The sequence below is a fragment of the Podarcis liolepis genome (genome assembly GCF_965112155.1).
Source record: "Podarcis liolepis genome assembly, chromosome: 4".
Taxonomy (NCBI): Eukaryota; Metazoa; Chordata; class Lepidosauria; order Squamata; family Lacertidae; genus Podarcis; species Podarcis liolepis.
The window spans coordinates 100,345,537-100,451,268 of record NC_139558.1 but is presented as its reverse complement, the minus strand read 5'-3'; the positions used below and the strand labels follow the sequence as shown (position 1 = coordinate 100,451,268).

The following is a 105,732-nucleotide window of genomic DNA, read 5'->3' as shown; positions in this document are numbered from 1 at the left end:
ACTCTCTTTTAGAGCCTCTCTCAAATAACAAACATTTGCACACTCCATTCTCCATTTTGTTTTGTCTAAGATTGATAAGGCGCAACATGGCTTCCTTAGATTTAAAATTTTGAAGCAAGCTTGCAATTTAAAATTATGTGCATTTAAGAACAGTCTGTGGGTGCCAAGGCCAATGTACATACAAACCCTTGAAATATTCCTGAATCTTTGAGTACATCTCTTATTCTTTTATTTTATTTTTTGTAAGAGAAACTAAAATCTCTAATGCGTGGGCTCTCAGGCTGGGCTGTTATTATATCTACTGCCTTCTGAGCACCATTAAGTTTACAGTTTCATGTTCCAGCTGTAGACTACAGTTTAACAACACAAACTTAACCATTTTTTTTTTTTTTTGCCCCTTTATTTTATTTCTATTTTTCTCTAATTGGAGATGACAAGCTGGAGGGGCATATTAGAGTCCTCTCTGGGGCAAAAAGGCTTCATGGAAGCTTTGTTGCCAGGAGGAGTCCAGCTAGGGTGTTTAGTGAGCTCCCATTCTCTCATATGTTATTATTGGGCTTTTTTTGTTTTTTTTCGTTAACAAAGTACGCTAAAGACAGAAAGAGTGGAAACACACACACAAGGGAGGAAAGGCAATGGGAAAGAAAGGGTGAACAGAAAAAAATATCCTTTCAGTACTCAAAGTACCCTTGACTAACACAATTCCTACTTATCTATAAACCACGAATTAATTTCTGAAATTCTCAAACCTGAACCTGAAACAAAACCACGGGTCTCTCAGCCCAGAAACTCAAACCACGGGTCCCTCTGCCCGGAATTCCTTTACCTCAGCGCTGCTTCACAAGACTAATCCTAGTGTGGGGCCCCACTTCGTGAACCGCCCCTTCTACCCTCCACGACAGCCTCCTGCCTAGCCTTTGAGACTAAGTTTGGGCTCCCTACTGGACGCCTGCGCTGTGCAGTGCCAGATTGGGGTCCGAGAAAACAAAGTTTTGAAAGGGGAGCAAACGACCTTGCGTTCTCACATACCCAGGTCATCCCTAACAAAGGTCGCCAGGCAGGAGGGGCAGCTTCATTTGCAGAGTTAGGGTAGGTGGAGAGTAAGAGAATACTTGAAAGACTCCCCTGGACGACTCCGAGAGAGGGATGTCAGAGAAACAGTAAAAGAGCCACGCTTTCCCGGACTCAATTCCAAGACGGAAAACGGGGGAGAAAAGAGATAGAGAGATTAAGACGTTCCTGGACGACCCCGGGGGGGAACATCGGAAAACAGCAAAAGGTACCACAATTTCCCCGGCCAAGCACCGCGTAAGAAATTGAGGGGAGAGAAAGAGAAAGGTTTTGGCGTACCCAGACGACTCAGAGAGGTATGCGCCACACAGTAAAGTTCCGCGATCTCCCTGGCCACTTTCCGAAGGGGAGAATCGGGTTAGAAAAGGGTAAAGTTAGAGCGCACCCGGCCGACTCCGAGGGGCTACGCCAGAAATGAAAGAAGGAAAGTCTGGCTGTCGTGGGGTCGTTACTTTTCCACCCCCCTCCCAATGCATTTACTTCAAACCATACTCACGTTCGAAGATGTCCCCCGCAAATCCCAGGATCCTTTTCTTTTTAGCCGGCTTGACCTCGCCTTTGCTCCCCTGGTTGAGCTTTTGGTGACGATTGATTACCGCCCGCAAAGAGGAGGCAGGGAGAGGAAGAAGGATCCCTGGGCTAAGGTTGCCCAGTGGCGCCCGATCCCTTCTATCTCCCCTCTCACCTTTACAGGAGAACCAAGTGTCCCTGAGTCGCGGTCGCCAACTGTTAACGGAAAAATCCGAGGGCTCTCTTGGACAAAACAAAGACACCAACCAGGATAACTTGGAGCAAAACAGCAGCCTGTAGGCTTGGCCTTTATTGAACTGTTGCAACAGGGTATTTCCTTCACTTGCAAGAGAGAGGAAAAAGACCCAGAACAATGGGCTGCAAGACCTTATAAAAACTTTTGAAATTCCCCTCCTCTAGGTCAAGCCCACCCCCAGAAACATCATGCATACATTACAGAAAGGAGGGGTTGACATCATGCATACATTACAGAAAGGGTTGACATCATGCATACATTACAGAAAGGAGGGGTTGAGGGAGGAGTTGTGGTGGTAACCTGAGTGTCCAGTCACCCAGCTGGTTCCTCCTTTCCCCCTCCCCATGAGTACTTTCCAGGTGACAATGGGGAGTTTGCAGTTTCCTGCCCCCAGAGGGAAGATCTGATCATCGTCCTTTGTTTCAGCCTGTGGTGAATCCACTGTTCTTTATGATTTTGATTGTCTTCTGTCTGGGATTATCAGGGTTGACATAGCAACTGGGCAGGGCTCCTGTGGATGTGCTGGGATGGTGAAGGGATTATGGCTGCCCAGAATCACCGCCCCCCTTTGATAGTCATTGTCATATGGAGTAAAATAAAAATGGAACAGTGCAAATCCGATGTATGGTTGATTTTCTATGAATTTATAACAGAAATGTGGCATATGTAGTGCGTGAGTGTGAGTGTGTGTGAAGTTTGTGCAAACAGAATGATTGGGGTGGGGGGGTTCCTGCTACATATGCTAATATACAAAAGTATATTATATCCCTTTCCAGAAATGCTTAATTGCTAATTCAATGGACTGAAAATGGATTGTTGTTATTTTTATGTTTAGGGAAGCTTTTAATATTTGATGGACTATTGTATTATAATATTTTGTTGGAGGCCGCCCAGAGTGGCTGGGGAAACCCAGCCAGATGGGTGGGGTTTAAATATATTATTATTATTATTATTATTATTATTATTATTATTATTAAAATTGATCAGGTGAATTTTCTCCTTTCGAAAGAGGCAGGTGGAATCTCCACGGTTGCTAATAGCATAAAATTGAAAGGTTAGTGAACTATGGGGAGCCCTAGAGCATCTGCTTGGCATGCAGAATGTCCCAGTCAGTGTAGACCAGGGGTCCTCAAACTATGTCCTGCACGGCCATTTCAGAACCCGCCAAGTGTCCGAGGCTGAAAGCATCTCGCCGCCCGCTCAGTCAGTCCTTGCGTCCCACTGATGTAAATGCCACAGGCGTGGTGGCGGCTCTACCAATGAAAGGCCAGGGAGTTTCACCCGGGGACGGGAAAGTGTTGTCTTTTGGCTTGAAGAGCAAAGCTTGAGGTTGGTGGAGGAAGGCAGACTTGGATCAATTCGGTTTCTTTACGTTTACTTTGAAGGTGGGAGAAGGAAGTATAGTCCTATTTCGATGAGTAGCGCAGCGGTCTTTCTACTCCTGTGATTTACATGCTCTGAAAGTTGGGATCTATTTTGATATTTAAATTTTAAAAGGGTGGAATGGAACTGGATATTGACCATCTCCTTAGCATGGGGAGCCACGTTCTGGTTGAAGGAGGCCAGGATTTGCCCCCAAGGCCTGGGATGTCCCTCCTCCCCTGCAGTAGAACTTGGAATCCAGGAGAAAACGCATGGAATAGCCTTGCCAGGTGCTGAGGGACGGACTCATCTGTCCACATGTCCTTCTCTTTGCAGATGTGCCTCAAACTGTGTTAAAATGTCACATCAAGCTTTATTTACAGCGGAAAATAACAAAGAAACATGGCGTGAGCTGTCTTCCACAGCCGTCTCCTCCTCGGTCAGAGTAAAAGAAAACAAAGGATGAAAGCGATTTACAGACTGACTTCCATTCTTACACAGACAGTACAGAAGGTGTAAACATGGATATCATGTTACACTAGCAATGGGAGAATGAAATACTGACAGTTTGGCCCCCAGTTTGGTCCAAGACCAAAATCTGCAACCCTCATGGTCCAGGAGTGCCAGGGACTCCGTGGTGGGGGCAGTGGGGGCCGCTTTGGCCCAGACTGGCCCCTGACTCCGAGACGCTCTTTGTGCCTGTGTTCCTAATAGATAACTAAGTGTGAAGAGCATGTCATGTGCTTTAGCAACAGCCCTCCTGGAAATAAGGAAATGCAACCCCCATTGCTGGTTGACTCAAAAAAGCAACAAGGGAATCTGCTCTGCTGTCCCATGAGGTCTGTGGGGCCCTTAAGTAAGAGGAGCCACTTTTAATAACTGAATTAAAGAAATTTTAACATAATCAAACATTCAAATTACATTTTACAATTTCAATTAACACCCCCCCTCCGTGTCTTCCCCCAACTTCCCTTACTGGTTTATAACACCTCTGTTTCTTTTGCTTATAAATTTGTATTCCTTATATATTAAAATTAAGTGTTCTTTCGCTGGTATTTCATCGCCTTTCCATCTTTGAGCTAGTAAAATTCTGGCTGCTGTTGTCGCATACATGAATAGATTTTTCTTATGTTTTGGTAAATTCTGCCCTAAAAAACCTAATAAAAACGCTTCTGGTCTTTTAACAAAGGTTATCTTAAACCTTTTTTTTATTTCATTATAGATCATCTCCCAATAGGTGGAGCCAGGTGGGCCCAGGTCCAGGTGAGGGGCGGTTGCCATGGTGACAAGGACCACCGACTTGCAGGCGGCCATTTTGGGTTAGTAGTGAGGCGAGTGGAGGAGAGAGCAGTTGGTGGCAGTTGACGCAGGACAAGGCGACGCAATCAGTGGATTCCTATTGTCTCAGTTTCTTATTTCGCTTCTTATTGTTTTTCTCTTCTTGAAGATGTGCCACAGGCTTTCTTCATCCAGCAATGGTGAGTATTGGAGGAAACAAGAGTAGGGAGAGGATCCCTCAGACCTTCCTCCCGCTGCCAGGGCTCTTTGCCCCCCAATCTGCACTCTCAGCAGTGAGGAACTGACAGCCTGACTTTTGCTGGAGCCAGAGCAAGACCTCTTGCTCCAGGTGATGCAGAGCTGCCAGGCAGCTGCCCTGAGAGGCCTCCACGCCCTTCAGGTGTCCAAGCACCGGACAGTGGAGGCCGTTCTGGGGAGGGACCCCCATGGGGAGGTGGGGGAGGGAGGGGCTTTGGGGAAGGGGTTGTCCGTCTGCCGGAGAGGAGGACCCTACTGGCCTAGGTTCATGTATCCTGTTTGAAAGGGGAATCATTGTTGGGACTTCTTGTGAAATTCTGGGTCAGGAATGCGGTTCCTACAATGGAGGCATGTGCAACACTACTACACTGTGGAACTGTAGTAGGCTCCAATTTGGACTTTATGAACATATTTGGAACAGAAACTAGCAGACATTTGGTTTTTATGAATGAACTGATTTATTGGGACTTCCATCTATATTGCACTTTATGTGTTGTTTATGTGCAAAATAAACTTTGATATTGTGATAAGAATATATAGAAGAGTATTGTTAATGTGAATCCACAGCCGGTTACATCTTGTGTTTGTCGAATGTATTTCATGTAACACAAGGTTTGATGCTGTTTTGCAAATTCCTAGAATGGAGGCATGTGCAACAGGTCAATCGCCATCTACTGGTCGATCCACAACTCTGGTCACTGCTCACTGAGAAAAGCTCAACAACTCTGGGCAAAGACAATGGGTAGATGACTGGCAGGTTTTTTATTACTGGGAATAGATCTCAGCATCTTGGAAGTTAGATGTCCCTGCTGTAATGCATAGGTAAAGGTAAAGGGACTCCTGACCATTAGGTCCAGTCGTGGCCGACTCTGGGGTTGCGGCGCTCATGTTGCTCATCTTGCTTTGTTGGCTGAGGGAGCCGGTGTACAGCTTCCGGGTCATGTGGCCAGCATGACTAAGCCGCTTCTGGCGAACCAGAGCAGCACACGGAAACAGAAGGCGAAGGTGTAGATTTAAGAGACCAAATTCCCAAGGGCATAAAACCTCTTCAGTCAGTTTAAAATCCAATTTCCCAGTTTGATGTCCTAAGACATATATCTCATTCAGCCCACATTTTACCAGCTTCCTCACATAAATCTCACAGAGGACTTTGACAAAAGCCTCACTGAAATCAAGATGCACAATTTCCACAGAAAGTCCCCTGATCAAGAAAGTTTGTAACTCTATATCAAAAAAAAAAGGAGAGATTTCTCTGACTTGACTTGTTTTTGAGAAAGCCATGCTTTCATCCTGTATGTTGTAAAATCTTCAGATGAAGGGCGAATAAATTTTAAAAATAATAAATGAGGATATTGACATGTGCAAAGGAAGGAGATTTATGTATTTATTTAATTTGTAAACCAACCAACCCAGTGTTGCCGACTTGAATAAAATATTGGTAGGTGGCCAATGCCTAGAATGGCAATGCCTAGAATGGCAGTAACTTTTTAAAAAAGTAATATTTTGAGCCCGTAGTTCAATTTCCCATCAGCTCCCCTTGCCCTGGAGAACACTTCTAGCATTCCATCTCCTCTACCTGTGGCATTGTTCAGAAAGCACCTAGAAGCTCCCTAGAGGTTGAAGTGCCGATCAAATTTCTGTTTTGCGCTCTATTAATTCCAATTAGCAGTACTGGGGGTGGTTCACATTCAGGGGCAGTGCTTTTGGCCAGCAGAGGGTGTCACAGGGCCAGCCTACTTTCCCTTTAAAGCAAACTTGGGTCTCCAGCTGTTTTTGGACTACAACTCCCATCACCCCTAGCTAGCAGGACCAATGGGGAGGGATGATGGGAACTGTAGTCCGGGAGCTGCTGGGGACCCTAGTTTGGGAAACCTTGCTTTAAAGCAACTTTTGCACTTCACCCGCAAAGATGGGACCTGCCTACGTTTGTATTTTCTTGTATTTTGTTTTCTTCATGATCTTTGTGCATTTATTTTTTATTTTTTAAGAGGGCAGATTGAAAGAGAATTTTTATGGCAAGTTGCAGAAGAATAAAAGGTTGTGTTTGGGGAAAAAAACACAAAAAACCTGGGGGGTGGCCTCCTCAAATATTTTATTGGGGGGTGAAGAGTTGGCACCTATTCCCTACACCCACAGGTCTCAGGATGGTTACAACATAAAAACACAAAACAACACATGTTAAAAGAGCATTAGATGTCTTTTTTTTTAAAAAAAAAAATTAATGTTCTTACGTTACATCGGTAAACATGATTATGTTACATCACAAGGCTTATTTTACTATAATTTTCAACATGTATACAAAGTTTATATGCTAAAAGAAAAAGAAAACAAGGACAAAAAAATATTCCAAAATCATATATGTACCAACACTTGGGACTTCCTGTCTATCCCGTTGTATATTCCTTTTTCACAAATGAATGTACTCTTATTATTGTATATGTCTTTACATTTTATCTAATACATTCCTATATCAATATGTACCCTTAGTCTTATTTCTCAACTCAGTCTCTTTCCAACGTCAATTAAATGATAGCATAGATAGCGAACCTTTACTGTATTTTTGAACATATATCTATCCCATTTTTAAATAATTTTTTGTTTTGAATTGCCTCTCAGGCTATTTGTCAACTTCACCATTTCAGCAAATTCTTGTAGCTTGTTATGCCAGTCCGAGCTGTGGCCGTTGCATATAAAAATACTTCTCTAAAGGCATTTGGGATGTCTCTGCCAACAATACTTAACAGAAATCCCTCTGGTCTTTTTAGAAAGGTTATTCCAAACATTTGTTTTAACTCATCATAAATTAAGGCCCATAACACTTTTATCTTCATACACATCAATTAGCCAAAGCCTGGATTCTAAAGCTGTATAATGAGATTGGAGCTATCAGTGAGATTGGCTGAGACTGAAGCTCTTTCCACATTCCATACACTTATAGGGTTTCACCCATGTATGAATTCTTTGATGGGAAGTGAGAGAGGAGCTCTGACTGAAGCTCTTTCCACATTCCACACACTGATAGGGTTTCTCACCTGTATGAATCCTTTGATGGAAGGTGAGAGAGGAGCTATCAGTAAAGCTATTTCCACATTTCACACACTAATAGGGTTTCTCCACTGTATGAATCCTTTGATGCGAGGTGAGGGAAGAGCTATCAGTGAAGTTCTTTCCACATTTCACACAATGATAGAGTTTCTACCCTGTATGAATTCTACGATGGGAGGTGAGACTGCGGCTGTCACTGAAGCTCTTTCCACATTCCACACACTGATAGGGTTTTTCTCCTGTATGAATTCTTTGATGTGAAGTGAGATTATGACTGTGACTGAAGCTCTTTCCACATTCCTCACACTGATAGGGTTTCTCCCCTGTATGAATCCTTTGATGGGAGGTGAGAGAGGAGCTATTAGTGAAGCTCTTTCCACATTTCACACACTGAAAGGGTTTCTCGCCTGTGTGAATTCTTTGATGGGAAGTGAGATTCGGGCCGTGACTGAAGCTCTTTCCACATTCAAAACAATGATAGGGTTTCTCCCCTGAATGAATTCGTTGATGGGAAGTGAGAGAGGACCTCTGGCTGAAGCTCTTTCCACATTCCACACACTGATAGGGTTTATCCCCTGTATGAATTCTTTGATGCAAAGTGAGACAGTGGCTGTAACTGAAGCTCTTTCCACATTCCACACACTGATAAGGTTTCTCCCCTGTATGAATTTTTTGATGGGAACTGAGAGAGGAGTTCTGACTGAAGCTCTTTCCACATTCCACACACTGATAGGGTTTCTCCCCTGTATGAATCCTTTGATGGGAGGTGAGAGAGGAGCTATCAGTGAAGCTCTTTCCACATTTCACACACTGATAGGGTTTCTCCCCTGTATGAATTCTTTGATGGGAAGTGAGATTCTGTCTTTGACTGAAGCTCTTTCCACATTCAAAGCAATGATAGGGTTTCTCCCCTGAATGAATTCTTTGATGGGAACTGAGAGAGGAGTTCTGACTGAAGCTCTTTCCACATTCCACACACTGATAGGGTTTCGCCCCTGTATGAATCCTTTGATGAGGGGTGAGAGAGGAGCTATCAGTGAAGCTCTTTCCACATTCCACACACTGATAGGGTTTCTGCCCTCTATGAATTCTTTGATGGGAAGTGAGATTGGAGCTATGACGGAAGCTCTTTCCACATTCCACACACTGATAGGGTTTCTCCCCTGTATGAATTCTCAGATGGGAAGTGAGATTGGAGCTCTCACTGAAGCTCTTTCCACATTCCACACACTGATAGGGTTTCTGCCCTGTATGAATTCTTTGATGCAAAGTGAGACAGTGGCTGTAACTGAAGCTCTTTCCACATTCAAAGCACTGATAGGGTTTATCCCCTGTATGAATTCTTTGATGGGAAGTGAGAGATGAGCTATCAGTGAAGCTCTTTCCACATTCAACACACTGATATGGTTTCATCCCTGTATGAATTCTTTGATGGGAAATAAGGTTGACACTCCGAGTGAAGCTCTTTCCACATTCCACACACTGATAGGGTTTCTCCCCTGTATGAATTCTCTGATGGGAAGTGAGATTGGAGCTATGACTGAAGCTCTTTCCACATTCCACACACTGATAGGGTTTCTCCCCTGTATGAATTCTTTGATGCAAAGTGAGACAGTGGCTGTAACTGAAGCTCTTTCCACATTCAAAGCACTGATAGGGTTTCTGCCCTGTATGAATTCTTTGATGGGAAGTGAGACAGTGGCTGTAACTGAAGCTCTTTCCACATTCAAAGCACTGATAGGGTTTATCCCCTGTATGAATTCTTTGATGGGAAGTGAGAGATGAGCTATCAGTGAAGCTCTTTCCACATTCAACACACTGATATGGTTTCATCCCTGTATGAATTCTTTGATGGGAAATAAGGTTGACACTCCGAGTGAAGCTCTTTCCACATTCAACACTCAGATATGGTTTCATCCCTGTATGAATTCTTTGATGGGAAATAAGGTTGACACTCCGACTGAAGCTCTTTCCACATTCCACACACTGATAGGGTTTCTTTCCAATAAGATTTTGTTGAAGGGAAGTGGAATGGGAGTTCTGTTTGCAGCTTTCTCCACACTCGAAATTTTTATCTGGCTTCTCCTCTCTGGGGACTTTATCGTGGTCACCTTTGTTCTCGATTTCAGATTCATCACAATCTGCAATGAAGACAAAATTAGAGCCTCAGGAATAAATGGAGAAGAACTGAAGGTAGTTGTGTCACATGAGAGACACAAGAGAGCAGAAGCAGCAAAGCAGGCTGTGAAGTGCTAGGACTACACAATCATTTGTGCCTACTCAAGTTATTCAGGCCTAACTGCTAACTGTTGAGTCACTCTGACATGTGACTTAGCAGCCATTTTCTCTCTGTGTTCTATGTAAGATTTCAGTCAGAGTCAGTATGCCTCAGTTGTGAGGAACAGAGTCAGTATGTAATCTCAGTCAAACTGTTTGGAACCATGTTGTTTATGAAGAAGTCTATTTTAACTAAGTAAAGCTCTTATTCTTTCACTTAAAAACTCTGCATTATTAATTTACGCTGAGCGTCAGGCTATGGGCCTGGTGTTTTATGGATGGCGAATTGCTAAAGCTGGAGAATCAGGGTGCTGTCACTGAGGACCTCAAAGGGACTGAAGGTCCAGTGGTGAGACCACGTACCGAAGAAGCGGACCCGATGCAGCAAGAGCAGAAGCCATGCCAGCTCAGTAACCTACGCAGTTTATTAATCTTGGCAACACTGCCCAGATGGAACGTCTGAATGGTCTAAACTACCTGACTTGGGCTCTCAAGCTTGAACTGGTTCTAAAATGTGACAGACTTTGGCGCTGTGTGGAAACTGGTTTGAAGCCACAACCCTCTGAGCAGGAAGGTGAAGAAGATGATAGAGCCAGAGCGCACATTTTCTTGGCTCTTGAGGAACCACAGGTCCTGCACATTGCAGATTTGTACTCTGCCAAACAATACTGGGATTGTCTACGTCAGATACACCTGTCTGACAGTGCTTGTTCAATAATTGGACTAACTGCGGGAGGTAGTGGAAGACAGGAGTGCCTGGCGTCCTCTGGTCTATGGAGTCACGAAGAGTTGGACATGACTAAATGACTAAACAACAACAACAACAACAGGAGACTGTACAGAACTTTGCTACCTGAAGGTGGATGTTTAGTCACACACCTCCAGACTTTGCGCGTTATTCCTCTAGTTGCAAAGGAGAGGTAAAAGATTTCTAGACCTGGATCAAATCTATATCCTGCTATCCAGTCTCCCACCAAGCTTTAATATTGTGATAGCCTCTCTTGAAAGCATGAGGCAAGAAGATTTATCGATGGCGTATGTAACAACCCGTCTACAGGAGGAATCTGAAAAGCACGTGGAAAAGCTGAGTGAGAAGGCAGACTGGTGGAGTTTGAGTCGCCCTGCTAACCAGAGACCCAGATTCTCATGAGAAGATGGGACCGAAGAACGCTCCACAGATCGTGCCATGTTGGCAAAGAAATGCTATCGGTGTGGCAAGCTCGGGCACATGAAGAAAAATTGCTGTGTGAAAATCCCAGGAAAAGCGAGCGATCCATGTGAGACAGAAAAGTGGATACATTTCGTCTTGGCCGCCACAAGAAAAGAAAAGAATTTTTTTCCAGACAGCTACATTTTGGACTGGCTCTGCCAGAATCATAATGAACAACCCTGACTGCTTTACAACACTCAGCAAATTGCCAAAAGGCAAGGACAGCATTTATCTTGCTGATGGGCAGAATTGCCCAGTCTCAGGTATAGCTATGTGCTATCTGCCATGCCTAGACGCAGAATTGAGGGATATATTGTTGTTGAAGAACTAGAATTTTCTTTATTGTCAATTTCATGCCTTACAAATGTTGGTTTTGAATTTATTTTTGAGGGTGATGAGTGGTTTATTAAGAAGCAGGGCAAGGTAATTGCTTCTACAAAAATGGTGGATGGCTTGTATTCTTTACAGCATTCTCTGCCCAGTGACGGGGTCACAGAGAGACCAAAAGATGGAAAAAATGATGTGTTAATAACTGAACTATGTCAGCAAAACTCTAATTGCCCACATAAAAACTGCATCCATGCTTTGCATAGAAAAATGGGGCATGCAAGTTTCAAATATCTGGAGAACATGCAAAAAATATGTAAAGATTTAAATGTCAACCAGTGCAGCACATACCTTGAATGTGCTACTTGCAAGCAAGCAAAAACAAAGTTGCAACCAATACCAGGTAGAAGTGATAGAATTTCTATACATGCTTTGCAACTTGTTCATTCTGACTTAATTGTTCCTTTTCCAGAGAGTGAGGGAGGATCTAGATACTGCCTAATTATTGAGGATGATAAAACAAGGTATTCATGGCTATATCTATTGAGAAACAAATCAGAATGTGCTGATGCTTTTAAGTCCTGGAAGGGATGGGGAGAAGGACGTTTTCAAAGGCCAGTTATTCAACTCCAAACCGACCGAGGAGGTGAATATTTAAGTAATCATTTAAGTAATCATTCCAGACATGGCTTAAACACCATGGAATAACGCATCGTCTTACATGTCCAAATAGTCCCTGGGAAAATGGAGTTGCAGAGAGACGTGTGGGTGTCATACAAATTGTAAAGGACAGCTTGTTAACTGAAGCTGGATTGCATCAAAATGATGCAAAGCTCTGGAGAGAAGCTCTACTGATTGCAAATTTTCTAGTGAACCATACTTTCACTACTGCCACGGGTGATATTCCCTACAGAATGCTTTCTGGGAAGGAACCGGATCACACAGGTTGACACGTGTGGGGGAGTTGGGCTTTTGTTTATATCCCCAAGTCTCTGAGATGCAAAGGTGAGCCTAAAACCAGAAAGCTACTGTCAGGGGTTTAGGAGCAGAGGCACGGGCAAGGGAGGAAACAGAGAGCGAAGGGGAGGAGGCAGAAGAAAAGATGAGTGATGACGACGACCCGAGATCTCCTAGTCTTTCCAGTGAATCAGAGGATTCACAGAAAGGAGCACCAGTGGCCAGGGCAAGGGGGGAGTCTAGGGGGGCACCCCAGGAAGATAGAGCCAGAGGGGACTCAGGGGGGAGCAGCTGGAAATCGGGACCAGCGTCACCGCCAGGAAGCAGGGAAGAGGAAGGGAGCCAGGGGGGAAGCGCTGGCAGCTCACCACAGGAGGGAGGGCATGAGTCAGGAGTGGCCACACCTCCATCGGGGAGCGAAGAAACGGTTAAGAGGAAAGTGGAAGGTTGGGCGCGCGCGCCAAGTTCAAATGCAGAGGAAGGCGGCGCAGTAAGCAGCCCCGAAAGGGAACCAGGTCCTAAAGCCCGGCGCAAGGAGGCAGGAGGGTCCGGGTCAGCGTCAGAAGAATCCCGGAAGGAAGAAGCCCCGGGGGGTAGAGGGACCCAGAGGAGGACAGTCAGGCGGAAAAGGTGGAGCAAGGCTAGGATATTAAGTTGGTGCACACGGGGCGGAGACTCAGACGGAGCTGCGCCGATCTAGCTACTAGACGTAGAGTTGCGCGCAGCAGCGTGAGAATGGAAACTGTAATTCAATAAAGACTTTTACTTAATGATCGCTGGCTAGCGTGATCCTCTGTGAGCTAGGATCTTCAAGCAGCTCTGACAGTAAGCTCCGTCTCACGATTGTGGGCATCTACAGCCTCGAGGAGGGGAGAGAAACAGGTGCCTACTAGCGAGCTCACGAACGGCAGACGACATGACGGCTGAGCAGCAGATAGAGGAACTCAGAAAAGCAGTGGCACAACTGAATGCCGAGGCTCTCGCATCCAGGAAGAGAGAGGAGGAGGCAGCTGCCGCCTGCAGGGATCTCCAGGTCAGGTTAGACGTGCTGACAAAGCAGACACCCCGGCAGGAGGGAATTGGGTTGGCGAGACGGACAGGCGGGCTGGTCTCTCACTTCGATGGGAACCTGCAACAGTATCCCAACTTTAGAGCCGACGTACTGTGCGCACTGCAACTGCTGCATAAAGACTTTAGAGATGAGCAAGAGAGAGTGGGATTCATCATGTCCCATTTGCATGGGGATGCTAAAGCATGGCTACGCAATTTATGGAGAGATAAGGATCCGGCGCTCCAGAATGCAGATGCCTTTATTAAAGCGATGGATGGGTGTTTTTTATCAAGTATTGACGTGGATCTTGCACGGAAGGAGGTGCATGGGCTGAGACAAGGGAGGGCCAGCGTCAGGCAGTATCATGCCCGTTTTTTCGCCTTGGTCAGTGCCCTGGAATGGGACAGAGATTCGGCTCCTGTAAGAGACCTCTTTTGGGAGGGGCTGCACAACTCGATTAAAGATGAGATCGCGAGGGGGGAGAGACCCCGAACCACCCAGGAGGTCGTTCAGAGGGCACTGGCAGTGGGGGTGAGGCTGGAAGAACGTCCGTGGAGCAGGGACGAAGGGCGTGGAGGGCGCGAACCAGCCAGGGGCCCCTCCTTCCTTCCCAGAGAAGCAGCGCGGGCGCAATCCACGCCTCCGCCAGGAGGAGGAGCCGAACCTATGGAGGTTGGAGGTGCAAGGGCTCAGTCAGCAACCAGAGCCCTAGCACCGGCAGCAGTGAAAGCGAAGCCTCCTAGAGGGAACAGGAAGTGTTACGTCTGTGAGGAGCCAGGGCATATGGCAAAAGAGTGTCCCCAGAGGCTCCACAAGCTTACTGCAGCCTCGGCAATGGTGACTGCAGCAACGCAGCAAGGGGGACCACAGCAGGGAAACGACGCAGTCTGGCTGGAGGAAGAGGCCCTGGGGCCCAGCCAGACGTGTTAGTGACGCAGTCCCCAGAGGTTTTACAGCCCGTGAACCCCCTCCCGCCCAAACCAGTGGTGAGGCTCACCGCATCTCTCCAGCTGCCCAATGGAATCACCACTGACGTGCCCATCACAGTTGACTCAGGCAGCAACGCGGACTTTATAGGGCAGGACTTTGTCGACAAGCACGCTATACAGTTGCTGCCGGCCACACTGCCCCTGCAGGTTGTCACGGTGGATGGCAGGGAGTTGCTAGGGGGGCAAGTGGTGAAGCAGACGCCGCCCATGGCGATGCGACTTGGAAATCACAAAGAAATCATCAGCTTCAATGTCACTCAACTATCGGATACGCCCATTGTATTGGGAATGAGTTGGCTAGACAAGCACAGCCCAACGCTGGCTTGGTACCAGAGGCAGCTGATCTTCGGCTCTTCCTTTTGTGCTGAACACTGCATCGTGCCCCGGCAGGAAGGAGAGGAAGAGGAGTCACAGCTGGTGCTAGGCACGCTGCAAGCGATTCCCCACAAGTACGCAGAATTTTTGGAAGTTTTCTGCGAGAAGGAGGCAGACAGGCTACCCCCTCACAGACCATATGACTGCAAGATTGACCTGCTGCCGGGGGTGGCGCTGCCTAAGGGGAAACTGTATTCCATGTCAGAGGACGAGCTGCAGGAACTCAAACAGTTCATAGATCATAATTTGGAGCGCGGTTTCATCCGAGAGTCCAAGGCAGCGGGGGGCAGTCCAGTATTCTTTGTTAAAAAGCGAGACACGCCCCAAAAAAGACTGGTCGTGGACTATCGCATTTTAAACAATGGGACCAAGCCGTCGGACTTCCCCATGCCCCGAATCGACGACCTCCTGGCGAAGGTGCGGAAGGGGAAAGTGTTCACCAAGTTAGACCTGCGAGGGGCGTACAACCTCATTCGTATGCGGGAGGGAGATGAGTGGAAGACGGCCATGTTCACGCCACTGGGTACCTACGAATACAGAGTTATGCCCTTTGGATTGCAAAATGGCTCCCACGTTTTTCAAGCTTTCATGCATCACGTGTTGGCGGGACTTCTCTACAAGACGTGCGTCTGTTTCTTAGATGACATCCTGATCTTTTCGGAATCGCAGCAGGAGCATGACAGACACGTCAAGGAAGTGCTGACCAGACTAAAGCAACATAGGCTCTACGCCAAGCTGGAGAAGTGCCAATTTGACGTGACGGAGGTAGATTTTCTGGGCTACAAGTTGTCTGACAAGGGGCTCGCCATGGACAGCGCCAAGGTTCGCGCGGTATTGGATTGGAAGAGTCCACGCAACCGGAAGGAGGTCCAGAGGTTTGTCGGCTTTGCGAACTTCTATCGCAAGTTTATCAAGGGCTTCGCTATGCAGACAGCGGCCATCACAGACACGCTTAGCTCCAAGAAAAAGAAGTTCGTTTGGACAGAGGAGGCGGAGCAGTCCTTTCAGGCACTCAAGCGTCTCTTCGCGTCGGAAGAGCAGCTGCTTCACGTCAACCCCAGCAGGCCGATGAGGGTGGAGACAGACGCCTCGGACAGAGCCGTGGGGGCGGTCCTGCTGCAAAAGGACCAGCAGGGGGTGTGGCGACCGGCAGCGTTTTACTCCAGGAAGCTCAGCAAGTCCGAGCAGAACTACACCATCTGGGACAGGGAGTTGCTGGCCATTCATGCAGCGTTCAAAGCGTGGAGGCACTTCCTGATCGGCGCCAAGCACACGGTGCAGGTTTGCACGGACCACAAGAATCTGGAGCACTGGCGCACGGCACAGTTCCTAAACCAGAGGCAGATACGTTGGGCTGAGTTTTTTGCGAACTTCGACTTCCGCATAGAGTATGTCCCGGGGGACACTAACATCATGGCGGACGCCCTCTCCCGTAAGCCACAGTATCTGGAGGACGCAACGCCAGCGGCAGCCATGCACATCTTCGCACCAACAGTATGGGCGTGCGCCGCGGCCACCGTGGACCTGGAGGCGGTGCGACGAGCGTTGCAGGATGACTCCTTCGCGCAAGCAAAGATGGCAGAGGTGCAAAGGGGCACGGCTGCGGCCGACGGTTTCCAGCTACGAGATGGATTGCTCATCCGTAAAGGGGCCATCTACGTGCCGGGAGACGACCTTCGCGCCAAGGTGCTGCAGCAGCTGCACGACGCGCCCACGGCCGGGCACTTTGGCAAGGAGAAGACGGTGGCATTAGTAGCCAGGGATTTCTGGTGGCCGGGAATGAGAGGGGAGGTCGCAGACTACGTGGCGAGGTGTGACACCTGCCAGAGGGCCAAACCAGTACACAAACCGCCGGCCGGACTGTTGGAACCGCTGCAAACTCCGGTCGAACCTTGGGAAAGGGTGGCCCTGGACTTTGTCACGGATCTGCCCAGCTCGAGGGGCAAGACGGCAGTGCTGGTGGTGGTGGACCTGTTTTCCAAGATGGCGCATTTCATTCCGTGTGCTAAGGTGGCCACGGCGGAGCAAACCGCCAAACTGTTCATAGACCACGTGTTCAAGGTTCACGGTCTGCCACGGTCTATTCTGTCCGACCGGGGGCGGCAGTTCATCTCGAATTTCTGGCAGAAGCTGATGGGCTTCCTGAACGTCAAGATCAACCTGGCGTCGGCGAGACACCCGCAGACCAACGGGCAAGCGGAGCGGGTCAATGCCATCATGCAGCAGTACCTGAGATGTTACGCAAATCAACAGCCTGCGACGTGGGTGGATTACCTGCCGCTTGCCGAGTTCGCCTACAACAACACGAAGCACGTGTCCACGGGGGTCACGCCGTTCTTCGCCAACAACGGGAGGCACCCCAGAACCTTCCCGGGACTGGAAAGAATGGGGGAGGGGGAGCTGCAGACAGCAGATGCGTTCGCGTCGGAGCTGCAGGAAGTCCACGATCAGCTGAGGCGCCACCTGGAGCTGGCCAAGCACGCATACAAGGTGCAAGCGGACAAGCACAGAAGGGTTGGCGAAGAGCTCCACGTGGGAGACTGGGTTTGGTTAGCAGCCCACGCAGTGCCGGCCAGGTCGTTGGCCAAGAAGAAACTAGGGCATAAACAACTGGGGCCCTACCAAGTCGAAGAGCAGGTCAACCCGGTAGCTTTCAGACTGGCACTTCCGGAGGGTTCCAGAATGCATCCGGTATTCCACAGATCGGTGCTCACTCCCTACAAGGCACCGCACAGGTTCCAGGAACCCGGAACGGCGCCGAGTCCGGTCAGAGACAGAACAGGGCACGCGGGAGTGGCACAGAAGGAGCGCATCAACGAAGTCACGGAGATTTTGGACTCCAGATGGGGGGAAGAGGGGGTAGAATACTTTCTCGCCAAGGAGGGCACCCCGGCCAGTGCGAACAGCTGGGTGCCGGGCTACGCCTTGGACGAACCTCTCCTCAAAGACGAGTTTCATGCCCTCTTCCCCCATAGACCTATGCCAGTAGACTTTTTCGACGACTGGCTTTTCACGCCCACGCTTTCGGCCAGCACTTTCCGGGGGTTCGACTCGGACGAGGACCCGACACAAGACGTCCGTTCCCCGGAGGGGTCACCCTCGGGATCTGCATCAGAACCCTCGTATTGGTGGGACGATAGACCAGAGGAGCAGTTCCGCAGACGGTGGCTGGAAGGCCCAGGACGAGCAACACCGCCAGGAGGAAGTGAGGGAGAGACGGACATGGACGTTTTCGGGGACGACCCTGGTTTCGAGCACGGCGGCACAGAGATGGAAGCGGAGGTGACCGTTGTCGACGAGAGCAGGGAGGAAGACCCGCGAGACTTCAGATGGAGGCCCGCCACGGGAAGCGACCGATATCCGACGTTCGTCCCTTTGCAACAGCAGCCACCAGCTCCAGCACCGGAAGGAGGGGAGGGGGGAATGGGGGGCTTCGAGGGGGGGATGGATGTCAGGGGTTTAGGAGCAGAGGCACGGGCAAGGGAGGAAACAGAGAGCGAAGGGGAGGAGGCAGAAGAAAAGATGAGTGATGACGACGACCCGAGATCTCCTAGTCTTTCCAGTGAATCAGAGGATTCACAGAAAGGAGCACCAGTGGCCAGGGCAAGGGGGGAGTCTAGGGGGGCACCCCAGGAAGATAGAGCCAGAGGGGACTCAGGGGGGAGCAGCTGGAAATCGGGACCAGCGTCACCGCCAGGAAGCAGGGAAGAGGAAGGGAGCCAGGGGGGAAGCGCTGGCAGCTCACCACAGGAGGGAGGGCATGAGTCAGGAGTGGCCACACCTCCATCGGGGAGCGAAGAAACGGTTAAGAGGAAAGTGGAAGGTTGGGCGCGCGCGCCAAGTTCAAATGCAGAGGAAGGCGGCGCAGTAAGCAGCCCCGAAAGGGAACCAGGTCCTAAAGCCCGGCGCAAGGAGGCAGGAGGGTCCGGGTCAGCGTCAGAAGAATCCCGGAAGGAAGAAGCCCCGGGGGGTAGAGGGACCCAGAGGAGGACAGTCAGGCGGAAAAGGTGGAGCAAGGCTAGGATATTAAGTTGGTGCACACGGGGCGGAGACTCAGACGGAGCTGCGCCGATCTAGCTACTAGACGTAGAGTTGCGCGCAGCAGCGTGAGAATGGAAACTGTAATTCAATAAAGACTTTTACTTAATGATCGCTGGCTAGCGTGATCCTCTGTGAGCTAGGATCTTCAAGCAGCTCTGACAGCTACGTTTCATTGGCTATCAGGGCTATTCTAGCAGGCATTATCATTTTGCTTTGGGATGTGGCCGAGTAGTCATTTCACAAAATGCTGAATTTGCTGAACAGGATAGGTGGGAACAGGTTCATGCCAATCCTAGTATTTTAATTCCTCTCTCAGTACAGCCACAGGAGCCTCTCAGGCAGCCAGCTGCTGAAGAAAGGCTAGAAAGTGGGGGAACTGACACTTTGGAAAGTGCCACAAGCAGTGAATCAGAGGAACAACAAAATGATGAACTGGAGGAGCAACAAGAGAAGGAAAGCCCAGTGGTTATTCCTAGGAGGTCCACACAGACTACCAAGGGTATCCCTCCAGATAAATTGACTTTTGGTGCAACAAAAGGGTGTCATGTTAATTGTACAGAGCTGCAGGACTTTGCTCAAGTTCTGAAACTACCTTCTAAGGAACAAACCCAATGGTTTGACTCCATGAAAGAAGAGTTGAGATCATTCAAATAAGGTTTACACACTAGCCAAATTGCCACCAGGTGAAAAGTGAATTTCTAGCAGGTGGGTCTTTAAAAGGAAGATTCAGGTGTCTGGTGACACATGTTTTAAAGCTAGACTGCTAGCAAAAGGTTTTGCACAAAAACCAGGAATTCACTATGGTGAGCTTTTTGCGCCCACTGCCAAGGCAGAATCGGTGAGGCTTGTTTTGTCTGTTGCAGCCGACAAGAAATTGGAAGTGAGTCATTATGATATTACTTCTGCATATCTAAATGCTCCTCTGGACTAGATGATATACATGGGACAACCCCCAGGGTTTGAGGAGGGGAATGATTTGGTGTGAAATTAGACAAAGCTGTCTATGGTCTTAAGCAAAGTGCTAAATGCTGGAACGATTGTATAAACACACAACTCAAATCTTGGATTTAAAAGGAGTATTGCTGACCCTTGCTTGTATACGAAAGGATCAGTCAACAATTACATATTGGTTTTGATCTTTGTAGATGACTTGATGGTGGCAGGTAGTCCCACAGGTAAAATTCAAAAGATAGCAAATCAGTTGGAAAAACATTTCAAACTAAAAGACCTAGGACCAATAAGTCACTATTTAGGGGTCCAAATATGCAGAGAAGAAGATGGAAGTTTCTTAATATGCCAACAGCAAAAGATTAAAGGTCTGCTTGAACAGCTAGAAATGCAGGATTGTAATGCTGTGCAAACCCCTATGACTGTAGATTTTCAAAAGACTGAAAGTGATGTTTTGTTTGATCAACCAGATTTATAGATAAAGGTACCCCTGCCCATACGGGCCAGTCTTGACAGACTCTAGGGTTGTGCGCTCATCTCACTCTAGAGGCCGGGAGCCGGCGCCGTCCGCAGACACTTCCGGGTCACGTGGCCAGTGTGACATCGCTGCTCTGGCGAGCCTGCACCAGAGCAACACACGGAACGCCGTTTACCTTCCCGCTATAAAGCGGTACCTATTTATCTATTTGCACTTAAAGGTGCTTTCGAACTGCTAGGTGGGCAGGAGCTGGGACCGAAAGACGGGAGCTCACCTCGCCGCGGGGATTTGAACCGCCAACCATACAATCGGCAAGTCCTAGGCACTGAGGTTTTACCCACAGCACCACCCACGTCCCTAACCAGATTTATACCAATCGGTAATAAGATCTCTTCTGTACCTGAGCCTGATATTTCATTTTGTGTAGGCATTCTAAGCAGAAAAGTAAGTAAGCCTAGTGTAAATTATTGGGCTGCTGTGAAGCAAATACTGAGATACCTGAAGGGTACACAGAGTAAGTGTATAAAATTATCTGCATCTAATTCAAGTGATTTGCAGGTGTTTGTGGACAGTGACTTCGCAAATTGTCCACCCACCAGAAAATCAACCAGCGGTCTAGTGTTCATGTTTAGAAATTCACTAATTGGTTGGAAATCCAAAAAGCAAGGTTTTGTTGCCACATCTACGTGTGAGCCAGAATTTCCTGCATTATGTGAAGAGTGTAACGAAGTCACATGGTACATCCAGGTATTAAATGATTTGGGATATGAAGTGCAACAGCCTGTGACAATCTATGAGGATAATCAAGCTGGTATCACAATCGCTAATTCAGAGAACACTTCAGCACGTGCAAAACACATGGCCACCAAATTTTGCAATGTTAAAGACTATATACAATGTAATGTGATTAAGTTGGTTTATTGTCAATCACAGGATAATTTGTCTGATTTATTTACAAAACGTTCCCTAGGATGCAACATGTTGAATTGATTGCAAAGCTGAATCTTGTGGACAAAGTATATGAATAAGTTAATTTTTCATGTTTATGCTTCTGCTCTCTAGGTCTTTGGGGGAGTGTCATGTGACAAAGACACGAGAGCAGAAGCAGCAAAGCAGGCTAGGAAGTGCTAGGACTGCACAATCATTTGGGCCTGCTAAAGTCATTCAGGCCTAACTGCTAACTGTTGAGTCACTCTGACATGTGACTTGGCAGCCATTTTCTCTCTGTGTTCTCTGTAAGATTTCAGTCAGAGTCAGTCTGCCTCAGTTGTGAGGAGCAGAGTCAGTATGTAATCTCAGTCAAACTGTTTGGAACCATGGTTTTATGAAGAAGTTTATTTTAGCTCAGTAAAGCTCTTATTCTTTCACTTAAAAACTCTGCATTGTTAATTTATGCTGCGCTTCAAGTTGGGTGTGTGTTCATTACCTGTGTTGCTTGTCATTAACCAACATATTTATTATTAGTTTCTGATGAGTTGTTGAATGTTGCTTTGTTTGATACACAGTAGTGGTCAAAATTGCGGAAGCCTTTTGGAAAAAAGTGTATTTCAGAGGTTTGATGGCTCATAACACCACTTCTTTTATAGGAATAACATAAAATTGTATATCAATGGAAAGATAATTTAATCAAGAATGCAATCCATCAAGAATGCAAGTTTGTTCAATTACCTGTATTTTATCAAATGTTATAGTTAAATAACCAGAAAATGGAAACACAACTTGCTTAGGTTGACTTTTGTCAATGTGTTATGTGATTGCTATCAAGTTGGTTGGGTTTTTTTGTGTTCTTTCATTTAGTGAGGTTGTAAAACATAATAAAAGTATAGAAATGGCACAAAAGGTTGACGGGTCACCCAGAAAGCAATGTAAAATAGTACTATTACGTGAACAAGGCCACAATTATGAAGAAATTTGGAGATTGGGAGAAACATAACCAAAGCTGGCATTTCTATATTTTTGAAGAGGTATAAGGAGACTCAGTCACTACAAAATCAGACTGGTAAAGGCAGGAAGAGGTGCACAAAGGCAAGTGACGATCGAAGAATGGAGAGACTGTCCCTACATGACAGAAGAATATCATCTGGGTGTATACAAGATGACATGGCGAGATGCAATGTGAAGTTGAGTACAAGGACTGGTCAAAATGTTAGAATTCCAAGGGAAAAGCCATTGTTATCTCTCAATCAAAGGTTGAAAAGATTAAACCCATGTTAACTGGACAGTGGAACAATGGGACTGTGTTATTTGGAGCGATGAGACCCAAATCTCTTTGCTTGGTAGTGATGGCATGAAATACATGAGGAGAAGAATCAGAGAAGATTTACATGCTACTTGCATTACACCGACTGTGAAACACCCAGATAGTGTGACGATCTGGGGTTGTATGGCAGCAAAAGGTGTGGGCAGAATTTGCGTCATTAATGGGAATGTAAATGCCCCCAAAATGGGAAGCGGGTGGCGCTGTGGTCTAAACTACAGATCCTGGGGCTTGCCAATCAGAATGTTAGCGGTTTGAATCTCCACTACGGAGTGAGCGCCCGTTGCTCGGTCCCTGCTCCTGCCAACCTAGGAGTTCGAAAGCACGTAAAAGTGCAAGTAGATAAATAGGTACCGCTCCAGCGGGAAGGTAAACGGTGTTTCGGTGCCCTGCTCTGGTTCGCCAGAGCGGCTTAGTCATGCTGGCCACATGACCCGGAAGCTGTACACTGGCTCCCTCGGCCAATAAAGTGAGATGAGTGCCACAACCCCAGAGTCGGCCACGACTGGACCTAATGGTCAGGGTTCCCTTTACCTTTAAGACCTTAAAATTATTATCACATAACCTAGTGTGAAGGGCTGGGGGCTTTAAGCCTCTGTCTCTATCCAGACCAAGGGCCCTGGCCCACCTTGCATGGCTGTTGTAGGACTACAGTGTTGGACCTCCACTGTATGAGGCAATATGCTTCCGAATGCTGGGAATCTCAAATGGGCATCCGATTGGGACCAGGATGCTGATCTATATGGACCTCATATGGATCCAGCAAGACTCTTGCATTCTTAGGTTCTTACATTGCATCAGCCTTTCAGGGTCATGCAAGGTGACCTTGGTGGCTCTCCAGGAGACCAGCTGCACACACAGATCAATCTCCTTTTTCCAGGATGTCTTTCGTCTGATAATTACTTATTTAACACCAATACTGCAGCGCCACAACCCAAGAGTCGTTCGCAACTGGACTTTAAACACCCCCCAAATACATAAACGAAAAGCTTGAGCCCAAACTGAAGCGTTCCGCAGGTGATCATTACCCAGATACTGAAGCATTTATATTTGGGGTTTTTTTGTTTGTTTGTTTTCTATTTCAACAAGATTCAGCTCCATGTCATGTTGCTGCTGTGTTGAAAAAGTGCTTTGAAGATAATCCTATTCCACTGCCGGAATGGCCTGGGAATAGCCAAAACTTTAACCTAATTGGAAATCTATGCAGTCGACTAAAGAAACATTTTAAACAGAGGCAACCCAGCAATAAAACCCAATTAACAGAGGCAATAATTCAGTCTTTGTTTCACATTATTACAACTGCAGAACTAAAAACTTGATTCACTTCATGGGAAGATGTTGTAAGGCCGTAATGAAAGCTAAAGGTTACCAATGGTTACCAAAGGTTTCACATTTTTTCTTTATGACTGCTGTTCTAATAAATACTCCATCATAAAAGTCATTGCATTACATTCTTCATTAAATTATCTTTCCATTGCTATATAATTTTATGGCATTATTCCACACAAAGGTGGAGTTATGAGCCATCAAACCTCAGAAATACACTTTTCACAAAAGCTTTCCACAATTTTGGCCACTAGTAGAAGTTGTTCATTTTAAAGTTAATGTTCTTTTTATATGGAATCAGATTATTATTATTATTATTATTATTATTATTATTATGGGCATTTGTAAACCGAGGTACCACTGTATCATCCTCATCCTCATCACTGCTACTACTACCTGAGAATCCATAAGCCTAGCTCTTCTCGGGGATTGATTTTTTTTGGCCCAGTCATGGCATCCCCTCCATCTCCAATGTCAGTCCTTGTTATGGCTTGGTCTCTCCCACAAACGTGAGACGACTCTGGCTGTTAATAATTGCAGATTTATTGCTAAAACAACAAACTTGGACGGAGCTCCTCTACTCATCGTCCTCCCCACAAGATGGAGTTGCCCACACTGAGCTCCTCCCCCTTCCCCAGCACGGAAGCCCCCACCTTCTCTTCCAGTATCTTTCGCCTGTTTTGAACACTTTTCAGATCCTATGAGATTTGGCAGAGAATGCTTCCTGCATTCCAGCGTATGACTCACTCCTGCAGCTCTCACACAGCTGTCTGTCACTGTCTCTGTTTTTCTTCTCCCCTTTGTTCAGAGCTCAGATTACAGTTGATCTCCCCCTCCTCTCTGCCTTCCGCTGCTAACTCTCCTCTCCCTAGGCCTGCTTCTTCTCTGGCTGGCAGCACCTGAGCTTCGCTGCCAGTCGGCTCTTTGGTCAACCCAAGACTGACAGGAGCGAAAACAAAAACAGAAAACCGGACGCTACTTCTCTTTCCTAACAATTCTGAAGCTGACATTTTAGATGGCCTGGGAAGTTCACAGCAGCTCAATCATGGTAGAAAAAGGAATAATCTGAGGAAGATTGTTCAAAGAAAAATCTCTAATTTACTCTTTATTGTAGGGATGTTAGGTTCCCAGGTGTTATATGGGGCACTGTTGAGCTCTGTGAAAATATATGAGGTTGGTCCCATAGAGGTATTTTTTGAATTTCCAGCAAATACGACGATCCCACAGGGAGCCTTACCAAGAGAGGTCACAATCCCAGGATTCTCCTCCATGACGTCCTTTTGCAGAGCTCTCTGGTCAGGATGCAGGAACGCCCACTCCTTGTCTGTGAAACCAACAGCGACATTTTCAAAGCACACTGGACCCTAAAAGAAAAAGGGAAATGTCCTCCTCTGAGACAGCAGAAATATGATCTGCTACACAATGCTCTGTTGTGTCCTTCCTGTTAATTGTGGTGTTGTTTCAATAGGATTGCTTTGCTGCACATATTAATTCTGGGTGCTTATTTTATTTTCCGTTTTAATTATGGGTGTTCATCTTTGTGCAAATAGGTGGTACTCAAGCATTCCAGTTTCCCCAATGGAAGGATTGACTTTTCCCTCTCCTCCTGAGCTGTTCTGGGGAGTTCCCTCCCAATGCCCTAGAGCCAAATTCAAGGGATTCATGGAGGCATGGAGAGGGGGAGGAATGGGGGGCAGGCCGCATTTTGCAGCCGATGGGGCTGGTTAGGTGCATCCAGGCCACTATTTGTTCTGATTTGTTCACTGCTTAGAAACCGATTTTAGCATTCAGTGATCAATCTAGAAATACAGTAGTGCCTCGCAAGACGAAATTAATTCGTTCTGTGAATTTTTTCGTCTAGCGAATTTTTCGTCTTGCGAAGCACGAAATCCCATAGGAATGCATTGAAAATCAATTAATGCGTTCCAATGGTCAAAAAAAGTCCAAACAAAGCCAAATTTGGTACAACAAGAGTTTATTAAGTGCTCTTTAAAGTCACACATACTGTAAAGAGCATTTCAAAATTCAAACCCAGATTTTTTTTAAAAAAAACAGCAGAGTTGCCCAATGGTCACAGAAAATCATAAAAATGCAGGGGGGGGGGAACAAGCTTCCAGATTCTTGCAAACCCCTCCCCAACTGTTCCCCCAGCCACCCAGCACACAGAAATTCAAACCCAGATTTTTTTTAAAAAAAACAGCAGAGTTGCCCAATGGTCACAGAAAATCATAAAAATGCAGAAAAACACACACACAAGCTTCCAGATTCTTGCAAACCCCTCCCCAACACCAAGTCCTTGAATTCCAAACACCCCAACCCAAAATCCAAACCCCCCCAAAAAAAGTTTTAAAAGCTTAACTTACCAAATGGCTGCAAAAGAAGTTTTGGAAAAGCTTCAAAAATCACCAAAGTCTTTAAAAACCTCAAAAAAGGCTACTATGTACACTGCGTTCTATGAGTTGCTCCTCGAAGTCAAGTCACAACTGTATTAACGGTGTTAAGAAAAAGGAAACAAACTTGCAAGACGTTTTCGTCTTGTGAAGAAAGCCCATAGGGAAATTCGTCTTGCGAAGCAGCTCAAAAAACGGAAAACCCTTTTGTCTAGCGAGTTTTCCGTCTTGCGAGGCATTCGTCTTGTGGGGCACCACTGTAAAATAAGCCTGTTTTGGATGGCCATCTGTCTTGGATGATTTAGCAGAGATTCCTGCATTGCAGGGGGTCTCCTGGCTCTGAGAGACAAGCAGGGAGGGTGGCTTCTGGCAAAAGGAGAGGGAGCCACCGGTGGCTCTTCCTTATCCTGACTCACCTCTGCCTCCCGACCTTCCTCTCCCACTCGCCTCCTTCCTCTTCTGCCTCTGATTCTGCGCTGCATTCTGCCACAGAGTCTCCCAGGTCACAAAGCCCTGTAACCCCTTCAGCTTCTGACACCTCCTCTTCCCAGGCTTCTCCCTCTTCCCCCTCTGACCATCCATCCTTCTTCTACCTCTACTTCTTGGGCTCTCAATAAATCTTCCTTCCTGGTTCCCCAGCTGCTTCCTCCCACCATTCCTCTGTCCCCAACCAGTGCATGACATTGCCCCATCCCTCGGCCTCTGTCCCCACAAGGCAGCTTCCCCTGACCTGATCTGGTTCCACAGCCGCTGCTTCCCTTCTGCCCCCATGAAAAGACGGATCAGGAGGTCTTGCCGGCATCATTCTGTCACCTGCAAGAGACAAAAGGTAAACAGGATGCCAGGAGTGCCTGCTTCTCTCACAGGTGAAACAGGGCATCTCTTACTACAGATGGGCCTTTGAGAAAGCCTTACCTACTGAGAGCATTTGGACGTTTGTGCCCATTTCAAATGTTTGTGGTGCAGAAATACATCTCCCCTCCTCTGGACCCTTCTTCCCAACTGTCTCCCCCCAAAACAAGATGAAAAGAACCCTCAGATGAGTTGGAAAACCAACGGAATGAGACCAGACAGAGAAAAACCACCTTCCTCCTTACCCAGTGGCCTCTCTCTGGTGTCCAACGGAGGCCTCTCTGCCTCACAGGAATCCAGGTCCATTTTTGCAAAGAGATCCTTTCCCTGAAAAAGAAACACGGATTAAAAACAGAGAATGGTGAGAAATATTAGACAGAGAATGGCAAAGACTTGAAGGGTGTGAGATCTCATTCCATGGATGCTTTCCCAGAAAACGGATCATTGTGGGGTGTTCTTTGTCCTGTTTGGAGCCCTTTGGAGTGAAGGGGTACAGTTAGGGTTACCCCAGAAAGCCCTAAAAACTGTTTGTGAATTCCCCCCCCCCCCCACCCTAGTCAGGCCTCGGAGTACGCATTTCAAAAACTGCATTTTCCTCTAAGACAAAAAGCATGAGCTAAGCAGTCCTCTCTGTAACAAAAACGCTGTAACAAACCCAGAGCTGAGAACAGTAAAGCTTTTCGCTTCCCAGATCCAAGCTAACCTTGTCCTGGTACATTGATTTGCAACATACATCCGGGAACAGAGTCAGAGAACGAAAAGCAACATTTCTATGTAAGAATCTGTGAAGGGGGAGAGGAAAAAAGGGGTTTGAAAAAAGGATAAAACCTGCTTGTAAAATGTTTTCGGTGCGGCCTGTCTTTTGTGAACTGAATCACACAGGTGCCTCTGCCCCCCCCCCCCATGGCAGAATAAAACGCTCTTTCTCTGGATTAACCCCTTGGTGTCGTTTGGCTCCTTTTGTCTCTGCTCGGGTGCAACAATTATTCCAACCCATGGATTAATAAGGCTACAGGAGTATCCAGAGGAAAGTCTCTCTCACCTGCTTTCTCTCCTCTGCCTGATTCAGGAGGAAACCTTCTGTTTGTCGTAATGAAAAGCTCTAGGAATTTCTACAAAGCAAATACATTGTTCTGTTACAGAATTTGTAGAACAGCGGGGAAAATGGTTCCCTGAGCAAGCATGGATGAGTCTTGCTGGGAACCAGGGCAGGATTGCACCGCATCCCAGACCATGAGCTATCTTTTTGAAAAGGAAGAGGAGGAAGAGGAGGAGAAATACGTCTCTAGCCTTCTAGCAATGCAAAATGTGGAGGCAACTGAAGGGATTTCTGGGAGATTAATCAACCTGGTTTCTGCTGCCTTCCAGTCAATGAATGAAGTCAGAACTGACTGACGAGGGAATTGTTTGTATCTTGTGAAAAATGGATGCTTGGCTCTAGTGGGGGTCCTCACCCGGGGGTCCTCAGGAGTTCCTCCCCCACCCCCACTCCCCTGCTTCTGTCTCCTTCTCTTGCACTTGGACTCTCTGCCGCTCTCCAGACAGATTCCTGGGGTGGGGTCCCCTTTTCTTTGCTCTGAGGGCTAGGAATGTATCTGGCCAACCCCCTGAGGGCCAAGTGGGTGGGACCAAAGACATATCCCTTGATATTTAGCGGGGTAATTTATTATTATTATTATTATTATTATTATTATTATTATTATTATTCTGTTAGATAGCTTAACACACACACAGCCATTGATGCCAAGGTCCCTGGAGGCTCGGTGAATAGCAGCGCCCATTTCCGGCTCCTTTGCCAGCAACAATCCCTTTGGGACAGAGAGGATGTGGTCCTGGGATGCCATGCTCTGGGTGCGAGGGGATTGCTGCAGTGGCCTCCGTGGGGAGCTGCCCTGGGAGACGACTGGGGAAACTGGTTTGCAATGCAGCAGCCAGACTATGGGCTGGGATCCCTCTCTTTATTCCTGGTCTTTCTCTCCCACCTTTCCTTCCTTCCTCCACGTGGGGTTTTCTTTGGGGGGGGGGCTAGTTCACCACCTCCTCCAAACCATTTGCACATGTTTCCTCTGTTCTGCAATGAGGCTGAGCGATGTCACACAGAGTTAAATTCCCAGGGACTCCTTTGTTTTAAAGGATTTTTTCTGAAGGGGGGGGCGGAGGGCCAAGTGAGTTTGGGATCCTCTGATCTCCAGGAAGGAGAGCGTGGCAGACCTGGCCCCTCCCGGATCAGGCCCCCAGGCATCCTCCCCTGCTGCAGCCCTGGGACCCCCCCCCCCGTCTCCCCACTGCACCCTCTGGGGGGGAGAGAGAGGAGACTCACCAGATCCCAGGAGGGGACAGCGAGGCAGCCCTTGCAGGAGAGACCCCAAAGCAAGGAAAGGACTGGGGAGGGAGGGGCCTTGGCTCTGGAGGACCTGCCCCCCCCCCGCTTCCTGGCCTCTCTAGGAAGGCAGCTCACTTCCCTTTAACCCTTGCCAAGCCGAGTCCCTCCAGCTCAGCCCTCTCTCGCTTGGCAGAACCTCAGATTCTTATTATTTTTTATGGATTAAGGGGGGCAGCTGCCCCCTTGGCTACGCCAATGCCCAGATATCCTTTTGGGGGTGAGGCTCTTGGCTGGACTCTGAGCATCTCCCTCCCTTGGGCGGAAGCCAGAGGAAGAGCTGGCAGGGAAAAGGGCTTTGCAGGAGGCAAGGAAGCTCCTCCTAGAATTCAGGAGTGGAGAGATAGGAGGGGATCCCAGGGTCATCTAGTCCAACCCCCAGCAATGCAGGAATCTCAGCTAAAGCATCCATGGCAGATGGCCGTCCGATCTCTGCTTAGAAACCTCCAAGGGAGGAGAGTCCACCACCTCCCAAGGGAGACCTTTCCCCTGCCCAACTGCTCTTAGGTGTCCCTCAAGGCAGCGGGTCCTGAGTTCTAGCCCTGCTGAAACAATCGCACTGGCCAAGGAGGAACCCAGCGAGGTTCAAAATAAATAAATCCTAGTCTCATCATAAATGAGTAATACTTTCTCATGCATGCTATTTAGGCTAATAAAAAAGTATGCCATTTCCCTTTCCAGAAATGCTTGATTGCTAATTACGGTAAATGGACTGAAAATGGATTGTTATTATTTTTATGTCTAGGGAAGCTTTTAATATTTGATGGACTATTGTATTTTAATATTTTGTTGGAAGCCGCCCAGAGTGGCTGGGGAAGCCAACCAGGTGGGTGGGTATAAATATTATTGTTGTTGTTGTTGTTGTTGTTATTATTATTATTAATTGATCAGGTGAGTTTTCTCCTTTCAAAAGAGGCAGGTGGAATCTCCACGGTTGCTAATAGCATAACCTTGAAAGGCTAGTGAAATATGGGGAGCCCTAGAGCATCTGCTTGGCATGCAGAATGTCCCAGTCAGTGTAAGCCAGGGGTCCTCAAACTATGTCCCGTGGGCCGAATCCAGCCTGTCAGGGTCATGAATCTGGCCTGCACGGCCATTTCAGAACCCGCCAAGTTTCCGAGGCTGAAAGCATCTCGCCGCCCGCTCAGTCAGTCCTTGCGTCTCGCTGAGGTAAACGCCACTGGCGTGATGGCGGCTCTGCTAATGAAAGCCCAGGGGTTTTGCCCGGGGACGGGGAAGTGTTGTCTTTTGGCTTGAAGAGAGGAGTTGAGGTTCCTTATGTACACTTTAAAGGTGGGAGAAGGAAGTATAGTCCTATTTCTGTGAGTGGCACAGCGGTCTTTCCACGCATGCGGTTTACATGCTCTGAAAGTTGGGATCTGTTTTGATATTTAAATTTTAAAAGGGTGGAGTGGAACCGGTCCACCGTCCACCGTCCCTCAGACCAAGGAGCGTCTCCACCCCCATCGTCCAGCCTGGACACTGAGGTCCAGCTCTGAGAGCCTTCTGGAGGTTCCCTCATTGCGAGAAGCGAGGTTACAGGGAACCAGACAGAGGGCCTTCTTGGTAGCGGCGCCCACCCTGTGGGACACCCTCCCATCAGTTGTCAAGGAAATAAGCAGCTATCTTTAAAAGACATCTGAAGGCAGCCCTGTTCAAGTTTTTAATATTTACTGCTGTCCTGTTTTTAACACTCGACTGGGAGCCGCCCAGAGTGGCTGGAGAAACTCAGCCAGATGGGCAAAGTATAAATAAATTATTATTATCATTATTATTATTATTATTATGTAGGGGGCCAGACTATATCAGGGGGGGGGAATGAATTCCTATGCCCCACAAATAACCCAGAGAGGCATTTTAAATAAAAGGACACATTCTACTCATGTAAAAACACACTGATTCCCGAATTGTCCGCAGGCCGGATTGAGAAGACGATTGGGCCGCATCCAGCCCCCAGGCCTTAGTTTGCCTACCCCTGGCCTGGGGAGCCACATTCTGGTTGAAGGATGCCAGGATTGGCCCCCAAGGCCTGGGGTGTCCCTCCTCCCCTGCAGTAGAAGAAGAAGAGTTTGGATTTGATATCCCGCCTTTCACTCCCTTTAAGGAGTCTCAAAGCGGCTAACATTCTCCTTTCCCTTCCTCCCCCACAACAAACACTCTGTGAGGTGAGTGGGGCTGAGAGACTTCAGAGAAGTGTGACTGGCCCAAGGTCACCCAGCAGCTGCAGGTGGAGGAGCAGGGAATCGAACCCGGTTCACCAGATTACGAGACTATCGCTCTGAACCACTACACCACACTGGCTCTCCTGGACTAGCCTTGCCAGGAATAGCCTTGCCAGGTGCTCAGGGACGGACTCACCTGTCCCCATGTCCTTCTCTTTGCAGATGTGCTGCGGTTGCACATCCCTCCCCCAGGGGTGAGTATTGGAGAGAACCAGAGCAGGGACCCACACTTGCCCTCCTTGCCCCCCACTCTGCCCTCTCGGAGGTGGAGAAGGGACTGACTTTGCCTTTCAGCTGCTGGAGGAAGATCAGCTGTACCTGCCGGAGGTGATTCACAACTGCCAGGCAGCTCAGCTCAGGGGGCTCCGAACCCTGAAGTGCTCCAAGCAGGAGACAGCCAAAGCCATCCTGGTGAGTGATGGATGGTGTGGGGGACCCCCATGGGGAAGTGGGGGAGGGAGCGGCTTTGGGGAAGGGGTTGTCCGTCTGACAGAGAGTAGGACCATACTGGCCTAGGTTCAAGTATCCCGTTTGAAAGGGGAATCATCTGAGGGACTTCCTGTAAACATCTGGGTCAGGAATGCTGTTCCCGGAATTGACAAACACACAAAACATAACAGTCTGTGGATTCACATAAACAATACTCTTCTACATATTCTTATCACAATATCAAAGGTTTATCTTGCACATAAACAACACATAAAGTGCAATAATGTAGATGGAAGTCCCAATAAATCAGTTCTTTCATAAGGACCAAATGTCTGCTAGTCTCTGTTTCACATACGTTCATAAAGTCCAAACTGGAGCCTATTACAGTTCCACAGTCTTTTTTTTTTTTTTTTTTTTTTTTGGTATTTTAAAATTTTATTGATTTCCCATTATTTATACATTATATCCATATTTCAATACATCTCATACATTTTGAACTTCCTTCAGCGTCATTGACATTCATTCGTGTTTATATCTTTAAGGCACATTCCATTCTTCCATATTGCCATTCGTTCCTCCCTTCATACATTATTTCTATTAAACAATACTTATTAGTTCTTTACAGTGCCTCTTTAAATCCCACTAGCGTTGTATTTACAAAACATTTATTCTCCAGATAACCCACAAATTTCCCTCAGTCCTCAATAAACTTTTGATCCTTAATATATCTGATTTTCCCTGTTAGTTTGTCCAACTCGGCATATTCTGTCAGTTTTGCTCTCGACTCTGCTACCGGCAGTTCCACAGTCTTGACAAGGATTTCCGGAATAATGCCTTGTTTCGCTCTCATGGACTCCATCCATTGTACATATTCTAAGTACGGTAATATAAATGAATACAATGTCGTAATTCAACATATTTTAACAAATTAACAAACCTGTGAATGGATAAAGTTTGTTTTACATTTGTTGTTTTAAAGGGGTCACTTAAAGAAGAAAACCTTACAGCTGCTCATTGCTGTCACCTGTAGCTAAAATCAATGATGCACCTGTCTATATACATTGCAAGACTTGTTGTTCTCTGAAGAAACCACTGTGTTAAAAGTTCTATTATCTTGATACTTCATATATGGTATGTACTTTTAAAGCACGATTGTTTATGTAATTTTAATTTGTTAAATGATCTAGCGGTCGATCCACAACTCTGGTCACTGCTCCCTGAGAAAAGCTCAAGAACTCTGGGCAAAGACAATGGGTAGATCACTGGCAGGATTTTTATTACTGGGAGTAGATCTCAGTCTCTTGGAAGTTCTGGCATTGTGGCCATTTCAAGGTACAAGCACAACTTTAATTGCCACTCATCTTTTGTTGATATTAACTCATTTTCCAGTATTTTGCTATTAACATCCTAGCCGCTGTTGTTGTGTAAAGAAACACTCTTTTATTTTCATTTGGTATGCTTATTGTTAGAATATCAAATAGGAAAGCTTTGGTTTTCTTTAAAATAAATAGCATTTATTTAATTTTATTTTACTTTATTTTATTTTCCCTTTGGGGACATGTCCACCACTTGTGGAATAAGGTTCCCTCATTTTGTCTGCATCTCCAACACTTATTGCTGATATTTATTTATTTTGACTGATTAGGATGGGGTCAGGTACCATCTAAAAATCAGATAGCATGTGGTGAATTTTAAGTCTTTTCCCATAATTTCCCTCATTTTTCATCTTGATTGGATAGCCACAATCGTGTGCCCATTTCACCATCACCGCCTTCACCTCCTAGTCCTTAAGGTTCCAGTCCAGTAACAATCTGTGTGGTTTTGATAATATCTTTGTATTATTTAATCATATTTTTTTTTTAAAAAATCCACTGTAGTTCTGTCAAGTCCATTTATTTTTTATCTGGAAAAAATTGTTTAGCTGGTTATCTTTTTTTACTTTTGTTTTCCTTTTATTTTTTAATTTTTTATATTTTTAGCATATAATAACAGTCGTAATTATATGGAAATGTGATAATAATATTGAAATGAATAAAATGCTTTACTCGCCAATATTTTTATTGTTTTCTGCTTCCCAAGAAAACTCAAGGAGATTCTCCCCTTTTTGGCTTTTACCTCTTACCTTTATAACTGTGTCTTTAAGTCCCAAAAGTCCTGCCCCACCCTCCAGGATATCCTTTCTACAGATGTCAACGCAGACCCAATGATGGAAAACCCTCAGCCCAATTCCTCGTGACCACAAGACTATTTATTACCTGCAGCAACAACAACAAAAGACACCAGAGTGGCCACAGCTATCTCTTTCCAAAGGATATAGACTGACAGGGAGGGGGCTGACAAAGGGGGGAAAGTTGAATTGCAAGCACATTCTCTCACCTTTTAAACCTCAAGACTCTGTGCCCCAGGATTGAAAAGATATGTAAAAGATCATGATTGCCTCAAGATATGCAACTGATTATTTAATTAGTATGTTGTGTGTTATTATGTAGGAATGCTGTGTCTGACAGTATGTTATTTCCACAAAGGGGGGACCCAATTTTTGTGTATAATAGGCTACATCCACATCAAAGTGATGCACCTGATGACCTCTCTGCAGCAATGGCTAAGAGCATGCACAGAGTTTTACTTCTGGAAGTAGGAGCATACACCTCAGTGTAAAGCAGCTGTTCCACTGTGTAAACCCTCTGGCTACCAGCCTAGCCTTGTACTGCGGTTCTCCAGTTGCTGTGGGTTTAAGACGGTAAACCCAGCGGCTGCTCACGGCCTGCTTGCCTGCTGGCAGCGTCGTGATGGAGAACACACCTAGAGACTCCATTGAGTTCATTTCCTTCTGCATTGCCTCTTGCCACTTCCTGGCTTCCTCTTCAGGCAACTTCTGAACTTCCTCAAAACTCTCTGGTTCACACTGAGCCACACCAATCCACACGCTAGTGACCTCAAACCTTTCAGGTGGTATTCCTTTAGTAGTGTGAGCTGAACACCTCAGCACAACCTCAGGTACCCCCTCTGACCCACTAGGGCCAACTAGTGTGTCCTTGCTCTCAGATAACTTCCCCTCTGACTTACTGCGCCTTCTGGATTTCTCAGCTGGACTTGTGGGTGAGGAGGAGCACTCTTTGGCTCTAGCTTAACAGCTTTAGGAGATGCCCTTTCCTGTTCCTGCTCTGGGTTGGGACTCTGAGCATCAGCAGCAGGATCAGTTTCTACCTTTCCTTCATCAGCAGAGTCAAGCAGACTCTCTGAAAGAATGTCTGGATTCCCAAGTATGCATTGCCACCCACTCTGCTCACAGAACTCAGCACAGAATCCTAGACTGATTGCCTTCTGGATAGGCAAATCTCCACCACTTGGTCCCTGGCTCATACCAACAAAGGATCATTCTCTGGGACCTAGGGCCACCCTTTCTGTGTTTGGCACAAGGACCCAAGCCTCACATCCAAACACAAAGAAGAAATGCACCTTGGGCTTCTTGCTGTGCAGCAGAAAATAGGGCGTGTCCCCTACTACAGAACTGTAAGAACGGTTCAGAGTGAACGATGTAGATTTCCACGCTTCCACCCAAAACCGCTGGAGCAACCCTGTGTCAAAGAGCATGGCTTCAGTTGCCTCCTAAAGCGTTCTCTACCTGAATTCTGCAACTCCATTCTCCTGAGGAGAATTTGCTACAGTCAACCTGTGGTGTATGCCTTTCTGGCAGAAGAAGTTCTGCAACGCAGACCTGGTGAACTCTCCACCGCAATCTGATTGTAAGCTCTTGACCCGCAGTAAGAACAGTAGTTCTCACTGCCGTTATCCAGTCTTTCACCAAAGCAGCGGCCTCTCCCTTGTGCTTCAGAGAGAAAATCCACCCATTTCTGGAATAATCATCCACCAGAGATAGCACAAATTTGGCTCCGCCCAGACCGGCACCTGGCATAGGGCCCCAAACGTCTGCATGGACTAGCTCAAAAGGTTTTGTGGTTACCCTGTCAGACCTAGGATAAGAGCACGTCTAAACCTTGGCTTTCTTGAAGGCCCTGCATTTGCTGATTTATTGCTTTCTCCATCAAGCCATGATTCCCTCTTGAGCACACTCTGAGAAGCATGACCCCGGGTAGAAAAACAAATAGCAGACACGCAGCGTCTTCCGTGTGTGAGAAAAGGGGAGGGAATATAGTCCAGACAGCTTCTCTAAGCTAAAAGCTTTATTTGCAAGCACAGCATTACAAGTCCATCGGAGCTAAAACCCATTGCGTCTTTCTCCTCTCGCTCTCGGAGGAAAAGTGAAACCAAACTCACAGAACAAAGAGATGACGTGACTTCTGTCTTGGCTTCCTGTAGAAGCCTCTCCCAGGTACAGGGCATACCAGAGGTTAACCCATTAAGCACCAAACTCCACACTGCATTCCAGGTATGTCACATGCTTTCATCTTACACCCCTCTTTGCACCCTGGGACCTTCTTCACATACCCGCACTTGACATGTGACATTCTCTGGTGCCAAACGCCATGATGGCACCCATCATGGATGGGAACGTTAGCACACTGTGCTTGTGCATCCTCAGTGGGACATTTGCCTGCAATACGTGTTTCTAGCACAAACAGCCTGTCTTTGCACTTAACACTGACCAGTTGTCGCCCACCTCTGGAAATGGAACACACATTATTTTCAAAACACACTTTGAACCCATCATGGGCAAGAGAGGAAACAGAAAGCAAACAGCACTGCATCTCTGGAACGACATAGGCCTCAATCTCCGCCTGCAAAAAAGAACAATAAACAGAGCCAGACATAGTTAGCTGGCGCTTGGAACAATCTGCAAGAGTTACACTTCTTCCAGTTTTCACAGCCTTGCAGTTCCACAAAAAAACCACTAGATAGCGATGGCATAAAGTGGTGACTGGCCCCACTGTCAATCACCCAGCTCAGCCCATGGCCTGGTCACAGTTTTTCACTGTTGCCATAGCAGCAGCCAAATGATGCTGTGACGACATGTCTCTGCCAGTTCTCTTGTTATCTTGTTGCCACAGAAAACGGCCTTGGAAAAATCCTGTGGCTCCACTGGACAATTCTGGACCAGGTGAAATTCAGAGCCGCACCGGAGACTTTGGGAAGGAAAAGCTTTCCCTGTTTCGGGGACTTCCGGAGGCGGCGCGAACGGCAATGGCGGTCTCCTTCGCGCTGTGAAGGGGAAGCTCCATGGAAACGGGTCGTCCGCTACGGCGAAGCGGAGACTGAAGTCGGAAACCCACAGGCAGCGAAAGCCTGTGGTCGTGGGACTCGGCGGGTACCAGAAGCGCCCCCCGAAATGAAGAAGGGACCTCGTAAGGGGCTCCGGAACATGGAAGGGCTGGCGCGGTGCTGTGAGTCGATCGCTCTTTCTGTGGAGTGAAGCCGCATAGCTGCTGTCGGTGAGCGCTGACCTTTTTTCCTGGGAACATTCAACTAAAAAGCAACAACCCGTGAGTAAGAGAGACTGAAAGAATTGGGGACCAAATTAATTTAAAATTCGGCTAAAGCGGGAGACGCAACCAGGAAGTCCGTCTTCCGGCTCTGCTTAAAGACTTAAAACAAAGACTTTGATCTATCTGGTGCCTTTGAAGTGGCGCCTAAAGGCAATAATCCGTGCATTACTTGAACTGGTTTTGCTGATATCAGTGGATTTAACCTTTCTGGTCGTGGACTGTTTTTACCTCTTCCTTTGGACTTATAAATTTTACTAAGAGACCTAGGCAGTCGGACTGCCAGATTGATAGAACTGTCAGATTGTGGACTTTGTTACTTTGCTACTCTGAACTGATACAATTGAGTGTTACCTGAATTGTTACTGAAACACTGTTTCTGGCACTTTTTAGAGACATTGTTTTACTTTAAAGATTAACTCTGCTAACTATAAGAGATCCGAAGGTCTTTTGGAAATTTGAGGCTGTTTGGACACTGTTTTAATAATTCTGAAGCTTAGGAACAATTTGAGAAAAAAACTTTTATGAATAATAAACTAGCTGTTTTCCCCAAGACACGTTTGAACTCCCCCTAGAGGATTTTGGATTTACAACTCTCTGGGACTTTCTTTCCTTCCCTCCTTTTCTGTTTATTCTCTGGGCTTGTGGATTCCCATGGGATCGTACACAGTTTGACCTTGGCACGTAGACAGAAGTGGAATGAGCGGCACTGGGAAAACAAGATCGGCTAAAGCAAAACAAACAACTTTAACTTCACAGCTGCGCAGATCATCTGTTCCTGCTATTCTGGGGACACAAGAGGAGGAAACTGAGCAAACTTTGCTGGAAGGTATGGCCACAGGAGGATCCGCTTCAGTATTGGACAAAATCCTTGAAAAATTGGAAAGTCTGGATAAAAAAGTGGATGAGCAATCGGCTAAGATTGACCAAAACACAGCCAGTGTTAATAAATTGACTGAACAAGTTGCTTTGAACGCACAATCAATTGGGAAACTATTTGAAGCTTCTACAGAAAATCATAAATTGGCTGAGGAAGCTAACCAAAAAGTTGAAGCATTAAAGGAGGAGGTAAAACCATTGCACAAGCAGATTGGCGAACAACAGGCCTATCTGTCTATGATAGAATTACGAAGTCGGGAAAATAATTTGAGACTGAGGTCAATCTTAGAACTTAAACAAGGGGATTTAATCAAATACCTGACAAAAGAATTTACAAAATTTTGGCCTTTGGAAGAAGATAAGGACTTTAAAATTGTGAGCGCTTTCAGACTTGGAAAAGTAGCAAGAAGAGACAGGCCCAGAGACTGTTTGATTGCTTTGAGAACAAAGGAGGAAAGAGACAAGATATTGAGTGCACATTTTAAAAAGTCACTTGAAATTCAAGATTTGAGAGTGGAAATTTACAAGGATATCCCTAAACAACTACTGGAACTCAGATCAACCTACACAGAGTTGGCGAAACTGCTGAAAAGCAATTCAATCGTCTTCAGGTGGGAATTCCCTCAAGGATTATCTTTTACATTTAGAGGGAAGAAGGTGAAAATCAAAACAGCCGAGGACAAAGAAAAGTTTTTGAGCGACTACGGAGAAGACCTTCAGAAAGGGATTGGAGGAACCCCAGGGTCTGGGCCACTGCCTGTACCTACACCTTTGGGGCCTGAAGAACAGAAGAAAGAGACACCACCACCTAAGGAATAACAGATTGGTCCAGGATGTCTCTGCAGCTCTTAAGCTGGAATATTAATGACTGTAACTCCCTGGAAAAAAGGAGAAGGATATTTCATCTACTAAAGAAAGAGCAATTGGACATTATCTGCCTGCAGGAAACACATGTGACTAGGCTCCACAGAAAAGTGCTAATTAACAAGAGACTAGGCCAAGAATTTATCTCATCGGACCGAGTGAAGAAGAGTGGAGTGGTGATATATGCAAAGGAGAGCCTGTCACCAAAATTTCTTTTTAAAGATGAGCAGGGAAGAATTTTGGCAATTGAAATACAAACACAAGGGGAAAAGTTTTTGATATTGGGAATTTATGCTCCGAATGAGGGGAAATCGGAATTTTACAAGAAGCTGCATGAGACAATGCTGGACTACCTGGACTATAGTAACATCATTATGATGGGAGATATGAATGGGGTGGTATCCACAAACATGGACAAAGCGCAAAGTCAAAGCGTGTCAAAGGAGGGCAGACTACCAAAAACTTTTTTTGAATTAACTGACAATATGGACTTGATTGACATTTGGAGGACAAAGAACCCCCTGGGAAGAGAAGGGACATTCTTTTCTGAAGCCCAACTGACATGGACAAGAATCGACCAAATATGGATAACTAGAGGACTGGCACCTAAGACTAGAAAGGTGGAAATCTGCCCAAAAACCTGCTCCGACCATAATGCAGTAAAGATGGAAATGAGATTAATCCCAACCGGCTCCTTTAGATGGAAAATGAATGACACCTTATTAAGAAATCAGGAGACTATTAAGAAGGCCCAAATGACTTTGAAGGACTATTTTGAAATAAATTTGAACACTACAGTGGAAAAAAGAGTAATCTGGGACGCAAGTAAAGCGGTCATGAGGGGGTTTCTGATACAACAGAATACAATAAAGAAAAGAGTGCAGAATGAGAAAAAAGATAAGATTCTGGAGAAAATAAAGGAATGTGAGAAAAAGTTAAGATCGAAACCAAAATCACAGGAGATTTTGAGAGAAATTAAACTTTATCAAGCACAATATTCTAAATTGATAAATCAGGAAGTTGAGTGGAAAATTAAGTTAATGAAACAAGGGACATTTGATTTGGCAAACAAATGTGGAAAACTGTTAGCATGGCAGTTGAAAAAGAGACAAAACCTGAACACGGTTACTCATCTTGAAATTGAAGGGAGAAACATCCAGAACCCTGTGGAGATTAGAAAGTGTTTCCAGAGATATTTTAAACAACTTTACACCCAAGGGCCGCAAAAAGAAACTGAGATAGACCAATTTTTAAGAAGTAATGGACTACCAAAACTATCCCAAGAAAATAGGACAATATTGAACTATAAAATAACACAACAAGAAATTGAAGGTGCCATTCAGAACATGCAATTGGGTAAATCTCCAGGGTCAGATGGGCTTACCTCCAAGTATTACAAGATATTGAAAGACTATTTGATTCAACCATTAATGGAGGTTTGCAATGAAATTATGGAGGGGAAGAAAGCACCGGAATCGTGGAAAGAAGCTTTCATCACATTGATACCCAAATCAGAAACTGAAAAGACACAACTCAAGAACTACCGTCCCATCTCTCTTTTAAATGTGGATTACAAAATTTTTGCAGACATTTTAGCAAACAGATTAAAAAGAGTGTTAAACGATGTGATTCATAAAGATCAGGCAGGTTTTCTCCCAGGTAGACATTTATCTGATAACACGAGGAACATTATTGATATTTTGGAACTTTTGCAAACGAACATTAATACAAAAGCAGTACTGATTTTTATAGATGCGGAGAAGGCCTTTGACAACATCTCATGGAAGTTTATGAAGAAAAACTTTGAAGGGATGGGAGTGGGACGGGGGTTGGAAAAGGGTATAGAAGCAATTTATTCAGAACAAAAAGCTAAATTGATAGTTAACAATGTGGTGACAGAAGAGTTTAAGATTGAGAAAGGAACACGACAAGGTTGCCCTATTTCCCCATTGTTATTTATTTCAGTCCTGGAGGTGCTCTTGAACATGATCAGAAGGGACCGGTTGGTGGAAGGAATACAGGTCAGAGCCAAACAATATAAACTTAAAGCTTTCGCAGATGACTTGGTTTTGACATTACAGGAGCCAGAATCTAGTACGAAAAGGGCGTTAGAACTGATTCAAGAGTTTGGTCGGGTGGCGGGATTTAAACTAAATAAGCAAAAAACCAAGGTTTTGGAAAAAAACTTGACAACTTTAGAGTCAGAAAGGTTTCAGAAAGAGACAGACCTAAACGTGGTTAAAAAGGTAAAATACCTAGGGGTAAATATGACAGCCAAAATTTTGAACCTATTTAAGGACAACTATGAAAAGTGCTGGTCAGAAATTTAAAAAGATTTAGAAAGTTGGTCAAGATTGAAACTTTCCTTGTTGGGCTGAATTGCTGCGATAAAAATGAATGTATGGCCAAAAATGTTTCTGTTTCAGACCCTACAGATTGTGGACAAGGTGGAGTGTTTCAGGAGGTGGCAGAGAGATATTTTCAAATTTGTCTGGCAGGGCAAAAAGCCCAGAATAAAATTTAAAATACTAACTGATGCTAAGGAAAGAGGGGGGTTTGCCCTGCCAGACTTAAGGTTGTATTATGAATCACCAGCTTTCTGCTTGTTGAAAGATTGGCTGCTTCTGGAGAACACTGATATTTTGGATTTGGAAGGGTTTAATAACGCTTTTGGATGGTGTAGTGGTTGGGAGTTACTCGTGCGTAATCCTGCTCCGTTTGAGCATCGGATTGCCTGGTTAAACCCTCTGGACTACGCAGCCCATATTAGCGTGGCTGCCCTTAGTCACTTGTAGAATCTGTCTGTGGGCGTTTCTTAAAGTGTTGCCAACATAAGAGTTGTTTGATGCCCAATCGTTTCCGCCTCTCACTGCGCGGGAGTCTCCTGCGCAGGGTGGGCGTGGGCACCGGGGTGCTTGGGCTCTCCTCGCTAACTTCCAACGAAGAGTCCTGGAGCCCCTGCACCTCCCTGTCCCGTTGCTCTCCTGGATCCCTGGTGTCACACTCATTCTCTTCCCCTTCCTCCCGGCTGAGTCTCCCTCTAGCGCTTGGACCTTCCCCTGCAGAATCAGAGACCCTCTCCTTCTCCCGTGCCTCTGATGGCAGTTCCCTGACAGATGGCATGCATATTTGTGGTATGAAAAGGTAAAAGTTCATAGAGCTTTCAAGAACCATATTGTCAGGAAAGCAGTGTTTAATGTCTGGACAAAATACAAAGACTTACTAGAAAATATGACCCCAAGGTGGCTGTCACCAATGGAAGCTAAGGCTCAGAAAAGACTCAATATGGAGGCCAAATGGCCAAAATATTGGTAAATATTAGAAAAAGATGGAGATATCTGGAGATTGCAGAGTTTTGAGAAACTAAAGGACAAAGTGCGAAATTGGTTACATTATGCTCAGATCAGGGAGACTTTTAATATGGACAAAAAAACAGGTTTCCAGGTGGAAAAATCGAAACTAGAAACAGAATTGTTAGAACCAAAAACTAAGGTACTTTCAAAAATGTATAACTTGCTGTTAAAATGGAACACTCAGGATGAAACGGTTAAATCAGCTATGATAAAATGGGCACAGGACATTGGCTACAACATTATGTTTGCTGACTGGGAAAGGTTATGGACCACCGGTGTGAGGTTCACGGCATGTAATGCCTTGAGAGAAAACATTATGAAAAGGATATACAGGTGGTACATGACCCCAGTCAAGTTTGCAAAAGTTTACCATTTGCCAAACAATAAATGTTGGAAATGTAAGGAAACTGAAGGAACATTCTTTCACCTCTGGTGGACATGCCCAAGGGTTAAGGCCTTCTGGGAAATGATCTATAATGAGTTAAAAAAGGTATTTAGGTATACTTTTCCTAAGAAACCAGAGGCCTTCCTTTTGGGTATTGTCGGCCAGAGGGTGTTAAAGAAGGACCGAACTTTCTTTATGTATGCAACAACAGCAGCAAGAATACTCATCGCAAAATATTGGAAGATCCAAGATTTGCCCACTCTGGAAGAATGGCAGACGCAACTGATGGACTACATGGAATTGGCAGAAATGACTGGCAGAATCTGGGACCTGGGAGAAGAGACGGTGGAAGAGGACTGGAAAAAGTTTAAGGACTATTTACAAAAACATTGTAAATTGTATGAATGCTAAGATGATGCAGGATAGAAAATTAACCTGGCACCAGTAAACTAGTTGGAAAAAGTAGGAAAATAAGTGATCTATAAGAAAAAGGATGAAACTTTATATAATATTATGTCAAACCTAAACACTAAAGTATGTGAAAGTAAAAATTAAAATTGGAGACATAATATTTGAAAATTATAAAGTAAGAGTTGAAAGAAGGTGAAGTATTGCTGCCTTAACTTAATAACTGGGAACACAGATAAGGGAGATGTGAGGAAGTCCCGAAAGAAGGTTATGAAAATATGGTTTTTTTGGAAATTAATTATGTTGTATTTTATCTATTGTGTGTTAATTTCTTGCTTTTTTTCTTTTTTGTTTGTTTTATGTTGGTGATGGTGTTTTATGTGTTTGGTGTTATACTGCTCAAAAACTCCTAATAAATATTTTATAAAAAAAAAAGAAAAGCTTTCCCTGTTTCTTCACTTCTCCCTTCTCCCTTCACCCCCACTCTTGGGCGCAGCACAGCCTGGGCCTGCTCGACCTCCAGCTTTCTACCTGTAATGCCTATAATGGCAGCAACTTTTTAAAAAAGTAATACTTTGAGCCCGTAGTTCAATTTCCCAGAAGCTCCCCTTGCCCCGGAGAACACTTCTAGCATTCCATCTCCTCTACCTGTGGCATTGTTCAGCAGTGGGGAAAGTGACTTCTTCACACCGGATGTCCATTTGGTATGGCCCTTTCCAGGTTTTTGCCCTCTCATTGTGTTTGTCTTTCATTTGTTCTCCTGTGTGTGTTGCCAGTAGAAGCCACAATTCTGTGGGTGGTATAGAAAGCACCTGGAAGCTCCCTATAGGTTGAGGTGCCGATCAAACTTCTGTTTTGCAATCTATTCATTCCATTTAGCACTACTGGGGGTGGTTCAGATTCTGGGGCAGTGCTTTTGTCCAGCAGAGGGTGTCACACGGCCAGCCTACTTTCCCTTTAAAGCAAACTTGGGGCTCCAGTTGTTTTTGTTTTTATAAAATTTTTATTGGTTTTTCAACATTTATATAAACACAAACAATACACAATACAAACAAACACATAAACACACAAGTATAATTTCAAATCCCTTTTTTCTTAAACCCTACTTCACCGACTTCCCCATACCTCCCCTTTCTGCATCCCTATTTCCAAATTTATTTCAGCAAATCCTCCCCTTAAGTTTATCTAATTTTCCCTTGTTCCTCTCTTTTACTTGATCTTTTGCAGCTGTAATCCCCTTTTTTCTATAACTTCAACATTTTAACACTCATTGATTTTACAATATTTCTTAAGATAAATTTTGAATTTCTTCCAATCTTCTTCCACCGTCTCTTTCCCTTGGTCTCGGATTCTGCCAGTCATTTCGGCCAGTCCCATATAGTCTATCACCTTCATCTGCCATTCTTCCAGAGTGGGTAGATCCTGTGTCTTCCAATACTTTGCGATGAGAATTCTTGCTGCTGTAGTAGCATACATAAAAAAAATCCTATCTTTCTTTAACACCAATTGGCCGACAATGCCCAAGAGAAAGGCTTCTGGTTTCTTGGGAAAAGTACATTTAAGTACCTTTTTCATTTCATTATATATCATTTCCCAGAAAGCCTTAATCTTCGGGCACGTCCACCAAAGGTGAAAAAAGGTACCTTCAGTTTCCTTACATTTCCAACATTTATTATCGGGCAAATGATAGATTTTTGCAAGCTTGACTGGGGTCATGTACCACCTATAAATCATTTTCATAATATTCTCTCTTAAGGCATTACATGCCGTGAATTTTATACCGGTGGTCCACAACTGTTCCCAGTCAGCAAACATAATATTATGACCAATGTCTTGTGCCCACTTAATCATGGCTGATTTAACAGTTTCATCTTGTGTATTCCATTTCAGCAACAAGTTATACATTCTTGACAAATTCTTAGTATTGGGTTCTAACAGTTCTGTTTCTAGTTTTGATTTCTCCGCCTGGAAGCCAATTTTCCTGTCCTGTTTATACACCTCCATTATTTGATAATAATGGAGTCAATCTCGTACTTTAGACTTCAATTTCTCATAACTCTGTAATTTCAGTTTCTCACCCTCTTGTTCCAGAATTTCCCAATATTTTGGCCATTCGGCCTCCATGTTAAGCTTTTTCGCAGCTTTAGCCTCCATTGGCGACAACCACCATGGGGTTTTATTTTCCAACAGATCTTTATATCTAATCCAAACATTATAAATTGCTTTCCTAACAATGTGATTTTTATTTTTTTTTTTATAAATATTTTATTAAGGATTTTCTTGTTTTACAAAAGTGTAGTGCCTCGTTTTTGGTTTGTTTTTTTTTCATGTAACATTTTTACAAGTCCATTTCATTTGCTGAGGCATTAGGGGGGGGGAGAAAAAAGAGAGAGAGAAGAAAAGGGGGGGTGGAGAGAGGGAAGATGGATGGGGGTGGGGTCGGGTGGCGGTGTTTCTATTATGTTTAATGTGTGTAGAGTTTGGTGTCAGCGTTGTTTGTGTTGTTCACTTGTGTTCCTTTGGTGGTGAGAGAGGTTGAGGTTGGCCTAGGGTGTGATTGTTTGCTTGTGATTGGCTGTGGTGATCTTTGTTTTCGTGTGTGAGTGAGGTGGGTGGGTGTTTTGGATCAGGTTAGCCATATTGATTTGTATGCTGTTGGTGGATTATTGTCAATGTCCTGTTGGGCTGTGTGTGTGATAAAGGGGAGCCATACCGGGGTGAAGGTGTCTTCTTCTGTTTGTCCCCGTGTCAGTTTCAGTTTATTAGTTAATTTTTCTAGTAGGGCTGTTTCCCATACTATTTGGTACCATTGGTCCATGCTTACTCCTGACAGGTCTCTCCAGTGTCTGGTTATGGTGTTTCTGGCTGCTGAGAGCAGGTGGGTTATGAGTTCTTTGTGGTGTAAATGGGCATTGTTGTCTTGGAAGATGTTTAGTAGGGCCAATTCTGGGGTGATGTCTATTACTTGCTTAGTTATTGTACATATTTCTTGTATGGCTGTCGTCCAGAATAGTTGGATTTTGGGACACTCCCACCACATGTGGAGGTATGTGCCTGTGGAGGTGCACCCTCTCCAGCATTTTGGTGAGGTTCCTGGGTGTATTAGCGCTAGTTTCCTTGGTGTTAGGTACCACCTGTAGGTGAGTTTCAGTGTGAGTTCTTTTCTTTTCGTTGATATGGATTTAAAGGGGGGTTTAGACCACATTCTGATCCATTGAGTGGGATTAATCTCATAGCCTATGTCATTCTCCCATTGTTTTTTGATTGCGTCTAGGGGATTTGCGGGATTTTTGAGTATTATTTTGTATATTGCGGATACCGTCCCTTTACCATTTCCCTTTGTTGTTAGGAGGAGGTTTTCGAAGGTTGTCAGGGGCCTAGTTGCTGCTGATTTTACTGTTGGGTTGTTTAGGAGAGCATGTAGTTGGTGTTGTGTTAACCAGGGCATTTGGGTGTCTTCTAGTTTGTCTTGTATTTCTTGTGTTGATAGGGGTTTGTTATTTTTATAAAAGTCTATTAGGCGATATAAGCCTTTGGCTCGCCAGGTTTTTATCTGGAGGTTTTGTGCTGCATGGTGGAATAATGGGTGGTACGCCAGGGGGACTAGTGGGGATGGGGTTGGGGATAGTTTGCCTATTTGCGTTTTCCATGCTTTGAGCATGGTCTGTGTGTACCTGTTAAGTGTTGAGGGAATTTTCTTTAGTTTGTTTGGGAGGAGTGGGTATGTTGTGGTGCAGGTATTTTCAATTGTGTCCCTCTCTAGGTGTACCCATTGTTTTGTCTCATCTTCTAGTATATATGGGATTATATGGCGTATTTGGTTGGCAATGTAATATGCTTCTATGTTGGGGATTCCCCATCCTCCTTCTGAGGTGGGGAGGTGCAGGTATTTGGGGCTTATTCTTGGTTTTTTATGTGAGAAGATGAAAGAGTGTAGTTTTCTCTGCCAACTGCGAAGTTGGGTTGAGGGGATCCAGATTGGGAGGGTTTGGAATAGGTAGGTTAGTTTTGGGAGTGTGATCATTTTGATCATGGCTATTTTGTCTGAGAGAGTGAAATTCATGTTATTCCATCTCTTTAGGTCTTTGTTAATTTGTTGCCACAGGGGCTTGTAGTTGTGGAGGTACAATTTATTGAGGTTTCTGGTTATTTGTACCCCTAGGTATCTGAACTTGGTGTGGCAAAGTTTTATTTTGGTGACCTTCATGAGTTCTTTTTGGGTGTGAGGAGGGGTGTTGAAGCACATAGCTTCTGACTTTGTAAAATTTACCTGTAGGCCCGACACCACTGCAAATGTGTTGAGTTCTCTGATTAGGGAGGTTGCTGTGCTTATAGGGTCTGGTGTTGTGACCATTAGGTCATCTGCAAAGAGCCCTAATTTATAGGTTCTGCCTTTTATTTCCACTCCCTTGATGTCTGTGGCTGCTCGGATGCGGATTGCTAGGGGTTCCAGGGCCAGGATAAATAAGAAGGGAGACAGTGGGCATCCTTGTTTCGTGCCTCTTTGGATAGCTATAGTATTAGAATCCATATTGTTAGTTCTGCATTTTGCTGAGGCTTGGGAGTATATTTGTTTGAGGATTTGTAGGAAGTTGGGGCCAAATTTCATGTTAGTTAGTACTGCTAATATGTATTTCCACTCTACGCAATCAAAGGCTTTGAGGATGTCTAGGGACATAATTGTCAATGGGAGTTTGGTTGCCTTGCTGTGTTCGATCAGGTTCAGTAGTTTCCTGATGGGGTCTGTTATATTGCGGCCAGGGACAAAGCCAGTCTGGTCTGGGGCTATTAACTTGTGTAGAAAGATTTTTAGGCGGTTGGCCAAGATTGATGTGAATATCTTGTAGTCTTGGTTTATTAATGAGATTGGGCGGTATGATTCTACTTTGAGGCTGTCTTTTAGTGGTTTTGGGATGGAGACTATTTTGGAGTGGGTCCAGGTTTTGGGGATGGGGCCCCCTTTTATGATGTCGTTGAATAGGCGGGTCATGTACGGCATCCAGGGTTCTTTAAATTTCCTATAGAATTCTGCTGTGAAGCCATCTGGGCCTGGGGCTTTAAACAATGTGATTTTTAAAAACTTTATGAGCTTTCAGCTTGTCATACCATATATATGCATGCCATCTGAAAACATTATTAAACCCTTCCAAGTCTAAAATGTCTGTATTCTCAAGAAGTAGCCAATCTTTCAACCAGCAAAAAGCTGCTGATTCATAGTACAGTTTTAAGTCCGGCAGGGCAAATCCCCCTCTTTCCTTTGCGTCAGTTAAAATCTTAAATTTTATTCTGGGTTTTTTGCCCTGCCAGACAAACTTTGAAATATCTTTCTGCCACTTCTTGAAACAGTCCATCTTGTCCACAATTTGCAATGTTTGGAATAAAAACAGCATTCTAGGCAAAACATTCATCTTAAATAACAGCAATTCGGCCTAACAGGGAAAGCTTCAAATTTGACCATATTTCTAGATCTTTTTTTACTTCTGTCCAGCATTTCTCATAATTATCTTTAAATAAGTTCACATTCTTAGATGTCATATTAATCCCCAGGTATTTCACCTTCTTTGTCACAATTAATCCTGTTTCATTCTGAAACCGCTCCCTCTCAGTAACTGTTAAGTTTTTCTCCAATACTTTAGTTTTTTGTTTGTTCAACTTAAATCCTGCAACTTGACCAAATGCTTGAATTAACTCTAAAACCCTTTTCGTACTAGTATCTGGCTCTTGTAAAGTAAGTACCAAGTCATCTGCGAAGGCCCTCAATTTATACTGTTTAGCTCCGACCTGTACCCCTTTAAGCAACTGGTCCCTTCTAATCATATTTAGCAAAACCTCCAGGACTGATATAAAAAGTAATGGGGAAATTGGGCACCCCTGTCGTGTCCCTTTTTCTATTTTAAATTCTTCCGTAACCACATTATTTACAATTAGCTTAGCCTTTTGTTCAGAGTATATTGCACCCATACCATTCTCAAATCTTTGGCCTACACCCATCCCATGTAGATTCTTCTTCATAAAACTCCAAGAAATATTATCAAAGGCTTTCTCCACATCCACAAATATCAGTACTGCTTTAGTGTTAATATTCACTTCTAGTTTTTCCAAAATATCTATTATATTCCTCACATTGTCTGACAAATGTCTTCCTGGAAGAAAGCCTGCTTGGTCCTTATGAATCTCTTCCACCAATACTTTTTTCAATCTTTTTGCCAAAATGTCTGCAAAAATTTTGTAATCCACATTGAGTAATGATATAGGGCGGTAGTTCTTGAGCTGAGTCTTTTCAGTCTCTGTTTTCGGTATGAGTGTAATGTAAGCTTATTTCCACGATTCTGGCGCCCTTTTCCCCTCTAAAATTTTGTTGCAGACTTCCTTCAGATGTTGTAGCAACCACTCCTTCAAAGCTTTATAGTATCTGGAAGTCAACCCATCTGGTCCTGGAGATTTTCCCAGTTGCATGTTTTGAATGGCACCCTCTATCTCTTGCTCAGTTATTTTCTGATTTAGATCTATTTTACTTTGCTGTGGAATTTTTTGTAATCCATATTTCTTAAGAAACTCATCTATATCCCCTTCATTCTCTGGCCCTTGTGAATATATTTTTTGAAATAACTCTGGAAGCAATTTCTAATCTCATTTGGCTTATAAATGTTCTTTCCTTCAACCTCTAGGCTTGTAACCGTATTGGGGCTCCAGCTGTTTTTGGACTACAACTCCCATCATCCCTAGCTAGCAGGACCAATGGGGAGGGATGATGGGAACTGTAGTCCGGGAGCTCCTGGGGACCCAAGTTTGGGAAACCTTGCTTCAAAGCAGCTTTTCTGTCTTGCCCACAAAGATGGGACCTGTCCAAGTTTGTATTTGCTTATATTTTGTTTTCCTCATGACCTTTCTGCATTTTTTATTTTATAAGGGGGCAAATTGAAAGAGAAATTGTATGGCAAGCAGCGGAAGAATAAAAGGGTACGTTTGGGGGGAAACAAAACTAAAACCTGGGGGTGGCCTCCTCAAATATTTTATTGGGGGCCAAGAGCCCCAGCCCTTTAAGAATTGGCAGCTATTCCCTATATCCACAGGTTTCAGGATGGTTACATTTAAAAAACAAAATAAAATCACAAAACACCACATTTTAAAAGGGCATTGTCAATCAGCCAAAGGCCTGGTTTAAAAAGTGTGGATTTGCCTGGCTCCTAAATCTGTATAATGGTTTTTCAAACCTTTGTATGAATTCTTTGATGTGAAGTGAAATGGGAGCTCTGACTGAAGCTCTTTCCACATTCAAAGCACTGATAGGGTTTCTCTCCTGTATGAATTCTTTGATGGGGGGCGAGAGAGGAGCTCTGACGGAAGCTCTTTCCACATTCCACACACTGATACGGTTTCTCTCCTGTATGGAGTCTTTGATGTGAAGTGAAATGGGGGCTCTGACTGAAGCTCTTTCCACATTCAAAGCACTGATAGGGTTTCTCTCCTGTATGAATTCTTTGATGGAAAGTGAGAGAGGAGCTCCGACGGAAGCTCTTTCCACATTCCACACACTGATATGGTTTCTCTCCTGTATGAATTCTTTGATGGAGACTGAGAGAGGAGCTCTGACTGAAGCTCTTTCCACATTCCATGCACTGAAAGAGTTTCTCCCCTGTATGAATTCTTTGATGGGAAGCGAGAGAGGAGCTATGAGTGAAGCTCTTTCCACATTCCACACACTGATAGCGTTTCTCCCCTGTATGAATTCTTTGATGGGAAGCGAGAGAGGAGCTATGAGTGAAGCTCTTTCCACATTCCACACACTGATAGGGTTTCTCTCCTGTATGAAATCTTTGATGGGAAGCAAGAGAGGAGCTATGAGTGAAGCTCTTTCCACATTCCACACACTGATAGCGTTTCTCCCCTGTATGAATTCTTTGATGGGAAGTGAGAGAGGAGCTGTCAGTGAAGCTCTTTCCACATTCCACACACTGGTAGGGTTTTTCCCCTTTATGAATTCTTTGATGGGAAGTGAGAGAGGAGCTATGAGTGAAGCTCTTTCCACATTCCACACACTGATAGGGTTTCTCTCCTGTATGAACTCTTTGATGGGAAGCGAGAGAGGAGCTCCAACTGAAGCTCTTTCCACATTCCACACACTGATAGGGTTTCTCCCCTGTATGAATTCTTTGATGGGAAGTGAGAGAGGAGCTGTCAGTGAAGCTCTTTCCACATTCCACACACTGATAGGGTTTTTCCCCTGTATGAATTCTTTGATGGGAAGTGAGATTGTGTCTGTGACTGAAGCTCTTTCCACATTCCACACACTGATAGTGTTTCTCCCCTGTATGAATTCTTTGATGGGAAGTGAGAGAGGAGCTGTCAGTGAAGCTCTTTCCACATTCCACACACTGATAGGGTTTCTCTCCTGTATGAAATCTTTGATGGGAAGCGAGAGAGGAGCTATGAGTGAAGCTCTTTCCACATTCCACACACTGATAGGGTTTCTCCCCTGTATGAATTCTTTGATGGGAAGTGAGAGAGGAGCTGTCAGTGAAGCTCTTTCCACATTCCACACACTGATAGGGTTTCTCTCCTGTATGAATTCTTTGATGGGAAGTGAGAGAGGAGCTCCGACTGAAGCTCTTTCCACATTCCATGCACTGAAAGAGTTTCTCTCCTGTATGAAATCTTTGATGGGAAGCGAGAGAGGAGCTATGAGTGAAGCTCTTTCCACATTCCACACACTGATAGCGTTTCTCCCCTGTATGAATTCTTTGATGGGAAGTGAGAGAGGAGCTGTCAGTGAAGCTCTTTCCACATTCCACACACTGATAGGGTTTCTCTCCTGTATGAATTCTTTGATGGGAAGTGAGAGAGGAGCTTCGACTGAAGCTCTTTCCACAATCCACACACTGATAGGGTTTTTCCCCTGTATGAATTCTTTGATGGGAAGTGAGATGGGAGTTCTGACTGAAGCTCTTTCCACATTCCATGCAGTGATAGGGTTTTTCCCCTGTATGAATTCTTTGATGGCAAGTGAGAGAGGAGCTGTGACTGAAGCTCTTTCCACATTCCACACACTGATAGAGTTTCTTTCCAATGAGATTTTGGTGATGGGAAGTGGAATGGGAGCTCTGACTGCAGCTTTCTCCACACTCCAAATTTTTACGTGGCTTCTCTCTGGGGATTTTATCATGGTCACCTTTGTTCTCGATTTCTGTTTCATCACAATCTGCAATGGAGACAAAAAGGGGTTAGAGCCTCAGGAACAAATGGAGAAGAACTGAAGGAAGTTGGGTGTGTGTTCATTACATGTGTTGTTTGTCATTAACCAACATATTGGTTAATGAGATTCTGGCATATGACCAACATATTGGTTAATGAGATTGGCATATGAGATTCTGATGTGTTGTTGAATGTTGGTTTGTTTGATATACAGTAGTGGTCAAAATTATGGAAGAATTATGGAAAAAGGGGTATTTCAGAGGTTTGATGGCTCAAAAACTACTTCTTTGGGAGTAATATCATAAAATTATATATCAATAGGAAGATAATTTAATCAAGAATGCAAATCAACAACGTTCATTTAATTATCTGTATTCTATCAAATGTTATAGCCAAATAACCAGAAAAAGGAAGCACAATTTGCTTAATTTGTAAAACATAATAAAATTATAGAAATGGCACAAAACGCTGATTGGTCACCCAGAAAGAGATGTAAAATTGTACTATTAAGTGAGTTATGAAGAAATTAGATGAAAGATTGGGAAAAACAACCAAAGTTGGCCTTTCTATACTTTTGAAGAGGTATAAGGAGACTCAATCACTACAAAATCAGACTGGTAAAGGCAGGAAAAGGTGCACAAAGGCAGATAATGATCGAAGAATGGAGGGACTGTCCCTACATGACAGAAGAATATCATCTGGCTGTATACTAGATGACATGGCGCAATGTACTGTGAAGTTGAGTGCAAAGACTGGTCTAAGGAAAAAGCCATTGTTATCTCTCAAGCAAAGATTGAAAATATTAAACCCTTGTTAACTGGACAGTGGAACAATGGGACAGTGTTATTTGGAGCATTGAGACCCAAATCTCCTTGCTTGGTAGTGACGGCATGAAATACGCAAGGAGAAAAATCAGAGAAGTTTTACATCCTACTTGCATTACACCGACCGTAAAACACCCAGATAGGTGTGATGATCTGGGGTTGGATGGCAGCAAAAGGTGTGGGCAGAATTTGCGTCATTTGGGGAATATAAATGCCCCAAAATACATAAATGAAATACTTTAGCCCAAACTGAAGCATTCCGCAGGTGATTCTTACCCAAATACTGAAGCATTTATGTTTGTTTGTTTGTTTGTTTGTTTGTTTGTTTGTTTTCTATTTCAACAGGATTGAGTTCCATGTCATTTTGCTGCTTTGTGCAAAAGGTGCTTTCAAGATAATCCCATTTCACTGCTGGAATGGCCTGGGAATAGCCCAAACATTAACCCAATTGGAAATCTATGGAGCTGACTAAAGAAACTTGTTAATCAAAGGCAACCCAGCAATAAAGCCAAATTAACAGAGGCAATAATTCAGTCTTGGTTTCACATTCTTACAGCTGCAGAACTAAAAACTTCATGGGAAGGCGTTGTAAGGCCGTAATGAACGCTAAAGGTTACCAATGGTTACCAAAGGTTTCACGTATTTTCTTTATGAATGCTATTCTAATAAATACTCCTTCATAAAAGTCATTGCATTACATTTTTCAACAACAAATTCGTTTATTGTGAGGACCATGCCTGTACACAAACATCAACACAACAATAGTTTAAAATATTAAAATTCATTAGATACTATGCCAACAAAACCTTCATCCCACAGAATAGAGAGGGAAAACAAGCAACAAGTTAGACAGACGATGAAGGGGTCTTTACATTGTCATCCATAAATCTTTCCCTGACTTTCATGGCCTTCATCACAAAAACCGCTACCACATGGGTAATACGTGGGTTTGCATCAACTAACAAGAATTTTACTCTATCTTCAGGATTAGTTATAGAGTTGGGTATAATTTGCAGCAATGCGTCTCTAAAGCCCGAGTAGATGGGGCAATAGAGGAGGTAATGTGTAAGACCCTCTTTAGTTTTCATAAGGCAAGGACATAAACGATGTTCTACTGGGGTTTTTGTGAATCTACCGGTCAGATATGCAGTTGGCAATGTTTGAAACCGTGCCATAGTGAAAGCTCTCCGAAGGGTGGGATCAGTGATCTCCGCCAAGTAGTTGGCACAGATTTTGACTGCTTTTACTCGGGGAAGCCAGTAGGAGAACCCAGAGTTTTTTATCTTTGTGGAGTCCAAAAAGGCGTCTTTTTCAAAGATCCATTCCCGAACTTTATCAGGGCTCCACAATTTGAGAGTATTAAACTCAGGTAGATTGTATCTGGATAGGATATCTAGTAAGTTTTTACGCCAAGTAGTATTATTTTGTAATGATACAAAGGCTTGTTTAGCCAATAAGGTGTTCGGGGCATCTGTGAGGTTGGTGAAAAAACGCAGACACAGAAGGTAATCCTACTTCCACTCTTAGGAGAGCTGCCGGAGTACTCTGAGGGAGGCCTAGAATTCTTCTGAGATAAAAATTTTGGAAGATTTCAAGCCGTTCTAACAGCTTCTGATTCCATCCCCAGAGTTCTACTCCATATAACATCTGGGGAATCACTTTTCCAACAAAAGCTTTTAGTGCCGGGATCACCAGTTGCCCTCCCCTCGAATAAAAAAAACCTGAGCAGAGCACCGATTGTCCTACGTGTTAGAAGGGCTACAGTCTTGAAGTGGGCAAGCCAGCTAGATGTAGCTTGGAAAGTGATACCAAGATATTTAAAAAAAAGACACTGTTCAATTTTGTGTTCATCTAAAGACCATCTAAATGTGTGGCGAGCTCTAGTAAATACCACAATTTTTGTTTTGTCATAAGTTACAGATAGGTAGCCGTGTTGGTCTGCCATAGTCAAAATAAAAAAATTCCTTACAGTAGCACCTTAAAGACCAACTAAGTTAGTTCTTGGTATAAGCTTTCGTGTGCATGCAGTGTATCTGAAGAAGTGTGCATGCACACGAAAGCTTATACCAAGAACTAACTTAGTTGGTCTTTAAGGTGCTACTGTAAGGAATTTTTTTATTTTGTTTTGTCATAATTTATCTTTAGAGAGTTTTGGGAACAATAAGCTGCGAGCCCCTCCAGCATGCTGTGTAGGCCCCTTCGAGTGAGTGCCATGACAGCCATGTCATCCGCATATAGCAATATATTCAGGTGTTTGCCTTCCAGGGCAGGAGCTGATGACTTATACTTTGCCATATGTTGAACAGTGTCGTTTATATAGAAATTAAAGAGGAACAGCGCTAACAAACAGCCCTGTTTAACCCCTTTCCCCAGTGGCAGTGGGTCAGTATAGTTGCCTGACATCCCAGTTCTGATTTTAACTGTGGTGTCTGAATGTAACTCTCTAAGTATTTTGAGAAGTCGTCTATCAATATCTGTTTCATATAGTTTTTGCCATAATTTGTCCCTACAGATTGAATCAAAAGCAGATGTGAGATCTACAAAAGCCACAAAAAGTTTGCTCTTATGTACCTTTGTATACTTATCTATCATTGTCTGTAGTACCAAACAATGGCCTGTTGTACTATGGCCCTTTCTAAACCCTGCCTGTTCCGGATTAAGCAAGTTAGAGTGGTCAGCCCAGTCAACCACTTTATTTAGCAGGTAACGAGTATAAAGTTTATACACAATGTCCAGGAGACTTATGGGGCGATAGTTTGAGGGGTCTTGGGGGTCTCCCTTCTTATAGATGGGGGCTACCAGGCTCAGTTTCCAGTTTTCTGAGATTTTGCATGTATCATTTATTACCGTAAAAAGTTGGGCCAAAATAGCAGCCCACCACTGGGCATTTAGTTTAAGCACCTCAGGAGGGATCATATCCTCACCGGGAGCTTTGCCATTCTTGAGTGTTTTAATTAGCTGTAAGCATTCTGATTCAGTAACAGGATCCCAGCCCATTAATAGATCATTTTTAAGAGGAGGAAACTGGCTCGGTTTAGCAATGTTTGGAGCTGTATATAGCCGGGGAAAATGTTGGTACCATAAGTTAGATGAAATACTGTTGGTTACAATTTTCCCTTTGGGTGAAGCTCCCTCAGCAATTATTTCCCATTTTTCATTAAATTATTTCCCATTTTTCATTAAATTATCTTTCCATTGCTCTTTAATTTTATGGTATTACTCCACACAAAAGTGGTGTTATGAGACATCAAACCTCAGAAATACATTTTTCACAAACGATTTCCACAATTTTGGCCACTAGTATAAGTTGTTAATTTTAAAGTTAATGTTCTTTTTATATGGGATCAGAGTATTATTATTTATGTTTCATGATTATGTATGTGTTGGAAGCCGCTCAGAGTGGCTGGGGCAACCCAGCCAGATGGGCAGGATAGGAAAAAAAAATACTATTATTACCACAGTGGTACCTCGATATAAGAACAGTCCTGTTCCGGAAAAGATTAAGTTTGTAAACCGAGGTACCACTGTATTACTATTACTATCATCATCATCATCATCATTGCTACTACTACCTGAGATTCCATAAGCCCAGTTCTTCTCTGGGATGAATTTTGTTTGGCCCAGTCATGGCATCCCCTCCATCTCCAATGTCAGTCGTCTCTTTGGTCAACCCAAGACTGACAGGAGCAAAAACAAAACCAGAAAACCTGAAGCTACTTATCTTTCCTAACAATTCTGAAGCTGACATTTAATATGGCCTGGGGAGTTCAGACCAGCACAATCCTGGTAGAAAAAGGAATAATTTGAGGAAGATTCTTCAAAGGAAAAACTGTAATTTACTCTTTATTGTGCGGGTGTTAGGTTCCCAGGTGTTATAGGGGGCGCTGTTGAGCTCTGTGAAAATAGATGACGTTGGTCCCATAGAGGTATTTTTTGAATTTCCAGGCAGATATGACGATCCCACAGGGAGCCTTACCAAGAGAGGCCACGATCCCACGATTCTCCTCCATGACGTCCTTATGCAGAGCTCTCTGGTCAGGATCCAGCAACGCCCACTCCTCGTCCGTGAAACGAACAGCAACATCTTCAAAGCACACTGGACCCTAAAAGAAAAAGGGAAAGGTCCTCCTCTGAGACAGCAGAAATTTGATCTACTACACAATGCTCTGTTGTTTCATTCCTGTTAATTGCAGTGTTGTTTCAATAGGGTTGCTTTGCTGCACATTTTAAATATGGATGCTTACTTTATTCTGGATTTTAATTCTGGGTATTTGTCTTTGTGCAAATACGTGGTTCTCCACATTGTGTTTTCCAAGTCATAAGATGGAAAGATCCACTTTCTCCTTTCCTCCTGAGCTGTTCTGGGGAGTTCCCTCCCAATGCCCTAGAGCCAAATTCAAGGGGTTCATGGGGGCATGGAGGGGGGAGCAATGGGGGGCAGGCCCCATTTTGTAGTGGATGGGGCTGGTTAGGTGAATCCAGGCCACTATTTGTTCACATTTGTCCACCCCTTAGAAACCAATTTTAGCATTCATTGATCAATCTTGTATAAGGTTACCAATTTTTTTTCAATGAATCCGGGGACACTAAGTATAAATAAATAAATAAATAAATAAATAAATAAATAAATAAATATTACTTCATGTGTGGGACGTTGATGATGTAGCGAGGGGCGGCCAACACCTTGACCTCAACCGCCACGTTTCCCCTTCCTCCAAGGCTTCTATCTCCTCTCTCCATGAGCCTGGGTAGGCCCTGAGTTGTTGGTTCTTCGGTGGTGGTGATGGGGAAGCGCTGCGCGGAGGGTCAGGCATGGAAGGCGAAGAAGGAGGGCAAAGAGCAGCGGCAAGGCTCAGGCAGCGCGATGCCTCCCTTCTCATCAGAGCAGCCCCAATTCCATTCCTACTTGCATGCTAGCAGGAGGGAGCGTAAATCCCTTAGCTGCAAAGCGAGGCTTCACACTGCCTTTCGGAGCAGCCTCATCCCAACTGCTGCTTGCGTGCGTGTAAGCAGGAGGGGGCAGGGATCTCTCAGGCAGCTCTGGGCTGCTGAGTCTGCCACTGCTGCATTTCCCGGGGACATTAGGTGAAATCTGGGGACATTCCAGGGATGGTATTTGTCCGCAGAATTATTGACAAATCTGAGGACTGTCCCTGGGAAAAGGGGGCGTCTGGTAACCGAAGTCAAGAAATAAAATAAGACTGTTTTGAATGGCCATCTGTCTCTAGCATGATCTAGCAGAGATTCCTGCAATGCACAGGGTCTCCTGGCTCTGAGAGACAAGCAGGGAGGGGGGCTTCTGGAAAACGGAGAGGGATCCACCGGTGGCTCCTCCTTATCCTGACTCACCTCTGCCTCCCGACCTTCCTCTCCCACTCGCCTCCTTCCTCTTCTGCCTCTGATTCTGCACTGCATTCTGCCACAGAGTCTCCCAGCTCACTAAGCCCTGTAACCCCTTCAGCTTCTGACACCTCCTCTTCCCAGGCTTCTCCCTCTTCTCCCTCTGACCGCTCATCCTTCTTCTACCTCCACTCCTTTGGCTCTGAGCCGTCTTCCCTTCCTGGTTCCCCGGCTGCTTCCTCCCACCATTCCTCTGTCCCCAACCAGTGCATGACATTGCTCCATCCCTCGGCCTCTGTCCCCACAAGGCAGCTTCCCCTGACCTGATCTGGTTCCACACCCGCTGCTTCCCTTCTGCCCCCATGAAAAGACGGATCAGGAAGTCTTGCCAGCATCATTCTGTCACCTGCAAGAGAAAAACGGTGATCAGGGATGGGGGTAGGCCAAGGATTTGAGAATGGTATGGGTGCCATATACTCTGAACAAAAGGCTAAGTTGATTGTAAATAATGTGATAACTGAAGAATTTAAAATAGAAAAAGGGACACGACAGGGGTGCCCAATCTCCCCATTACTCTTTATTTCAGTTCTGGAGGTGTTGCTAAATATGATTAGAGATGACCAGCAGGTTAAAGGGGTACAGGTCGGAGCTAAACATTATAAGTTAAGGGCCTTCGCAGATGACTTAGTACTTACTTTACAAGAGCCAGACACTAGTACAATAAGGGTTCTAGAGTTAATTCAGGAATTTGGTCAAGTGGCCGGATTTAAACTGAACAAACAAAAGACTAAGGTTTTGGGGAAAAAAATAACAGTCACGGAAAGGGAGAAGTTCCAGAATGAAACAGGTTTGACGGTGGTTAAGAAGGTGAGGTATCTAGGGGTTCATATGACATCTAAGAATTTGAATCTGTTTAAAGATAACTATGAGAAATGTTGGTCAGAAGTTAAAAAAGATCTAGAAATATGGTCAAATTTGAAACTTTCAATGTTAGGCCGAATTGCAGCTATTAAGATGAATGTATTGCCTAGAATGTTATTTTTGTTTCAAACATTGCAAATTCTTGACAAGATGGACTGTTTCAAGAGGTGGCAGAAAGATATTTCGAAATTTGTCTGGCAGGGCAAAAAACCCAGAATAAAATTTAAAATATTAACGGATGCAAAGGAAAGAGGGGGATTTGCCCTGCCGGACTTAAAACTGTACTATGAATCAGCAGCGTTTTGCTGGATGAAAGAGTGGATGCTCCTCGAGAATACAGATATCTTGGATTTAGAAGGTTTTAATAATGCATTTGGTTGGCATGCATATTTATGGTATGACAAAGTTAAGGTGCACAGGGCCTTTAAAAATCACATTGTCAGAAAAGCGTTATGCAATGTTTGGATTAGATATAAAGACTTGTTGGAAAATAAGACCCCTAGATGGTTATCGCCTTTGGAAGCTAAAGCTTTGAAGAAACTTAATATGGAAGCCGAATGGCCAAAGTATTGGGAAATTTTGGAACAAGAGGGAGATAAATTGAAGTTACAGTCATGAGAAATTGAAAACCAAAGTACGAGATTGGCTCCATTATTATCAAATAATGGAGGTTTATACAAGACAGGAAAGTTGGCTTCCAGGTGGAGAAATCAAAATTAGAAACAACTGTTAGAACCCAATACTAAGAATTTGTCAAGAATGTATAACTTGTTGCTGAAATGGAATACACAAGATGAAACAGTTAAATCAGCTATGATTAAGTGGGCACAGGACATTGGTCATAATATTATGTTTGTGGACTGGGAATGGTTATGGACCACCGGTATAAAATTTACGGCATGTAATGCCTTAAAGGAAAATATTGTGAAAATGATTTATAGGTGGTACATTACACCAGTCAAGCTAGCAAAAATCTATCATTTGCCTGATAATAAGTGTTGGAAGTGTAAAGAAACTGAAGGTACTTTCTATCACCTTTGGTGGACGTGCCCGAAGATTAAGGCTTTCTGGGAGATGATGTATAATGAAATGAAAAAGGTACTTAAATGTACCTTCCCTAAGAAACCAGAGGCCTTTCTCTTGGGCATTGTCGGCCAATTGGTGCCAAAGAAAGACAGAACTTTTTTTATGTATGCTACGACAGCAGCAAGAATACTCATCGCAAAGTATTGGAAGACACAAGATCTACCCACCCTGGAAGAATGGCAGATGAAGGTGATGGACTATATGACATTGGCCGAAATGACTGGCAGAATTCGGGATCAGGGGAAAGAGACGGCGGAAGATTGGAAGAAATTTAAAATATATCTTAAGGAATATTATAAAATTGATGAATGCTAAAATGTTGAGGTTTTTAGAAAGAAAAGGAGATTACAGCGACAAAAGATTAAGTTAATGAAAAGAATAAGAAGGAATATATTTGATAAAATTAAGTTTAGGATTTGCTGAAATAATTTTGGAAATTGGGATGTAGAAAGGGGAGGTTTGGGGGAGTCCGAGAAGTGAGGTTTATGAAAAAAAAGGTTATGAAATTATACATGTTTGTTTGTCTTTTTATTTGTTTGTATTGTTTATAAAAATTTTGTAAAATCAATAAAAAAATTTATATATAAAAAAGAGAAAAACGGTGATCAGGACGCCTGGAGTGCCTGCTTCTCTCACAGGTGAAACAGGGCATCTCTTACTACAGATGGGCCTTTGAGAAAGCCTTATCTGCTGAGAGCATTTGGACGTTTGTGCCCATTTCATATGTTAGTGGTGCAAAAATACATCTCCCCTCCTCTGGACCCTTCTTCCCAACTGTCTCCCCACAAAACAAGATGATAACAACTCACAGATGAGTTGGAAAACCAACAGAATGGGACCAGACAGAGAAAAACCATCTTCCTCCTTACCCAGTGGCCTCTCTCTGGTGTCCAACGGAGGCCTCTCTGCCTCACAGGAATCCAGGTCCATTTCTGCAAAGAGATCTTTTCCCTGAAAAAGAAACAAGGATTCAAAACAGAGAATGGTGAGAAATATTAGACAGAGAATGGCAAAGACTTGAAGGGTGTGAGATCTCATTCCATAGATGCTTTCCAAGAAAACAGATGGGACATCAGCAGACCATTATGGGATGTTCTCTGTCCTGTTTGGAGCCCCTTGGGAGTATCCAGAGGGAAGTCTCTCTCACCTGCTTTCTCTCCTCTGCCTGACTCAGGAGGAAACCTTCGGCCAGGGCCACCGCCTGGGAACTGGTCTCCGCTCCGCATTCCCTCACCCAGCTCTCCATCTCCGGGGGAAGGACAGCCAGGAACTGTTCCAAGATCACCAGGTCCAGCATCTCAGCTTTCGTGTGCCTTTCCGGCTTCAGCCACTGATGGCAAAAGTGAAAGAGTCGGCTGCAAACCTCTCGGGGTCCTTTGGCCTCCTGGCAGCAGAACTGCCTCAACTGCTGGCTCTGCACCTCTGAGCAGAGGGTGTCCTCCTCACCCAGGATCTTCTGCACTGGGTTTTCCCAGAATCCCCCACTGCTCCCAGTTTGGCTGGAATGGCCTTTTCCTGCTTCAGAGCTGGCTGAATCTTGCTCCTCCATTTGTGCTCTCAGGAAGCCTCTGAGAGATCGGAAGGAACCCTTTGGTCTTCTGACAAGTTCTGTCCGTTTTAATGAGAAGCTCTAGCAAATCCTACAAAGCAAATACATTGTTCTGTTACAGAATTTGTAGGACAGGGGGGGAAATGGTTCCCTGAGCAAGCATGGATGAGTCTTGCTGGGAACCAGGGCTGGACTGCACCACATCCCAGACCATGAGCTATATTTTTGAAAAGAAAGAGGAGGAGAAATACGTCTCTAGCCTTCTAGCCACGCAAAATGTGGAGGCAACTGAAGGGATTTCTGGGAGATTAATCAACCAGGTTTCTGCAGCCTTCCAGTCAATGCATGAAGTCAGAACCGACTGACAAGAGAATTGTTTGTATCTTGTGAAAAACGGATGCTTGGCTCTAGTGGGGGTCCTCACCCAGGGGTCCTCAGGAGTTGCTCCCCCCACTCCCCTGCTTCTGTCTCCTTTTCTTGTACTTGGACTCTCTGCCACTCTCCAGACAGATTCCTGGGGTGGGGTCCCTTTTTCTTTGCTCTGAGGGCCAGGTATGTATCTGATCAACCCCCTGAGAGCCAAGTGGGCAAAGCCAAAGACACCTCCTTTGAAATTTAGGGGGGTTATTTTTTATTTTAATATTATTATTCCTATTCCTATTATTATTCTGTTAGATACCGTAACACACACACAGCCATTCATGCCAAATCCCTGGAGGCTTGGTGAGTAGCGGCGCCCATTTCCAGCTGCTTTGCCAGCAACAATCCCTTTGGCACAGAGAGGATGTGGTCCTGGGATGCCCTGCTCTGTGTGCGAGGGGATTGCTGCAGTGGCCTCCGTGGGGAGCTGCCCTGGGAGACGACTGGGGAAACTGGTCTGCAATGCAGCAGCCAGACTATGGACTGGGATCCCTCTCTTTATTCCTGGCCTTTCTCTCCCACCTTTCCTTCCTTCCATCCTCTCCGTTGCTCTTGGGGGACATTTTTTCTGAAGGGGGGGGCGAGGGCCAAGTGAGTTTGGGATCCTGTGATCTCCAGGCAGGAGAGCGTGGCAGACCTGGCCCCTCCCGGATCAGGCCCCCCAGGCATCCTCCCCTGCTGCAGCCCTGGGACCCCCCCCCCGTCTCCCCACTGCACCCTCTGGGGGGGGGGGAGAGGAGACTCACCAGATCCCAGGAGGGGACAGCGAGGCAGCCCTTGCAGGAGAGACCCCAAAGCAAGGAAAGGACTGGGGAGGGAGGGGCCTTGGCTCTGGAGGACCTGGCCCCCTATTGCTTCCTGGCCTCTCTAGGAAGGCAGCTCACTTCCCTTTAACCCTTGCCAAGCCGAGTCCCTCCAGCTCAGCCCTCTCTCGCTTGGCAGAACCTCAGATTCTTATTATTTTTATGGATTTATTGGGCAGCTGCCTCCCTGGCTACGCCCATGCCCAGATATCCTTTTGGGGGTGAGGCTCTTGGCTGGACTCTGAGCATCTCCCTCCCTTGGCCAGAAACCAGAGGAAGAGCTTGCAGGGAAAAGGGCTTTGCAGGAGGCAAGGAAGCTCCTCCTAGAATTCAGGAGTGGAGAGATAGGAGGGGATCCCAGGGTCATCTAGTCCAACCCCCAGCAATGCAGGAATCTCAGCTAAAGCATCCATGGCAGATGTCCGTCCGATCTCTGCTTAGAAACCTCCAAAGAAGGAGAGTCCACCACCTCCCAAGGGAGACCTTTCCCTGCCCAACTGCTCTTAGATGTCCCTCAAGGCAGCGGGTCCTGAGTTCTAGCCCTGCTGAAACAATCGCACGGGCTGCCAAGGAGGAACCAAGCGAGGTTCAAAAGAAATAAATCCTATTCTCATCATAAATGAATAATACTTACCTATGCATGCTTTTTATACTAATATACAAAAGTATGCCATTCCCTTTTCCAGAAATGCTTAATTGCTAATTCAAAGGACTGAAAATGGATGGTTGTTGTTATTATGTTTAGAGAAGCTTTTAATATTTGATGGACTATTGTATTTTAATATTTTGTTGGAAGTCGCCCAGAGTGGCAGGCGAAACCCAGCCAGATGGGCTGGGTATAAATGTATTATTATTATTATTATTATTATTATTATTATTATTATTATTATTATTTAAATTGATCAGGTTAGTGTTCTCCTTTCAAAAGAGACAGGTGTAATCTCCAGGGTTGCTAATAGCGTAACGTTACTAATAGCATTTCGTTAGCGTGGGGTACCACATTCTGGTTGAAGGAGGCCAGGATTAGCCCCCAAGGCCTGGGGTGTCCCTCCCCTGTAATAGGACTTGGAATCCAGGAGAAAACTCTTGGAATAGCCTTGCCAGGTGCTCAGGGATGGACTCACCTGTTCCCCTGTCCTTCTCTTTGCAGATGTGCTGCAGACTGTGTTGGAATGTGACATCAAGCTTTATTTACAGCGGAAAATAACAAAGAAACATGGCGTGAGCTGTCTTCCACAGCCGTCTCCAGAACAAAGGACTGAAGTGATTTACAGACTGACTTCCATTCTTACACAGACAGTACAGAAGGTGTAAACCTGCATAGCATGTTACACTAGCAATGGGAGAATGAAATACTGACAGTTTGGCCCCCAATTTGGTCCAAGACCAAAATCTGCAACCCTCATGGTCCAGGAGTGCCAGGGACTCCGTGGTGGGGGCAGTGGGGGCCGCTTTGGCCCAGACTGGCCCCTGACCCTGAGACGCTCTTTCCTCCCGCAGGACCTCTGATGTTACGCCCTTTGGGAAAGTGGGGAGGAACAGAAACCAGCAGCCAACAGCATCCCTTCTCTGCTGGCCTTTGCCCGAAGGTTCCCCCATCTCAGAGCAAGTAGCTCTCCCTCATGGATTCAGTCCTTTCATCACTTCCATCTCCCCAAGAGGCTCCCAAGGCTACTGATCCTCTGCAGTTGAGAACAGACCTAACTGAAAAGAACGGCTTACTCTTCTGGTGACACCAGAGAATTCTAGAATACACTAACCCTTTCCATAGCATTATGGATGCACGATTCCCACAGACAAGTTTCTTGGCAAGACAAGGGCCTTTTCTGGCCATAGAGTGTCCTCCTCAGCATCCCCAACGAAGGAGCTGGGTTGCAAGAGCTGCAGCTAATGGGGGGGCTGTCCTCCCCCCTCCCATCTCACCTGGCTGCTAGGTAGGAAAGCAAGACCCAGAGAGAGTTGTGGGAAACCCCGAAACCAGCTTGCTCTGTGCCGGAGCCAAAGCTGCGACTAATAGAGAAGCAAGATCTGTTTGTGTGTTGATGCTGTGAGCCCCTCCGTCCTACACTCAGGTTGTGTATGTGAGTAAATAAGACTAGATATTGTAAAGACGCCACAGTATCTGCTGACTTTCGTTCCAAGGAAACCGAAGATGGGAAAGCGCCTGGGACCCCTGGAATCTCACCGCTCAGCGACTGGGGTAGTTTGCAAATACAAACACACACACAATAATTTGTGCCTGTGTTCCTAATAGATAACTAAGTGTGAAGAGCATGTCATGTGCTTTAGCAATAGCTCTCCTGTAAATAAGGAAATGCAACCCCCATTGCTGGTTGACTCAAAAAAGCAACAAGGGAATCTGCTCTGCTGTCCCATGAGGTCTGTGGGGCCCTTAAGTAAGAGGAGCCACTTTTAATAACTGAATTAAAGAAATTTTAACATAATCAAACATTCAAATTTCATTTTACAATTTCAATTAACACCCCGCCCCCATGCGACTTCCCCCAACTTCCCTTCTTAGTTTATAACACCTCTGTTTCTTTTGCTTATAAATTTATATTCCTTATATATTAAAATGAAGGTTATAACATTTGTCTCTTCCTTCTCATTTTTACCTCATAATTGCATTTTCTGTTTGTATTTGTCCGTTGTAAGTGTATCACTCAAATCCTGCCAGTGAGTTCATTTCTATGCATTGTTTCTGTATATACATCTTAAAAGGTTCACAATCTTTTTAAAAGTCATTATTGTCCTTATATTTAAGTCTCTGAGTTAGCTTCACCATTTCAGCCTATTCCATCAACATTTCTTGCCAGTGTTCTTTCGCTGGTTTTTCATTGCCTTTCCATCTTTGAGCTAGTAAAATTCTGGCTGCTGTTGTCACATACATGGATGGATTTCTCTTATCTTTTTAGTAAATCATGCCCTAAAATACCTACTAAAAACCCTTCTGGTCTTTTAACAAAGATTATCTTAAACATTTTTTTCATTTCATTATAGATCATCTCCCAATAGGTGGAGCCAGGTGGGCCCAGGTCCAGGTGAGGGGGGGTTGCCATGGTGACAAGGACCACCGACTTGCAGGCGGCCATTTTGGGTTAGTAGTGAGGCGAGTGGAGGAGAGAGCAGTTGGTGGCAGTTGACGGAGGACAAGGCGAGGCAAACAGTGGATTCTTATTTTCTCAGTTTCTTATTTCGCTTCTTATTTCATTTATTACTTATTTATTTATTTTTTCTTCTGGAAGATGTGAAACGGGCTTTCGTCATCCAGCAATGGTGAGTATTGGAGGAAACGAGTAGGGAGAGCATAGCTGTCAACATTTCCCGTTTTTTAAAGGGAAATTCCCTTATTCCGAATAGGATTCCTCGCAAGAAAAGGGAAAAGTTGACAGGTATGAGGGAGAGGATCCCTCAGACCTGATCCCCCCTGCCAGGACTCTCAGTTGAGAGGAACTGACAGCCTGACTTTTGCTGGAGCCAGAACAAGACCTCTTGCTCCAGGTGATGGAGAGCTGCCAGGCAGCTGCCCTGAGAGGCCTCCACGCCCTTCAGGTGTCCAAGCACCGGACAGCGGAGGCCGTTCTGGGGAGGGACCCCCATGGGGAGGTGGGGGAGGGAGGGGCTTTGGGGAAGGGGTTGTCCGTCTGCCGGAGAGGAGGACCCTACTGGCCTAGGTTCACGTATCCTGTCTGAAAGGGAAATCATCTTAGGGACTTCCTGTGAAATTCTGCGTCAGGGATGCTGTTCCTACAATGGAGGCATGTGCAACACTACTACACTGTGGAACTGTAGCAGGCTCCAATTTGGACTTTATGAACATATGTGGAACAGAAACTAGCAGACATTTGGTCTTTATGAATGAACTGATTTATTGCAAAATAAAAAATTCCTTCCAGTAGCACCTTAAAGACCAACTAAGTTAGTTCTTGGTATGAGCTTTCGTGTGCATGCACACTTCTTCAGATACCTCTCCCTCATACCTGTCAGATGCATGCACACGAAAGCTCATACCAAAAACTAACTTAGTTGGTCTTTAAGGTGCTACTGGAAGGAATTTTTTATTTTGACTATGGCAGACCAACACGGCTACCTATCTACTACTGATTTATTGCACTTTATGCGTTGTTTATGTGCAAGATAAACATTTGATATTGTGATAAGAATATATAGAAGAGTATTGTTTATGTGAATCCACAGCCGGTTACGTCTTGTGTTTGTCAAAAGTATTTCACGTAACGCAAGGTTTGATGTTGTTTTGCAAATTCCTAGAATGGAATCTTGGAAGTTGGACGTCCCTTCCATAATGCATAGGTAAAGGTAAAGGGACCCCTGACCATTAGGTCCAGTCATGGCCGACTCTGGGCTTGCGGCGCTCATGTTGCTCATCTTGCTTTATTGGCCGAGGGAGCCGGCGTACAGCTTCCGGGTCATGTTGCCAGCATGATTAAGACGCTTCTGGCGAACCAGAGCAGCGCACAGAAACGGAAGGCGAAGGGGTAGATTTAAGAGACCAAATTCCCAAGGGCATAAAACCTCTTCAGTCAGTTTAAAATCCACTTTCCCAGTTTGATGTCCTAAGACATATATCTCATTCAGCCCACATTTTACCAGCTTCCTCACATACCGTATTTTTCGCCCTATAGGACGCACCGGCCCATAGGACGCACCTAGTTTTTTTGGGGGGAAATCAAGGGAAATTTTTTTATTTCCCCCCCAGGTTTGCGCAGCCATCCCCAAGCTAGAAGAGGGAGACGGAGCGCTCCGTCTCCCTCTTCTGCCTTCAGGGACAGCCTCCCTAGCCTCTGTGGGGCAGCTCACTCCGCTACCCTGCAGAGGCTTTGCGCAGCCATCCCCAAGCTAGAAGAGGGAGAGGGAGCGCTCCGTCTCCCTCTTCTCCCTTCAGGGACAGCTTGCCCCACTGTCTCCCGAGTTTGTGGGGCTGGCGGGGGAGAAGCAAGCTTGCTTCTCCCCCCGCCAGCCTCCAGATCAGGTCGGGGAATAGCGGGGTGGTGGTGCTCCGCCTCCCCGCTATCCCGTGGTGCTGGCAGGGGGGAGAAGCAAGCTTGCTTCTCCCCCCGCCAGCCTCCAGATCAGGTCGGGGAATAGCGGGGTGGTGGCGCTCCGCCTCCCCGCTATCCCGTGGGGCTGGCAGGGGGGAGTAGCAAGCTTGCTTCTTCCCCCGCCAGCCTCCAGATCAGGTCGGGGAATAGCGGGGTGGCGGCGCTCCGTCTCCCCGCTATCCTGCGAGCTTGTGGGGCTGGCAGGGGGGAGAAGCAAGCTTGTTTCTCCCCCCCCCCCGCCAGCCTCCAGATCAGGTTGGGGAATAGCGGGGTGGCGGCGCTGCACCTCCCCACTGTCCCCCGAGCTTTTGGGCCGCAGGCTGCTGCCCGCAAGCCTTGCGAGCCCGTGGGACATCCCGTCGGGCTTGCTAGACTTGCGGATAGCTTCCTGAAGCCTGGAGAGTGAGAGCGCACCGACCCCTCTCGCTCTCCAGGCTTCAGCGAAAGCATGCATTCGCCCCATAGGACACACACAGATTTCCCCTTCATTTTTGGAGGGGAAAAAGTGCATCCTATAGGACAAAAAATACGGTAAATCTCACAGAGGACTTTGTCAAAAGCCTCACTGAAATCAAGATGCACAGTTTCCACAGCAGTCCCCTGATCAACAAAGTTTGTAACTCCATCCAAAAAAAGAAAAGGAGAGATTTCTCTGGCTTGACTTGTTTTTGAGAAAGCCATGCTTTCATCCTGTATGTTGCAAAATCTTCAGATGAAGGGTGAATAAATTTTAAAAATAATAAATGAGGATATTGACATGTGCAAAGGAAGGAGATTTATGTATTTATTTAGTTTGTAAACCACACAACCCAGTGGTGCTGACTTGAATAAATTACTGTTGGGGGGCCAGTTAAGGCCCGCCTTGCACAATCAATCACATGATGCATGCGTGCCATTTGAATGGCAATGCCTATAATGGCAGCGACTTTTTAAAAAAGTAATACTTTGAGCCCATAGTTCAGTTTCCCAGCAGCTCCCCTTGCCCCGGAGAACACTTCTAGCATTCCATCTCCTCTACCCGTGGCATTGTTCAGCAGTGGGGCAAGTGACATCTTCACACCGGATGTCCATTTGGTATGGCCCTTTCCAGATTTTTCCCTGCCCCTTGTGTTTGTCTTTCATTTGTTCTCCTATGTGTGTTGCCAGTAGAAGCCACAATTCTGTGGGTACTCTAGGTGGCGCAGATAGCACCTGGAAACTCCCAAGAGGTTGAAGTGCCAATCAAACTTCTGTTTTGCGCTCTATAAATTCCAATTAGCAGTACTGGGGGTGGTTCAGATTCTGGGGCAGTGCTTTTGTCCAGCAGAGGGTGTCACAGGGCCAGCCTACTTTCCCTTTAAAGCAAACTTGGGTCTCCAGCTGGTTTTGGATTACAACTCCCATCACCCCTAGCTAGCAGGTCCAATGGTATTTGTATTTTTTTGTATTTTGTTTTCTTCGTGAACTTTGTGTGTTGTTTTTTTTTAAAAAAGTTAAAAAATTTTTAAGAGGGCAAATTGAAAGAGAAATTGTATGGTAAGTTGTGGAAGAATAAAAGGTTGCGTTTGGGGAAGAAACAAAACAAAACATGGGGGTGGCCTTGTGGCGACCACACAGGGTCCCCGGACGTTTGACGGTCTATGGATCCCTGTGCCACCACTGTGATCGCTTCCCCGCTGCCACCAACCCATTTCTCTCGGGTACACACTGAGTCCAGACACTTGTTAACATTAAACCAAATAAACAACTTTATTTTATACACATTAACAAGTTTATGGTTTCAGATAATTTTTCTTGTCAGTTTCTTAACCTTAGTTTCTTTACCGGCCTATACCTTCCTAATACCTTCTCACTGATTATCCCAACTGTTTAACTGACTCCTCTTAACAGGTTCTTGCACTCTCTCATATCAGACGAGCCCAACCCACAGACTTATCCTCCCTCCTTCTCTAACTCCAGACTCACTTCTTAACAACTTTAACTCTAACTCCTCCCCTTGGGTTCCTATTGAAGCACGTGAAAGTTAGTGGTTTTGGCTAGGTGCACAAAATAAGGATCAAGCAGACTCAGCACTGGAGAATAAGAAGGTGAAGTTTATTGCCAGGCAATAAGGACCCAGTTGGAATATCTTCCAAAGAACTGGGACCCCGATTGACAGAAATACAGGGGTCTTTATACCTGAGCAAATCACAGCAAATCATAGATCATAAGACAATCATGAGGGACTCATAACTTGGTCAGCAAAAATCAGCCAATCAGCAAGCAGTTGTCACGCTTCTAGCTCCTGGTCTAGCACTGGTCAAGCGCAGGGTTCCAGTTCTGCTTTCCGATGCTCCCAGTGACGCTCAGTCTAACCTTTCCCCTAGTTATGACAGGACAGGGAGCTTGGACATTTTGTGGTTTTGCTCTTCCTGTTCTGTGGATTAATTTAGCCTGTATCTGAGGGGAATTTGTACCAGAATCTCTGATTCATGTCTTTCCCCTTTGTCCGGGGTACACAGATGTTTTTAGGGGAAAGGTCGGTTCCTAACTTTGCTGTTTCAAGCAGTTTGCAGTTAGCTAAGGCACAGCTTCCTTTTTGATTCAAAATGGATTATAAGTACTGTAATCCTTGATTCGTGTAAGCATATATGAATATATATTGAATATATTGATTATTGATAACTGGTTATATGGATAGTATAGGGGTAGCCCTTCCTTCCTTGCCTCACTATTGGTTAATCATTTTACACTTAGTTAACACCTTCCTTATGACCTAGTATGATGTCATACACCTAGGAGGGCAAATGCCACAGGGCTCCTTAAATATTTTATGGGGGGGGAGAGACACCTGGGTGTTTAAGCATTGGTGCCTATTCCTACACCTACAGGTCTCAGGATGGTTACAACATACAAACACAAAACACCACATGTTAAAAAGGCATTAGATGTCAATCAGCCAAACGCCAGGTAATAAAGGTGCGGATTTCCTGGCTCCTAAAGCTGTATAATGGTTTTCCCGACCTTTGTATGAATTCTTTGATGGGAAGTGAGACTGGAGCTCTTCGTGAAGCTCTTTCCACATTCCACACACTGATAGGGTTTCTCCCCTGTATGAATTCTTTGATGGGAAGTGAGGGAGGAGCTATGAGTGAAGCTCTTTCCACATTCCACACACTGATGGGGTTTCTCCCCTGTATGAATTCTTTGATGGGAAGTGAGGGAGGAGCTATGAGTGAAGCTCTTTCCACATTCCATGCACTGAAAGGGTTTCTCCCCTGTATGAATTATGTGATGGGAAATGAGACTATTGCTGTGACTAAACCTCTTTCCACATTCCATGCACTGAAAGGGTTTCTCCCCTGTATGAATTATGTGATGGGAAATGAGACTATGGCTGTGACTAAACCTCTTTCCACATTCCATGCACTGAAAGGGTTTCTCCCCTGTATGAATTCTTTGATGAGAAGTTAGAATGTACTTCTTCCTGAAGCTCTTTCCACATTCCACACACTGATAGGGTTTCTCCCCTGTATGAATTCTTTCATGGGAAGTGAGATGGGAGTTTTTCTTGAAGCTCTTTCCACATTCCACACACTGATAGGGTTTCTCCCCTGTATGAATTCGCTTATGGGAAGTGAGATCGGAGCTCTGACTGAAGCTTTTTCCACATTCTAGACACTGATAAGGTTTCTCACCTGTATGAATTCTTTGATGAGAAGTGAGATGGGAGCTCGTCATGAAGCGCTTTCCACATTCCACACACTGATAGGGTTTCTCCCCTGTATGAATTCTTTGATGGCAAGCGAGATCGCAGCTCTTCCTGAAGCTCTTTCCACATTCTAAACACTGATAGGGTTTCTCCCCTGTATGAATTTTTTGATGGGAAGTGAGATGGGAGCTCTGACTGAAGCTCCTTCCACACTCCACACACTGATAGGGTTTCTCCCCGGTATGAATTTTTTGATGGGAAGTGAGAGAGGAGCTATTGGTGAAGCTCTTTCCACATTCCACACACTGATAGGGTTTCTCCCCTGTATGAATTCTTTGATGGGAAGTGAGATCACGGGTGTGATTGAAGCTCTTTCCACATTCCACACACTGATAGGGTTTCTCCCCTGTATGAATTCTTTGATGGGAAGTGAGATCACGGGTGTGATTGAAGCTCTTTCCACATTCCACACACTGATAGGGTTTCTCCCCTGTATGAATTCTTTGATGGGAAGTGAGAGAGGAGCTCCGACTGAAGTTTTTTCCACATTCCACACACTGATAGAGTTTATTTCCAATGATATTTTGTTGATGGGACGTGGAATGGGAGCTCTGACTGCAGCTTTCTCCACACTCTAAATTTTTACGTGGCTTCTCCTCTCTGGGGATTTTATCGTGTTCACCTATGTTCTCGATTTCTGATTCATCACAATCTGCAATGGAGACAAAAGGGGTTAGAGCCTCAGGAACAAATGGATAAGAACTGAAGGGAATTGGGGGGGGGGGTCATTACCTGTGTTGTTTGTAATTAACCAACATATTTATTATGAGATTCTGATGTGTTGTTGAATGTTGCTTTGTTTGATATACGGTAGTGGTCAAAATTGTGGAAGCCTTTTGGAGAAAAGTGTATTTCAGAGGTTTGATGGCTCAAAAGTCAACTTCTTTTGGAGTAATATTATAAAATTATATATCAATGGAAATATAATTTAATCAAGAATGCAGTTCAACAAAGTTTGTTTAATTATCCGTATTCTATCAAACATTGTAGCCAAATAACCAGAAAAAGGAAGCACAACTTGCTTAGGTTGACTTTTGTCAGTGTGTTATGTGATTGCTAACAAGTTGGTTGGTTTTTTTGGGTTCTTTCATTTAGTGAGGTTGCAAAACATAATAAAATTATAGAAATGGCACAAAGAGTTGACTGGTCACCCAGAAAGCGATATAAAATAGTACTATTAAGTGAAAAAGGCTACAGTTATGAAGAAATTAGAAGTGAGATTGGGTGAAACATAACCAAAGCTGGCCTTTCTATATTTTGGAAGAGGTATAAGGAGACTCAATCACTACAAAATCAGAGTGGTAAAGTCAGGAAAAGGTGCACAAAGGCAAGTGACGATCGAAGAATAGAGACTGTCCCTACATGACAGAAAAATATCATCTGGGTGTATACAAGATGACATGGAGCCATTTAATGTGAAGTTGAGTGCAAGGACTGGTCTAAGGCTAGAATTCAAAGGAAAAAGCCATTGTTATCTCTGAAGCAAAGGTTGAAAAGATTAAACCATTGTTAACTGGACAGCACGGGGCTATCTGTTTAGCCCATTTTAGTGTTGGCTAAGTTCTAAAATCTTCCTGGAGCTTTTAACTGTGTATTGACAAATGTACTTTTTTCTGACTGACGGTCGAATAAAAGGTTGATGATGATGATGGTTAACTGGACAGAGGAACAATTGGATAGTGTTATTTCGAATGATGAGACCCAAATCTCCTTGCTTGGTAGTGACGGCATGAAATACACAAGAAGAATCAGAGAAGATTTACTGTATTTTTCGCACCATAGGGTGCACTGGACCATAGGGCGCACCCAGTTTTTAGGGGGGGAAATCAAGGAAAAAAATATTCCCCCCCAGCCCCAAAGAGCAGCATACAGGCTGCACACAACCTCTCCCTGCCAGAGAGGTTGTGCACAGCTATGGAAGAAGGCAAGGCAGCGAGCGGGATGGATCCCGCTCGCTGTTTTGGCTTCCCCTTTAGCCCTGCGCAGCCTCTCCTTGCCGGGGGAGGCTGCGTGGGGCTAAAGAAGCCATAGCCCCACGCAGCCTCTCCCTGCCAGAGAGGTTGTGCACAGCTATGGAAGAAGGCAAGGCAGCGAGCGGGATGGATCCCGCTCACTGTTTTGGCTTCCCCTTTAGCCCCGTGCAGCCTCTCCCGTGCAGCCGGGGGGGTTGCACGCGGCTATGGCACAAGCCTGCATTCGCTCTATAGGACGCACACACATTCCCCCTCAATTTTTGGAGAGGAAAAACTGCGTCCAATAGAGCGAAAAATATGGTACATCCGACTTGCATTACACTGACCGTGAAACACCCACATAGTGTGATGATCTGGGGTTGTATGGCAGCAAAAGGTGTGGGCAGAATTTGCATCATTAATAGGAATGTAAAAGCCGCAAAATACATAAATGAAATACTTTAGCCCAAACTGAAGCCTTCCACAGGTGATCTTTTCCCAGATACTGAAGCATTTATTTATATATTTATTTTCTGTTTCAACAGGATTCAGCTCCATGTCATGTTGCTGCTGTGTGCAAATGGTGCTTTCAAGATAATCCTATTCCACTGCTGGAATGGCCTGGAAATAGCCCAGACTAAAGAAACTTCTTAGTCAGAAGTAACCCAGTAATAAATCTCAATTAACAGAGACAATAATTCAGTCTTGGTTTGACATTCTTACAGCTGCAGAACTAAAAACTTGGTTCACTTCATGGGGAAGGCTTTGTAAGGCCGTAATGTTGTAAGGCCGTAAAGGTTACCAAAGGTTTCACGTGTTTTCTTTATGAATGCTGTTCTAATAAATACTCCTTCATTAAAGTCATTGCATTACATTCTTCATTACATTATCTTCCCATTGCTGTATAATTTTATGGTATTACTCCACACAAAAGTGGTGTTATGAGACATCAAACCTCAGAAATACACTTTTCACAAAAGGTTTCCACAATTTTGGCCACTAGTATAAGTTGTTCATTTTAAAGTTAATGTTCTTTTTATATGGAATCATATTATTATTATTTATGTTTCATGATTACCGTATTTTTCGCTCTATAACACGCATCTGACCATAACACGCATGTAGTTTTTAGAGGAGGAAAACGAGGAAAAAATATTCTAAATGAAACAGTGGATGTATGATTTTTATGGTTCATGCTGTGGCCACAGACATGTGATCTGACAGTGAGTTTGGGGTAGCCCAATGCAAAAATCCTGAGGATCCATGTGGATCCGTGCTTTATAACCACGTTTTAAGTGGGGAGGGAAGGAAAAGAACTCAAGGGACAAGGAGCTTTTCCGCGGGGAGGAGGGAGGGAAAGAGCACTATTGCTTTAAAGGTATACTTAAGGTATTTGCCCTGTGCCTGGGTTTTTTTTCCATTTAACAGTTTACAGCCTTTTCCTTCCGCTCCTTGTTTTGAGGCGGAATAGATTTGAGCAAGTGAGGAGGACTTGGATTGCAAGGGATTTGCCATTAGCTGTGGAAAAGTGCTCCTCCTTGCAGCCTGAATGATAAGCAGCAGCAATAGAATGGAGCACAAAAAAGCGGTAGGAGCACTAGGACCCAGACAATGCTCAAATCTATCCTGCCTGAAAACAAGCTGCTCCATCCCAGCCGATCAGCTGAGACGCGGGGATTTGCGAAGTTTTCCCCTCTCCCTCATTCCCTCCCCAGCCTTTTTTTTTACTTCCTGGTTTTCACTGCGTGGCTCAGAGCTCGAGGTTGGTTTTATTTTGCTGCTGGTTGCTTAAATTTTATCTTTCCTGCCGTCTCTCTGCAGCCTCATCGCTCTGTTTAGAGAGCGCGCAGACCTTTGCAAGCGTCTCTCCCTCCCGTGTAAGCGGCTGCTGCCGGCTTTGCTGCTATGGCTCTCCTTCCCTCCCTCCTTTCTGGCTCCAGGTCGCTTTAAAGAAAGCAAAGTGAGAGCCTCGTAGAGCGTGTAAGTGGCTCCCGCTTTGCCTGACTGACGGCAGCCATGGCTCTGATCCGTGCATTCGCTCCTTAACACGCACAGGCATTTTCCCTTACTTTCTCGGAGCAAAAAAGTGCGTGTTTTGGAGCGAAATTTACGGTATATATGTATTGAAAGCTACCCAGAGTGGCTGGGGCAACCCAGCCAGATGGGCAGGGTAGAAATAAAAATTATTATTATTATTATTATTATTATTACTACAGTGGTACCTCGACTTAAGAACTGTCCTGTTCCGGAAAAGATTAAGTTTGTAAACCGAGGTACCACTGTATTACTATTACTATCATCATCCTCATCCTCATCACTGCTACTGCTACCTGAGATTCCATAAGCCCAGTTCTTCTCTGGGATGGATTCTGTTTGGCCCAATCATGGCACTCCCTCCATCCCCAATGTCAGTCCTTGTTATGGCTTGGTCTCTCCCACAAACATGAGATTACTCTGGCTGTTAATACCATATTTTTTACTCTATAACACGCACCCGAACATAACACGCACATAGTTTTTAGAGGAGGAAAATCCGTAGGCATGCCACCCGTAGGCATTCCCTCCATAACACGCACAGACATTTCCCCTTACTTTCTAGGAGGAAAAAAGTGAGTGTTATGGTGCAAAAAATACGGTAATTTCAGATTTATTGCTAAAACAAAAAACTTGGATGGAGCTCCTCTACTCATCATCCTCCCCACAAGATGGAGTTGCCCAGACTGAGCTCCTCCCCCTTCCCCAGCACGGAAGCCCCCACCTTCTCTTCCAGTATCTTTAAATTTGGCAGAGAATGCTTCCTGCATTCCAGCGTCTGACTCACTCCTGTAGCTCTCACACAGCTGTCTGTCACTCTGTCTCTCTTTTTCTTCTCCCCTTTGTTCAGAGCTCAGATGACAGTTCCTCTCCCCCTCCTCTCTGCCTTCCGCTGCTAACTCTCCTCTCCCTAGGCCTGCTTCTTCTCTGGCTGGCAGCACCTGAGCTTTGCTGCCAGTCGTCTCTTTGGTCAACCCAAGACTGACAGGAGCAAAAACAAAATCCTGAAGCTACTTAGCTTTCCTAACAATTCTGAAGCTGACAGTGAAGATGGCCTGGGAAGTTCAGACCAGCCCAATCTCTTGGGATGTGTCCAAGGGAAACGGGGGCATTTGGCAGGCTCCCAACTGGCTCCAGCCCACCGGCCGGTAACCGGGCAAACTCTGGTCCGCGGAACAGCATCAAACAGCGACCCGCAGCTTCAGAACTCTTCAGAAGGTGGAGCACCCTCTAATCAGCAGAGTAATTAACTCTTTGCGACAGAAGGGTGGCAGGGGAGGAAACCCAGAATTAAACACAAATTATTTACGGATTCCAAAGAAAGAGGGGGATTCTCTCTGTCAGACTTAAAAATCTATTTTGAAGCTGCCACACTTTGTTGGATTAAAGAATGGATGAAATTAGAAGATACAGATTTACTAGATTTGGAGGGATTTGATAATGTGTTTGGTTGGCATGCATATTTGTGGGATGATAAATTAAAAGCCCATAAAGCATTTAAAAATCATATAATTCAGAAATCGTTGTATTATGTTTGGATAAAATACAAAGACCTTTTAGAAAGAAAGACACCCAGATGGCTTTCACCAATGGAGGCAAAGGCCCAGAAAAAATTAAATATGGATACCAAATGGTTGAGATATTATGACTTATTAATAGAGGAAGAGGAAGGTTATAAATTAGGACCATTTGAGCAAATTAAAGATAAGCAAAATTGGCTACATTACCACCAGATTAACGAATTGTATATACTGGATAAGAAAAATGGTTTTGCCTTGGAAAAATCTAAGTTGGAGATGGAGTTGTTAGATACTGAAGGTAAAAACTTATCTAAAATGTACAAGCTTTTGCTGGAGTGGCATACAAAAGATGAACAAGTTAAATCGATGATGATAGATTGGGCAAGAGATTTAGGACATAACATAATGTGTGAGGACTGGGAAAGATTGTGGAAGAAAGGGGTTAAGTTCACCGCATGTACTTTGTTAAAGGAAAATATTATGAAAATGATGTATAGATGGTATTTGACTCCTGTAAAATTAGCAAAGATGTATCATAATTGTGATAATACATGTTGGAAATGTAAAGAAAAGGACGGAACATTCTTTCATATGTGGTGGACCTGCTCCAAGGTGAAAGACTTCTTGGAAAAGATTTATAATGAATTGAAAAAAATGTTGAAATATACATTTATAAAGAAACCAGAGGCCTTTCTTCTTCGAATAACAGGTTCGGGATTGCCCAAGAAAGATGTTAATCTGTTTTTGTATGCAACACCTGCGGCTCGTATTTTGTTAGCTAAAAAGTGGAAAACTCAAGAATTACCAACAGTAGAAGAATGGCAGATGAAGATGATGGATTTTATGGAGCTAGCCGATCTAACCGGAAGAGTCCGCGACCAGGAGGAGGAGGAACAACGTGAAGAATGGAAGAAATTTAATGATTATTTAGGTAAATTTGTTAAGCTAAAATAACTGGAAATAGCGTCCAGATACTTAATGGGCTTAGGATTGTATTTATGTTGACTGATAAAATAATATGTTTAATACAAGAAGGAGAAGATTTAAAGATGTTAATGTTTAATTTAAAGGGTATTAAAATTGGGATTAAGGATCCTTACCGTAATAAGGATATGCAATAAAATTCAACTAAGGGGAAACGAGGAAGTCGTGTTACAAAGTAAATAACTGTTATTTTAAATAAGGTTATGATTTATGTTATGTTTTGTTTGTTTTATGTTTTTGTTTGTCATTGATATTGTAAAAACTAATAAAAAATTTTTGGGGAAAAAGAAGGGTGGACAGAGGCATGTGTAAAGCATATTTACAAGCAGTATATTCAGCATAGATCAAGACAAAGAAAAACATGTCTGCTCTCCTTCATGTCTAAGAGCAGGAAGCATGAGGCAAAAGCTATACACAAACGGAAGTTCCCATGTAAACAGAAATGTAAACAGAAATGTGACAGACGATAGCTCCACACATCAGTTTAGGTGGAAAGGAACATCAATATCCTAACACAATCATGGTAGAAAAAGGAATAATTTGAGGAAGATTGTTCAAAGAAAAACTGTAATTTACTCTTTATTGTGGGGGTGTTAGGTTCCCAGGTGTTACAGGGGGTGCTGTTGAGCTCTGTGAAAATATATGAGGTTGGTCACATTGAGGTATTTTTTGAATTTCCAGGCAGATATGACGATCCCACAGGGAGCCTTACCAAGAGAGGCCACGATCCCACGATTCTCCTCCATGACGTCCTTATGCAGAGCTCTCTGCTCAGGATCCAGCAACGCCCACTCCTCCTCCGTGAAATGAACAACGACATCTTCAAAGCACACTGGACCCTAAAAGAAACTGGAAATGTTCTCCTCTGAGACAGAAATATGATCTGCTACACAATGCTCTGTTGTTTCCTTCCTGTACATTGCGGTGTTGTTTCAATAGGATTGCTTTGCTGCACATTATAAATATGGATGCTTATTTTATTCTGCGTTTTAATTATGGGTGTTCATCTTTGTGCAAATAGGTGGTACTCCACACTGTGTTTTTCAGGTCATTCTGCCTACGCAAGTATTCCAGTTTCCCCATTGGAAGGATCCACTTTCTCCTCTCCTCGTGAGCTGTTCTGGGGAGTTCCCTCCCAATGCCCTACAGTCAAATCCAAGGGGATCATGGGGGCATGGAGGGGGGAGCAATGGGGGGCAGGCCCCATTTTGCAGTAGATGGGGCTGGTTAGGTGAATCCAGGCCACTATTTGTTCTCATTTGTCCACTGCTTAGAAACCAATCTGAGCATTCAGTGATCTATTTAGAAATCAAATAAGCCTCTGTTGGATGGCCAACTGTCTTGGATGATTTAGCAGAGATTTCTGCATTGCAGGGGAGAGACAAGCAGGGAGGGGGGCTTCTGGCAAAAGGAGAGGGAGCCACCTGTGGATATTCCTTCTACTGACTCACCTCTGCCTCTTGACCCTCCTCTCCCACACGCCTCCTTCCTCTTCTGCCTCTGATTCTGCACTGCATTCTGCCGCAGTCTCCCAGCTCACTAAGCCCTGTAACCCCTTCAGCTTCTGACACCTCCTCTTCCCAGCCTTCTCCCTCTTCTCCCTCTGACTGCCAGTCCTTCTTCTACCTCTACTTCTTGGGCTCTCAGCAATCTTCCTTCCTGGTTCCCCAGCTGCTTCCTCCCACCACTCCTCTGTGCCCAACCAGTCCATGACATTGCTCCATCCCTCGGCCTCTGCCCCCCCCAAGACAGCTTCCCCTGACCTGATCTGGTTCCACAGCCGCTGCTTCCCTTCTGCCCCCACGAAAAGACGGATCAGGAAGTCTTGCCGGCATCATTCTGTCACCTGCAAAAGATAAAAGGTGATCAGGACGCCTGGAGTGCCTGCTTCTCTCACAGGTGAAACAGGGCATCTCTAACTACAGATGGGCCTTTGAGAAAGCCTTTCCTGCTGAGAGCATTTGGACGTTTCTGCCCATTTCATATGTTTGTTGTGCAGAAATACATCTCCCCTCCTCTGGACCCTTCTTCCCAACTGTCTCCCCCCAAAAGAAGATGAAAAGAACCCTCAGATGAGTTGGAAAATCAACAGAATGAGACCAAATGGGGAAAAACCACCTTCCTCCTTACCCAGTGGCCTCTCTCTGGTGTCCAATGGAGGCCTCTCTGCCTCACAGGAATCCAGGTCCATTTCTGCAAAGAGATCCTTTCCCTGAAAAAGAAACATGGGTTAAAAACACAGAAAGGTGAGAAATATTAGAAAGAGAATGGCAAAAAGTTGAAGGGTGTGAGGTCTCATTCCATAGATGCTTTCCTAGAAAATGGATGGGTCATCAGCAGATCATTATGGGATGTTCTCTGTCCTGTTTGGAGCCCCTTGGGAGTATCCAGAGGAAAGTCTCTCTCACCTGCTTTCTCTCCTCTGCCTGACTCAGGAGGAAACCTTCGGCCAGGGCCACCGCCTGGGAACTGGTCTCCGCTCCGCATTCCCTCACCCAACTCTCCATCTCCGGGGGAAGGACAGCCAGGAACTGCTCCAAGATCACCAGGTCCAGCATCTCAGCTTTCGTGTGCCTTTCCGGCTTCAGCCACTGGTGGCAAAAGTGGTAGAGTCGGCTGCAAACCTCTCGGGGTCCTTTGGCCTCCTGGCAGCAGAACTGCCTCAACTGCTGGCTCTGCACCTCTGAGCGGAGGGTATCCACCTCACCCAAGATCTTCTGCACGGGGTTTTCCCAGAATCCCCCATTGCTTCCAGTTTGGCTGGCATGGCTTCTTCCTGTTCCAGGGCCAGCTGAATCTTGCTCCTCCATTTGTGCTCTCAGGAAGCCTCTGAGAGATCGGAAGGAACCCTTTGGTCTTCTGACAAGTTCTGTCCGTCTAAATGAGAAGCTCAAGGAAATCCTACAAAGCAAATACATTGTTCTGTTACAGAAATTGTAGGCCGGGGGTGGGGGCGAGGTAGGATGGTTCCCTGAGCAAGCATGGATGAGTCTTGCTGGGAACCAGGACAGGATTGCACAGCATCCCAGACCATGAGCTATCTTTTTGAAAAGAAAGAGCAGGAAGAGGAGAAAAGAAAGAGCAGGAAGAGTCTCTAGAAGAAATAAGTCTCTCGCCTTCTAGCATTGCAAAATGTGGAGGCAACTGAAGGGATTTCTGCGAGATTAATCAACCTGGTTTCTGCTGCCTTCCAGTCAATGCATTGTCAGAACCGACTGACAAGATAGTCATTTGTATCTTGTGAAAAATGGATGCTTGGCTCTAGTGGGGGTCCTCACCCGGGGGTCCTCAGGAGTTCCTCCCCCACCCCCACTCCCCTGCTTCTGTCTCCTTTTCTCGCACTTGGACTCTCTGCCGCTCTCCAGACATTCTCCTGGGGTGGGGTCCCTTTTTCTTTGCTCTGAGGGCCAGGTATGTATCTGATCAACCCCCTGAGGGCCAAGTGGGCAGGGCCAAAGACATCTCCCTTGATATTTAGGCGGGTAATTTATTATTATTATTCTGTTCACACACACAGCCATTGATGCCAAGGTCCCAGGAGGCTCAGTGAGTAGCAGTGCCCATTTCCGGCTGCTTTGCCAGCAACAATCCCTTTGGGACAGAGAGGACGTGGTCCTGGGATGCCATGCTCTGGGTGCGAGGGGATTGCTGCAGTGGCCTCTGTGTGGAGCTGCCCTGGGAGACGACTGGGAAACTGGTTTACAATGCAGCAGCCAGACTAGGGGCTGGGATCCCTCTCTTTGTTCCTGGCCTTTCTCTCCCACCTTTTCTTCCTTCCTTCCTCAACTGTGGGGTTTTCTTTGGGGGGGGGGGCTAGTCCACCTCCCCGTCCAGCTTTGGAAAACCATCTGCACATGTTTCCTCTGTTGTGCAATGAGGCTGAGCGATGTCACACAGAGTTAAAGTCCCAGGGACTCCTTTCTTTAAAGAAGGGAGATATTTTCTGAAGGGGGGGGGGCGGAGGGCCAAGTGAGTTTGGGATCCTCGGATCTCCAGGAAGGAGAGCGTGGCAGACCTGGCCCCTCCCGGATCAGGCCCCCCAGGCATCCTCCCCGGCTGCAGTCCTGGGACCCCCCCCCCGCATCTCCCCACTGCACCCTCGGGGGGGAGAGAGAGGAGACTCACCAGATCCCAGGAGGGGACAGCGAGGCAGCCCTTGCAGGAGAGACCCCAAAGCAAGGAAAGGACTGGGGAGGGAGGGGCCTTGGCTCTGGAGGACCTGCCCCCTCTTGCTTCCTGGCCTCTCTAGGAAGGCAGCTCACTTCCCTTTAACCCTTGCCAAGCCGAGTCCCTCCAGCTCAGCCCTCTCTCGCTTGGCAGAACCTCAGATTTCTATTATTTTTTATGGATTTGGGGGGGCAGCTGCCCCCCTGGCTACGCCAATGCCCAGATATCCTTTTGGGGGTTGAAGCCTTACTTCTGGATCCTTGAGCCTGAGCTCATTCGCCCGCTGAACTCTTGGAACACAGAGGAGACAAAGATCACCAGGGAACGGACTTCCTCAGAGAAAAGTTTATTGTATTCTGCGCAGAGGCAGCCAGCAGGATAATTCCCAAAGACTGGCCCACCTACATAGCAATTGGCAAGCAATTTTATACTTTTGCTACACCCGTCCCTCCTTCAATCAACAGGCAGCTTCACCTTCATTACCTTATATGGCTGACTTCCTTATTCTCTCCTTTGTTCTCTTCTCGGACCATATTTGGTTAAACTTTCTTTTGCCTGCGTGACACTTCCTTATGCATACGTGGCATACATGACACAAGCTATTGCAAATCAGGCCGTTGCTAATGGAAATTAAGCCCTCTCTTCCTTTATTCTCTCCTCTTTTCTAAGATCACCGTCAGGTGCATGAACAGGGATAGGGCAATATTTATTATTATTATTATTATTATTATTATTATTATTATTATTATTATTATTATTATTATTTATACCCCGCCCATCTGGCTGGGTTTCCCCAGCCACTCTGGGCGGCTTCCAAAAGAATATTAAAATACTGTGATACATCAAACATTAAAAGCTTCCATAAACAGGGCTGCCTTCAGATGTCTTCTAAAAGTCTGGTAGTTGTTTATTTCCTTGACATCTGGTGGGAGGGCGTTCCACAGGGAGGGCGCCACTACCAAGAAGGCCCTCTGCCTGGTTCCCTGTAACTTGGCTTCTCACAGTGAGGGAACCGCCAGAAGGCCCTCGGTGCTGGACCTCAGTGTCCGGGTAGAACGATGGGGGTGGAGACGCTCCTTCAGGTATACTGGACCGAGGCCGTTTAGGGCTTTAAAGGTCAGCACCAACACTTTGAATTGTGCTCGGAAACGTACTGGGAGCCAATGTAGGTCTTTCAAGACCGGTGTTATATGGTCTCGGCGGCCGCTCCCAGTCACCAGTCTGGCTGCTGCATTCTGGATTAGTTGTAGTTTCCGGGTCACCTTCAAAGGTAGCCCCATGTAGAGCGCATTGCAATAGTCCAAGCGGGAGATAACCAGAGCATGCACCACTCTGGCGAGGCAGTCTGCGGGCAGATAGGGTCTCAGTCTACGTACCAGATGGAGCTGGTACACAGCTGCCCTGGACACGGATTTAACCTGTGCCTCCATGGACAGCTGTGAGTCCAAAATGACTCCCAGGCTGTGCACCTGGTCCTTCAGGGGCACAGTTACCCCATTCAGGACCAGGGAATCCTCCACACCTGCCCGCCTCCTGTCCCCCAAAAACAGTACTTCTGTCTTGTCAGGATTCAATCTCAATCTGTTTGCCGCCATCCATCCTCCAACCGCCTCCAGACACTCACACAGGACCATCACCACCTTCACTGGTTCTGATTTGCAAGAGAGGTAGAGCTGGGTATCATCCGCATACTGATGAACACTCAGCCCAAAGCCCCTGATGATCTCTCCCAGTTGGCGATAGTTGGCCATCGTGGCCGCATCTAAAGATGTTTTTTTAAGAAGCGGTTTAATAACCGCCTCTTTCAGCGGGTCTGGGAAGGCTCCCTCACGGAGGGAAGCATTCACCACCCCACGAAGCCCATCGCCCAGCCCTTCCCGGCTAGCTTTTATAAGCCACGATGGGCAAGGATCAAGGAGACAGGTGGTTGGTTTCACTCGTCCAAGCAGCCTGTCCACATCCTCAGAGGTAACAGATTGGAATTGATCCCACGGAACTTGACTAGACAGGATTCTAGCACTCTCCCGCCCCGGCCCTGCTCCCACGGTGGCGTCTACCTCTTCCCGAATCTGAGCGACTTTATCTGCAAAAATCTTTGCAAAATCATTTCAGGAGATCATGTGGCCCATACTGGGCCCCGATGTAGCAGGTGGTTCCGCTAAATTGTAGACCACCTGAAAAAGTCTCCTGCTGCTGTTTTCTGCAGATGCAATAGAGGCGGTGAACAAAGTCTTCTTCGCCGTTGCTACCGCCACTTGGTAGGCTCGACATTGAGCTCTAACCTGTATCCAGTCAGCTTCAGAATGGGTCATCCGCCACCGGCACTCTAGCCGTCTCAACGGCTAGCCGGGAAGGACTGGGCAATGGGCTTCGTGGGGTGGTGAATGCTTCCCTCCGTGAGGGAGCCTTCCCAGACCCTTCGATCTAAAGAGGAGCAAGACAAAATACGAAGCCTACATTACCAGAACACTTTGATAAGTCAGGAGTCAAAAGTGGAAATCTTTAAGGACATTCTGAAACATCTTTTGGACCTCAGGACTAACTACGGAGACTTGGTGACTTTACTGAGAGGAAACAGAATCAGCTTCAGGTGGGAATTCCCTCAAGGCCTATCTTTTAGCTTTAAAGGTAAGAAGTTTAAAATAAGATCATTGGAGGAGAAGGAAAAAAATTTGAGAGACCACGAAGAAGATCTGCAAAAAGGTGTAGAAGGACTGCCGGCAGCCTTACCACCAGGATTATTAGACATAGTATCACTACCTTTGGGAGTGGACAAGACAAAGAAAGTGACACCACCTCCAGAAGAAGAGGAACTATTGGGAGCTGTTGGAGGACAGTAAACCTAGGTACATCATGTCTCTGCAACTACTAAGCTGGAACATTCATGGATTTAATTCCCCGGAGAAAAGGAAAAAAGTCTTTCACATACTTAAGAAGGAACAACTGGATTTAATTTGTCTACAGGAAACACATGTGACAAGGCTGCATAGGAAAATATTGATTAATAAGAGACTGGGCCAAGAATTTATTTCATCGGACAAAGTAAAAAAAGCGAGGAGTGGTCATTTATGCAAAAGAGAGCCTGTCACCGAAATTTGTTTTTAAAGATGAGCAAGGAAGATTTATTGTAATCGAAATTCAAACACAAGGAGAAATTTTTTTGATAGTAGGTGTTTATGCACCGAATGAGGGGAAATCTACATTTTATAAGAAGTTGCATGAGACTTTACTGGACTATATGGACTACAACATTGTCTTGATGGGAGATATGAACGGGGTGGTATCTACAAATATGGACAAGTCGCAGAGACAGGTAGTTACTAAAGATGGTAGACTACCAAAGACCTTTTTTGAATTGACTGACAATATGGACTTGATTGACATTTGGAGGACCAGGAATCCCCTGGGGAGAGAAGGAACCTTCTTTTCTGAAGCCCAAAAGACATGGACAAGAATTGACCAAATCTGGATAACTAGAGGACTGGCACCCAAGATCAGGAAGGTAGAGATCTGCCCAAAGACGTGCTCCGACCACAATGCCGTGAAAATGGAGATGAGATTAACATTAACCGGTTCCTTCAGATGGAGGATGGATGACACCTTGTTTAGAGATCAAGAAGTGATTAAGAAGGCCCAAAAAACTTTGAGAGATTATTTTGAGATAAATTATTATTATTATTATAAATTTGAATACCACTGTGGAAAAAAGAATAATTTGGGATGCAAGTAAAGCAGTTATGAGGGGATTTCTGATCCAGCAGAACTCACTAAAGAGAGCCCAGAATGTGAAAATAGAAATTTTTTTGGATAAAATAAAAGAGGGCGAGAAAAGACTGAGATCGAAACCCAACTCACAAGAGATTTTGAGAGAAATAAAGTTATCCCAAGTGCAATATATGAAGATGATGAATCAGGAAATTGAGTGGAAAATTAAACAAATGAGACAAAAGACCTTTGAATCAGCAAATAAATGTGGGAAACTGCTAGCTTGGCAGATGAAGAAAAGACAAAAACTCAATACTATTACCAACTTGGAAGTTGAAGGAAAAAATATTGAGAACCCAGTGGAAATTAGAAAATGTTTTCAGAGGTATTTCAAACAACTATACACACAAGGGCCTCAGAAAGACTTTGATATAGATCAGTTTTTGAAAGCAAACGGATTACAAAAAATCTCGCAAGAAAATAAGACAATCTTGAACTATAAAATTACAGATCAGGAGGTGGAAGGTGCCATTCAGAATATGCAGTTGGGAAAATCTCCAGGGCCGGATGGCTTAACTTCAAAATATTATAGAACTTTGAAGGATTGGATAATCCAACCACTAAAGGAGGTTTGCAATGAAATTATGGAGGGGAAAAAGGCGCCAGAGTCATGGAAAGAAGCATATATTACACTCATACCAAAAACTGAGTCTGAAAAGACACAACTTAAGAACTACTGACCCATATCCCTGTTAAATGTGGATTACAAAATTTTTGCTGATATTTTGGCAAGGAGGTTAAAAAAAGTATCAAAGGAAGTGATACATAAGGACCAAGCTGGCTTTCTTCCAGGCAGACATTTGTCTGATAATACGAGGAATATAATTAATATTTTGGAAAAGCTGCAAGAGGATATTAACACTAAAGCAGTTTTAATTTTTGTAGATGCCGAGAAAGCCTTTGACAATATTTCTTGGAGTTTTATGAGGAAAAATCTTCAAGGGATGGGGGTCGGTCAAGGGTTTGAAAATGGTATAAGTGCAATTTATTCAGAACAAAAGGCTAAATTAATAGTCAACAATGTGGTGACAGAGGAATTTAAGATAGAGAAAGGGACACGACAAGGTTGCCCAATTTCCCCATTACTTTTTATTTCCGTCCTGGAGGTTTTGTTAAATATGATAAGAAGGGACCATTTGATTAAAGGCATAACGGTCGGAGCTAAACAATACAAATTGAAAGCCTTTGCAGATGACTTGGTATTGACACTACAGGAGCCAGAATCTAGCACTAAAAGAGTATTAGAACTGATCCAGGAGTTTGGTCATGTGGCAGGATTTAAGTTGAATAAGTCAAAAACCAAAGTTCTTGAGAAAAACTTAACAATGATTGAAAGAGAGAGGTTTCAGAATGAGACAGGTTTAACAGTGGTCAAGAAGGTGAAATATTTGGGGATTAATATGACAGCTAAAAATGGGAACTTATTTAAGGACAACTATGAAAAATGTTGGTCAGACGATAAAAAGGATATAGAAATATGGTCAAATTTGAAGCTTTCCTTGTTGGGCCGAATTGCTGTTATCAAGATGAATGTATTGCCAAGAATGTTGTTTTTGTTCCAATCATTACAAATTTTGGATAAAACGGACTGTTTCAAGAAGTGGCAGACAGACATTTCTAAATTTGTCTGGCAGGGTAAGAAACCCAGAATAAAATTTAAAATATTAACTGATGCAAAAGAAAGAGGGGGATTTGCCCTGCCAGACCTTAAACTCTATTATGAATCAGCAGCTTTCTTCTGGCTGAAGGACTGGCTGCTTCTTGAGAACACAGACATTTTGGATTTAGAAGGTTTCAATAATGTTTTTGGGTGGCATGCATACTTGTGGTATGACAAGGTTAAAGCACATAAGGCATTTAAGAACCATATTGTTAGGAAAGCACTGTTTAATGTCTGGACACGATACAAAGACTTACTTGAAAACAAAACCCCAAGGTGGTTGTCACCAATGGAGGCAAAAGCTCAAAAAAACCTCAATATGGAGGCCAAGTGGCCAAAATATTGGGGGATTTTAGAGCAAGAAGGAGACAAATTGAAATTGCAGAGTTTTGAGAAATTAAAAGATAGAGTGCGAGATTGGCTACATTATTTTCAAATAAGAGAGGTATACAATTTAGACAAAAAAATCGGCTTCCAGGTGGAAAAATCAAAGTTGGAAACAGAATTGTTAGACCCCAATACTAAGATACTATCAAGAATGTGTAACTTGCTGTTAAAATGGAATACTCAGGATGAAACGGTTAAATTGGCTATGATTAAATGGGCACAGGACGTTGGTCATAACATAATGTTTGCTGACTGGGAACAGTTGTGGACCACAGGTATGAAATTCACGGGATGTAATGCCCTTAGAGAGAATATTATGAAAATGATTTATAGGTGGTACATGACACCAGTCAAGCTTGCAAAAATCTACCATTTGCCCGATAATAAATGTTGGAAATGTAAAGAAACTGAGGGTACATTCTTTCACCTTTGGTGGACGTGCCCAAGGATTAAGGCTTTCTGGGAAATGATACACAATGAATTGAAAAAGGTATTTAAATATACCTTCCTGAAGAAACCAGAGGCCTTTCTCCTGGGCATTGTCGGCCAATTGGTGTTAAAGAAGGATAGAACTTTCTTTATGTATGCAACAGCAGCAGCAAGATTACTCATCGCGAAATATTGGAAGACACAGGAGCTACCCACACTGGAAGAATGGCAGATGAAGGTCATGGACTATATGGAACTGGCAGAGATGACTGGCAGAATCAGTGACCAGGGAGAAGAGTCGGTGGAGGAAGACTGGAAGAAATTTAAAGATTACCTGCAGAATCACTGTAAAATAAGGAATGTTGAAATGACGTTTGATTGAAAATAAGTGGTACTGGTAAAGAGATGCTTAAGAAAATGTAAATAGGGATTGATAATTGGAAATGGATATTTATAATAGGTTAATATATGGAGTAAGGATAAATGTTAGAGGGTAAGGATTTGCTGAATTTAATATTTGAACTGGAATACAAAATGGGAGGTGTGAGGAGGTCAAGAAACTAGTGAAGGAAATATAAGATTTGAAAATATTAATCTATTTTTAGTTTTGATTTTTGGCTTTTCTCTTTGTTCTTATTCTTTATTCTTTATTTTTTCTCTCTCTTTCTTCTATCAACTGTTTTTCTACTGTGTATTTTTATTTGTCTTGTTTTTGTAGTTTAAATGTTTAAATGTTGGAATTTGTTTTTATTGTTTGTGAAATATTAATAAATATCATTTTAAAAAAATGATCTGAAATATTGAAGCAGCATGCTCCACCAGTCAGGTTGAGGGCAGCACAAAATCCTCCTTGTTTGGCCAAAAGAAAGTCCATTCCCAAACGCAGCTGGAGGACAGCAGTGCAAGTCTCATCCAGCTGGGTGGCAACAAGGCGAAGGGCGGTGGCCGTGGCATTGGCCACAATCTCTACTACCGCCTGGAGCCTGATTATGCAGTTTAGATTGTAAATGGGCTCTCTGGCACCTGCTACTAACTCATCAGGGTTCCAGGAGGCAGGATCATAGTGGGCAATTATTCGCTCAGGTGGCCACTCGTCTTCTCCCCAGGTTTGACTGCTTCCAGAGGCAATATTGGATATATCAACGGACTGACGACTGCATCGCGGTACGGTGGGGGGAATCCACATCGGAGGCACAAGAAATGCTGGGAAGCAAACACCATATCCCCTCTGCGGATAGAGGTGATAGGCCTTTGTCCCACATATCCAATAGATTTCCATGCCCTGGGAAGCGGTCATTCCGCCTCGAGAATTCCCTTCCATAAGACCAAGGTTGGTGCAAGCACCACCACATTCACTGGTGTCCAGGGGGCCACATGTGCAGTTACACGATGATTGGCCTAAAAATTTCGTGTGGTTGAGAGTTACATTCCGGGTCTGATTAATACAGAACCACCCAGTGATCCTATAAACTCGCAAAGGAGCGGAATGGTTCCAATATGAGGGCGGAGTTTGAATAAGTTTACTGCCCCTATATTGGACCTGAGATCGATTGAGGGGTATGGGGAGCAAGGGCATTCCTCCTCCTGCATCTAAGGGTCAAGGGTACAAACAGAACAAGCAGTTTTATTTGCTTCATGTGCTACCATTTCTGCCAATTGCAGCCACCTGTTGTAGGGACTCTGAGCCCCCCATTTTCTCATTTCCCGTGTGAGGTGAGTGCTATTAAGATTAGAGGCCTGGGGGCGTTTGGCCTTGGTAGTGGATTCTCCCACCATAAGTAGGAGAAGGACCTAAGTAGGAGAAGGACCATCAAGGGAATAGAGGGAGATGGCTTCCTTCCACAAATCCTATGGCGTTCATGCCAACTGAAATAGAGGAGCATCCATACGACTAAGGCAGTTGAAACAACTCCCAACCACCAACCCCAATCATGCCAGGGCTCCTCCCACCATAGGTCAGCCATGATAGGGGTCGGGAGAGGGATTAGGTTGTCCAGGGCGCTCGGGCCAATCTAAATGACGGGGAAGTGGATGCGCCCAGGCGTCAAACCCTATAGTGTGGACGTAAAAACCAGGAATGCCAGATGGGTGATTATAGTTTGGTGGGTCGGCAAAAGACGCAAACCCCAGGAGGATGGGAGCCAAGGGGCTACTACGCAACCACACAAATAGACAGCTGCGTTCAAGCGGCAAACGCTGGGCGTGAGGATTCCCACAGGGGCACCCTCACACCAAACAATACACACTAGAGTTCTCTCGGGGACTTCAGAATTGTCGGGCGGTCGGGTCTGACTAACTGGAACGTTGGGGGTGTTGGGATACCGCCAGGGAGATATAGTCCATCATGGCCCCAAGCCGGCTGCCGAACGATCCATTGACCCCTGTAGTCACGCAGTATGAGCTTTTAACGACACGAGTTTCCTAGAAACTCCTTGCCACATTCCAGGGCTCGTGCACACTCTATCAGCAGATTATGCACACAGCAGAAGATGCACAGCAGGAGAGCATATTTACAGACTTTATTCAGCGTTGATCAGAACAAAGAAAAGACATGACTGTTCTGAGTCAGCGTCTGAGTCACATGCGCAGACTCTGTGACTCACAAAGGTCTGCTCCCTTTTAAGGTGGAATGGAAATATCCTAACAGGGGGCGTTGTCGGCAGGCATCCCTCCCATCCACTTCTTCAGCCGTGCGTGGAAGTGTCAGCCCTCGGAGTGACACTAGCAGGGCGGTTGTCTACCGGACGTCTGGAGATAGTCAGCTGAAGAGGATCTTGAGGGTTAGGAGACACAGTCGAGTCAGATGCTGTCCTTTTCACGCGAGTGTGGTGGATCCAAGGGGTGATGCCAGCAACCTTCACAGCTGTGGGTGTGGAGAGGAGCACAGTATAGGGTCCCTTCCAGCAGGGCTTTAGCGGAGTCTGGCCCCAGTCTTTCACCCACGCCTCATCACCTGGTTTGAAGCAGTGCAGGGGCTCGACCAAGATGCAAGGGGTTCGAGCCTGGGTCCACCTGTTAAGAGAAAGGAGAACTCGGGAGAGTGACTGAACATAATTATCCATCTCAACATCCTGGACAGGGGTAGGGGAAATCATGCATACATATGGGACAGGTCTCCCAAACATTAATTCAAAAGGAGAAAAGTGAGTTCGTTTGGATGGAAGACTGCGGACCCGGAGCAGGGCAAGGGGTAACATAGCTACCCACTTGGATCCAGTCTCTTGAGTTAGTTTAGCTAATTGATTCTTCAAGGTCCTATTCATGCGCTCCACCTTTCCAGAGCTCTGGGGCCGATAGGCCGTGTGTAGTTTCCAATTTATTTGCAACACCTTTGCCAGTTCTTGTAGAATTTTGTGCACAAAGGCCGGGCCATTGTCGGACCCTATGGAGCGGGGCAAGCCATAGCGGGGAATGATTTCCCGCAGCAGGCATCTAGTAACTTCAGATGACCGCTCAGTCCTGGTGGGCCATGCCTCAACCCATCCCGTGTAGGTACATACAGCCACAAGGAGGTAGCGGTACAGTCCACATCGAGGCAATTCAGTGAAGTCCACAACGAGGTCCTCCATGGGCGCTGTCCCGCAATGTTGGACACCGGGAGGGGGCAGCGGGCCAGTTCTGGGGTTATTTTTCTGGCAGAGGATGCACCTCCTGGAGGCTTGTGCAGCCAGTTGATAAAGGTTGGCGATGTAAAAGCACCTTTCAAGTTGCTTGGCAGTAGCATCTGGTCCCACATGTGAAGAATCGTGATATCGCTGAATAACCTGCCGGGACAAAGATTCTGGTATCCAGACTCGATCATCAGGGGTGAGGTACCATCCTTCCTTGGAGATGTCCAGCCCTTCAGCTTCCGCTGTCGATGTTTCCTGAGCAGTATACTGTGGTTTTAGGCCAGGGTCCAAGATTTGCTCGGGTACCAGGGATCCGAGGAGGGGGGCCGTAGTTGATTTCCTAGCCACTTCTTTAGCCGTTCTGTCAGCCAAACGGTTCCCTCGGGCCTCCTCGCTGGGTCCTGTTCGGTGTCCGTAGCAGTGTATTACAGCCACCTGGGTTGGTGCGCATACTGCATCCAAGAGGTCCAAAAGCGCCTGGGGATGGGCCACTGGACTCCCTCTTGAAGTGAGCAAGCCGCGCTCTTTCCACAGAGCTCTGTGAGTGTGTAGGGTGAGGAATGCATACTTGGAGTCAGTATAAATGTTGATGTTCTTTCCTTCAGCCAGGCACAAGGCACGGGTCAGTGCAGTTATTTCAGCTAACTGAGCCGAAGTCCCCAGTGGAAGGGGACGTGCCTCAATCACCTCCTCTTCCAAGGCTACAATGGCATATCCCGCCTTCCGCTGTCCATTTTCCACAAAACTGCTGCCATCCACAAACCATGAGGGCCAGTTCGGGTTTGCCTCATCCTTGAAGTCTGGCAGGCTTGAATATATTTCATCCATGACCTGCACACAGTCATGGCTGGGGCCTTCACCTTCTCCTACAGGTAATAATGTAGCCGGGTTGAGGGCCTCGGTGACTTGGAATTTCAAACGAGGACGCATCAACAGTGTTTGGCACTTCATCATCTTGGCTTGTGACAGGAAATACGTGCCCTTCATGTCTAATAAGGCTGGAACAGCCTGAGGGGTGACACATGTGGTATCTTGTCAGGATGTAAATTTGTCAGCCTTGGTAAGCAGGGTGGCCACTGCCACTACTGCCCTCATGCAGGGGGGCAATCCTTGTTCTGTAGTGGTCAGTTTTTCGGATAAGTAGGCTATGGGTTGCTGCCAGCTTCCCAACCTCTGGCAAAGTACTCCCTTTGCAACTCCTTGGTCTTCGTCCACATAGAGAGTAAATGGTTTTTCTGGGTTCAGGATTCCCAGTGCGGGTGTTTGCTGTAGAGCAGCCTTGAGGTCTTGGAATGCCTGCTGCTGTCCTTGGCCCCACACAAATGGGTCCTTCTCTGTTCCTCTAGTGGACTCATGTAAAGGTCGTGCCAGAGTGCTATAATTAGGTATCCAAATCCTACAGAAACCTGCGGATCCCAAGAATCCACGAAGTTCCTTTCGGTTTTGGGGTTCTGGGATTTGAATAATAGCTTGTTTTCGCTCTTCTCGGAGAGTCCGTTGCTGGTGTGAGATGTCAAAGCCGAGATACTTCACAGTTGTCTGGCATATTTGCGCCTTTGCCTTGGATACTCGATAGCCGGCTCCTGCCAGGTGATTCAACAGGTCCACAGTTCCCCTTAGACATGTGTCCTCTCCGGTACACGCCAACAGCAGGTCATCTACGTACTGCAGGAGCACCCTATCGGCTGAAGTGGGGAAATTGGCCAAGTCCGATGCCAGAGCTACTCCAAAAAGGGTGGGTGAATTTTTAAATCTCTGTGGGAGGTGTGTCCATGTATGCTGAGTCTTGGTGCCCGTTCCTGGGTCAGTCCATTGGAAAGCGAACAAGGATTGGCTCTCCTCGGCCAGCCGGCAACAAAAGAAGGCATCCTTCAAGTCTAACACAGTGAAGTACTTTGCAGTAGGTGGAATCAGACTCAGCAGGATATATGGGTTAGGGACATTTGGGTGGAGGGTTTCCACCGCTTCACTGACCAATCGCAGATCCTGCACTGGTCGTTAGGCTCCTCCCTCCTTCTTTACCGGAAGCAAGGGGGTATTCCATTGTGATTGGCACGGTTTCAGAATGCCATGCTGGAGAAGCCTGTTCAAGTGGGTCCACACTCCCTCTGCCGCTGCACGGGGGATGGGGTATTGGTTCACAGCCACCGGATTGGCAAAGGGTTTGGGTTTTATAATTATAGGAGGTACCGTATTTTTCGCTCTATAACACGCTCCCTACCATAACATGCACATAGTTTTTAGAGGAGGAAAATCCGTAGGCATGCCACCCGTAGGCATACCCTCCATAACACGCACAGACATTTCCCCTTACTTTCTAGGAGGGAAAAAGTGAGTGTTATGGTGCAAAAAATACGGTATATTCTTCGCCATCCCAGGAGGATTGCCTTCAGTCCACACCAGTGGATTCACTTGTTTCAGAACATAGGTGGGGATCTTCCCCTCCTCTTCTTCTACCATCATAAGACGCCACACTTCTCTCAATGGGGTTTCTAGCACCAATTCTCCTGATGGCAGCGTAGACATGGTAACCTCTCCAGACGGCGTGAAGGTGATTTGGGCCTGTAGTTTGGACAGCAGGTCTCTCCCCAACAAAGGGACAGAACATTCACCCATGGAGGTCCTTGGCCTCTGCCTCTCCCTTGGGTCTCCGGAGCCCATGACTGTGGCTCCGGCGCCGGGGCTTGGCCTGCAACCGGTGCCGTGAAGCCTCAGCCCTGTTCCCTTCGCTGTGCTTGTGGGCACTCCCTCTTCCAGTGTCCCTCCTGTCGGCAGATGGCACATTGGTTGCGACCCAAACGTCCTTGCCCTCCTCCCCGGGCGTCTTCTCCTGACTGCGAGCCTCCTGCCCGCAACGCCATCAACTTCTTAGCCTGATACTTCTCCTTCTTCTTTTGTGCTTCCTCCTCCCTCTGATTATACGTAGTCTGGGCTATCTCCAACATCCATTCCAAAGAATGTCCCATGAACCCCTCATTCTTCTGGATTTTACGCCGGATATCGGGAGCCACCTGGGCCACGAAGGCAAACTTAACAATCTGCGCCTGATTGCCATCGTCTGGGTCTATTGGGGTGTGCCTTCGGTAGGCTTCCTTCAGTCTCTCCAAGAATGCCCCTGGGGGTTCGTCCCCCTTCTGGACAATCTCAGCTACCTTTGCATGTTAATAGGACGTTTGGCACCCTCTTCATTCCTTCTATTACTGTCCTCTGGTAGGTTTCCAAAGTGTTCCTACCGTCCTCGGTGTTGTAATCCCAGTTAGGAGTTGTTCTGGGGTAATGACTGTCTATGGCTGCGTCAGCTATTCCCTGGGTCCTCAAATGCTCCCTTGCCCTGGTATGTATCTTTCTGACTTCTTCAGTGGTCAAGAGGGAGTCTAAAAGGTACTGTATATCATCATAGGTAGGCTTATATGTCTTAAATATTCCCTCAAACAGCTTATTTTTGCGGGGTCTTCCTCAAAAGTAGGGTTTTGATTTCGCCAGTTACACACGTCTGCACTGGAAAATGGGATGTGCTGAACAGTGTAGGTACGTTCTACTGCTTCCCCACCCGGTCCCGGGGGACTGGGTGGATCATAAACTCGGCAAAGAGGCATTACGGCAGCCGCGCCCTTTTCTGTTTCCCTTGTCCTGTGGAGGGACGCCCTAGTTGCCGCCTTTTGCCATTCCTTCTGCCACTTCCTCCACTGGGTGGGCCCACATTCCGCCGCCCTCAGCAAATGGGGGCTTACATCTAGTTCCTTCTCGTAGGGTTCCACACATTTTCTAATCCTGCCCCTCTGTTCATCAGTCCATATTTTCCCCGCGGTAGTGAGGGCAAGTAACTTGCGAATAAACTCTTCCTCATCCTCTGATTCCTCATCCCTCTGGGGTTCCGGGATAGGAGCAGGGTCCCCCTGTTGGGGTTGGGGAGCTGGTCCTGGGGCTGGATTGGCTGGCCCCGGCTGCGGAGGGGCCATTGGCGGGGCGTACGGTGGTGGGGGTCTTATTACATCCCCGTCATCGGGATCTGGATCTGTCAGTATGGGTCGTGCTGCCTGGCGTCGGACACTACACAACTTTGCTCTAGTCGGGGCAGTCCGGCAAGCCTTCAACCAGGGTGGATTTTTGTCCACATTCGTCTTCCAAGTGGAAATATATGGCACTTGATCGGGATTAACTATATTTTGCCACAGGGGGTTAACCAATTGTTCATCAAACGCTCCCTCTGAAGGCCAGCCGGTCCCTTGGGTCAGCCAGTCTACTTCACAGAGGGTCCGCAAGTGTTCTTTCTTTAGTTTGAATCCCCAATCATCATCTTTGGTGGCCGCCTTCCAGTTGTTCAGGAAACACTGCAATGGGGTACACCTACTACCTCCCAAACCCATTGTAGGTAGAATACTTCACTCCTAGCCAAAAGCAGCGCTTCTTCACACTCCTCATGCTACAGACTGTGGCTTGGGCGAGCTCGCGCTGCCAAGAAACGCACAGACCTACACACGCTTGACCAAGGAGATGCTAAGCCCCGGGCACTCACACATTCATCCTTTCGCTGGAGTATTCTTCACACCACACACCTAGTTTCCCCCCTTTCCCTTTTTCCCTTAATTCCCGGCGGCACTTTACTGCCACGGCCAGGTGAGGGTGATCAGACCTCCAGCCCTCTAATCCCAGGGCTTACCTTGTCCTGTTGTGGACTCCCCCTCACGGCCGTCCTCTTTTCTCCCTCGACCGGGCGTCTCCACCCTGGAGCGGTGTGGCCGGCTCCCCCCACAAACTGGCAGGGTGCACGCTGGAGCCGCGAACACCAGTCCGGGCTGTTCACCACGGTCGAGCCTGGCCTCCGGTCCTGTAGAGCGGGGCGGATCCCGGACGAGCCCCCAAATCTGAAGCCTTACTTCTGGATCCTTGAGCCTGAGCTCATTCGCCCGCTGAACTCTTGGAACACAGAGGAGACAAAGATCACCAGGGAACGGACTTCCTCAGAGAAAAGTTTATTGTATTCTGCGCAGAGGCAGCCAGCAGGATAATTCCCAAAGACTGGCCCACCTACATAGCAATTGGCAAGCAATTTTATACTTTTGCTACACCCGTCCCTCCTTCAATCAACAGGCAGCTTCACCTTCATTACCTTATATGGCTGACTTCCTTATTCTCTCCTTTGTTCTCTTCTCGGACCATATTTGGTTAACCTTTCTTTTGCCTGCGTGACACTTCCTTATGCATACGTGGCATACATGACACAAGCTATTGCAAATCAGGCCGTTGCTGACACAAGCTATTGCAAATCAAGCTATTACAAATCAGGTCGTTGCTAATGGAAATTAAGCCCTCTTTTCCTTTAGGGTGATGCTCTTGGCTGGACTCTGAGCATCTCCCTCCCTTGGCCAGAAACCAGAGGAAGAGCTTGCAGGGAAAAGGGCTTTGCAGGAGGCAAGGAAGCTCCTCCTGGATTTCAGGTGTGGAGAGATAGGAGGGGATCCCAGGGTCATCTAGTCCAACCCCCAGCAATGCAGGAATCTCTGCTAAAGCATCCATGGCAGATGGTCGCAGATTAGAAACCTCCAAGGAAGAAGAGTCCACCACCTCTCAATGGAGACCTTTCCCCTGCCAAACTGCTCTTAGGTGTCCCTCAAGGCAGCGGGTCCTGAGTTCTAGCCCTGCTGAAACAATCGCACTGGCTGCCAAGGAGGAACCAAGCGAAGTTCAAAATAAATAATTCCTATTCTCATCCTAAATGAGTAATACTTTCTTATGCATGCTTACCGTATTTTTCGTCCCATAGGACGCTCTGTCCCATAGGACGCACCTAGTTTTTTGGGGGGAAACAAAGGAAATTCTCCCCCTTTATTCCCCCCCCCAAAGCAGGTCGGGGAAACCGAACCAGGTCGAGGAACAGCGGGATGGCGGCGCTGCGCCTCCCTGCTGTCCCCCGAACTTGTGGGGCTGACCGATGTCTGCCCGGCGCAAGGGGCGCTCTGCTTCAGGGCGCCCCGCCCACCAGGTGGCAGGCTGCTATCCACAGTGTGGGGAGCCCTGCGGGGAACTCCCGCAGGGCTGCGTAGACTGTGGAGGTGTTCCTGAAGCGCCGGGCACTCTGCTTTCAGGGCGCCTGACGCTCCGGGAAGCAGGCTGCGGGTGCGTTCCCGAAGCGCCGGGAGCTCTGCTTTCAGCGCACCCGGCGCTCTGGGAAGCAGGCTACTAGCTGCAGCCTAGGCAGCCCTGTGGGAACTCCCGCAGGGCTGCCTAGGCTGCGGATGTCTTCCTGAAGCCTGGAGAGCGAGAGGGGTCGGTGCGCAATGACCCCTCTCACTCTCCAAGCTTCAGCGAAAGCCTGCACTCGCCCCATAGGACGCACCCAGATTTCCCCTTCATTTTTGGAGGGGAAAAATTGCGTCCTATAGGGCGAAAAATACGGTAATTGCTAATTCAATGGACTGAAAATGGATTGTTGTTATTTTTATGTTTAGGGAAGCTTTTGATATTTGATGGACTATTGTATTTTAATATTTTGTTGGAAGCCGCCCAGAGTGGCTGGGGAACCCTGCCAGATGGGCGGGGTATAAATATTATTATTATTATTATTATTATTATTATTATTATTATTATTATTATTATTAAATTTGATTAGGTGAGTGTTCTCCTTTCTAAATACTTCCATCTCCCCAAGAGGCTCCCAAGGCTACTCATCCTCTGCATTTGATAACAGACCTAACGGAAAAGAACGGCTTTCTCTTCTGGTGACACCAGAGAATTATAGAAGACATTCACCCTTTCCATAGCATTATGGATGCACGATTTCAAGTTTCTTGGCAAGACTAGGGCCTTTGCTGGCCATAGAGTGTCCTCCTCAGCATCCCCAATGAAGGAGCTGGGTTGCTAGAGCTGCAGCTAATGGGGGGGCTGTCCTCCCCCTCCCATCTCACCTGGCTGCTAGGTAGGAAAGCAAGACCCAGAGAGAGTTGTGGGAAACCCCGAAACCAGCTTGCTCTGTGCCGGAGCCAAAGCTGCGACTAATAGAGAAGCAAGATCTGTTCGGGTCTTGATGCTGTGAGCCCCTGCGTCCTACACTCCAGTTGTGTATTCGAGTAAATAAAGCTAGATATCATAAAGACGACACAGTCTCCACTGATTTTCGTTCCAAGGAAACCGAAGATGGGGAAGCCCCTGGGACCCCTGGAATCTCACCGCTCAGACTGGGGTAGTTTGCAAATACAAACACACACACAATAATTTGTGCCTGTGTTCCTAATAGATAACTAAGTGTGAAGAGCATGTCATGTGCTTTAGCAACAGCCCTCCTGTAAATAAGGAAGCGCCAGCAACGAATGGCGGATTCCCCCCAAGCTCCGGAGGGAATCGGCTCTGCGGGGACTGGGTCTGACCGCTGCGGCGAAGCGGGGACCCGAAGAAATCTCAGGCGGTGAAGCCTGAGAACTTGGAGACTCGGCAGGCTCCATTTGCGCCCCCCCACACTGCAAAGGAGCCTTTTTAAAGGCTCCAGAACGGAACGGCGGGGTGTAGTGCGGAGCTGAGAGTAGTCTACTGCCTCCGTGGAGTGAAGCCGCAAGCCATAGCCGGAGAGCGCTGATTCCTTTCTGGACAATTGGAAACCAAAACAACTACCCGTGAGTAGGACTAAGCAATTAATTTGGAAGGAAAAATTAGTAAATTTGGCACGAAAACGGGAAAGGTACAAACAGGAAGTCTGCCTTTTCTGACTTGTAAATAGCCTAAAGCAAAGAGACTGTAAAGCTGTAACTTGGAAAGACGATTTTTAAAGCTTAAATCCAGCACCAAAACAAAAGAGACTCCCCTTCTGTTGGCAGGAGGGGAGGGGAGAAAACTGAACATTAATTTACCTGCATGAGAAGAGGGAGCAAAGATATATCTGCCACCTTGGAAATCTGGGAACGGACTGCTTTTGACAGAGAAAGTCAGTCAGTGGGAAAAATTGTTTGCATGCCAAGGGCAAAGAACATTGATACTTTGAGAAAGATACATTGTTTATAGACTTGCCTTTGACTATAAAGTAACTTCTTAAGGACACTGGAATTGTGGCTTCTGAGGGACATTGGAATCTTTAAGAACTATATTTGTTTTTAACAGTTGCATAGTGAAGCTGGAAGTGTCCCCCTAGAGGAGACTATGTTACAACAACTATTTTGCCACTAAGTTACTAAGCTCTGGAAAAGTACTGTGCAAAACAATCTTACTGTGTGTGTGACTGACCTTGGGCCTGTTATGGCAGATGGGAAAGGAAAGATAGAGCTGGCGAGTGGCATACAGGAAAAAACTACCAGGTCCGGTAGACAATACAAGATTGATACTATATTTCAAAGAAGGGCTTCAACGTCCGGTGCAGCTGGCACAGTAGGAGCTGCTGCTTCACAAGTAAAATCAAAAGCTATGTCATCTGAAGAGCTATTGGCTCAGGCACTTAGCAAAATTGATGCATCTTTGGAAAAACTAGCTAAACAGGTTGCAGAGACAAATAAACAAGTAGCTGAGGCCTCAGCAAAAATTGATTTGAACACTACAAGTATTAATGAACTGGGGAACAAGGTGAACTCCAATACACAGTCCATTGAAAAATTACTAGAGGAATCGGCCTCGACTCGCCAGATTGCTGAGGAAGCTAAGGAAATTGCAACCGCTGTTCAAGAGAAGATACCACCGGTATATAAGAAATTAGAGGATCATGATTTGACACTGTCTATGATTGAACTACAAAGAAAGGAGAGAAATTTAAGGATCAGAGCTGTACCTGAAAGTGAGAAAGATAACTTGGTAGACTTCCTTACAAAGGAATTTACAGAATTTTGGCAACAGGACCTGGGGAAAGACGAATTCAAGATAGTGAGCGCATTTAGACTTGGTAAAAGACAAAGAAAGAATAAAGCAAGAGATTGTTTGATTACCTTAAGAACAAAAGAGGAAAGAGATAAAATTCTGAATCTGCACTACCAAAGAACTTTGGAAATTGAAGACTCATTTGTTGAGTTCTACAAGGATATACCTAAACACATCTTGGATATAAGGACTTATTATAAATATCTTGTTGACCTGCTGAGGAGAAACAAAATACTCTTCAGGTGGGAATTCCCCCAAGGTTTATCATTCAAATACAAAGGAAGGAAAATAAGAATAAGGACAGTGAACGACAAAGACAAGTTTCTGAAAGACCACGAGGAGGATCTACAGAAGGAAGTGGAATCAGGAGAGGAGCTGACTGCATCAGGAAAAGGAATCTTAGACATAGCAAATTTATCATTTGGATTCCCCGGCCCAGGGAAAGACACATCACCGACAGAAGAAGAACAACAACTCGGCGCAGTTGGAGGGAAAGCTAACTAACCTACTATGGCTCTGCAACTTTTAAGTTGGAATTGTAATGGACTGAACTCCCCTCGAAAGAGAAAATGTGTCTTTCACCTGTTAAGGAAAGAACAATTGGACTTGATTTGTTTACAAGAAACACACGTAATGAGGCTACACAGGAAACTACTTATTAATAAGAGATTGGGACAAGAATTTATTTCGTCTGACAAAGTTAAAAAGAGAGGTGTGGTGATATATGCAAAGGAGAAACTGCAACCGAAATTTATTTTTAAAGATGAACAAGGAAGATATTTGGCAATCGAAATTCAACTGCAAGGAGAGAAATTTTTGATCGTAGGAGTGTATGCACCAAATGAGGGGAAATCTGAATTCTTTAAGAAGTTGCACGAGACCTTGTTGGATTATATGGACTATATTATTATCTTGATGGGGGACATGAATGGAGTAGTTTCTACAAATATGGATAAGGCACAAAAACAGGTAGTCACCTTCCGGTGCTGCGCGATCGTGTTGCAAGCGGGGGTTTTGCCGTGAGGGAAAACCCCGGGCTATTTTGGAGGTTTGGGGGTGCCTCAGGGCGCAGAGGCCCCCCGAAAACGTCTCTGGAGGGAGTTCAGAGAACCTGGTTCCCGTGGTGACGGAAAGCGAACGGCTCGGCCGTCAGGTAGCCCCGAATTTCGGAGCGAAGAGTACGGCGTTGCTGTTTAGCGGTCGAGGGAAGCCATTGCCGACCTCCATTTAGCGAAGCCCCGAGCTTGGTACGAAAGTGCAGCATTCTCAAGCAAAGAAACTCCGACCAAGAATCTTTAAAAGTGTGAAAATACCATCAAGGAAGTCGGGAGGAGAACTAAGAATTAAGGGGAGTTCAGCCTGAAACGAAATCTGCTCAACACAGCGCGACTTCAGTGCTGGGGAAAAATGAAAGTGAGTTGCCTTAGCGGACACTTTGTTTCTCTCCCTATCTATCTCCCTTACTAAGCGAGCTTTATTCAAAGACTAAATATCAAAAGACTGGTGGGAGGAAGGAGGAGACCAGAGATACACAGTTGCTGTTGAGAGTCCTTGAGGGAACGGAGGGGGAAAAGACGAAAGGAGCGCTCTTAATTTGAAAGACAAAGAGAAGGTGAACCGGAAAAGAAGGCTCCATTGTTGTAAACTGACTGCAGATCGCAGAGTGTGGCGGACTGAGGAAAAAGGCGCATACACCCACTCTGTTGCGGAGAGAGATATATATTTACTTTGGTCTTTCTACAGACATATTGCCCCCCCTTTTTGCCCCCCTTTGCTTTTCCCTCCCCTTCTTTACTCTTCAGGAATGCTGGATAGAAAAGACGGATCGTTCGGATCGTTTTAGAAAACAGGAAATGGTGACGCCTTAGAAACTGTGATACTTTGAAGGGTTTTGGTGACCTCTAGCGGACAGATTTAATCAACGAACTTACCTATTGACCCCTCCCTAGGATCCCCCCCCTCTTTTTCAGTGTCTTCTTATCCCACCTCTCTTCAGCAGATATCAGACTGTTTGTACATTGGATTGTGGAATCGCTCTGGATAAAAAAGAGCAAGGCTGGGGAGAGTTATGGGATTGGTAAATGTTTGAGCAGGAAATGATATATATTTATATGAAACTGTTAGTGAAAGGGAAATTGTAGAGGGGGGAGACTGAGATTGAGTACGGTAAGAGGAGGCGGAGAAAAGATAAGAGAAAACACAGGAGCATAAGATGTCACACACGGTCAAGAAAGGTACGAATGGGGGGACTCCCGGAGAAAGGAGGGGATCTAAACAAGAACCTGACCCTAAGACAGATATTATGAAAATGCTAGTGGAAATTAAGCAGAGTCAAAATAGCTTAGAGCAGAAATTAGAACAAGTGGATAGTAAAATTGGCAACATGGACAAAAAAATTGATGAAACAGTAAATGAAATTAAAGGTCAGATTAAAGAAATATTTAAAAGGACGCAAAATGTAGAAGAAGGGGTGAAGAAGACAAAATTGGAACTAAAGGATATTAAGCGGGACAAGGAAAGAATTAGAGCTGAAATGTCGGATTTAAATAGAGCACAAGAGGAGTTAAAAGACGTTATTGCAATGAATGAACTCCGACAGAGAGAAGTGAACCTTAGGTTGAGAGCCGTCCCGGAGACTCATGGCGAGAATATAAAAGAAATACTAATAAGAGAATTGGCGGCCTGGATGGATGTTACACTAGAAGAAATGACTGGAAACGTACAGAATGCTTTTAGAATGCGTGTTAAAACACCGAAATCCAAAAAGTTTACAGGCGATTGTCTGATAACATTTCGAGACAAAGAATTCCGAAATAAGGTGTTGCAAAAGAATAGAGAAAAAAGATTAAATATTGGGGGTAATTACATAATTATCTTCAAAGACGTTCCAATTAGACTGCTTAAACGAAGAGATTTTTATAAACCACTAGCACAGACTCTGAAAAGGAATAGAATTGAATTTAGATGGGAGTTCCCTGAGGGATTATCATTTGAATATAAAGGGAAAAGACATAGATTAAAGAACTCAGAAGAGACCGGGAAATTCCTGAGGAAATATAAGGAATTAAGAACGGAGGAAGGTGGAGTAAGAGAAGTAGAGGAAGGATCACCTAGAAATAAGAGAACAGAGGAAGAACAAGAAACGAACGGAAGTGGATTAGAGGAGGAGGTAGAAGAGGAAGGGGAGGAAGAAAGCACAGAAAACTAATAAAGGAAGGAGACAGGGAAGAAGGAGGGGAAAGAAGGAAAAGAGAGAAAAGTTTAGTGAATGTCAGGCAATATGGGATTAAAATTTTTGAGTTGGAATGTTAACGGAATAAATGAGAAAAAAAAGAGGAATAAAATCGAACAATTCTTGAAAAAGAAAAATTTGGACATCATCTGTCTCCAAGAGACGCATGTGGCTAACAAGCATAAAAAATTATTAATTAATAAAAGACTGGGAATAGAGTTCGAGTCCTCCGATAAAGAAAAGAAAAGAGGGGTTGTGTTGTACATTAAAAATAAGATCGAAGCTAAACAAATATTGAGAGATGAGGAGGGGAGGATGGTTGCGGTTCGGATCAGCTGGCAAGGAGAGAGTCTAATTGTGATTGGGATCTATGCACCGAATAATAATAAGAGCGAATTCTATAAACATCTTGAAATGAAAATTACAGAATATATGGATCAGAAAATCATTCTTATGGGAGATATGAACGGTGTAATCTCTGTAGAAATGGATAGACTGAGGGAAGGAGTAAGCAAGGAAGGGAAGCTGCCAAAATCATTTTTCTCAATGGTTAAAAACTGTAATTTAATGGATATTTGGCGTCTCAGACACCCCTTGGATAAACAGTATACATTC

The 105,732-nt window shown here is 45.4% G+C and overlaps 3 protein-coding genes and 2 long non-coding RNA genes across 6 annotated transcripts; 1 reads left to right on the top strand and 4 right to left on the bottom strand.

Annotated features, from left to right (window-relative positions):
* Positions 1–6,810: 6,810 nt before the first annotated feature.
* On the bottom strand, positions 6,811–29,676 carry LOC310705110 (uncharacterized protein). Its single transcript, XM_083499554.1, has 5 exons — positions 29,579–29,676; positions 27,504–27,585; positions 27,137–27,219; positions 25,254–25,380; positions 6,811–9,921 (listed from the first exon to the last, which is right to left on the bottom strand). Exons 2-5 carry the CDS (start codon positions 27,562–27,564, stop codon positions 7,931–7,933), a joined length of 2,262 nt encoding a protein of 753 aa, XP_083355680.1. The 5' UTR covers positions 27,565–27,585; positions 29,579–29,676; the 3' UTR covers positions 6,811–7,930.
* A 6,779-nt stretch (positions 29,677–36,455) lies between these two features.
* Positions 36,456–45,858, bottom strand: LOC310705499. The gene is made up of 2 exons (XR_014525347.1): positions 44,079–45,858; positions 36,456–37,407 (listed from the first exon to the last, which is right to left on the bottom strand). It is a non-coding gene; the product is annotated as an uncharacterized lncRNA (long non-coding RNA).
* Positions 45,859–48,685: 2,827 nt separating this feature from the next.
* LOC310705813 (uncharacterized protein) lies at positions 48,686–90,739 on the bottom strand (the record flags this gene model as incomplete). The annotated part of the gene is made up of 7 exons (XM_083500636.1): positions 48,686–52,818; positions 57,612–57,738; positions 59,299–59,381; positions 81,165–81,246; positions 81,443–81,935; positions 83,452–83,557; positions 90,325–90,739. 7 exons carry the CDS (start codon positions 90,737–90,739, stop codon positions 50,828–50,830), a joined length of 3,297 nt encoding a protein of 1,098 aa, XP_083356762.1. The 3' UTR covers positions 48,686–50,827.
* Positions 70,515–80,881, bottom strand: LOC310705202 (uncharacterized protein). Of its 2 annotated transcripts, XM_083499763.1 has the most exons (3): positions 80,798–80,881; positions 79,747–79,883; positions 70,515–73,196 (listed from the first exon to the last, which is right to left on the bottom strand). In XM_083499763.1, exons 2-3 carry the CDS (start codon positions 79,778–79,780, stop codon positions 71,770–71,772), a joined length of 1,461 nt encoding a protein of 486 aa, XP_083355889.1. In that variant the 5' UTR covers positions 79,781–79,883; positions 80,798–80,881; the 3' UTR covers positions 70,515–71,769. The 2 variants fall into 2 exon arrangements, with proteins under 2 accessions (XP_083355889.1, XP_083355888.1); XM_083499762.1 differs by lacking the exon at positions 80,798–80,881 and having other exon boundaries at positions 79,747–80,769.
* LOC310705486 lies at positions 76,637–80,012 on the top strand. The gene is made up of 2 exons (XR_014525332.1): positions 76,637–78,348; positions 79,716–80,012. It is a non-coding gene; the product is annotated as an uncharacterized lncRNA (long non-coding RNA).
* Positions 90,740–105,732: the final 14,993 nt, after the last annotated feature.

Bases quoted from the DNA above. Each gene is read 5' to 3' on its own strand.
- LOC310705110 (XM_083499554.1), bottom strand. From the start codon at position 27,564: ATGGACCTGGATTCCTGTGAGGCAGAGAGGCCTCCGTTGGACACCAGA. The intron at 27,220-27,503 runs GTAAGGAGGAAG...TGTCTCTTGCAG, and splicing joins CACCAGAGAGAGGCCACTGG to GTGACAGAATGATGCCGGCA. The intron at 9,922-25,253 runs GTAAGGCTCCCT...TCTTCATTGCAG, and splicing joins TGGGATTGTGACCTCTCTTG to ATTGTGATGAATCTGAAATC.
- LOC310705202 (XM_083499763.1), bottom strand. From the start codon at position 79,780: ATGGAGGAGAATCGTGGGATCGTGGCCTCTCTTG. The intron at 73,197-79,746 runs GTAAGGCTCCCT...TCTCCATTGCAG, and splicing joins TGGGATCGTGGCCTCTCTTG to ATTGTGATGAATCAGAAATC.